This window comes from Sus scrofa, chromosome 6, assembly GCF_000003025.6.
Source record: "Sus scrofa isolate TJ Tabasco breed Duroc chromosome 6, Sscrofa11.1, whole genome shotgun sequence".
Lineage (NCBI taxonomy): Eukaryota > Metazoa > Chordata > Mammalia > Artiodactyla > Suidae > Sus > Sus scrofa.
In genome coordinates, this window is record NC_010448.4 from 93,534,782 (window position 1) to 93,663,098 (window position 128,317).

The window sequence follows — 128,317 nt, forward strand, 5'->3', positions numbered from 1 at the left end:
TGCCTGCTTTCAGACCCCACCTCTTTCCGGATCTTTAAAACCAGGTGGGATTCACTGGTCAGGTGAGCACACAGTGAGGCCCAAGGGAAAACTTCCCTGGAAACTCCTCTCTCCAGCAGACACCTGAGATTCTAGCACTCCTCTGAATAAGGCATTGCCCTGGTCAGGCTTTCAAGTAAGTCACCAGTACTTCTGAGCACCTGCGTGGGTCAGAGCCCCACATCTCCAGCAAATGGAGCCCGGGATGCCAGAGATGGAAAAAGCCTGGCTTGGAGTTCCCGTTGTGGCTCAGTGGTAATGAACCCGACTATTATCCATGAGGATGCGGGTTCAATCCCTGGCCTTGCTCAGTGGGTTAAAGGATCTGGCATTGCTGTGAGCTGTGGTATAGGTCACAGACGCAGCTCAGATCTGGTGTCGCTGTGGCTGCGGTGTAGGCCGACAGCTCCAGCTCTGATTAGACCCCTAGCCTGGGACCTTCCACAGGCCAAAAGTGTGGCCCTAAAAAGACAAAAAAAAAAAAAAAAAAAAGAAAGAAAGAAAGAAAGCCTGGCTTGTCCCATTCTCAGCTTTGCCTTGCAGCATGGCCAGAGGCAAGTCCCTTTCCCGCTTTGTCTCCTCATCTGTGAAACAAAGGTTCTAGACTCATCAGGGTCTAGGGGGCTTTCCAGGTCTAACATTTCCAGAATGTGAGCCTTCGAGGTTCAGAAGAGAGGAAGCAGGGGCAGCTGAACTGGGGGGGAGAGGGGAGGCAGGGAGGCCATTGGCCAGGGCATCAGATACCAATAGGCCCTAAGTTTAGACTTTGCATGATATCTGTAAATGGTTACACTCAGTCACAGGAGATATTTATATACACACACACATTATAGATACGTACATATGTAGATATATTTATATACATGTTTATATACATATATATGCACACCAACAGAAATGAACAAAGACCTTCTTACCAAAATATGCCATCTACAAGACCCATGAAGTCATATTATATATATATGTGTGTGTGTGTGTATATGTGTGTATGTATATGTATGTATATATAAATATAAATATATATTTGCTTTTGAGGGCTGCACGTGCAGCATATGGAAGTTCCCAGGCTAGGGGTGGAATTGGAGCTGCAGCTGCAGGCCTACACTACAGCCACAGCAACACCAGATCCTTAACCCATTGAGTGAGGCCATGGATTGAACCCACATCCTCATGGATACTAATTGGATCCATTTCTGCTGAGCCACAAGGGGAATTCCCAAGTTATATATATTTTATATACATAGGGTTATACATATAACCCTAACCCTAACCTAAAATAAATATAAATATATATATATAAATACACACATTTTTTTTTTTTTTTGTCTTTTCTAGGGCCGCACCTGGGGCATATGGAGGGTCCCAGGCTAGGGGTCTAATAGGAGTTATAGCCACCAGCCTACACCACAGCCACAGCAACACCAGATCTGAGCTGCATCTGTGACCTGTACCACAGCTCATGGCAACGCCAGATCCTTAACCCACTGAGCGAGGCCAGGGATCAAACCCACAACCCCATGGTTCCTAGTCGGATTCGTTAACCACTGAGCCGCGACGGGAACTCCACCACGTCATATATGTTTTCAATGAATTTTTCAATTTTGGAATTAATTTTCAGTTGACAAAAGAATTGCAAAGATAGTACCGAGAGTTCCTGCCTAACCTCACCCCAGTCTCAGTTTCCCCCTAAGGTTATCATCTCACACCACTGGGGTACATTTGTCAAAACAAACAAACAAACAAAGAAAAAACACAAAAAAAACCCACCAACAGGGGTACATCTCTGTTAACTAAAATCTAGACCTTATTTGGATCCACCAGCTTTTCCACTAATGCTCCTGCTGTTCCAGGATCCAACCAGTGACGCTGTGGCATTCACCCCGCCTCGCCATGTGTCCTCTGGTCTGTGCCTGTTTCTGTCTTTCCATGCTTTTCATGACCCTTTCCGATTTGAGGAGTCCTGATCAAGTATTTTGTAGCATGTTCTTTAGCTGGGGTGGTCTGAGGTTTTCCTCTAGAGTTACGAGGCTGGAGGTCTCTTCGGTACCACAGGAGCCTCCTCATCACAGGTTGCTGGGGGCACACGACAGCCACTGACTTACCACAGGTGGGGTTAACCTTGATCACTTGGTCAGGGAGGCGTCTGCCAGGTTCCTCCACTGTATGGTTACTGCTGCTCCCCTTCCCTACCCAGTTACTCAGAAGCAGGTCACTAAGTTCAGCGCACGTTCAAAGGCAGAGGAGGGAAAATTAACCTGAAGGAGGGAGAAACTGCACGTTATTTGGCCTTGGCTTTCCTTCCCCAGCTAGCTATTTAGTCAATAATTTATTTTGGGGAGTTCCCGTCGTGGCTCAGCGGTTAACGAAGCTGACTAGCATCCACGATGACACGGGTTCGATCCCTGACCTCGCCCAGTGGGTTAAGGATCTGGCGTTGCCGTGAGCTGTGGTGTAGGTCGCAGATGCAGCTCGGATCCCATGTGGCTGTGGCTGTGGCATAGGCCGGTGGCTACAGCTCTGATTTGACTCCTAGCCTGGGAACCTCCATATGGCGCGAGTGCAGCCCTACAAAGACAAAAAAAAGGCCAAATAATAATAATAATAATTTATTTCAGAGTTCCCGTCATGGCTCAGTGGAAATGAATCTGACTTGTGTCCATGAGGACGCAGGTTCGATCCCTGGCATTGCTCAGTGGGTTAAGGATCCAGTGTTGCCGTGAGCTGTGGTGTAGGTGGCAGACATGGCTGAGATCCTGCATTGCTGTGGCTCTGGCGTAGGCCGGCGGCTATGGCTCCGATTAGACTCCTAGCCTAGGAACCTCCATATGCTGTGGATGTGGCCCTAAAAAAGCCCTCCCCACAAAATTTATTTCTACAGTACAGACTCAGGGATATGTATTTTATACTTTGGGTTATAATCTAATACTCCATTATCTATTTTATTGTTTTAATGTTTGCAACTTTGACCGTTGGGAGCTTTTGGCTCCTGAGTCCCTTTGACACACTCCTATCTTTGTGAGTATTGGGTACTTCCTAACTCTGGCACCATAAGACACTCCAAGCTCAGCGTTCTCTTCTGACGCAACAGGTTAAGGATCTGGTGTTGTCACTACAGCAGCTCCGGTCACTGTTGTGGTGCAGATTCAGTCCCCAGCCCGGGACCTCCACATGCTGGGAGTGCAGCCAAAAAAAAAAACAAAAAAAAAGAGGAGTTCCCAGTGTGGCACAACAGGATCTGATCCCTGGCCCAGGAACACCATATGCCTCAGGGTGGCCAAAAAAGAAAAAATAATAAAATTTTTTTAAAAAGGGAGAGGAGGCAAGTTCCCATCGGCTCAGTGGTTAATGAACCCGACTAGTATCCATGAGGACACAGGTCCGATCCCCGGCCTTGCTCAGTGGGTTAAGGATCTGGGGTCACTGTGAGCTGTGGCAAAGGCCAGCAGCCTCAGCTCCAATTCTACCCCTAGCCTGGGAACCTCCATATGCCTCGGGTGCGGCCTTAAAAAGATAAAAGACAAAAAAAAAAAAAAAAAAAAGAGAGAGAGAGACACTTCACGCTCACTTTTTTTCCTTGTCCCAGCCCTAAAACCAGCCATTTCTCTGAGGAAATAATATATGTTTCAAACAAATCCTCCAATAATCTTGTCAGTAGTCCAGATATATTTCACTGCATTTGCGTATGTGATGAAAGAGTTAATGTCAGGAGTTCTCTGATGGCCTAGTTCTCGCCGCTGTGGCTCTGGTTGCTGCTGTGTGGTGTAGGTTCAGTCCTTGGCCCAGGAATTCCCATATCCTGCCTGTGTGGCAAAAAAGAAACAAAACACAAAACAAAAACAAAAAACAAGAAAGAACCTGAAATAAATGTTGCAACTCTCATCTAAAAGAAAAGAAAGAGTTAACTTGTTCAATTAATTTTTTTTTCTTTTTTTTTTCAGCCACACCCACAGCATATGGAAGTTCCCTGGCCAGGGAGCAAATCCAAGCCACAGATGGGCCCTATGCCACAGCTGGGGCAACAATGGATCCTTAACCCACTGCTCCAGACTGGGGATTGAACCTGTACCACCACAGAGACAACACTGGATCCTTAATCTGTTGCACCACAGTGAAAACTCGATTAAATTTTAAAACACAATTCAATTTTTTCTGGCCACACCTGTGGTGTGTGGAAGTTCCCGGGCCAGGGACTGAACCCAAGCCACAGCAGTGACCCAAGCTACTTCAGTGACAACGCTGGATCCTTAACTTGTTGTGTCACCAGGGAACTCCCACACTTCAATTTTTGTAGCTCTACTGTGACAAGTCTTTTTAAAATATACTGGAAGCTGGAGTTCCCTGGTAGCCTAGTGTTTAAGGATCCGGTGTTGTCACTACTGTGACATAGGTTTGATCCCTGGCCCAAATGTATGCCATGGGCACAGAAAAGAAAAGAAAAGTAAAGAAAAAAGAAAATGAATAGAATAGAAAAATAAAATAAAATGTAAAACATACTAGGAGCTCAAAACATGAAAGGAATCTGTCCCTTTCTCCATTTCCAAGAGACCTTGTGGAACTGAACCTCTGCAAAACCACTCTGCTAAGGCTCGGGGGCAGTCTGCCCACTCTTCCTACAGAGGTGACCTAGCTCCTGTGTGCTCCCATCTGAGCTTCCCAGTGGAGTTACCAAAGGGCAAAGTAATTCCTGGGACCTTTCCCTCTCCAACCTCTCCCCATCGCCCATCTAGTGGGTGACCATTCCTGGAACTCTGCAGACCCCGCCCAGGCTGGCCAGGTGAAGGCAGATGGCAGGAGAGCAGGAAGGCTCCAGGAAGGAAGCTGGCAAGCCAAGCCACTGGGACCGGCATGCAAGAGGCAGAGGAAGGGGTGTGGGCTCGGCACATTTGATCCAGAGGTCTCCTGGGGTTTGGGGCCGGGGTGTGCAAAATCCAGGGGTAAGTGGAGGAGGGTTTCCCCAGAGCAGCCCTGCGTTCTGCAGAAGAGAGTCAGCTTCTCGGGAAAGAGCTGCCTTTACAAGCCGGAAGAGAGCGAGACTGCAGCTCACTCTGGGAGGACACGGAGCTGCGTGACTCATCCCCCAGCCCTGCTGGCTCCCACTGGCACAGTGCTGGGTAGCACGGGGCCAGGGATTACAGGCGGAGTCCCAGCCCGGCCCTGGCCCCGGAGGCGGTCCAAGCAGGCAATCACAATCCAGCACGTAGGGACACAGGCAGGGTGCTGTGGGAGCACTAAGGAGGAAGCAACTCAGCACCAAAGGAGTCTGGGCAGGCCTCACAGAGGAGGTGACATCATCCAAAAGAGGAACAGAATTGGCCAGGCAGCTGTAGCCAGGGAAGAAGGGGAGAGCACTCCTGGGCCGAGGAGGAGAGATGCAAAGGCACGGAAGTGTCTGCAAGGCGTTGGCACCGTGCCTGCCGCCCAGTGAGTCCTCCATAAATGCGAGGCATTATCGCTGTGGTTGACTATCATCATTATGCTGATTAATCTGGACTCATTTAATATTCTTACTATCTTAAAGGGAGTTACTACACATGAGCACATGTCTAAATATACAGCACTTTTCACTGAACTTTTCTCAACTCTAAAAGTGGCCCTTGTGTGAAGATTAAGGCTACCGGCACACACAGTGCTCAGCAGGAGTGGTGGGGAGCACAGAGAGGAGCCCAGCCCTGGATGTGATCTGGGGGAAGGCTTGTTTTCTCTCTCTCCTGGAGGCCAGCTCCTGGGGTTGCTGTGCCTGGGGGGCACTGACGTGGAGATCCTTCGGGGTCTTTAAAGATGACCAGGCAACAAAGCAGGGAGTTAGCTAGGTGGGGTCACTGGTGATTTCAAAAGTGACATAGGTGGCACCTGGTGCCATGGAACTGGAGCTCCTGGTGCTGCTTGCAAGTCTTTCCAGCTGGGACAAGGCAGGTTGTACCTGCCTTTCTATCCCAGCAAGGTCCTTATTTCAGAAAAAAAAAAAAAAAAAATGTACTTGGCCCTGGGTGGGGCCCCACTTCTGTGTACCTGCTCCAGTCACGGTTACCTGTTGAGTCTTCCTGTCTCAATGAGAAAGGTGCCCGCCTGGGTGTACCTGTCTTTATAACCATGGCTCTGCCTCCCGTGGTGTGTGGACCAACCTTTGTGCACTTGATTCACTCGATGCACCCCAGACTGTACCTTCCGCATACTTAAGTCTGAACGACCGCAGCTATACCTGTGTTGTACTGCCGTACTCTCGGTCAGCCCGCGCCAGACTCGGATCGCTTACCTGGTCCAACCTGGGCTTACCTTATGCCTGTTGGCCGTACACTCCTGCCCTGCAGATCGCGCCGCCCCGGGGGCGCCTCGAGGCTCAAATAAGGGGCTGCGAACGGCGACCGCTGACCACATTCCTGGCCGGGCAGAGCGCGCTCCGGCTGCGGGGGCGGGGCCGGAGGCCAGGGCGGGGCGGGGCGGCGCAGGGGGCGGAGCAGGAAGGGGCGGTGGCCGCTCCGCCCCCTGCCGCTCGGGCCGGCTCTCGCCTCCCCTGCCCAGCTTCCGCGTCACGGTCCCGAACGCCACCTGCCCGCCCACCCGCCCGGTATAAAGGCGCCGCCGGCCTAGCCTCCGGGACTCGGCCCCATGGAGACGCCGCCCGCCGCGGCCGGCGCACGGTGGGGTGAGGCGCGCGCGCGCGCGCGCGGCGGGGGCGCGGACCTCGGGGCGGGCGGAGGGGGGGTGGGGTGGGCGCAGGCTGGGACTGACCGGAGCCGGAGGGACGTGGGGCCTGTCCCCTCCGGCCTCGCCGGTCCTCGGGACCGCTTCCAACTTAGCCCAAGTTGGGGGATCCTGGGAGTAGGAAGACCGAAGTCTGGAGGGGGAGCCGAGCGAGAGGCTCTGGGCCGGGACAGCCTCCGCGTCACCGAGCCCGGAGGCCAACCAGAGTTTCCCGGCAACTTTTCTCGCTGGTGGTGGGTCGCCCCGGAAACTTCCCCTCCCCCGGTCCGGGCGTCTGGCCACTGGCCCTCCGCCTCCTGAGCCTGGGTTCCAAGCACGCGGCAGACGGACTGGAGAAGACGATGGTTGATGGTTTCGACGGGGAACCCCCGCCCCCCTTCTAGCGCACTTGCAACCCAGCGGGTTTCCATCTGAAAACCCCGCCCCGCGGCTGTGGGGGCGCGGCGAGGCCCTCGAAGGCCACCCGCGACTTCTGGGTCCCTGAGTTTGTCGAGGAGGGGGAGGGCTGAGGGTAGAGGGGGAGGAGTAATCAGACTGCCTAAGTTCAAATCCTTGCCCCACCCGCTAACAGCTGGATGACCTTGAGCAAGTTCTTACTGTCTGTGGCTCAGTTTCATCCTTTATGTAATGGGACTTGAGGATCCCTCCCTGGGAGGGCTTTTGGAGGAATAACAGAGGTAACACCCCCAAATGGCTTTTCATACTGCCCCTAGTGTGGCCTCATCCTCTTGGATGGGGTGGGAGTTGGAGAGAATCATTCCCCGTCCCTAACTTTTGTGCTTGTCCTCCAGGAGCTGTGACAAGTGCCTTTCACCAGTCTGAGCTGTGAGTGGCCAGTGGAAAGAGGCCCACCCGGCCCCACCATGAATCTGTGGGAACTTGAAGACCACAAAAGCTGCCGAGAGACCCCAAGGCCGGCCCAGGAGCCCACTGCCGAGGAGGTGATGACCACGGAGCTACAGATGAAGGTTGACTTCTTCCGGAAGCTGGGCTACTCCTCTGCCGAGATCCACAGTGTCCTGCAGAAGCTGGGGGTCCAGGCAGACACCAACACAGTGCTGGGCGAGCTGGTGAAGCATGGGTCAGCGGCCGAGCGGGAGTGCCAGGTGTCACCGGACCCCTGCCCTCAGCTGCCTCTGGTCCCCCGTGGTGGGGGCACCCCCAAGGCTCCCACCGTGGAACCCTCACCCTCTGAGGAGGACAAGGAGGGTGGTGACCTGAGGCCCGTGGTCATCGATGGGAGCAACGTGGCCATGAGGTACATGTCACTTCTGTGGCCAAGACGGTGGCCGGGAATGGTGGCCCTGTGTCTCTGCACCTCTGGTAGAAAGGACCTTAGGAAGGAGTTTGACCTCGTCTCAGACCGGTCTGGAGGCAGGGAAAGCCCTTTCTGGGGGCCCTTCTGTGTGCCTGGACGCTCTCTTAGTCCTCACGGCTTCTTGGGAGTGGGTTTCAGGATGTTTTAGGGACTCAGAGAGTTGCTCAGGGTCACACTACTGTTAAGTGCCAGAGCAGGGATTTGAGCTCAAGTCTTTATTTCTCCAGAGCAGCCTTAGGCTCTTTGTGAGGGCCAGCACTTGGTCTCGGTTTCTCTCCTGTGACAAGGTTAAGGGATCAGGCCTTGGGCTCCAGCCCGCCCCTCCAGGAGGCTCCTTCCCTCCTCCCAGAGATGGGGCTAACCCACCCCTCAGGCTGTGAGCTGTGAGCAGTAAGCGCACAGAACCTGGAGAGAAGTAAGAGCTTAGTAATCTGTAGTAGTGGTTGTTACTGTCACTGCTCTTCGGGGAGGGTCTCAGACTTCTGAGTCCTTGTTGTCCCAGACCTGGGCTCCCGAGGAAGCCGGCCCAGCTCTTGAGGGCTTTGTAGCTATGACCGAGAGTAACCTTGAGGATCTGGCTCTATCTACATCGGGTGTGTGTGGCTGGCCTGATGCTTTGGCTTCAGGGGAGCTGTGACTTAGGTCCCCTCTGCTTCAGCCTGAGCCACTTGGGCTGGACAGGGCTCCGGGGGCTCCCTGGGGGCCAGAGCCAGGACTCAACCCCAGGAACCACCCCCCCTGTCTCCCCAGCAAGGCTCTCACAGGGAAGGGGGCACAGGGCTGCCACTGGCTCTGGGAAGCCCAGACCTCCTTTCCATCCAGGCCCTGCCCTCCGGCCCTGTTTTCTCCCAGTCCCTTCCAGGCAGGCTGCTGAGTCAGGATTGGGTGGATGGTTCACAAGGAAACGTTCCTGTGGGTGCGGACAGGGAGACCCCAGACATGGGTGTGGGGTGGGTAGGGCTTCTTCCTCAGCTTCCCTGAGGGGTCCCTGGGGGGGGGGTACCTCCTGAGCCAGCTCTGTGCCTTTGGCCCCCCTGCCCCTCCCACACCTGGCCTCCCTGGGGGCAAGTCAGCTGTCTGGCTGGTCCTGGCCCAGCTCAGCAAGTGCACAGGTGGCCCTATTCCGGCCACCTTGGTGGTCCGTCTTCACTTCTCTGAAATGGGCTGGGCCCAGGTGGACATGGAGGCAAGCCGGCTCCCGCGGGCCAGCTGTAACCGGTCACAGCGTGTGCTTTAGTAAGAGTCAGGGGACCCCTCTCAGGCTCCAGCAGTTAGCTGGGTCAGGAGCTGGGGTGCGTCTGTGACCCCTTCCTCTGGGGGTAGGGCCCCAGAGCACGGAGCCCCAGGGGCAGCCATGTGCTCCGTGTGTTTGTGTCCCGGTAGGAGGAGGAGGGGCCTGGGCAGGAGGAGGGGCGGGGGGTGGAGGGGAGGCCGGAGGCTGAGCCGCAGGGGTTTTCTGAGCTGGGGCAGGAGCAGGAGGGGAATTCCAGCCTCGAACTTCCTGTCCCCGCTGCGGCTGGGTTGCTGCCCTCCTGCCCCCTCCCCCCCCCCGAGGGGCAGGCGGGCCAGCCCCTGCCGTATGCAAATCGTGGGGAAATTCACCTCTGTTTCCTTCTAAGGGAATTTTTCCCCAGTCGCTGGGCCCAGCCCAGGCAGATCTTTTCACCTGGGTAGCCCAACTCAGCCCTGCTCTCTGCCCTCGGGCGGGAGCCACCGAGCTGGAGTCTCCTACACCATGGCACATCTCACCAGTGTCATTAGCCAGGCTGGGGGCCCTGACCTTCTGGGCAGACGGGACTGCGGTGGCGGCGGGAGGATGCCTGGTTTTCCTGTGCCAGCAGAGCTTCTCCCTGGCAGTGACAGGGACCCTGTAGGGGGCCACATACCCGCCTTGGAAGGGCAACATCCGGGACTGGATGGATGTTGTGTTCCACTTCTGCTGAGAGTAAGGCTTCTGACTGCCTGATTGTGGAATATTCTGGGGGCGGGGGCAGCCGAGAGCAGACTTGTCCCAGCCAGGACTTCTGATGCCCAGAGGCAGTGCCCTACCCCAGAAGTCCCCGTTCAGTCCCCAGGCTTGCACATGCCAGCCTGAGATGGGGCCTCTGCAGGTTGGACACTTGTGGACCAAAGGAGGTGGCCAGGTACGTGTGTAGCCTGCATTCCTGAGGCAGGGATCCAGGCCAGAGGTGGTCACAGCCCCACGGTCCCGGGGAGACAGAGCAGGGGAAGCACGGGGTGTCGCGAAGACACCAGGGACCTGACCCATCTTGCAGCCAGGCCAGGAAGGGCTTCTCAGAGGCAGCGACCCCTCCCCTGGGTGCTGACGGAGGAACAGGAGTTGGCAAGATGCACGATTGTCCCTGTTCCCCGCCTGCCGCCCCCTCTGAACCCTTTGCCTAGACTAAGTTCAAGAGCTTTCTTCCCTCCTAAATAAACATCCCTTCCGTCAGGGGTAGGAGGGCGATCCAGTAGCCCCCCACCCCCTACCCCGACCTGGGGTCAAGTTCTGTCTCTTACCAGTCGCCAGGGGGTCTTAGATGAGTCAGAGCCTTGTAAGGATGAAGCCAGGAGGTGTATGACATGCCTGTCCTCCAGTCGGAGCGCTGTACCTGCTAGTCCCCACTCTGGGTCCCTTGTCAGGGTTGGCCCTTGTCTTCAGACCTTAGCTGTCATAAGCACCCGTGGTGGTTCTGAACACAGCCTCTGGGTTTGCATCTCCCTTCCACCATTGCTGCTGCGCGGTGCTGGCAGCTGGTTGCCCTCCATGGACCAGTTCCCTCATCTAAATAAAGGGGCAAGGAGCCTTTTGTGATAGGACCCTCTTCAGAGGCTTGCTGAGGATTCTGTATGAAGCATGTAGATCAGGGCCTGGCTCACAGCTCGCAGTAAATGCTAACCTTTTTTTTCTTTATAGTTGTTTTACCAAGTTCTGTTAATTCTTACTGCACAGCAAAGTGACCCAGTTATACGTATATATACATATATACATACATTCCTTTTCTCCTGTTATCTTCTATCATGTTCCATCACAAGTGAGTGGATACAGTTCCCTGTGCTGTCTAGCAGGACCTCACTGGTTAACTTTTATTATAAGCGGGCTGGCCTGGCGGATGGCAGGGAGGCCTCACCTGGCAGGGATGAGCGCTGCCTTGGGGCTGGACTTTGCCTCCCCTACAATTTACAGAGACCTTCAGCCGGGAGTCCCTGCCTCACTCCCTGGACAGCCTCCGTGCACCCCCAGCCCGCCAGCTGCCCCACCTCTCTTCTACATTCTCTTGGGGCTCCAGCTATCGCCCCCCCAAAAGCCACCCACAGGATGTGGTTGGCCATGGAGTTGCCTCTTTTGCGTAACGTTTATTCGGTTTTATTTGCCAAATTTGAGTCTGAGTTGTTCACTGAGGGGTTAGTGAGGCACAGGGGCCGTTGGGGGAGGGAGCCCCAGCTCGGCCCCTTCCAGCCCCCTAGTCTGGTCCTAGAGCCCTACTGTGACCCCCCCGCCCCCGTATTAATTCCCTGGGAGCCCACCCCCCAGGAAGTCAGCTAGAACCTCCACTTGGTCGGTCGGTCTCTGGGTCTCTGGCCTCAGGCAGACATTGTCCCGCTGTCACCGGCCCTTCTTAAGGAGGCTGCAGACTGCAGGGCCCATTTTCCAGACAGAGAAGCTGAGCCCGAGCAACCTCGGGGTTGCTTTAGGATCTAGCCACGTTCAGATGGGGCGAGGTCAGACCACAGCCAGGGGTGTCCCAGCTCCCAGCTCTCCGGCCAGCAGAGTCCCCCTCCCCTGTGTCTTCAGACCATCTTTCTGCCTTGGGTCATGCCCTCCCCAGAGGGGTGAGGAGAAGACAGGCAGTCCTGGTGTTTTGGGGAACTGGCAGGCTTGGGGGGAAAAGAACTGTCCTTTCACTTTCAGGCTGAAAGGCCCCGCAGCAGCCTCCTGCCCCATGTTGAAGGTGGAATCAAAGCTGCTTTCCCCCCTCGCCCTCCTCAGCCCCAGCCCCAGCGGTTTGCATAGGACTGAACTTTAATCCAAATTGAATCCGGTGCAATCTGGTTTCTCTTGCCCTGCCCCCACCCGGCGAGGGAGGGGTGGTGACTCAGTCCGTCTGGGCACAGCTGTGTCCCTGTGGTCCCAGCGCCTTTCCCCCACCCCCAGGTGTGTTGTAAGCGGCCTGACCCTCCCCCATGTAGGGAGCGGGTGCTGCCAGATTCCTGGGCGTCTCCTCATTGTAGGAGACAGAACCTCAGGGAAAGTCCCAGGCCTGGCCATCCCGGGTTTTGTGGGAACCAGCAGGGGAATACAGGCCTTGGGCCCCCAGCCAGAGGTCGGGTGAGGCGGGGGGGTGCGTTGACTGAGCTCAGCTGGCTTCGGGGACAGCAGGCTGACCCTGCCCTCCTCTCCTCCCCAGCCACGGGAACAAGGAAGTCTTCTCCTGCCGGGGCATCCTCCTGGCAGTGAACTGGTTTCTGGAGCGGGGCCACACAGACATCACGGTGTTTGTACCATCCTGGAGGAAGGAGCAACCTCGGCCTGATGCGCCCATCACAGGTTAGTGGCACCCCCAGGAGGGGCCTGGTCTCACTCCCCCCGGGAGCCCTGGTCCTCCTCCAGAGAGACCCTTTGAGTGTGAGCAACAGCTTCTAGGCCTCGGGCAGGGACCAGCATTTCTTTTCCCGGCTGTTACTGTCCTCAGCATCCTGCTCGGAACAACGGTCCTTGGAGGTCGCCTAGGGCAGCCTCTGCCCCCAGGTACCGGGCACCTCCCTCATCAAGTGGGGGCACTCTCTTGCCAGGTTCCCAGTGGCACAAGGGCAGCATGGCACAGTGGCTGGGCCCTGTGGGCTCTGGAGTCCTAGCTCAGTCCCTTCTGGCTCACCTTTCTCTGAGCCACATGCTCCTCTGCTGGGACATGGGACAGGGTGAGGGTTGGATAACCTCACAGGGTTAGCATGAGGATCACAGGAGTCGATAAGTGCTCAGAAGAGCACCTGGTACATAGCAAATGCTCAGCAGATGCCTGCCCTTGCCATTCCTGCTCTTGCACGAGCCCCCAGCCTTTGGGAGGAAAATAGGAGTTTATTGAGAGATCTGGGGGCAGGCTCGCTGACTCTGCAGGGGACAGAGCCTGGACACTCCTCTGGCCCCAACTCCAGAGTGGGCTGGGCGAGCACCAGAGCCAAGCCCGCTGCCAGGGCGACCAGACCTGGTGTCCAGGAGGGGGGAAGGAGGCGGCCCAGGCCCAGCTCTACTCGGGAGTCTGGGCTGAGCGGGACCTGCCCACCCGTTCTCAGGGGTTCTTGGTCTTCAGGCAGCAAAGCATATACATGCCCCAGGCCCAGTGAGGCCGGCCCGCTGCAGAGCTGCTTCCTGCCCTCATGACCCTGGGCCTGGTCTCTGGGGGGGTCAGGGAGCTCTGCCGGCTGGCCCTGGGTCCAGGTTGGGCCCTGACCTGGGTCCCTGTCACCCCCAGACCAGCATATCCTGCGGGACCTGGAGAAGAAGAAGATCCTGGTGTTCACACCGTCGCGGCGTGTGGGCGGCAAACGCGTGGTATGCTACGACGACCGCTTCATCGTGAAGCTGGCCTTCGAGTCCGACGGCATCATGGTCTCCAACGACACGTACCGGGACCTCCAGGGCGAGAGGCAGGAGTGGAAGCGCTTCATCGAGGAGCGGCTGCTCATGTACTCCTTCGTCAACGACAAGTACGCTCTGCCACCGCCCTGCCACCACGCAAGGGGACTCAGGAGGCCAGGGCTGGGGCGGCCCTGCTGGGGAGCCATGGCCTTGGGCCCAGGCAGCTCTGAGAGCAGAGTGGACATGGCCCCGCTGAGGAGGGGTCAGGCGAGGACAGAGGGCTTTCTAATTTGTGGGGTGGAGCAGGAGTCTGGGGGCAGGAGGAGGTCAGCACCTCCAAGGGGGCCTCTCTGGTTCCTGCTCCACAGCTCTGACCAGAGGCCAGCGGGTGCGGCCTTAGCTTCAGGTCCTCACCTCAGCCAGCCTCCAGCACAAGAGTGGCCCCAAAAGCAGCCGCGGCCCTGTGGACTGGGACCTCCTCCGCTCTGTCAGGACTACGCTACCCAGAGCCCTGCTGCTCAGACACCAGTTGTTTTGGGGTTTTTGGGTTTTTTTAATGGCCGCACCTGCAATATATGGAAGTTCCCAGGCTAGGGGCTGAATCTGAGCTACAGCTGCTGACCTACACCACAGCCACAGCAACAGGGGATCCAGGCTGCATCTGCAACCTGCACCACAGCTCACGGCCAGGCCAGCTCCTTAACCCACTGAGTGAGACCAGGATTACACCCACATCCTTATGCATACCAGTCGGGTTCTTAATCCCCTGAGCCACAACGGGAACTCCTCAGACACCAGCTTTAGGAGCTGCCCTCCTGCTCGTCCTAGCAAGGCGTCCTGTCCAGCCCCCTCCTCGGCACTGGGATGTCCCCCATCATGTCTCCCACCTCCTCCGCAGGTTCATGCCCCCCGATGACCCCTTGGGCCGTCACGGGCCGAGCCTGGACAACTTCCTGCGTAAGAAGCCGCTCTCGGCCGAGCACAGGAAGCAGCCGTGTCCCTATGGTAAGAGCCCCAGCTCCACCCTCCAGAGCCCCCCGCCCTCATCCCCTTGCCCTCTCGCCTCAGTCGGCCCGTGCCCCAAGTTCTTTCTCTCAGGGTCCCCCACCCCGTGTGTCCCTGCCACCCCTCCCGCCTCTGCTGAGAGCCCCCGCCCCCCTTAATTTTCTCCATTCCCTCCCAGGGAGGAAATGCACCTACGGGATCAAGTGTCGCTTCTTCCACCCCGAGCGGCCCAGCCGCCCCCAGCGCTCCGTGGCTGACGAGCTCCGTGCCAACGCCCTCCTGTCACCCCCCAGGCCTCCGAGCAAGGACAAGAATGGCCGGCGGCCATCACCACCTCAGCCTGGCTCTCTGCCAACAGAGCATGAGCAGTGCAGCCTGGAGGGGAAGAAGCTGGGGGTCCAGGCCACCCCGGGAACTCCGCGGGAGGGTCTGACACAGCCCTTCGCCCAGGCAGGCAGGAGCCTCCCACCCAGCGGGGGCAGCGGGGGCAGCTTTGGGCCCTCGGACTGGTTCCCACAGACGCTGGACTCGCTCCCGTACACCTCCCAGGATTGCCTGGACTCAGGCATCGGCTCCCTGGAGAGCCAGATGTCGGAACTGTGGGGGGTCCGAGGCGGCGGCCCCGGTGAGCCGGGCCCATCCCGGGGTCCTTACACTGGCTACAGCCCCTACGGGGCCAAGCTCCCAGCCACTCAGGCCTTCTCTGCCTTTGGCCGGCCCGTGGGGGCCGGCCACTTCAGTGTCCCTGCTGACTACGCGCCCCCACCGTCCGCCTTTCCACCTCGCGAGTACTGGTCGGAGCCCTACCAGCTGCCCCCACCTGCCCCGGTCCTGCAGGAGCCCCGGGTGCCGGGCCCTGGGGCCGACAGGGGCCCCTGGGGCGGGGGAAGCAGCCTGGCCAAAGAGCGAGCCAGCGTGTACACCAAGCTGTGTGGCGTCTTCCCCCCGCACCTGGTGGAGGCCGTGATGGAGCGCTTCCCGCAGCTCCTGGACCCCCAGCAGCTGGCCGCCGAGATCCTCTCCTACAAGTCGCAGCAGCTCAATGAGTAGTCAGCCCACCCCACCCTCCCCACCCCACGCCGGGCAGCACCTCTGGCCTCTGAGGGCTGCCGGGCTGGGCTTCCGGAGGCTGGATGCAGGGAGGATGCGAGTAGGCAAGGGAACCCCCAGACCAAAGATACTGTAGGATTGGTTCTGGCCCCTCGGCACCTTTAGCTGGCGGCCCGGGGGGCAGAAGCGATCACCCTGTTGATGCACATTGTATCTGTAGTTTAAGGAGACGCTGCCAGTAACGGCTGTCAGTCCAAGGCTGAGGCCCAAACCCTCCTTTCTCTCGGAGGGCGGGGAGGGAGGCATGGGGTGCAGAGGCCTGGGCTGGGGGCCCTGCGCACGGCCCCCAACCTCCGCCCCGTCCCCGGGATGCGGGCCTTGGCTGGCTCGTTGGGCACCATGTGCCCGCCCTCCGTGGGCCCTCCTCTAAGCTAATGAGGCCTCATCCGTGCTCTTGCGGGCTGGAGGCTTCATGTTAGTAAGCAAGATTAAGCTTCTTAATACCCACTCTCCGTCCCACTCTGTTCACCTAGCCCATAGCCCCTGGGGGCCAGGTGGCGGGGGAGGTCAAGGGCACTCTGCCCCCACCCCTTCTCCCCCTTCCCCAAGGGGAGGTTTTGTGTGTGTGTGTGTGTGCGCGCGTGTGTGTACAGGTGTAAACGTTAAATATTTTAAGCGGAAAGCCCTTGCCTCACACGTCAATAAAGTCCAATGTGAGCCGCTCTAAGAGGTAATGGTCTTTTGTGCTTGGGGGTGGAGCTGGCCTCTGGGTGATGGAAGGTCAGCGGGTGCGCACCCCAGATCCACCTCCACACCAGCTCTCTGACCCTTCTCTGGAAGGAAGTTTTTTGGAATTGCACCAAGAGGGCCATGTCCCTTTAGGGCAGAGACCCCTCCTGAGGCCTTGGATCAGGGCATGAAAGGTTGGGAACGGAGGGGCAAGGTGTCAGGAAGCAGATTAGAGCTTGGAGTCTTGAGGCTGCAGCCTGGAGAGGGGGTGGGACAGGCTGTGTTCTCTCCCTCTTTTCTTTTCTTTTTTTTTTTTTTTTGTCTTTGCATTTCTTGGGCCGCTCCCACTGCATATGGAGGTTCCCAGGCTAGGGGTCTAATCAGAGCTTTAGCCACCGGCCTACACCAGAGCCACAGCAACGCGGGATCCAAGCTGCGTCTGCAACCTACATGACAGCTCACAGCAACACCGGATCCTTAACCCACTGAGCAAGGCCAGGGATCGAACCCGCAACCTCATGGTTCCTAGTCGGATTCATTAACCACTGCACCACGACGGGAACTCCCAGGCGGTGTTCTCTTTGCCCTGTGACCAGGGGCCATCTGGCTGAGGAGACAGCTCCAGGGGAGCTCATGGATGGGTGTCAGAACTCAGCTCTGCTCCATTCTCCAGGGCCAGAGCAGAGTAAGGGGCACTGAGGTGGAACCGGCCTGGAAAGGTCCGGCCAGGGTAACCCCCCCAGTCAGGGGACAGGAACAAGCTCTGCCACAAATTTTGTCACCTGAGGCAAGGGACTGCCCCTCTCTGGGTCTCAGTCTTCTCATCTGTGAAGTGGGAATGGGGGTTGTACCCTTTAGGAATACATGGGGTTATCTGTGTTATGTGCTCGTTCAAGGGCCTTTAGTGTGTTCCCCTCTACACACCATCTCAACATTCCCACCTGTGCCTGGAAGGGAAGAGGCCAAGCAGAATATATGTATTTCTTTGTCATTTTTTTTATTATAGTTGATTTACAATGTTCTATCAACTTCTGCAGTACAGCAAAGTGACTCGGTTATACATATATATATTCTTTTTTTTCACATTATCCTCCATCACGTTCCATCACAAGTGACTAGATGTGCTATAGATATAGTTGGATATAGTTCCCTGTGCTATAGAGCAGGATTTCATTGCTTCTCCACTCCAAAAGCAACAGTTTGCATCTATTAACCCCCAACTCCCAGTCCATCCCACTCCCTCCCCCATCCAATATATTTTTTTTTCCCAGATAAAAAATGAGGTATAGGTCCTGCTGTGTAGTACAGGGAACTATATCCAATCACTTGTGATGGAACATGATGGAAGGTAATATGAGAAAGAGAATGTATATATGTATAACTGGGTCACTTTGCTGTCCAGCAAAGTTGACAGAACATTGTAAATCAACTACAATAAAAAAATTTTTAAATGAGGTGTAAATGTTAAATATTTTAAATGAAAAGCTAGGCTGTCAGATGATCTCCAAACACCATCCGCGATGGAAAAAAAATACAGCTTTCATAATTATATCTTTGAACATTTCACCTAATTTGTCCTTATTGTCTGTGAAGCTTTTATAGCATCTATTTTTTTCTAGAAACTGCGTTACCACAGAAAAGCCCTGCAGCATGTTGACAGAAAGGCCACCCTGGAGATCTTCCCTGCACCTGAGGCCCCCACCTCATTCTTTGCCCTCCCTAAGGCTCTGTGGAAGCCTGCACTGAGGCAGGAGTGATTCCGCCAAGACAAGCCGTCACACTCTCCAAGGTGCCCCTGTGCCTGCTGCAACCAGCCGCCTTCAGAGATTTTCATCTGCACAAAGAAATATCATTGCCGTTTTCTTTACTGGGGGTGGGGCACACCTGCAGCATGTGGAAGTTCTGGGCCAGAGAGGAAACTTGTGCCACAGCAGGGACTCATGCCAGAGCAGTGATGCCAGGTCCTTAAGCCACTGAGCCACCAGGGAACTCCTCATTGCCTTATTTATAGATTTTGTTTCTCCAGCCAAGAACTGTATTCCAGTGTAAAGGCTACTTATGGCCCTTTGTTTGTTTTTACGGACAGAGAGCTAAAATACCAGACTGTCCCGTTCATTATCATCAGCCACGGACAAAGCTGAGTGACTTGCCCAAGGTCCCACAGAAGAGGACAGATTGGAGCGGGACCTTGACCTGGGGATCTGCTGGCCCTACAAGCCTAAGGAGGAGAGGGCCCCAGACTCTAGTTTGCAGTGACTCTCAGGCCCTGGAGGTGGTGGGGGTGCCCTCAGTCCTGCACCTCACGGCCGTGGAGATCTGCCTGGGGACCCACCAGCATGTCAGCTGGCCCAGCCACCCCCCTACTCAGACCAGGTGCCCCAGCGGCCCCACCCTCGCAGCCCCCTCTCTCTGCACACGGCGGTGGGGGGTGAAGGCTGAGAGCCTCGGAGGGAGGCCCGGAAGAAGTAGGGTGCCTTCACCCCTCTGCCTCTCCCACCAGCTTGCTGTCTGTCCGTAGACTCCAAGGCCCACACTTGGTCCTTGACCAAAGTTCTTGGTTATTTGCTGCTTCCGCTTTGCGGGGAGGGGAGCAGGCACATCCTAGAGGCAGGTGCACAGTGGGCAGTGGGCAGCAGGTCTGGGCTGGCCGTGCTAACGTCTGGAAGCCGCGACTGGCCTTGCTGGCCCATGGGCAGGCACGGGCAAGGGCAGTGGAGCCCGCACAGCAGGTGCCAGCTGGGGCCGGGCTCACAGGGGACTGAGTCAGCTCCGGTGCCCTGTCATCTGAGCTTTCCCGGCAGCCTTGGCCTGGCCGGGCTGGCCGTCCAGGATTTGAAGCCTCTCCCCCCAGGCCTCTTTCTCAATCTGGCTTCCAGGCAGAGCCTCTCAGAGCCTGCCCGGCCCAATGCCCAGAATGTTTCTTTCCCACGACTTGGGTTTTAACGGCGAAGTTCTTACCACCACGTCCTCCACCCCCGCCAAAGCATCCTTATCCACACGGCCTCGACATCCCTACCTGTGAAAGGGACACCATGGTCCCTGCTTCTCCCTAGATTTGACAAGAGGACACCTCAGTCAGAGTGGTAGTGGCAGCACAGGGAGGAAGCGGCTCTGGGTTCAGGTTCCTCCCTTCACTGGGGTGACCCTGGGCAGCTCACTTCCCCTCTCTGAGCCTTGGCTTCCTGGCCTGCCCCACAAGGTGGTTGTAAAGTGTGAAGGAGAGGGTGGCAGGGTCTGAACCTGACCCCAAGACAGGAGCTGGAGCCACTGAGGGGCTGGAGGGGATCAAACTCCCCGTCCCTGCCCAGCCAGCTCTTTCCTCCTGTTGTTTTCCTGGTTTCAGGAGCTGAGAAGCCAGACAGGGCATATGCAAATTCCTGCAGGGTTGGGAAATGGTCCTGGGGCGCTCATAAAGGGCCTCCTGCCAGCCCTTGCTCGATCAGCCACAGCCCACCCCACCCCACCCCACCCCACCCGGAGCTCTCACCAGCAGGGGCCTGAGCCTTGCTGTTTCTGTCCTGCACAGGGGTTAACCACACCCACTTGGGCCCAGGATGACTAGGAAACCTGGGCCTCCCTGGCAGAGAAGTGGATGAAACTCCTACCCTGGAGGTCCCCGCCCACTCTGTCCCCAGCCACTGTACCAGCCTGAGGAAACCCAGCAGTCCCGAAAGATCTGGGGAACTAAACTAGGAACAGGAGAGCCTTGGGGCCCCAGGGGAGCTGCTCCCAAGCCGACCAGGCCCAGGCCTACGAACACTCCAGACAAGGCTTGTCTCCAGCAGGCTGGTATAGGACAGTGGCTGGGAAAGGCCACCAGTCACCATCGCAGCTGCCACTTCCTCCCTCTTCCTACCGGCATTGGTCCATGCCCTCCCCGGCCTCAGATCTTCTGGAAAAACCAGCACGTATCTCCCCCTGCCCTGAAGGAGGTGCCAGGCTCTATCAGAGATAGAATGCGTGAGCCGCAGAGAAACCAGGATTCACTGGGACACAAATCTAGAGTCGGGGGCAGGGGTCGTGTCACCAGCCCCAAGCCCTGGGTCCAGCTGGTCCCCAGAGGCTCCTGCCCTGGGAGAAAGCGGTGCCAGGATCCTAGCATTTTTGCTCCAAGCCTCCTCAAACCTCCAGCTCATTTTTTTCCTAGACCATATTGCAGAGTGGACAGAGGGTGTACGCGCCTGCTCTGGGGACCTCCTAGTTCATGGAAAGGGTGTGGGAAATTTGGCTGAAAGGGACAGGAAGTAGGGCCCTACAATTAAGGAAACCGAAGTCATCCCAGGCCGTGGTATGTAAATCCTTCCAGCTAGTTCCTTGAGGGGGAGGAGGCCCGAGGCCGTCATCCTGGGGTGTGGCCTCGAAGCCCAGCTCAAGGCAGATGCCGGTGATCTTAAACTGCTCACTCATGTAAGAAACGGCCTGCAAAACTAGGTGGGAGAAAAGGATTGGGCAACCTACCCCACCCCACCAAGTTAGGCTTGTTGCTGGGAGGCAGGTTCCTGGGAAGGGGCCAAAGGCTCTGATTCTGGCTGCTCCCAGAGAACCTTGCTAAAGGCCAGGGGCACTGTGGTGCTCTGCCTGCCACCTGCTGGAGCCTCCTGGTATGACTGCCTGGGGAGCAGGGGGCCGGCTTAGCCCCCAGGGCTGCCAGAGCAGCCTGAGGGCCTGGACACTAGGATGTTAGGTAATACCTAAAGAGAATAATATGGGGAGTTCCCAACAGATTGGTGGCACCTCTGGAGCACTGGGTCACAGGTTTGGTTCCTGGCCAGGGAACTTCCATAAGCCACTGCCACGGCAAAAAAATAATAATAATAAAATAAAGAGAATAATATGGCAAGTATGTACTAAGGCAAAACCCAGGAATTCTCAATGACATTTATAACTCTACCTGGCAAACCCCAGATGTCACAGTCATGACCTACAGAGTTTAGAGTTCCAGAAAATTCCACCTGCTCTGGGTAACAAATTACTCAAGAAAAATTCTCAGTTACTAGAGGAATAAGGAAAAGGAAAAGGAGAAACAAATACATGCATTCCCACTTTAAAAGTGACCTGGGAATTCCCTTGTGGCGCAGCAGGTTAAGGATCCAGCCTTGTCACTGTCACAGCTCAGGTCGTTCAGTCCCTGGCCCGGTAACTTCCATATGCCTCAGGGTGCAGCCAGAAAACAAAGTCATCTGGAAGATTAAAGTTACATCCAGATCTACGTATTTTAACCCTTTGGCTCAGCAATCCCACTGCTAAGAATTATATTTGCAGGGAGTTCTCTGATGACCTAGCAGGTTGAGGTTCCTGCGTTCTCATCTCTGTGGCTCTGGTGGCTGCTGTGCGGCATAGGTTCAATCCCTGGCCCAGGAATTCCCACATACTGCCTGAGTGGCAAAAAAGAAAAAAACAAAACAAAACAAAACAAAACAAAACATAACACGAGAAAACCTGAAATAAACGTTGCAACTCTCATTTAAAAAAAAAATTTTTTTTAAATTATTATATCTGCAAAATGATGTGTTTAAGATACCAGAGCACCAAAAGATGGGGAAAAACATTAACACCATCAACAGAAGACTGGTCGATAGATTTTTTTTTTTTTTTTTGGTCTTTTTAGGGCCGCATCCTCAGCATATGGAGATTCCCAGGCTAGGGGTCAAATCAGAGCCGTAGCTGCTGGTCTACATCACAGCTACAGCAAAGCAGGATCTGAGACACATCTGCAACCTACACACCACAGCTCACAGCAACGCTGGATCCTTAACCCACTGAGCGAGGGCAGGAATCGAACCTGCGTCTTCACAGATGCGAGTCAGATTTGTTTCCGCTGAACCATGATGGGAACTCCTGGTAGATAGATTTTGGTAACACATGTAATGCAGTATTAGGTAGTCAACAGAAGCGAGGCCGCTGCATTTTACAGAACATCTTCTAAGCTATATTACTGTTGAAAAGAGCATGCGACCCCTTCTGTAAGAGACACACATACATGTGCATGTCGCTCAGATATGGACAAGGTTTTTTTTTTTTTGTCTTTCTTCCTTTTCTAGGGCCGCTCCTGCGGCATATGGAGGTTCCCAGGCTAGGGGTCAAATTGGAGCCGTAGCCACCGGCCTACACCAGAGACACAGCAACGCGGGATCCGAGCCGCGTCTGCAAACTACACCACAGCTCACGGCAACGCCAGATCCTCAACCCACTGAGCAAGGCCAGGGATTGAACTGACACTCTCAATGGATTCTAGTCGTGTTTCTTTCCACTGAGCCACTCCATTTTTTTTTTGTTTTTTTTTTTTTTAATGTTTTATAATTACCAGAAAGAGCAAAAGGCAACCTATTCCCATAGTCCCATCAGAGATTCCTTTTTTTTTTTTAGAATTTCAATGTTTTTGGGAGTTCCCGTCGTGGCGCAGTGGTTAGCGAATCTGACTAGGAACCATGAGGTTGCAGGTTCCATCCCTGCCCTTGCTCAGTGGGTTGACGATCCGGCGTGGCCATGGGCTGTGGTGTAGGTCGCAGATGCGGCTCGGATCTGGCATTGCTGTGGCTCTGGCGTAGGCTGGCGGCTACAGCTCCGATTGGACCCCTAGCCTGGGAGCCTCCCATGTGCCGCGGGAGCGGCCCAAGAAATGAATTTAATTATATTTATAGTTGTACAACTACCATCACAACCTAATTTTACGGTAGAGATACTGAGGTTAAAGACTGGAAGCCAAGCACTACTTCAAACTCAATTAACCTGGTAAAGGAAGCATCTTCTTTGTGGTCCTGGTGGCCTATCCAGATCAGGGGTGGCTGATGGGCTGCTAAGAGGGGAGGACATAAGCCACCCAGCAGCCCACTGCCATCCAGTGTTACAGATGGGAACTGCAAGGGCAACAGCCACCTAAATAAATTTATCCCTCCACTGGCCAATGTCTGGGTCAAAGCCATGATGTTTAACCTTTTTAAATTTTTTTAGCTTTTTAGGGCCCCACCTGAGGCATATGGAAGTTCCCAGGCTGGGGGTCAAATTGGAGCTGTAGCCGCCGGCCTATACCACAGCAACGCCAGATCGAGTCGGATCTGTGACCTACACCACAGCTCACAGCAAAGCCGGATCCTTAACCCACTGAGTGAGGCCAGGGATCAAACCAGCATCCTCATGGATACTAGCCAGGTTTGTTACCACTGCACCACAATGGGAACTCCAGAGGAATTTCTTTCTTTCTTTTTTTTTTTTTTTTGGCTTTTCAGGATGGCACCCACGGCATATGAAGTTCTCAGGCTAATGGTTGAATTGGAGCTGCAGCTGCCAGCTTGTATCATAGCCACAGCAACATGGGATCCAAGCCACATCTGCGACCTACACCACAGCTCAAGACAATGCTGGATTTCCCAACCCACTGAGCAAGGCCAGGGATCGAACCCACATCCTCACAGATCTAGTCAGATTTGTTGCCACTGAGCCACAAACAGGAACTCCCCTATCTTCTCTTTTTTTTTTTTTTTTTTTTTTTTTGCTTTTCAGGGCCACACTGTGGAGGTTCCCATGCTAGGCATCTAATTGGAGCTGTAGCCACTGGCCTATGCCAGAGCCACAGCAATGCCAGATTCAAGCCGCGTCTGGGACCTACGCCACAGCTCCCAGCAATGCCAGATCCTTAACCCTCTGATAGAGGCCAGGGATTGAACCTGCAACCTCATGGTTCCTAGTCGGATTTGTTTCCACTGCGCCACGATGGGAATGCCAAAATAATACATCTTTTTAAGAGTAGATCTACTATTTCCCTAGCAAATGTCAAACTCTGATAGAAATATTTTCAGGCTTGCTGTGTGCTTTCCTCAAAGTTCAGGAAACAGCAGGGATCCCACCTCTTCCTCCCAGGAAAGGAGATCAACTGACAAAAAAGGATACAGAAAGCTTCTGGTTTCCATTGTTTTTAGTTGTGGTTAGGTTTTTGTTTAAAGAAAAAAATATATATAAGAAACTACTTCCTTAAAAATCCCTGACACTGAAATTCTGCTATCAAAGACAGAAGCAAAGACATCTAAATAGCCACAGAGTCAAAAAAAAAAAAAAAAGAAAAAAAAAAAAAAACAACGTTTATTTGAGAACAAGAGTGAAAGCTTTTGCACATCTGACAGGGTAGACGTGTTTTGATCACAGACGCAATCCTTGGTTCAGTCCTACCGATATTATCACAAATGGAACATCTTTTTTTCTAACAGAGATATGGACATAAGTAAGGGACTATGACTAAATAGAGTCAAAGGAAAGGTGAGGCCCCACATTGCATCCCTTAAACTGATTCAGGACAGAGAACTGAAATCGAACCATCCAGTCTTCTGATGCAGTGGTTCGCAACTTGGCTTCTTATCAGAATCCCAGGGACTCTTTGAAAGACTCCCCCCAGTGCTAGATTGCACCTGCGTCAGTCTTGGCAGGTGGGACCCAGGCATCAGTACTTTTTAGGCATCCCATGTGATGCCGATGTGCAGCTGAGGTGGGTCGTTCCAGAGGCGGGTAATAGCCGTCAGCAGGTTCCTCAGCCCATCCACCCCGAAAGGACAGGGCATCTGCTGGGCGTCACGGCCTCTCGGTGATCATGCATTCACTCGGCTCAAGAGCTCTGGATGTTATCAGCTTTGGGTACAGTATGGAGCCTTTCCATTTGCCTTAGTGGTTTTCAGAACAATTATTTAATCAGGCAAATATCAGCAAAGAGAGAAGAGATGGAAAAAGAGAAATTTCCGTAAGGCATGATACGAATAAATAAGTGAGAAAACAACTTCCGATTTAAAAGTAAAGCATGAGAAGTCAAAGCCTGTGAAATTTTATTTATACAAAAAGAATAAAAATATCTATTTTAAAAGGACTGATTTAAACCCACTTTTCAGCTTTTCCTGTTCCTTGAACATGAAACTGCTTCCAACTCAGATTTAAGATAGGTAATTCTTAAATAAACACTCTTTACCTTCCCCCTGCAAAAAACCCCCCAAAAGCCAAGTCCCCATTTTATTTATGGTAAACCAGATTATTTTCAGTTCAGAATATTGGCAACTGCACAAAACAGATGATCAGATATGTAAGCAGGAAGGTATGAGCTGTACAACGGCATTATGAAAAGTCCCCAAAGAAAACAAGATGGTAAAAACAACAACAGAAAAATGATAAAACACAAACAAAATAAGAAAACACCAGATATTTACAGCCTCCCTCTGAAATGTGACCTGTGTCCTACTTTCAGCATAAAAACAAACCCAGAGAACATTTTCCGACGCGTATCACAGATGAAGCTGGTGCCAGCCAGTCTGGGGGGAGACGTTCATTCCAAGAAGGGAGAAATGCACAGTTAGCAGCTTGCTGGGACTATAACCATGTCTTGGGTCTTCCTGCAGTTCTGTTACTAAAAATGACACAAAGTGAATGATCCGATGTGGTCTTACAGAAATGACTTGTTTGTCACCACGTTTCCGAACAAACTACTCAGAGTCACAGGCACTGGGTCTGGGCAAGCAGAGATGGATGGCCACCACTCAGGTAAGGGATGTTTATCTTTGTGAGGTCGGAGGAGGGAAGCAGGGCTCTGCAGCCTGGAAGCTTCTGCACTAATGAGTCTTCTAATAGTCCTGAAGAGAGAAAAACAGAAGTTCCAACTTACTCTCAGCAGAACAATAGGTTTGAATCTAAGAAAAAAATTCTTGGAGTTCCCCAGTGCCCTAGTAGTTAAGGATCTGGCATTGGGAGTTCCCGTTGTATCTCAGTGGGTTGAGAACCCGACTAGCATCCATGAAGATTCCGGTTCGATCCCTGGCCTCGCTCAGTGGGTTAAGGATCCGGTGTTGCCACAAGGTACGGCATAGGTTGCAGATGTGGCTCGGATCCCCCGTGGCTGTGGCTGTGGTGTGGGCTGGTAGCTGCAGCTCTGATTCCACCCCTAGCCTGGAAACTTACATATGCTGAGGGTGTGGCCTTTGAAAGAGAAAAAAAAAAAAAAAAAAAAAAGGATCTGGCTTTGTCACTGCTGTGGCACAGGTTTGGCCTGGGAACTTCTGCATGCCATGAGTACAGCAAAAAAAAAAAAAAAACAAAAAAACAAAAACCACTCTGCTAGAGGGTTGTTCTCTAGCCAAAAGTTCTATTTCAAATATAAGGGATAACATTTCATATCTGAAAATGGCCCGTCTTCTGAGTCCACAAGGGGACTGAAACATCAATTCTGCCCTTATTTGACCTGAGAGCTCACCAGCCAGGGGTGATGTGGGGAGCTAGTATTAACAGCTCATTATTTAATCAAAGAATTAACTAAAGAATTTTTGTTCAGTAAAAACGTGACTCCTTTCTCTCTCCAAAATATCAAGAAAGTAAATAAACCTACAAGTCGAAGTGTATCCAGATGGACACCCTGGGCTTTAAAATGAGATCTGTGACCCCAGATGAGGAACACTGAGGCTCTGAAGACAAATGCATTTTTCTAACCATCTCCAAAAATTACCAGCCTCTCTGAAATGGTCTGGCTGATACTTACAGCGCGTGGTTTTTTGTTTAACTTCAGATCAATCCTGTGATAGGAAAGATAAAAGATATTTGCATTTTAATTTAGAGAAAAAAGGTCCAAGGACCAGCTACTGCATAGGGCACAAGCTATAACAAAGACTATTTGGTTAAGTGAAATCCACATTCTTCATTAGACTATGTCATGTTTAGTCGTTTACCCAGATGTTACTAAGCGAGTGTTTATTAAAAACATGAGCAGATACTCTTGCCACAAGGTAAACTTAGATGACTCAGAAAGAAATAGACTATAGCAGTTATGAAAGCCATATAATTTTTTAAAATTATTCCAAAATTACACAATAAAGAGACTGGATTAAGAGGGCATGCTCTACGTTAATGCTGCGTTAGCTCTGCAACTATATCGCTGATAATCACTGAGACACAGAGTGATTAAGAACAGGAAAGAGACTAGGAGTTTGTATTTCTGAACATGAAACATGAGAGAAATTAAACAAATTTCGATTTTTAAATCTTTCCAAAGCAAAATATCATGATCTTAAACTATTAATCTCCTTATGAAGCAAAGCCAGGAAATCAATTTAAATATGAATTAAAGTAAGGGTTATCTATTTTTAAAGAAATTAAAATGCATAAAGTGAAGTTTACTTAATTTTGCTTAAGTTATTAAATAAAATGTTACCTCCATCACGTTTTTCTGTTTTTAAAAAAAACTTCCCAGCCTAACCTAATATACATACCTACAATTAAACAGATAAACTATGGGTTAGAAAGGTCTTAAAAAGGCATATTGGTCTCTACACACTAAACAACACAGCACAAATACTAATTCAAATCAAACTTACTCAAAGTCATAATCAAACATGCCAGACGGGCTGAGGGGCAGCATTTGAAAGGAAGAAAGCAATAGAAATTAATATACTAATTGAATAAATTAGTTGATTAGCCACCCTAATTAGCAAGATTTGTAGAAACAAAATCAGTTTAAAGAATCTTAAGCCATAAAGTTGCAAACATCAAAGAACCAAAGATCTTGTGGTTGGGAGATTCCTTTCCCTCAATGGATTTCATATCAGAAGAACAGACTATAAAAAGAAAAGTTATTTCATTAGAAAACTAGATACCTGCAGGCCTTCTATTAGCTGCCAGATTGAGTTAGAACTTTTAAAATATTTAAATGTAATGAAAAATAAAACGGGGCATTAGAAGGAATAGAGAAAAGGTTTAGTCATATAATGAAAGGTGCTTTGAAGACAGTACGAACAACTTAGCATAATATACTTTCACGAAAATGAAAGATAAAAGCATCATCGATTTTTGAAAAAGAAAACATTCTGCAATTTCTAAGTTTTATGTCTTAAGCGTGTCCAAACATAATACTCCTTCTCTCAGCATTTATGCTGGAAGCCGAGGGTCAGATAAGAGTCTTGTTCTAGAAACTACAAAGCCATATTACTCTGTCCCTGAATCAGTGAGGGCAGTTACTTGTTTATGTCAGGGCTGCAATATGGGAATGCCAAGGCCTGCAGCTCCTCTCTTAAAACAAAGGGAAGCTGACATCTGTGAGCACCCAAGCCTCAGGGGTCTGGATAGGAGCCGCCCAGAGGAGAAGGTCATTTCCAGCCATCACTGCTAACAGACCGTGGTCTGGGCAGACCTCCAAAGCAAACATTAACCAGGAGCATGACACCGGTTCCTTAGCTGGTTCCAGTGCCTTTCAGACTGTAGATAGGTGGCAAAACAATATACAAAACGGCTATATTTCCTCCTAGCCAATGTTTGCAAGAGTGAAGCTGGAAGAAAGCTTCACTTCAATAGCTCTTATGCAATAGTTTCACATAAGACATTTAGGAGAAGTATACAGTAAGTGCACAAACCAGAAACTATCAAAAATTAAACTTTCAGCCTAAAACTTTGTCCAGAAATTAAAGTAGTCTGTACCTATTTAATGAAAACTTCATAAACCACCTAGAAGAATTCTAGATATAGTAGTAAAAACCTGTAAGAGCAAATGTAGGTTATAACTTCAAGTTTTTTCTTTAAAGACATTGGGACTTATCATTCAGTTACTACGTAAAACACGAGAATTTATATTATTGCTGTCTTTTATGAATGCTAAAAATTGTTTGATAAACTTTCATATTCCTAAAGAGGACAAATTCAAAGTTATTCCTTTCTGCCAAAGGAAAACTTTATTTCTACTAAACTAAACAGTCCTGGCACATGGGGGGTATGCAGACTTTTGTTGAAATAATTTACTATGGGCTTTAGCTGACTATACGAGGTGTGGCACATTGGAGCAGAAATAATGCTGTACCTGGAGCAAAGTTACAAACTTGTGCAGGCAAAGTGCTCCAGCCCCACCCCCGATCTGTCAGACCCACTGAGACAGCATCAGTCAGGGGGCGAGGGGTTCGGCCAGACACAATTCCTGACTAAAGATGACAGGAATCCGAGAAGGGGCACTAAAGGTGTTTTCTCCAGGAAGATGGCAAACCAGCTCCACCCTCCTCCCTGGTGGCAGGTGAGTCCTTAAGGCCTTGGGAGAAGCCCAGCCAGAGAGTAAACCAAGGGAATCAGAAAAGGACCTGCTTTCCAGACAGAAAGCCCCACTGTGAAAACAATAACTAACATCAAAGATCTTTACAAATCCTAGGATTCTTCTGGAAGGAGTTAGCCCCTAGGGCCGCATGAAGGAAGGCTAAGAAACGCTGTTCCTATGGGAGTCTACTAGAAACCTGCAAGAAGAAAGTTAAGTTCAATGCCTAATTCCCTTTTATCAACTGATCAGATCATTAAGAAAAAGAAGGTATTACCTGAAATAAAAAATAGCTATCTAGAGAGTCCAGATGGGAAAAGATGCCCCAGGAACTTTCAAGGACTTTACCCCCTACTCTAGATACTCTGAAATAGGCAAACAATTCTTTCTTTTAAAATGACACTAGGGTAAACTTAATAAAAGCAACACAGGACATGATCTTTTTATCTTGACAATTAAAAAAAACTTTTAAGAGTATGCTTCTCTGCTGTTTATGATTAAGCTAGTAGCATCAGTCCTTTCACAGTGACCAAATTCACTATAGCCTTACCCAAAAAAAAAAAAGGTATGTAATGTTGGCTCTTTCTTACTGCACTTATGAGACTGGCATGTGATTTTTGGTTTGCAGAAAAATGTGAAGCAGCTGTCCTTAGTCACTATCTGGAGAATACACTATTCCTACAGTCTAAAAACCACCACCACCAGACAAGAAAAGCTCTTAAAAGAATTAAAGAATCAGTTGATACCAAGGAGGCTTACACCCGTTAAGAGTCAATTCTCTGTTATCCCTGTGTGCCACAGCCACCAAGCTAACATTAACACCCTGCAAGTGTGAAGGAATGTTTTATGGGACAAGCCAGCCCAGAAGCAAACTGGAGGACACGGAACCCCACCCAGTCCTTGCACGCCCCCTTTCATATCCTCGGCAGGTAGGCTCCTAAGTGGGGCAGGAAAAAGCCAGCCTACTGAGCATCTGGTTTTCATGCCTCTCAGAAGAAGGTTTGGGGACAAGAATCCTGCCTCCAGAAACTATGCATTACCCTCTCTGAGTGCAGCTGTATAATTTCCAATTATCTAAGCTAATAGGCCCTGGAACTATCATACTAACCCTAAGCAGGGGGACACGTGACCTCTCTGGCTGTCCCCTGACATCTCTGCCCACCAATGTGATTCCTATCTCATTACGCACTGCAAAAAAGAAACAAAAAAAACAAAAACAAAAAAACCCAGCAGACCAACATTATCTAGAAAGGTGCTCTCATATCTTACAGCCTTTAGACTGTTCCTGTGATACTAAAATCAGTATATTGTAGTGATATATAAAAATTTAAAAATCAGAATCAAAAAACTTGTATTTAACAAGAAAAAAGGCATGTCAGATCAGTTTTCTCCATCTTCCAGGGAATAAGAATAGGCAGGGATCAGCATTAAGAGCAAAAGACTTATCCCACTTTGCCCTTTCCCGATACATACTAGTGGCATTTTCCAAATGCTAGTACAGAGATTCCATTCTACTTCCCTTTTCCTCCTCTAAAAAGATTTCAGAGTCACTGCATTAAACAAAAGTGTCATGGAATCAAATCTGTCTACACTAGAAACAGTGAGAAAGTTGTCTTCCTTCGGAGTTACTCTGATACCCACCAATTCCTCCCTTAGAGAGAGAAAAATGAGCCTGTTTCCCTTGGACCACATGAATGTCTCCCCATCAGCAACAGAAAGACTGCACCAACCCCAAAGAATGTTTATTTCAGTAAAGTCCCTTCACAGCAACGGCCATGGAAGCTCTAAGTGTGTGGGGCTGGGATGGGTAAAGGTGGTCCCTGCCACTGACCTGTGCCGGTTTTTATTCTTCCGTTTTTTATGGCTGCTGTGATGACTCCCTGAGGAAGTAGAAGAAGCAGCCTTCTGAGGTTTCACTCCCTGCACAGATCCATCCAGATCCTCAGGGTCCTCCTGGCTGGGCTCGTTTTCCTGATTGTGGAAGTCAGGAGAAGTATCACTTTCCGTCCCACTTCCTGGTTCCCCTGGAGGGAATAAACACAAATCCCCCAAAGCGTCATCAGTATTCTCAGGCAGCCTGTCCATCAAGTCAGGAAAGATGCTTTCTGAGCCCTAATACACAGAAGACTATCCCTTATCCTCAAGGACCAATTGACAAGGAAGATACATACAGTCAAAGCATCAAAGTTACCAGAGGTCCTGAAAAACCTATAACCTGAAACAGTGTAACCAGAGGCAACAGATGATGGACAGCTGGGAGAATGGACCACACAACCAGGATAACCTCATAGGATACATTAATGGGATTCATAATTATAAGAGAAGCATTACAGAAAACATCACATAAATCTTGGGAGGTGAGAGATGACCTTGGGAAAACGCCCTACAGCTGGCCCTGGTTCCTTCCCTAAACCACACAGGAATCCTAACTTCCACCAAGAAAACAGGCCCAAGAGAAGAGCCCCATTACCTAAGTTACTCTCAGAAGCCTTAAGAATGATATTTTTAATGGTAATAATAGCCTTCAGATGATACATATTCCCAATTTAAAACATCCTTTAGATATACTAAACAAGCAAGTTCAAGAACAATTTATATAAACACATGTTTTTTAAGAAAAACTACATATATATATATATATATATATTTTTTTTTTTTTTTGGTCTTTTTGCCTTTTCTAGGGCTGCTCACATGGCATATGGAGGATCCCAGGCTAGGGGTCTAATCGGAGCTGTAGCCACTGGCCTACGCTAGAGCCACAGCAACATGGGATCTGAGCTGCATCTGCAACCTACACCACAGCTCACAGCAACACCGAATTCTTAACCCACTGAGCGAGGCCAGGAATCGAACCTGCAACCTCATGGTTCCTAGTCAGATTCGTTAACCACAGAGCCACGACAGGAAACCCATGAAAAACTACATATATTTTGGTAAATGTATACTTTTTCTTTCTGAAAGGAAATTCTTGAAACTCTTAATACGAAAGGATGGGGGAAGACTTTCACTTTACTGAACTGTTGAAGAATCCTAAATGTGTACATTACCTATTTCTAAAAATTGTTAAAAGAGGTTACATGAACAGCAGGACCAGTGACCAGCTTTCTTCTTTTTATGTTTTTATATCATAAACTGCCGGGAAAGATTCCAAACTGAGTAGCACAGGGATACGAGAGCTAAAAGATGCAGGCCCCAAAAAGCAGGAGAAAGCAAAGAGAAAGCAAAAGGGATCTCAGCCATCATGAAACCCTATTTTTGAAGACTTCATGAAACCAAGAAAAGAGAAGAGTTCTAAAACTATGAAGCTAGATAAAATAAACTGATCAATCCTGTCCTGAAGTTTAGGAAAACAGATTTCATGTAAAAATTAGCAAAAGAACCTCACAACTTATCACACAAAGCTAGAGTAACAAGACTGTGTAGTAGTGGCATAAGAACAGACCATAGGTCAAGGGAACAGAATTCAGCGTCCAGATATAAATCCTTACATTTATGATCAACTGATTTTCAGTGGTGACAAGACAATTCAATGAAAAAAGGATAGTCTTTTTGACAAATGGTGCTGAGATCACTGAAGCCTGCAACCCTATCTCACACCATATACAAAAATTCACTTGATGGAGTTCCCATCGTGGCTCAGTGGTTAATGAATCCGACTAGGAACCATGAGGTTGCGGGTTTGATCCCTGGCCTCGCTCACTGGGTTAAGGATATGGGGTTGCCATGAGCTGTGGTGTAGGTCATAGACACAGCTTGGATCCCGAGTTGCTGTGGCTCTGGCGTAGGCCAGCAGCTATAGCTCCGACTAGACCCCTAGCCTGGGAACCTCCATATATGTATGGCTGGTGAGGCCCTAGAAAAGACAGAAAAAAATAAATAAATAACTTGAAATGGGAGTTCCTTTGTGGCGCAGTGGGTTACAGATCTGGCATTATCACTGCAGCAGCTGGGGTCACTGCTGCGGCGCAGGTTCGATCCCTAGCCTGAGAATTTCCACATGGTGCCGGCAGAGCCAAAAAAATAATGACAATAATAACTCGAAATGAATCATAGACCTAAATGCAGGAGCTATAAAACTTTTAGAATCCATTGGATTAGGCAAAGGTTTCTTAGCTAAGACCACAAAAACAAGCATGACAGAAGAAAGTATATGTAAAGTGAACCATATCATTCATATAAAACTCTTGAGCTGCATGTATCACCAAAAAAAAAAGTAAAAAACCCACAGTGGGGAGGTAAGGGCAAAATGAGTAATGGGGAGTTCCCGTCGTGGCACAGTGGTTAACGAATCCGACCTGGAACCATGAGGTTGCGGGTTGGATCCCTGGCCTCGCCCAGTGGGTTAACGATCCAGCATTGCCGTGAGCTGTGGTGTAGGTTGCAGACGCGGCTCAGATCCCGAGTTGCTGTGGCTCTGGCGTAGGCCGGAGGCTACAGCTCCGATTCAACTCCTAGCCTGGGAACCTCCATATGCCGCGGGAGCGGCCCAAGAAATAGCTAAAAAAAAAAAAAAAAAAAAAAAAGAAAAAAGAAAAAAAATGAGTAATGGAGGTCAACTACACGGTAACAGGAGGAAACTAAACTTGTAGTAGTGAGCACGCTGTCGTATATACATAAAATTAAAATATAATGTTGTGTATATTGAAACTTACATGTTTTAAACCAATGTTACCTAAAAAAAGGATAAAAAAAAAACACAACCCACAGAATGGGAAAAAATATTTGTAAATCATATATCCGATAAAGACTTGTATCCAAAATACATAATAAAGAACTCTTAGAACTAAATAAGAAGAAAAGCCAAAAACATTTTTTTTTAATCAACAAAGGATTTTTTTTTTTTTTTTTTTTTTTTGGCTTTTTGCTATTTCTTTGGGCCACTTCTGCAGCATATGGAGGTTCCCAGGCTAGGGGTCGAATCGGAGCTGTAGCCGCCGGCCTACGCCAGAGCCACAGCAACGCGGGATCCGAGCTGCATCTGCAACCTATACCACAGCTCACAGCAACGCTCACAGCAACGCCGGATCATTAACCCGCTGAGCAAGGGCAGGGACCGAACCCACAACCTCATGGTTCCTAGTTGGATTCGTTAACCACTGCACCACGACAGGAACTCCCAACAAAGGATTTGAATAGACATGTCTCAAAAGAAGATAAACAAGTGGCCAGTAAGCACATGAAAAGATGCTCAACATCATACATCATTAAGGGAATGCAAATCAAAACTACAATGAGATAGGGAGTTCCCTTCGTGGCTCAGGGGTTAACAATCTCAACTAGGATCCCTCATCTGAGAATTGATTAAAAATGCAGACTCAGGAGTTCCCGTCGTGGCACAGTGTTTAACGAATCCGACTAGGAACCATGAGGTTGCGGGTTCGGTCCCTGGCCTTGCTCAGTGGGTTAACGATCCGGCGTTGCCGTGAGCTGTGGTGTAGGTTGCAGACGCGGCTAGGATCCTGCGTTGCTGTGCCCCTGGCGTAGGCCGGTGGCTACAGCTCCGATTCAACCCCTAGCCTGGGAACCTCCATATGCTGCGGGAGCAGCCCAAGAAATAGCAACAACAACAACAACAACAAAAGACAAAAAGACAAAAAAAAAAAAAAAAAAAAAAAATGCAGACTCAGAGTTCCCATTGTCGCTCAGTGGTAATGAGCCCAACTGGTATCCATGAAGGTATAGGGTTGATCCCTGGCATCACTCAGTGGGTTAAGGATCCGGTTGCTATGAGCTGTAGTACAGGTTGCATATGTGACTCAGATCCCTTGCTGCTATGGCTGTGGTGTAGGCCAGCAGCTATAGCTTCAATTCGATCCCTAGTCTGAGAACCTCCATATGCCACAGATGCGGCCCTATAAAGAAAAAACAAAACAAAACAATGAAATAGCACTTCATAGCCACTAGAGCGGCTATAATGGAAAGACAATGATAAGTGTTGATAAGGACATGGAGACACCGGAACCCTCGTACACTGCTGATGGGAATGTAAAATGGTACTGCTGCCTTGGGAAACAGTTTGGCAGCTCCACAAAAGACTGAACAAAGAGTTAGCAAATTACCAGAGATTCCACTCCTGAGTATATATCCAAGAGAAATGATAACATGTTCACATAAAACTTGCCATAAATGTTCACAGAAGTATTACTCACAGTAGCCAAATGCCCATCAACTGATGAATACATAAATAAAATGTGGTATATCCATGCAATGGAATACAGGTACATCTCAGAGATATTGTGGATTCAGTTCCAGACCAAACAGTAAAGCAAGTATCAAAATAAAGCAACTTACACAATTTTTTGGTTTCCAAGTGCATATAAAAGTTAGAGGGGTTGGAGTTCCCATCGTGGCTCAGCAGAAAGGAATCTGGCTAGTATCCATGAGGACGCAGGTTCGATCCCTGACCTCCCTCAGTGGGTTAAGGATCCAGTGTTGCCATGAGCTGTAGCGTAGGTCACAGACACAGCTCAGATCTGGCATTGCTGTGGCTGTGGTGTAGGCTAGTGGCTACAGCTCTTGAGTCAACCCCTAGTCTGGGAACCTCCACATACCTCAGGTGCAGCCCTAAAAAGACAAAAAAAAAAAAAAAAAGTTAGGGTTTTTTGCTTCTGTCTTTTTAGGGCCACACCCATGGCATATGGACGTTCTGGGCTAGGGGTCAAATCAGAGTTGCAGCTGCCAGCCTACACCACAGCCACAGCAATGAGGGATCTGAGTCACGCATGCAACCTACACCACAGCTCATGGCAAGCCGGATCCTTAACCCACTGGGTGAAGCCAGGGATCTACCTCACACCCTCACAGATACTAGCTGGACTCATTACCACTAAGCCACAATGGGACTTCCAAAAGTTAGGTTTAAAACACAAAAAAACTTGAATAGCCAAAACAATATTGAAAAGAAAAATCGGGGAGTTCCCGCATGACTCAGTGGTTAGCAAATCCTACTAGGAACCATGAGGTTGTGGGTTGGATCCCTGGCCTTGCTCAGAGGGTTAAGGATCCGGCGTTACCCTGAGCTGTGGTGTAGGTTGCAGACACGGCTCGGATCCCAAGTTGTTGTGGCTCTGGTGTAAGGCCAGTGGCTACAGCTCCAATTCGACTCCTAGCCTGGGAACCTCCATATGCTGTGAGAGCGGCCCAAGAAAGGCCAAAAAGACAACAACAAAAAAAAACAGAAAAATCGGAACTAAATGAATCAGGCTCCTTGACTTAAGAATATACTACAAAGCTACAGTCATCAAAACAGTACAGTACAGGCACAAAAACAGAAATATAGATAAATGGAACAGGGTAAAAAGCCCAGGAATAAACTCAAGCACTTATCTATGACAAAGGAGGCAAGAATATACAATGGAGGAAAGAAAGTCTCTTCAATAAGTGGTGCTGGGAAAACTGGACAGCCACATATAAAAGAATGAAATTAGAACATTCTCTCATACTACACACAAAAATAAACTTGAAATGGATTAAAGACCTAAATGTAAGGCCAGATACTATAGAATTCCTAGAGGAAAACATAGGCAGAATGCTCTTTGACCTAAATCACAGCAATATCTTGTTTGATCCACCTCCTAGAATGACAATAAAGACAAAAATAAACCAATGGGACCTAATTAAACCCAAAAGCTTCTGCACAGTAAAGGGAACCATTAAAAAAATGAAAAGACAGGAGTTCCCATCATGGCTCAAGGGAAACGAATCCAACTAGGAGCCATGAGATTGCAGGTTTTATCCCTGGCCTTGCTCAGTGGGTTAAGGATCCAGCATTGCCTGTGAGCTATGGTGTAGGTCACAGACGCGGCTTGGATCTGGCGCTGCTGTGGCTCTGGCATAGGCTGGCAGCAACAGCTCCGATTAGATCCCTAGCCTGGGAACCTCCACATGCCGCTGGTGCGGCCCTAAAAGGACAAAAGACAAAAAAAAAAAAAAAAAAAAAAAAGAAAAGAAAAGACAACCTACAGCATGGGAGAAAATCTTTGCAAGGTTTAATCTTTGACAAGGTTTAATCTCCAAAATACTCAAACGTAACACAACAACAACAACAAAAAAAAACCCAATTGAAAAATGAGAAGACCTAAATAGACATTTCTCCAAAGAAGACATACAGATGAAAAAATGCTCAATATCACTATTACAGAAATGAAAATCAAACCTACAATGAGGTACCACCTCACACCAGTTAGAGTGGGCATCGTTAACAAGTCAAGAAACAACAAATGCTGGAAAGGTTGTAGAGAAAAGAGAACCCTCCTTCACTACTGGTGGGAATGTAAATCAGTACAACCACTATGGAAAACAGTATGGAGGTACCTCAGAAAACTAAATATAGAACTACCACATGATCCAGCAATCCCACTCCTGGGCATCTATCCAGATACAACTTTCACTGAAAAAGATACACGCACCTCTATGTTCACTGTAGCACTATTTGCAATAGCCAAGACAGGAAAACAACCCAAATGTCCATGGACAGATGAATGGCTTAAGATGTGGTACATACACACAATGGAATACTACTCAGCCATTGAAAAGGACAAAGTAATGCCATTTGCATCAACATGGACGGAACTAGAGACTTTCAAACTAAGTGAAGTAAATCAGAAGGAGAAAGACAAGCACCAAATGATATCACTTACATGAAGAGTCTAAAATATGGCAGAGTTCCTGTTGTGGCTCAGCACGTTAAGAACTAACTAGTGTCCATGAGTTCTATCTCTGACCTTGCTCAGTGGGTTAAGGATCCAGCATTGCTGCAAGCTGTGGCTTAGGTCATGAACATGACTCAGATCCTGAGTTGCTCTGGCTGTGGCATGAGCAGGCAGCTGCATCTCTGATTTGACCCCTAGTGTGGGACCTTCCATATGCCTAAAAAGATCCCAAAAAATAAAATAAAATAATAATATAAAATATGGTACAAATGATCTCTCTACAAAGCAGAAAGAGATCACGGACATGGAAGGCAGACTTGTGTTTGCCAAGGCAGGGGAGGGAAGGTGACTGACGGGAAGTTTGGGGTTAGTAAATGCAGACTGTTACATTTAGAATGGATGGGTGATAGGGTTCTGCTGTACAGCATGGGGAACAGTGTCCGGTCTCTTGGGTTTGAACGCGATGGAAAATGGAAAAAAAAAAAAAAAAAAAGAAAGAAAGAATGGGTGTGTATGGGTGGCTGGGTCACCCTGCTGTACAGCAATACAGAAGAAATTGAATGAACACTGTAAATCAATTTCAATAAAAAAAAATTTTTTTTTTTTTGTCTTTTGTCTTTTTGTCTTTTGTTGTTGTTGTTGCTATTTCTTGGGCCGCTCCTGCGGCATATGGAGGTTCCCAGGCTAGGGGTTGAATCGGAGCTGTAGCCACCGGCCTACGCCAGAGCCACAGCAACGCAGGATCCGAGCCACGTCTGCAACCTACACCACAGCTCACGGCAACGCCGGATCGTTAACCCACTGAGCAAGGCCAGGGACCGAACCCGCAACCTCATGGTTCCTAGTCGGATTCGTTAACCACTGCGCCACGACGGGAACTCCAAAAAAATTTTTTTTAAATTAGGTTTACACTACTCTGTGGTCTACTACATGTGCAAGAGTATTATGTCATATATAAACACGTGTCATATATATATGACAATTTTCTATATGTCACATACATATATCTTAATTTAAAAATATTGCTAAAAAATGCTAACCATCATATGACAGCACAGCATTGCCACAAACCTTCAATTTGTAAAAAATGCAGGTATCTGCACAGTGCTATAAAGCAAAGGGCAGTAAAACAAAATATGCCTGTATTATTTAACATTAAAAAGAAATGCAACACTCTAAACCAAGTATAATGGAAAAAATAAAAATCATTATAAAAAAGAAAAAAAAAGAAATGCAGTACTAATACATGTTCTGTTTCAGGTTTTTTAAGTGTGATTCTAGTGCAAAGGGCCTATCTTTTATATAACTTAAATGTCCAACAACAGAGGAACGGATAAAGAAAATGTGGTATATACACAGAATGGAACCCGTTATTCGGCCTTAAAAAGAAGATAATCTTGTCATATGCCGCAACATGGATGAACCTGTAGGACGGTATGCTAAGTGAAATAAGCCAGTCACAGAAAAGTAACTACTGCATGATTCTACTTACATGAGTATCTAAAACAGTCAAACTCAACAGAAGCAGAGAGCAGAATGGTGGCTGCCAACAGCTGGGGAGAGGGGTCAGTACAGGGTTTGCTGTTCTATGAGTATCAAGTTTCAGTCATGCAAGATGATTAAGTCCTAGAGATCTGTGGTGCAGCACTGAACAGTAAATGATATCGTACTGTGCACTTAAAAACCTGTAGATCTCAGAGTTCCCCCTATGGCTCAGCAGGTTGAAGACCCAGTGTCGTCACTGCTGTGGCTCTAGTTATAGCTGTGGCTCGGATTCGATCCCTGCCCCAAGAACTTCCACATATCAAGGGCACAGCCAAATTAATTAATTAATTACTTTAAAAATCCCAATGATGTAGGTCATAGCTGTGGCTTGGATCCAATCCCTGAACTGGGAACTTCCATATGTCACCGGTGTGGCTCAAAAAGAAAAAAAAATTAGTCTAAGATGGAGAAATATGTTCAGGATAGGCTTCCTCTCCCATACCCAGTCCTATTTACTTAGGTAAAAAATATCATCTCTCAGAGTTCCCTGTGGCACAGTGGAAATGAACCCAACTAGGAATCATGAGGTTGTGGGTCTGATCCCTGGCCTTGCTCAATAGGTTAAGGATCTGGCGTTGCCGTGAGCTGTGCTGTAGGCCAAAGATGTGGCTCGGGTCTGATGTGGCTCGGGTCTGATGTTGCTGTGGCTGTGGCTGTGGCTGTGGCAGAGGCCAGTAGTTACAGTTCCAATAGGACCCCTAGCCTGTTGGACCCCTAGCCTGGGGACCCCTATTGGACCCCTAGCCTGGGGACCTCCATATGCTGCAGGTGCCACCCTAAAAAAAGCAACAACAACAAAAAAAATCCATCTCTGAAAATGCAAATGGGAGGTAACAGGCTGACAGGGCGTGTAGTCACACAAGCTTTAGATCATAGATAGGATGAGAGAAGGGACATAGGACTAAGTGCGGAGGGGCTGGGCACAGGGGGAGAGAAGGGTTAACTACAGTGGTGAGGAACAAGAAAGGCAAGCTAGATACTGCAATTTTTTGTCTATGTTGCAATTCTAAGAAACTACATTGATGAACAAAACCAACTGTTTATTCATTTGGGGCTGGTTGCTATGGGAATACTAAGTAAATGGATGAGTTGGTCACATTCTATAAATTAGGTACACACATACACATGTGTAAATCAAAGCAGCTTAAATCAAATCAAAGCCCCAAGAATGGAGTCCAGGCAGTAACTGATGTCCCAAAGGGCTGATGTGGACATTAGATATAATGGGGGAGTTCCTGTCATGGCTCAGCGGCCATGAATCTGACACTAGTATCCATGAGGACGCAGGTTCGATCCCTGGCCTCACTCAGTGGGTTAGGGATCCAGCATTGCCATGAGCCAGTGTGTAGCCTGCAGACAGGGCTCGGATCTCGAGTTGCTGTGGCTATGGTGTTGGCCGACAGCTGCAGCTCTGATTGGACCCCTAGCCTGGGAACCTCCATATGCCGAGGGTATGGCCCTAAAAAGACAAAAAAAAATAGTAATAATAATAAAGCACAAGCAGAAGTACAGGGTTAGAAAACATCAGGTATATTTGAGACAAATCAAACAACACCTCTTAAACTGAGAGCTTGAGAAACAACAGGTGAAACAGAATGACAGGCCAAGTGGAGGCTTCACTGTCAGATTAGGGGACTTAATCTCGGGAGACAGTATGAGGTGACATTTGGAGAACTGACTTGCTGCTTAACCTTTCTGAGCCTGTTTCCTCACCTGTAAAATAGGAAGCCTTTCTCTCACATGTTGAGTATCTCCTAAGGATGAGACATGCTAGGCTACAGCCAATTCCTTACCTTCAAGGCATTTACAATCTGTAACTACCTTCCAGGAGTAGCTTTAAGGATTAAATGAGATAATGCAAGTGCAGTGCTTGCTTAGTGTTCGGAACATATTAATTGTTCTCTTTGTTTGTTCATTCGTTTTGCTTTTTAGGGCCGCACCAGCAGCATATGCAAGTTCCCAGGCTAGGGATGGAATCAGAGCTACAGCTGCTGGCCTACACCACAGCCACAACAACATGGGATCTGAGCCAGGCCTGCAACCTACATGGCAACGCCAGATCCCTGACCCACTGAGTAAGGCTGGGGATCGAACCTGTATTCTCATGGATACTAGTCGGATTCGTTTCTGCTGCACCACAATAGGAACTCTCCACATTAAGTGTTCAAATCTCGGAGTTCCCGTCGTGGCGCAGTGGTTAACGAATCCGACTAGGAACCATGAGGTTGCGGGTTCGGTCCCTGCCCTTGCTCAGTGGGTTAACGATCCGGCGTTGCCGTGAGCTGTGGTGTAGGTCGCAGACGCGGCTCGGATCTCGCGTTGCTGTGGCTCTGGCGTAGGCCGGTGGCTACAGCTCCGATTCAACCCCTAGCCTGGGAACCTCCATATGCCGCGGAAGCGGCCCAAGAAATAGCAACAACAACAACAACAAAAAAGACAAAAAAAAAAAAAAAAAAGTGTTCAAATCTCAACATCCTTGAGACCTACAAACATACAAGTCAAATTCCAAACAGTCAAGGCTATTTGCAGTAAAACAGCTGCTGGCAGAACATAATGAGGCAGAGTCACCCAGAATTTCTGAATAAGGAACTAACACCAAACAACTACTATATATTGGGTTTTCTGTGCAAACCTGTGTTTTAGGATTATTAGGCTAGAAGCCATTTATAAGAGGAACTGGAGCCGGAGAGACTCAATTAAACACCATTAAAATACAAAATGAGGAATTCCCCTGCGGCTCAGCAGGTTGGGGACCGGGCATTATCATTGCTGTGGCACAGGTTCAATCTCTGGCCTAGGAACTTTTGTGTGCCAAGGGCACAGCCAAAACAACAACAACAACAAAGTGAGAGACCAAAAAGTAATAATCATTTTTTCCCTTGGTTCATGGAAGGAAAAGAGAAGTAACAGCAAAAGAACCAGCTGGGTTCCAACACCTCAAGGTATAGCAGTAAGCCGGTCAATCCTATGATGCTGCCACCATCAAGAGACACAAGAGTTTGCTTTTAATTGACATAAAAGTGAGCAACTCATTTAGAGCAAAGAACGTCAGATTTTAAGTTGAATAAATCTATAAGTAAGAATTCTACTTATTACAATAGTGCCAATTACAATACTTACTGAACAGTGCCAAGACAGTAACCTATGATCAGAACAAGACGCATCCTAGTGAGGTAAGCTCTAATGAAAACTTCAGGAGTCCAGGAAAACAAATGAGACATACTGCTGATCCTTTACAAGAAACTGGATAAAATCTGCCTGCCTTGTTTTTCTTTTCCTTTTGGCTGCAGTGTGCAGTGGCTTGATGTAGGATCTTAGTTCCCAGACCAGGGACTGAACTGGGTTGCAGCAGTGAAAGTGCCGAGTCCTAACCACCAGGGGACTCCTTTGTTTTCCTATTACTTTATTCATTTTACAAAAATATACAATGGGACTTCCCATCGTGGCGCAGCAGAAACGAATCCGACTAGGAACCATGAGGTTGCGGGTTCGATCCCTGGCCTCGCTCACTGGGTTAAGGATCCAGCATTGCCGTGAGCTGTGGTGTAGGTCGCAGACATGGCTTGGATCTGTCATTGCTGTGGCTCTGGCTGTGGTGTAGGCTGGTGGCTACAGCTCCAATTGGAACCCTAGCCTGGGAACATCCATATGCTGAGAGTGCAGCCCGAAAAAGACAAAAAGACAAAAAAAAAGAAGAAAAAAAAAATATATATACACACACAATGCTTCACTAATTAGCATAAAATTCCCCTGTGGGGACCATGCTGATCCACTCTCCTTCTAGTGTAGATACATAAGAAGCCAAAGGGAGCAGAAGTAATGCATTTTGGAGAAAACTTCTTGGAATAGTTTGAAAATAAATGTCCATAGTACAGAATTCCAAAATCCTGGAGATCTAAGAACATATAAGACCACATTCTATAAGAAAAGGATGTTTACTTCACTGCCACCAAAGATAAAGAACACAGAAGTCATGGAAGCAGGTTAAGAACCCAATGAGTGTTCCTGAGGCTGTGGAATCCCTGGCCTTGTTCAGTGGGTTAAGGATCTGGTGTTGCTATGAGCTGTGGTGTAGGTCACAGATGTGGCTGAGATCTGGCATTGCCACGGCCATGGCGTAGGCCAGCAGCTGCAGCTCCGATTCAGCCCCTAGCCTGGGAACTTCCATATGCTGCAGGTGTGGCCTTAAAAAAAGAAGTTATTCCATAGGATTTATTACAAAAAAATTCTGAGACAAGAGAGTCGGTACAAAGGAAAAAGAATGAAAGACAAAGCAGACTATTCCACTCTTGGAATCAAAGCTTGGTGTGATCACCTGGACCCTGTGGGGACCCTTAAGCCTTGAACTTGATCCAAACAGTCGAATAGGAGCAAACATAGGTGTTCTCTGGAAGACAGCACCTGCATCCTAGCCCTCAAATTATTCTACAAATACTTTTAATTACAGAGAGTAGTACACAGACTAAAGATAATCAAGCACAGAGGGAAATTAGATTTCAGGGGTAACAACCAGCAAAAACAAATAGAGGAGTTCCTATCGTGGCGCAGTGGTTAACAAATCCGACAGTATCCATGAGGATATGAGTTTGATCTGTGGCCTCGCTCAGTGGGTTAGGGACCTGGCATTGCCATAAGCTATGGTATTAGGTTGCAGACACAGCTTGGATCCTGCATTGCTGTGGCTGTGGCGTACACAGGCCAACAGCTACAGCTCCGAGTCAACCCCCAGCCTGGGAACCTCCACATGCCACAGGTGCGGACCTAAAAAAGACAAAAAAAAAAAAAACAACCAAAAAGAGGCCCTTAAAGACTTAAGAAACTGAAATTAAATACAGACTGTAGGCATTCTCATCGTGGCTCAGTGGTTAATGAATCCGACTAGGAACCATGAGGTTGCGGGTTGGATCCCTGACCTTGCTCAGTGGGTTAGGGATCCGGCGTTGCCGTGAGCTGTGGTGTAGGTCGCAGACGCGGCTCGGATCCTGAGTTGCTGTGGCTCTGGCATAGGCCGGTGGCCACAGCTCCGATTAGACCCCTAGCCTGGGAACCTCCATATGCCGCAGGAGCGGCCCAAGAAAATGGCAAAAAGAGAAAAAAAATACAGACTGTAGAAAAACTTCTGCTTACTATACTTAAAGAAGTAAAAGACGCATTTAAAAATAACTGCAAAGAAAGCTACTGAAAAATTACATGGCAGATTTTTTTTGTTCTTTTGTCCGTGCCTGCAGCAAGTGGAAGTTCCCAGGCCAGGGACTGAATTACTCAAAACACAGCGGTGACAACAATGGATCCTTAATCCACTGGAATTCCACAGCAGATTTTTAATATAACTAAGTAGGATTCCTGGAAATTAAGAACATAATAATAAAATATTTAAAAATCAAGAGAAGGTTTAACAGTAAATCAGACTCAACTGAAAAGTGAACAGCAGGTCAGAAAAAAAAATGACTCATAATGCAGCACGGAGACAAAAAGATAAAAGATACAGAAGAAACCATAAAAGACATAAAAGGTAAAATGAGAGGGTTTAACGTACATTTAACCAGAGTATCGGAAGGAGAAGAGGGAGCATGGAACAAATGCAGTATCTGAAGAAGTAATAGCTGGGAAATTTCTAGAACTGATTAAAAAAAAAAAAAAAGTTTCATAAAGCCCAATGAAACCAAGCCAGATAAATAGCGAAATCCAGCAAAATAAATTTAAAATGAGATAAGGAAAGCAAAGAGCAATAGAATAAAAAAGTAGCTGGATACAGTGCTAAGATTCATTCCCAAAATCCATGCTATAGAGTTCCTGCTGTACCACAATGGGATCGGCAGTGTCTCTGCAGCACCAGGACGCAGGTTCAATCCCTTGCCCAGCACAGTGGGTTAAAGGATCCAGTGCTGCCACAATTGTGGTGTAGGTCACAGCTGCAGCTCAGATCTGATCCCTGGCCTGGGAACTCCATATGTCGTGAGGTGGCCAAAACAAAAACAAAAACACAACAAAAAAACAAAACCAAAATGCATGTTATAAATTCCTATTTGCTTTCTGGAGAGGAACCACAAACTTGGCTTTAAGCATTTCCCATACAAAGAGAGAAAGAGTCAACTGCCAGAGCCTGGGGCAGGATAACAGGCTCTGGTGAAAACAGTGAAAACCGAGTCGTCAGACATCGTTCCATCTCAACTCACAGGACTGAGGTCCAGAATGTTCCTTCACCAGTCTTATTATTCCACAAAGCAGATGAAATGTCTCTACATCCTAGAAGCAGTACTACTTGAGAAGAAATATTTAACTGAATCAAAAGGACTTGGTCCAACTGATGAGGTTGGCAGAAAGGAGTCAGAGCTGCCTACCAAGTTTTGAAGAAGAGAAACAATCCGGCAGACACATTTTGAAGGAAAGAGAACAACTCGGTTTTAGATAAAATGTTTGAGTCTAAGTGGAAATGTCTAGAAGACTTTTTTTTTTTGTCTTTTTGCCTTTTCTTGGGCCGCTTCTGTAGCTAATGGAGGTTCCCAGGCTAGGGGTCGAATCGGAGCTGTAGCCACTGGCCTCCACCAGAGCCACAGCAACTAGGGTTCCGAGCCGAATCTACAACCTACACCACAGCTCACGGCAACACCGGATCCTTAACCCACTGAGCAAGGCCAGGGATCCAACCCGCAACCTCATGGTTCCTAGTTGGATTCGTTAACCACTGAGCCACAACGGGAACGTCTAGATGACTTTTTCTAGAATTTTCTAAAAAGGCAGGCTAAAGCTCAGGACAGGAGTTAAGGTTAAAGCTAAAAACTCAAAAATAGTGAGTTCCCGTCGTGGTGCAGTGGTTAACGAATCCGACTAGGAACCATGAGGTTGCAGGTTCGGTCCCTGCCCTTGCTCAGTGGGTTAATGATCCGGCGTTGCCGTGAGCTGTGGTGTAGGTTGCAGACGCGGCTCGGATCCCGAATTGCTGTGGTTCTGGCGTAGGCCAGTGGCTACAGCTCCGATTCAACCCCTAGCCTGGGAACCTCCATATGCCGCAGGAGCGGCCCAAGAAATAGCAACAACAACAACAACAAAAAGACAAAAGACAAAAAAAAAAAAAAAAAAAAAAAACTCAAAAATAGGTACACAGGAATAACGGAAGTCGCTGAGTAGTTCAATTCCCAAACTACCAAAATCCCATAATGCAAACAAAAGAACTGGATGCCACAACAAGGTATACCCTCTGAAAGCCCACAGCTATGATACAAACAGCAGGGTGTGTTTCAAAGTGACCACACACGGGAAGAGCATCCAACACAGCTACACAGAGTCTGATGCAGAAAGATAAATGTGCAGCTCTAGGTCCCACCACTAGGAATTAGACATATGGCTAACATAGAATGATACAATTTCTCTACCAAGTAAATACTATCTGCTCTCCATTTTAAACTTAAGAACACATAGGTACATTCTGTTCAGAGGATCAGTTGGGTACATGGGAATTTATTGGCTATGCCTGAAATTTACCACAATAGAAGGATATTTTACCTTAAAAAAAAAAAAAAAAAAATTCCCCGAGTTCCCATTGTGGCTCAGTGGTTAATGAATCTGACTAGTATCCATAAGGATGCAGGTTCGATCCCTGGCCTCTATCAGTGGGTTAAGGATCCGGTGTTGCCATGAGCTTGGTGTAGGTCACAGACATGGCCCAGATCCTGTGTTGCTGTGGCTGTGGTGTAGACTGGTAGCTGCAGCTCCGATTTGACCCCTAGCCTGGGAACCTCCATATGTTGCAAGTGAGGCCCTAAAAAGCAAAAACAAAAAAATTCCCTAAGACTTATCAGGAGTGAAGACATATCTTTGTGTCTTTGAGCAGCTAAAGTCAACTTTCGTGTGTCTAAAAAGGCAGGAAGGATACGGTAGTTTCTTCCTCAAAAGAAAAGCATGATTAAGGATACCCAAAAGGGTTCCTAACTTCTAGAAACAAAAGGCATGAATGTAAGAGATGCAGTCTTCAGACACACAACTGGACAGGAGTTACACATAAGGGCCAGGGTAGCTTAAGAGTAAATTGACGAGGAGCTCCTGTCGTGGCTCAGTGGTTAACGAACCTGACTAGTATCCATGAGGACTCAGATTCGCTTCCTGGCCTTGCTGGAGTAGGTTAAGGATCCAGCGTTGCCGTGAGTTGTGGTGTAGGTCGCAGACTTCCTCAGATCCGCCGTTGCTGTGGCTGTAGTATAGGCCAGCAGCTGAAGCTCTGATTTGACCCCTAGCCTGGGAACCTCCATATGCCAAGAGTGCGGCCCTCAAAAAAGACACACACACACACACACAAAAGAAAATTGATGAAAAAGTAAAAAAATAAACTTACTCTTCTCAATGAGCTGGTCCTGAACTCCAGCCAATGCACTTACTGCCTAAAAGAAAAACATCACCAGTTACTAGAAAAATTATCACAGACCTCAGGAGAGCACTCAGAGATGGAGGGAAAGAGAAATTTAACTGAGGTCTTTCTTAAAAATGGGCACAGAAAGAGCCCCCTGCCTCACTTACGGCTGCTGAAGTAACTGAGGATTTACTGAAGAGCCGCTCCGCTTCCTTAAACTTCCGGTTCCTTCGATCGTTTTTGCTATTGGAGTTTCTGAAATACACACAAGAAACTCATTATAAGCACCAAGCTTTGGTTATGGCTCAAGCTGAGGATGCCCTAGGGCAAACACCTATATATATATATATATTTTTTTTTTTTTTTTAATTACCAAGTTCCCTACAAAAATGCCTCCTCCATTCCACTGGGATTGACCAAAATGACATTTATGCTGAATGCCTAAGTAGACAGCAATGCTTTCCAATATACCTACTGTATGTGCTCCATTGAGATGGCTTTTGCTTTAGATTCACAATCATTTTCATTTTCTTTTATTTTGCCTTTTTAGGGCCACACCTTCGGCATATGAAGGTTCCCTAGGGGTCCAATCAGAGCTGTAGCTGCCAGCCTAGGCCACAGCCACAGCAACGCCAGGTCTCATGTGTGACTGCAAACTACACCATAGCTCATGGCAATGCCGGATCCTTACCCCACTGAGCAAGGTCAGGGATCGAAGGATTGAACCCATGTCCTCATGGATACTAGTCAGATTTGTTTCTATTGAACCATGACAGGAACTCCCACAATCATTTTTGTTTTAATATGTATTTATTTTAATACCTATTATTAAAAACATCTAGCACAGACTAATGATGTGAAGTATCTCTGTTAAATAACTTTAATTTAAAAAATTGAATCTGGCGTTGTGGTGGCTATGGTTCAGGCCAGCAGCTACAGCTCTGGTTCAATCCCTAGCCAGGGAACCTCCATATGCTCCAGGTGCAGCCCTAAAAAGATGAAAAAAAAACAAACAACCAAAAAATTTAAAGAGGAGATCCATGGTGTTCAATCCCCAGCCCCACACAGTGGGTTAAGGATCCAGCGCTGCCGCCACTGAGGCCTAGATGGCAACTGCCCCTCAATCTGATCCCTGGCCCAGGAACTCCATATGCTTTGGCTCGGCCAAAAAAGAAAAAAACTTTAAAGAAAGAACGAGAGTTCCTTAGAGAAATGACTGATATCAGGTCTGGGACAAGAAAAAGACAAAGTGGAGTTTCTCTGTGGTACCGTGGGTTGAGGATCTGGCACTGTCACCACAGCGGCTCAGGCGCAGCCAAAAAAAACAAAGAAAAAAAGAAAAAAAGAGAAAAGGACAAGGTAACAGAAAGCAGCAAAATGCTCAGAAATAGGATCACGTCAGAAAGACAAACAAATCAGCCTGCGGCAGCTCCCTTTGGCCAGGTTTAGAGCAAACTAAGCACCAAAAAGGATAATGATGGATGTGTCAGCTCCGTGAAAAGTCGGTGAGATGTATATCTATAATTCTTCTCTGTATAGATTTCAATATATTAATTCATACTAAAAAACAAAACTTCACAATAAAAAAGTGACAGTACTAGATCCCAATACACTGATTTAAAAAAAAAAAAAAAAAAACCCTGGGAGTTCCTTCCCATTGTGACTCAGCGCGTTAAGATCCCAACTAGTATCCATGACGATGCAGGTTCCATCCCTGACCTTGCTCAGTGGGTCATAGGCTCCATCACACTGCAGAGAGATGTGGTGTATGTCATAGATGCGGCTCAGATCCCACACTGCTGTGGCTGTGGCATAGGCCAGCAGCTATAGCTCCAATTTGACCCCTAGCCTGGAAACTTTCATGTGCTGCAGGTGCAACCTTAAAATAATAAGTAAATAAATAAATAAATCATCCATGTATCTATAGTGACACTAGAGACAGAATATGAAAGGGAGAGAAGATAAAAAGGGAAGACTCTTCTTTCAGAATGCCAGTGATAAATGAAAAGAAATAGTAAAATCAGAATCATCATTTTGCAACCTCCATTATAATAACTGCTTCAGATAAGAATCAACAATGGGATGGAGTTCCCACCGTGGTGCAGTGGTTAACGAATCCGACTAGGAACCATGAGGTTGTGGGTTCGATCCCTGGCCTTGCTCAGTGGGTTAAAGATCCAGCGTTGCCGTGAGCTGTGGTGTAGCTTGCAGAAGCGGCTCAGATCCCGAATTGCTTTGGCTCTGGCATAGGCCGGTGGCTACAGCTCCAATTAGACCCCAAGTCTGGGAACCTCCATATGCCATGGGAGCGGAGCGGCCCTAGAAAAGGCAAAAAGACAAAAAAAAAAAAAAAAAAAGAATCAACAATGGATATTAAAACCAGTGATAAAAATTAGAGGGGGCTATATTTTCACACTGCCTAAAAATACAACCTCTGAAATTACTTGTTAATTACAAAGAGAAAAAAAATGAACATTTACAATGGTGAAATCACATGATCCAACTTAGTGGGACTAGTAATGGGGCAATCTGACATGTGCCTCCTGATAAAATAGAGGTAAACAGCAGGAGGTATACAAATAGGTAATTAACATTTTTGCCAACAATGTTTAAAGGATCTCCCATTAAGTCCCACTAAGAAAAACCTGGAATTGGAACATTCTGCAAAATAATGTCACAGGGAGTTCCCTTGTGGCACAGTGAGTTGAGGATCCGGCGTTGTCACCAGCAGTGTGGGTTAGATCCCTGGCCTGGGAACTTTCACATGCCAAGGGCATGGCCAAAAAAAAAAAAAGAAAAAGAAAAAAGATAATGTCATAAAAAAATTCACCACCAAAAAGGGAGAGACGCTCCTAGTAAGAGACTAAAGAGACATAACAGCCAAAAGCAATGCACGAACACTAGCTGCATTAAAAAAAAAAAAAAAAGGTGGCAATGCATCTGGGGGACAAATCAGGGACATCTGAATAAGGACTGTGTATGAAATAATACTATTAATGTAGTGCTAATTTTCTAGGCATGATAATAAGTGGTTATGTAAGAAAAAAAGTTCTGGAGTTCCCGTCGTGGCGCAGTGGTTAACGAATCCGACTAGGAACCATGAGGTTGCGGGTTCGGTCCCTGCCCCTTGCTCAGTGGGTTAACGATGCGGCATTGCCGTGAGCTGTGGTGTAGGTTGCAGACGCAGCTCGGATCCTGCGTTGCTATGGCTCTGGCATAGGCCGGTGGCTACAGCTCCGATTCAACCCCTAGCCTGGGAACCTCCACATGCCAAGGGAGCGGCCCAAGAAATAGCAACAACAACAACAACAAAAAGACAAAAGACAAAAAAAAAAAAAGTTCTTATTCTTAGGAGGTAATTGCTGACACAATTAGGGGCAAAGTGCCACAGTTATCTGTTTTTAACTTTTAAGTGCTTTAGCAAATAATTATAATATGTATAATTATCATATATATAATATAAATGTATAAATACATATTTCATATATGTACGGAAGAGGAGATATAACTAACTACAAAGGAGTAGCACGAGAGAGCTCTTCGTGGTGAGAGAATAGTTCTGTATCTTGACTGCAGTGGTGGTTACAGGAATCTATAGACATGATAAAATGACAGAACTACATATACACATTGTACCAGTGTCAATTTCCTGCTTTTGCTATTGTACTATATGGTTATGTAAAACCCAACCACTGGGGAAAACTGGGGGAAGGGTACATGGGACCTCTCTTACTATTTTTGCAACTTCCTATGTGTCAATTTAAAAAAAAAAAAAAAAAACTTAAGCATAGAAATAGTGGTGTGTGTTACTATATATTAAGAGGGAGAAAGAAGAGAGAGAAAGCAAATGTGGCAACAAGTTAACAATTGCTGAATGCTGGTAAGGGGTATCAAGAGATCAACTAGTCTTTCAAGTACTCTGCAGATTTGAGAAATTTCCAAAAAGTTTAGCAAGTTTAAAAAAATTTTTAGGAGTTCCCGTGTGGCTCAGTGGTTAACAAATCTGACTCCGATCCATGAGGATGCAGGTTCAATCCCTGGCCTCGCTCAGTGGGTTAAGGATCAGGCATTTCTGTGAGCTGTAGGGTAGGTCACAGGAGTGGTTCAGATCCTGTGTTGCTATGGCTGTGGTGCAGGCCAGCAGCTACAGCTCTGATTGAACCCCTAGCCTGGGAACCTCCATATGCTGCAGGTGCGGCCCTAAAAAGAAAAAAAAAAAATTTTTTTTTTAGAAAGAATATTACTAAATGAAACTGTGATACAGTTGCCACACAGGTATAGCAAATCTTGGGACTCATGACATGACAGGAGTGTATTACATGCTGTATTTCATTGAAGCATTGCACAACCCTGTGCCATTGGCGGGACTTCTCCGACTGTGTGGGGCTGGTGTAGAGTTTATCTGGGATTACCCAGGAGTGGCTGAGCCAGAGTCCAAGCTCAAATGCAGACCTCTTTCCACCCCACTTTACTACTGCCTCCCTGCAAAGCCACTACCAAGAAATTACCCAGTCCTAAGCACAAATATTACAAGGACATCATACAAATACTACAGGCTTGACACTCACTTTTGGTTGGTCAGATACCGATCCCAGCCACGAATAATATTGCCATACATCTGAGTGTCTTCCAGGTAGCTTCCTTCAAAAGCATAGATCTGTCTCTCTAAGTTTGCCAGTGTTTCCTGAGTGACGAAAAATAAGGAAGTGGTTAATACCTTTTACATGCTTGCATTAAGCCTAACCAAAATGAACTTTTTTTTTTTTTAAGGGCCACACCTGAGGCATTTGGAAGTTCCCAGGCTAGGGGTCGAATCAGAGTTACAGCCGCTGTCCTACGCCACAGCAACTCAGGATTCCAGCCGAAGTCTGCAACCTACACCACAGCTCAGGCAACACCGGATCCTTAACCCACGGAGTGAGGCCAGGGATCCAACCCGCATCCTAATGGTACTAGTCAGATTCGTTTCCGCTGAGCCGCGACAGGAACTCCCAAATTGAAGTCTATATCAGACTTATAAATTCAAGCTCAACTACACCAAACCAGCCTTGCGGAGGGAGGAATGACACGGGCAGGGGCAGGGTGTTTCACACTAAGGCAGTCTATACCTGTCTTGTATCCCTTGAGGACAGAATGGAATAGAGAGAGCCTGTCCCCAGAAAAATGTACAAAAGTTTGTATATACTCAGAGGCTTCGTGGAAACCCAGCTGTCAAGAACCCGGGCGGAGGAAAAAAAAGAGCAGTCTCCACTCCCACGCATAAAAGGTACTGCTACCAGGAGAGGGAAGGGTAAGCAGCCTTCCAGCGCCAACTGGCTCCCCTCCCCGTAGGCTCCGAAAGGCCGCCAGCACTGGGCTGCCGGTTGCTATGGAAACCTGGAAGGGCAGCTTCAGGTGAGATGGGCCTCCCGGTGCCCAAGCCAAAACGCGAGGGGAGGGAGGGCTTAGCCGCCACGGTCCAAGGGACCCGGGCTGCGTGTCACAATTCTTAATTCCCTAACCGAGTCCGCTCCCCTCGCCTGTCACCTCCTAAGATGTTCCCAAACACATCACATCCCTGCCCATCAAAAACCCCATCTAACGGATCTACTCCTAGTCCCCAAAAGGACGAGACCCTCCATCCTCCAAAGACCAGGCAGGATGTGTGAGTGTCCCTCCCACACTCGCCTCCTACCCCACCACCCCACCTAAAGCCCACCAGCAAGCCCGGACCAATCTACAGCCCACCGATCCGCCCGCCCCGCACTCCTTAAAGATCATGGACCCGCTCGCCCTCGCCTACCCCGCAGAGCTCACGGTTACTCGCTTTAGCAGGGCTGCAGCACAGAAGCCCCCACCCCCTGGCGCCATCCTTCCTCCACGCCCCCGCCCGCCTAGTCCCCCTCCCCCTCCCCGGCTCCGCGCCCCGCCCCCAGCCCAGGCTCCCGGCTCCGGATCTGCACCGCCTGGAAGCCGAGGCGCCGGCGGGCCGCGCACTGCGCAGCCGTCCTCAGGCCGCCGGACTCCCGGGCGCCGCGCTGCGCCCACCGAGTAACGAACCGCCCGGCGCGGCGGAGCCGGGGTCTGGAGGCAGGGGCAGGCACGGGGTCCCCACCCGGGCGCCCCCCGGTGCTAGCCCTCACCGCCAGCTCCTGCTTCCGCTTCACGAGCTCTGCCAGCTCCCGCCGGGTGTCCGGGATCTGCGGCGGCGCCGCCTTGTTGTGCATCGCCATGTTGGGCTGAGGCGGGCGGCAGCGGCGCCAGGCTGGGGGCGGTCCTAGCGCGCCGCCGCCCGCCAGGGGGCGCCCGCCTCTGCACTGCGCCTGCGCAGGCGACTTCCGGAGGGGAGCCCCGCCGCGCAGAACTCCCGCGCGCGCGCGCGTGCGCGCGCCCTGCCAAAAGAACCCCACTGATGGGTTCTGCTTTTGGTCCTAACCGCGTTTCTACACCGCAAATTCACCGTGTCCAAAATCAGACTTATCCGCAGTCTCCTCAGTGAATGACTTTCACTGTCCACCGAATTGCCCAGGTCGGAAACCTGGGTACCATCCTCACCCTCCTTCACCCCCTTAATCCAATCCAAAACCAATTCCTGTGGACTCGACCGCAGAAGAGCCCGCAAATTATTTTCTTTTGTCTGCCACCTCCTTCGTTCATCCAGGCCCTCCCTATTTTAGGTACATTATTCCAGGAGCTCCCGTTTCCACTCTTAGCTCCATTTAATCCATTATTCACAGTGGTGCCAGGATGATTTGTTTGGGGAAAACAAATGTGTTACTCCCCTGCTTAAAACCTTTCAAAGACTTCCCGTTGCCCTTTAGAGAGACAAACATGTGTGGTGGTTAATGACACAAACTAACTACCTAGTTCAAAATTCTACCTCTACCATTGATAAGCTGTCCCACCCTGGGCAGGTAACTCAATTTCACTTGGCTCAATTTCCTCCTCTATAAAATGGAAGTAATAATAGCTCCTACCTAATACAATTTCCATAAGGAATTAATCACTTAAGGTAAGTGCTTGGCAAGTAAGCACTACTTAAGTCAAATCATTAAGCCTGATATTGTTAACTTTGTTTTCATCTCCCCCCTGTTTATTTCTCCTCTCCATTTTTCAGGGTTCTGCAATTTCATTAGAAATCCAGGTAGGATTTTTTTTTTCCATTTTGCTTGCTTGCTTGCCTGCTTTCCTTCTTTCTTGCTTTCTTTTTGCTTTGCTTTGAAAGTCTCTGTGTTTCTTCAGTCTGTGTATTTGTACTTTCACCAGTTCTGGGAAATTCAGCTATCTTTCCTAGGATATCCTCTACCTCAGTTTCTCTCTCCTTCTAGAATTCAGATTAAATTTAAGAATCCTTTTTTTTTTCTCTCTCTACTGCATTCTGTTACATGTTGATCTTGTAACCCAGGGTCTCGCTGAACTCTCTTATTGATTCTAGGTTTTTTGGTAGATTCTGTGGGATTTTTGTTGTTGTTGTTAGGGCTGCACATGCAGCATATGGAGGTTCTCAGGCTAGGGGGTCTAATCAGAGTTGCAGCCATGGGCCTATGTCACCGCCACAGAAATGCCAGATCTGAGCAATATCTGCAACCTACACCACAGTTCATGACGCCTGAGCGTGGCCAGGGGTCAAACCTGCATCCTCATGGTTACTAGTCAGACTTGTTTCCATTGAGCCACAACAGGAACTCCTCTTTGGGATTTTTAAAGTAGACAATAAATTCATCTGCAAATAGGGAGATTTATTTTTTTCCTTTCCAACCTGTGTGTTTTTGTTTCCTTTTTTTGCCTTACTGTGCTGGCTAGACTTCCAGTACTATGTTGAATAAGAATGGTCAGAGCAGGAGTTCCCATCATCTTTCAGCAGAAAGAATCTGACTAGTATCCATGGTTCAATCCCTGGCCTTGTTCAGTGGGTTAAGGATCCAGTGTTGCTGTGAGCTGCAGTGTAGGTCGCAGATGAAGCTCAGGATCTGGCATAGCTGTGGCTGTGGCAGCTGCAGCTCCGATTCAACGACTAGCCTGGGAACTTTGATATGCCACGGATAAAATAAATAAATAAGAGGCTAAAGAATAAAAATCCTGTGATCATGTCAACTGACACAGAAAAATCATTTGACAAAATTCAACACCGATTTACGATAAAAAACTCACTAAACCAGGAATAGAGGGTAACTTCCTCAACCTGATAAGACTGAATATGTTCCTCTTAAGGCACAAGTCAAGGATGTCTGCTTTGATCGTTCTTTTTTTATTATTTTATTTTATTTTTGTCTTTTAAGGGCTGAACCTGCAGCATATGGAAGTTCCCAGGCTAGGGGTTGAATCGGAGCTACAACTGCCGGCCTACACCACAGCCACAGCAACACCAGATCCTTAACCCACTGAGTGGGGCCAGAGACTGAACCCGTATCCTTATGGATGCTAACTGGGTTTGTTACCACTGAGCCACAATCAGAACTCCTAGATGCTTTTTAATTACTCTTTTTTTTTTTCTTTTCGGCTGTACCCACAGCATATGGAAGTTTGGGCCAAGGATCAAATCTGAGCAGGAGCTGTGACCTACACCACAGCTGCAGCAACACTGAATCAAAGAACGATCAAAGCAGACTTGTGCCTTAAGAGGAACGTATTCAGTCTTATCAGGTTGAGGAAGTTACCCTCTATTCCTGGCTTACTGAGAGTTTTTTTATCGTAAATGGGTGTTGAATTTTGTCAAATGATTTTTCTGAGTCAGTTGATATGATCACAGGATTTTTATCCAGTGTCGCTGTTGCTGCAGTGGATTATTAATCCACTGCACCATAGAAGGAACTCCTTTAATTATTCAAATTTTAAAAATAGTTATAGGATTATTCAGATAACCTATTTCTTTTTATATATATATATAACCTATTTTATATCAGGTGAATTTTGGTAGTTTACAGTTTTTAAGGAATTGATCCATTTCCTCTAAGTTGTTTATTTATTTATTTTATTTTTGCTTTTTTTAGGGCCACACTCATGGCTCATGGAGGTTCATCATGCTAGGGGTCGAATCAGAGCTACAGCTGCCAGCCTACTCCACAGCCACAGCAACACCAGAACCGAGTGGAGTCTGCAACCTACACCACAGCTTATGGCAATGCCAGATCTTTAACCCATTGAGTGAGGCCAGGGATCGAACCCACAACCTTATAGTTCCTAGTCAAGTTCCTTTCCACTGGGTCACAGCAGGAACTCCCCTAAGTTGTTAAATTTATACACATGGATCATTTCTTTTGACCTACTTTCTAGTACACTAATTTTCCCTGAAGTTTCTGTTAAAGGGATTCATTGAAAAATTTAGTTATTGTATTTTTCATTTCTGAAGTTTCTATTTGGTCTTTTAAGTAACTCCCAATTCACTTGTTGCCATTTCTTGTTCCCTGTGGGTATTTTCATGTTTTGTCGTTTGTCTCTTTGAAAATGAAATATTCAATCTATTCTTTGAAATAGTTGTTCCAGGAACAACCAGGAACATCTTAAAGTAACTAGTATTTCAAGTAACTGAAGTCTTGGACAATCACTTTCTGTTACCCGTTATTTCTGAGGGTGAGAAACTTTTCTTGTGTGCTTTAAAACATAATTGTTTCTTTGCAGAAAAAAAGAATGTGGAAATAACCAGAGGGGAAATGAAAAGTCCCTTCCTCCAAAGAGTAATTTCATTTATTAATATCAGACACCTGGAGGCGCTAATAGTGCATGGTCATCTTAAACCAAGTTCAAGGCTTAAGATTTTCTGAGCTCTGTCTTCAAACCCCTGGGAGAATACAATTTCGGATCAGCTTTTTTATTCTGAAAGGTATAGCCCTTTGGCATGCCAGCTTTTTGTGGGAAACATGTTCTATTGTATGCAGGAAACATACTCATTGTATGCAGGCTTTGGGTTTTGATTTCGGTCCCATTTACCCCAGGGTAAGGTCTGCTTTGCAAGAATCAAAGATGGTTTGCCTTTAGATCGAATGTGGCTTCCAGGCGTCTATCCTCCATTTCTCTCTGGATTATTGTTTATTTTGTTTTGGTGGGATAACTCTCTATTTACAAGTAAGTAAATGATGATTTAAGAGATTTTTTTTTTTTTTTTTTTGCTTTTTAGGGCCACACCTGTGGCAAGTGGAAGTTCCCAGGCTAAGGGTCAAATCAGAGCTATAGCTGCCAGCCTACGCCGCAGCCACAGCAATGCAGGATCGGAGCTGCATCTGTGACCTACACCACAGCTCACAGGCAATGCCGGATCCTTAACCCACTGAGCAAGGTTAGGGATAGAACCCACCTCCTCATGGATACTAGCCTGGTTCGTTATCTCTGAGCCACAGTGGGAACTCCTTTTGTATTTTTTTTTTTTTTTTTTGTCTTTTGTCTTTTTGTTGTTGTGGTTTGTTGTTGTTGTTGTTGTTGCTACTTCTTGGGCCGCTCCCGCGGCATATGGAGGTTCCCAGGCTAGGGGTTGAATCGGAGCTATAGCCACCGGCCTATGCCAGAGCCACAGCAACACGGGATCCGAGCCTCGGCTGCAACCTACACCACAGCTCACGGCAACGCCGGATCGTTAACCCACTGAGCAAGGGCAGGGACCGAACCTGCAACCTCATGGTTCCTAGTCGGATTCGTTAACCACTGCGCCACGACGGGAACTCCTGTTTATTTTTTTTATCCAGAAATTTTTAGCTGTTTTCAGCAGGGGGCTTCAGAAAAATAACTTAGTCTGTCATTAAGAGAAATCAGAAGTTTCAGTCACCCTCTTTGCCCCATTGAACTTCAAGTGCTTCCAAAGCCTCATTTATCATGTCAGGCATTTCTGAGTGCTAGGTCGCTGCTGAGAAATGTTGGCCTGTTTTGGCATCTGCAAAATTTAATGATAATAGAAGCCTGCCCTATAAAGTTGAAATGAGTTAAGGTATGCATTTTTGCATATGTAAAATACTCAGAACCAGGCCTTGTACACAGAAAGTATTCCTAAACATTGGCCAGTTTGCTGTTGTTATTGTTGGCCAAGCCCTCAGCATGTCAGATTCCTGGGGCCGGGGATCAAACCTGTACTACAGCAGCCACAGAAGTGCTAACACTAGACCCTGCTGAACCACTAGGGAACTCCAACATTGGCCAGGTTTAGTTTTTTTTTTTTTTTTTTTGGTTTTTAGGGCCACACTGGAGGCATGTGGAAGCTCCCAGGCTAGGGGTCAAATCGGAGCTATAGCAGCCAGCCTACAGCACAGCCACATCTGCCACCTACACCACAGCTCATGGCAATGCGGGATCCTTAACCCACTGAGTGTAGCCAGGTTTGAACCGGCATCCTCATGGATCTTTGTTGGGTTCGTTAATTGCTGAGCCACGAAGGGAACTACATTTTTTTGGGGGGGTCTTTTTAGGGCCACACCCGAAGCATCTGGAAGTTTCCAGGCTAGGGGTCGAATCGAATCAGAGCTGTAGCTGCCTACCTATGCCACAGCCACAGAAACGCCATGAACTACATCGCAGCTCATGGCAATGCCAAATCTCCAACCCACTGAGCAAAGCCAGGGATCAAACCCAAATCCTCATGGATACTAGTCAGATTCATTTCCACTGCATCATAATGGGAATTCCCAGAAACCACTTGATTTTATAGGCTCCTTTCCACTTCACTCCAGTCCTGTGGTGTTCTGGACTGCTCAGTCGGAAGCAAATACTGGATCAAAATCTACCTATTTTCTTTTCTTTTTTTTTTTTTTTCCTGTCTTTTTAGCTATTTCTTGTGCCGCTCCCGCGGCATATGGAGGTTCCCAGGCTAGGGGTCAAATCGGAGCTGTAGCCACCGGCCTATGCCAGAGCCACAGCAACTCGGGATCCGAGCTGCGTCTGCGACCTACGCCACAGCTCAGGGCAACACCGGATCGTTAACCCACTGAGCAAGGGCAGGGACCGAACCCGCAACCTCATGGTTCCTAGTCGGATTCGTTAACCACTGCGCCACGACGGGAACTCCAAAATCTACCTATTTTCTTTTTTTTTTTTTTTTTTTTTTTTTTTTTTTTTTTTTTTTTGTCTTTCTGCTATTTCTTGGGCCGCTCCCGCGGCATATGGAGGTTCCCAGGCTAGGGGTTGAATCGGAGCTGTAGCCACCAGCCTACGCCAGAGCCACAGCAACGCGGGATCCGAGCCGCGTCTGCAACCTACACCACAGCTCACGGCAACGCCGGGTCCTTAACCCACTGAGCAAGGGCAGGGACCGAACCCGCAACCTCATGGTTCCTAGTCGGATTCGTTAACCACTGCGCCACGACGGGAACTCCAAAATCTACCTATTTTCTAAAGCATACTTCAAATACCATGTCTTGCACAAGGTGCAACCCCATCCCCCAAATTATTGCTGTTTCTAACTCACAGCTATAAACCACTTGCTAGCATAGTGACCTTATGTAATCATCCATTGATTGGACTAATTCACTTTAGAGTGAATATGAACAAATCAACTGCCTTTTATTTTCTAGTCTTTTCTAGGGCTGCACCTACAGCATATGGAGGTTCCCAGACTAGGGGTTGAATTGGAGCTGTAGCCGCCAGCCTATACCACAGCCACAACAATGCAGGATCCAAGCCGCGTCTGCAACCTACACCACAGCTCACGGCAATGCCAGATCCTTAACCCACTGAGCAAGGCCAGGGATTGAACCCGCAACCTCATGGTTCCTAGTCGGATTCGTTAACCACTGAGCCACGACCAGAAATCCTCAACTGCCTTTTAAAATAATTTCCTAGTCCTGCTGAATAGTACAGAGAAGTATACCCAGTCACTTGTGATAGAACATGATGAAATATGAGAAAAAGAGTGTATTTGTATGTATAACTGGGTCACTGCTGTACAGTGGAAATTGACAGAACATTGTAAATCTGCTATACTTTAAAAAATTTTTAAAAACCCATTTCCTTGGAGTTCTTGCTATAGTGCAGTGGGATCAGCGGTGTCTTGGGAACACTGGGATGCGGTTTCAATCCCCGGCTTAGCACAGTGGGTTAGGGATCCCGTGTTGTGGCAGGTGAGGCTTAGGTTGGATGTGATCCCTGTGGTCGGATCTGATCCCTGTCCTGGGAACTCCATATGCCATGAGTTGGCAAAAAAATAATAAAACAAGTAGCCCTTTCCCTCGATATAAACTCACACAGCCAGGAAAATCGTGGGATCAGAACATTCTCACACAAGCAAGCATGCTGGCATGTTATGTGCATGTCACACTTAAGGCTCTAACGTGGGAGCCTTTCATTCCTCACATCTACAACGACTTTCCACAAAGGGAAGGATGCTAAGAAATATAACCATCTGTGCACTATATCAAATAATGGTCAACCTGAAATATACATTAAGTTCTAAGCCTTTAGAAACCAAGCCATAGGAGTTCCCGCTGTGGCTCAGTGGAAACGAATCTGACTAGCATCCCTGAGCACACAAATTCAATCCCTTGCTCAGTGGGTTAAGGATCCTATGTTGCCATGAGCTGTGGTGTAGATCACAGGTGAGATCTGGATCTGGTGTTGCTGTGGCTGTGGTATGGGCCAATGGCTCCAGCTCCAATTTGACTTCTAGCCGGGGAACCTCCATAGGCTGTGGGTGTGGCCCTAAAAGGACAAAAAAAAAAAAAAAAAAAAAGGTAAGGAAGACCATCTAATAATGACATTAGTTTCAACCCAAGAGGAAGAGTTAGCAGCAGCCCTCAGTTGGATCATCTCTCCTTCCTCCCCATCACCAGCTGAGGGTGCACAAGCAGGGACTGGGGTCAACTGGTATGAAGCCCACCGAGTATAACCCGACTACTCTGGGAAGGAAAACCCCTTCACTGCTAACTCAGAAAACATGGCTGCTTCAGCAGGACCATCATTCACTCGCTGAGATTTGAAGATCTGGGTTCCTACGCTGGTGTGGGTTCAATATCCCTGTGACACCCTCCACAACTGTCTCCTTTTACTCAAAAATACTGATATAGGAGTTCCCATCGTGGCTCAGTGATTAAGGAATCCGACTAGGAACGATGAGGTTGCGGGTTCAATCCCTGGCCTCTCTCGGTGGGTTGGGGATCTGGTGTTGCTGTGAGCTGTGGTGTAGGTCGCAGACGCAGCTTGGATCTGGCGCTGCTGTGGCTGTGGCATGGGCTGGTGGCTACAACTCCCATTAGACCCCTGGCCTGGGAACCTCCATGTGCCGAGGGTGCAGCCCTAGAAAAGGCAGAAAAAAAACAAAACACTGGTAACAAAGATTTCTTTTGCAGCAAACATACCTCCATGCTAGGCAAGAAGTACACATCGAAATGAGGTTATATTTACAAATTTTATTATTTTTTATTCCAAAAATACATATATAAATGAAAACCTGCTCTTCAAATGCAGGGAGGCCTTTGCCTATAATGTAGTATTACATTTACATCCCAAAACATTCTCATGAAAATCAGTATGCCGCTCTTTCACACACAATTTCTTAAATATGTACATATATATACACACACACACACACACACACACACAATAGATGTAAGTAGTTAATGACTTTTCTACTTACACATATTCCTCTGGTAGAGAATTAGGAAGTCGGGCAATTCCCCATGCTTTCCAGCCTTGGGAAGGTAAATACCACCTCTCTGAACGTCTTTTTAAAAAGATGAAACATGTGAACCACACAACCTCCTTTAGACATATGTATGTTGTTAGAATAAAGCAAGGACCCTGCCACATAAATGACAGTGTGTTTCTCAGAGAAGAATGGAGATAAAATCAAAATAAAAATGCAAAGTTGAAGAACAGATAAGATGATCAAAACTGTTATGAACATGCTCCAAGGAGAAATCAGAGCTCTCTCACAGATCCATGACCCATTTCAGCCTCTCATGACGTGTCATCAGCATCTACCGGCAGTGGCCATGATCTTCCTGTACAGTCATATGCTTAAGCAGGCTCCATAAAGCATCTCTTTAAGTCCAATAGTCAATAGTGAGGTCATGTGGTAAACCACGCCCCCCCCCCAGATGAAGTGCAAAATCAATTTCCATGACTCAAGAGCTCAACCAGGTCAAAGCTTTGGTATATAGTCTAGAGGCTGTTTTGGTAATAACCAAAGCTTAGTAAGATTCTCTGTTCAGGGGTTTGCCCCCCAAACAAAAACCAACCCAGTCCACACAGCTTAACAACTATATAAATAAAGTAACTGTACAAAGAGAACAAGCCACAGTTCCCCTTTGAGGAAGGGTTTATAGTTTCCTAGACAGCAGTTCTGAAAGCACCAACTAAAGCCACAATGTTTCTACTAAAACGGGATGTGTTGGTGAGACTGTTCGGAAAACAAACGCCCACAGGCATGCGGTTGATGTGCCACAGAAAAGAGTTCAACCAAACAGAAATCAGTTTTCTTAAACTGTAACTAACGTAAGCTGGTCAGCAACAGAGGAAAGACTTAAGGCAATAAGAGGCATTACAGAGCGCACGGCAGTGCCCTTAAGAGTCAATCCCAAAGCCTCTGAAGAAAGAACAGGTCTCTCGGGAGTTTGGGTTGTTTCTTAGTTTGCTAGCTGTCAGACACTTCCTCCTCCTCCTCGTCATCCTCATCTTCTTTCCTGTCTACTTCAGATGTGTCAGAGGACTCATGAAGCAGGACATACTCTCTGCTGCTGAACCCGAATTTAAGGACATCCTTTTCCTTCAGTTCGTAGTATCTCTGAGGCTCAATTCGCTTGTTGTTCAGGAACGTTCCATTGCCTGAGCCGAGGTCAATGATGTAGGGCTTCACCCTGCGGCCAACTGTCCCATCAGCACGGGTATATTCCACAAGCCTAACAGAGATAAAGGAGAGAAACCTGTGAGTGAAATCCTGCCTCATATCATCCAACTCTTGGCTAACATAGCTTAGATGATGATGTAAATAACCTGGCTTGAACACAGTTCAAGTTCAAATGCTAGGAAATCAAGGAGAAGGTATGGCCATGGATTTGGAAATTGGGAGCGAGTTAAATATGCTTAGTAGAAATGCGGTGATAAACGGTCACTAGGTGGAGGAATTCATGGCTGATCAAAACCTTAGAAGAATCTAAGGCCTTGGAGTTCCCGTGGTGGCACACTGGAACCAAATCCGACTAGTATCCATGAGGATGTGGGTTCCATCCCTGGTCTCATTCAGTGGGTCGGGGATCTGGCGTTGCCGTGAGTTGTGGTATAGGGTGCAGACGTAGCTCAGATCTCTCGTTGCTGTGGCTGTGGCGCAGGCCAGCAGCTGTAGCTCTGATTCAACGCCTAGCCTGGGAACCTCCATATGCGACAGGTGCAGCCCTTTGGGGTGAGGAGGGGGGAATCTAAGGCCTCTTGCCATGCTTAAGAAATACATTTGTTTAGAAGCCATATAATACTTCTTTCACTTATATTTCACCGTATTTTAGCCTCTGTCCTAATGGGAACAAACCAATGATGGACTTGGACTTTACAGTCAAGAGAACAGATAAAATGATCAAAATTGTTCAAATTAAAATTGATTTGAGCCAGAGCTCTACCATAGTGATCATTTTTTAGGCAGGCCACTCGGCTCTGCTGAGCTATATCTTCTTGTCTGTCCAATGGGATATTAATACTTGTCCTCGCCTCCCCACAGGATTGTTGTGAACATCCAACAATAAAAGATGTGCTACGGAACCTGTCAAGATACAGATTCAGCTAACACATGCCAGGCATCCTTAGTTTTACTTCCACTTAATCCTCGTAACAGCCTTGCAAGTAGGTAGAAACTGAGACTAGTATTAGACACGAGGGGCATAGGCTTCTGCACGTGTATGTGTACACACACCCACCCCCACCCCCACCCCAATAATCCTAACCAAGACATTTGGCTTCTGATGGCACTTCCATTTCTCTCTGCAGATGGACACTCACCGGTACTGAAAGACGGCGTGCTGCTTTGAACAAGAGGGATGATCGATGGGAATGTCTGCGATGCGGCGATGTCGGCCCAGGAGGTAAGCGCTCTGCCGGTGGATGTACATCACAGGAAGCACCTCATCGTTTTTAAAGGGGTAGAGGCGCCACCGCTTTTTGGGGATACGTGCTTCTGGGGGCTCACTATATTTAATGACTACACCCCGGAAGGTGTTGGTGTCCTCCAGAAGCGCCCCAGAAAGTTCAAAACTTGGCTTTTCTTTAGCAGGCACCTCTTTGTCTTTGTTGTTGCCGCCAGGCCTTGCAAGTGAGTCCTGAGATGTGTTACCAGCACTGGCTTCATTCTTCTGGCGGTGCTCCCGGCGCCGGGCGTTATAGAACTCCCGCTCTGCTTCCTGTGCCTGCAGGTTTTGAATGTCTCGATCCCGCCCCTGGGGCTGCCCACCACCAGGCCGCTCGTTCGAGCCTCTCCTTTGGTGGGAATGGCTGCGGTGTCTGTCTCGGTCACTGTTCCTAGCGCGCTTGTGCTCCTGTCCTGAGGGTTCTCGGTGCGGCCGATCCTCCCGGCCTCTCCGGGGATGATCCTCACGTTCCTGATATCCAAAGAGATTCAGGAAATGAAAGGCAGTCCACAGTCTATGAACAAAGCTGCATTTGAAAAATCATTTGTGTAACACGACACTGTAAGTCAACTATACTCCAATAAAATTTTTATTTAAAAAAGTCATCTGTGATTTGGACTTTGGCATTCAGAGCAAAATGTCCCACACAAATAAGGTTATCAGTGGTGGTCACTTGCAAGGCCACCACATTGAATAGGTGCCCTAGGCCCCTAGGCTGCTGCCCAACTATAGTTCTAACAGTGTGAGCCCGTGTTCAGAGCTTCAAAAACAAGAACACCTATAGGCAAACTTATAGGGAAGTATATATAAAAAATAGAACTAACGGAGTGAGTTAAGTAGTCACATACAAAATAATTACGTGGAATTCCTGTTGTGGTGCAGTGGAAACAATCCAATTAGTATCCATGAGGATGCGGGTTCGATCCCTGGCCTTGCTCAGTAGGTCAGGGATATGGCGTTTCCGTGTGCTGAGGTGTAGGTCACAAGTGACTCGGATCTGCCATTGCTGTGGTTGTGGTGTAGGCCAGCAGCTGCAGCTCCAATTAGATCCCTAGACTGGGAATTTCCATATGCCGTGGGTGTGGCCCTAAAAAGCCAAAAAAAAAAAAAAAAAAGGAAAGGAAGAAAGCTAGCTTTCTCTTATGCAAAAATAAAAACACAATAGTAATTTTATTTATTTATTTGTTCACTTGTTTGTTTATTTTTCTTTTTAGGGCTATACTCAGGCACGTGGAGGTTCCCAGGCCAGGGGTCTAATCGGAGCTACAGCTGCCGGCCTACACCGGGGCCACAGAAACGCCAGATCTGAGCCGCGTCTGTGACCTACACCACAGCTCACAGCAAGGTCGGATCCTTAACTCCCTGAGTGAGGCCAGGAATTGAACCCACAATCTCATGGTTCCTAGTTGGATTCGTTTCCTCTGCACCACGATGGGAACTCCCACAATAGTTATTTTAAAAGATCTTATTTGGGAGTTCCCATTGTGGTGCAGCAGAAATGAATCAAACTAGGAACCACGAGGTGGCGGCTTCGATTCCTGGCCTTGCTCAGCAGGTTAAGGATCCGGCATGGCCGTGAGCTGTGGTGTAGGTCACAGATGAGACTAAACCTGGAGTTGCTGTGGCCGTGGTATAGGCTGGCAGCTTTATCCCCAATTAGACTCCTAGCTTGGGACCCTCCATATGCCGTGGGTGTGGCCCTAAAAGGACAAAAGACAAAAAAGTAAAAAAAATTTAAAAAAAATAAAAGATCTTATTTAAAAGATAGTTATTATTATAACAAAAATTATTCCATACCTAGGAATAAACGTTAGGAATATGCAAGATGTGTAAGAAGAAACTTGTACTACAGTTGGCCCTTGGACAACGTGGGGGTTTAGGGGCACTGACCCTTTGAGCGGTTGTAGTCGGCCCTCTGTGTATGTGGTTCCTCTGTATTTGAGAGTCCACATCCACATCCAGAGTCAGCCTAAAGGGGAAATGGAGTACTGTAGTATCTGCTGTTGAAAAAAATCCGCATGTAACTGGACCAGTGCAATTCAAACTCACATTGTTCAAGGGGCAACTGTGTAGGTATCTTTTTTAAAATCTCGAAAAATGGGAGTTCCCTGGTGGCCTAGTGGTTAAAGGATCTGATACTGTCACTGCTGTGGTGCAGGAACTCTTTTTTTTTTTTTGTCTTTTTGCCATTTCTTGGGCTGCTCTTGCGGCATATGGAGGTTCCCAGGCTAGGGGTCGAATTGGAGCTGTAGCCACCAGCCTACGCCAGGGCCACAGCAATTCGGGATCCAAACCGCGTCTGCAACCTACACCACAGCTCATGGCAATGCCAGATCTTTAACCCACTGAGCAAGGCCAGGGATCGAACCCACAACCTCATGGTTCCTAGTCGGATTCGTTAACCACCGCACCACGATGGGAACTCCGGTGCAGGAACCTGTTGCACGCCACTAGTGTGGCCAAAAAAAAAAAAAAAAAAAAAAAAATCTGAAAAAATGAAGAAACATATCAACGTTTCTTTAAAAAGACTCAGTACTGAAAATCAGCGCAATAGATAATGGGCAACAGAAGGTAACAAGCAATTTTCAGAAGAAATAACTATCTAATGAATACATGGAAGACAGGGTTATCCCCGCACAGGACTGAGACCTGGTTCCCACTGACTCCCCAAGCCCAGCCTCAACGCCCTCTCCCTGCCACACCCAGGGGTGAAGCGGAGGCCTACTTTCTCAGAGCAGGACCCAGTTTTCCCAAACTTCACAGCCTCCAAAGACAAGTATAAGAGGGAGGGAGCCTCAGACACCCACCCCTCCTACCCCAAGACATTCACAAGCTTGCCACCACCATCTGCCTTGAGTTCACCAGGACTAATCTCATTATGTCCTTCATCCCTGATTAAATGAGTCACTATAAGAAGTCACAGACTCCAGGTCATCACCCCTACCTCCCCTGGACTGGAATCCCCTTAAGGCTCTATATCTCCAGGATTCTGTCCCCAAACCCCACCCTTCAACTCCTGAAGCCACTGTGCAATGCCCCCTGGAATGGAAAGCTCGGCAAAAACAATCTACATGCTCCACATTTTCCCAGGTAGGTCCCATCTCCTTTTGCTGTAACAGCAACTGGTTCTGCCCTGAGCACACAGCTCCTGAGAGCTGGCTCTCTCAAACGGCTCTTTTGCTCCCTCTGACCCCCTCCCCAACTCCCACCATCTCTGGGCCTGAACATAAGGCAGGCACCACCCACGCTTCTCACTGCCAATTCTAGAACACTCCTCACCCTTTTCTTTCTCCCTAAAAACACTCAGCTCTGAATCGCCACATAAAACCACTGCCACCCGATATTCTCGTGGCTGCCGGCATTTACTATCCCTGAATTCCTTCCTCTCACTTCTTGCCAGGCATCCTCCCCTTGGTGATTTCAGTAACACGGAGGTGCCCCTTCCTACATGCTGGCCTCTCTATTGAGCTTCTCTCTTATTTGTCTCCTCCTTTCACCTCTGCCACTCATCCCCATATTTATACCCGCCTTTTCATTTCTAGTAACAGCAACCCCTCTACTGTTCCAATTTCAAGCAGTCCGCTTTCTGTCCACTTTTCCAGCTCATATTTTACCCAACTCTAATGATCTTTATCCCAGTAAGACTTACCCACACCTCTGATCCTCTCACCTCTGCACAGTCCCTCCTTTTTTTTTTTTTTAAAGGAACATGGCAAGTCCCCAGGCTAGGAGTTGACTAAGCCACATCTGCAACCTACACCACAGCTCACAGCAACACCGGACCCTGAACCCACCGAGCAGGGCCAGCAATCAAACCCTCATCCTCATGGATTCTCGTCAGGTTTGTTACTGCTGAGCCACAGCGGGAACTCCTCCCTCTCTTGATGGCCTCTCTTCCCTTCCTGTCTAACTTAAATTCTATGGTCAAGCAGTAGGATGACCCTTGCAGACACAGTGACATCCCCTCACCTCCATTCTGTTGCACTGTCCTGGCAGAACCACACCCAGCATTAAACACATCAAAGTGGCCAGAGGAAAACACAAACCATAGTGACTGGTCGCACCTTAGCAGCATGATCCCAAGCCTCCTTGATGATGCCCAGTAACCACCCTACATTTCCTCCATCTCTTTAATCTCCCAGATAACTGTTTCAGCCTTCCCTCTCTCCTCAAATCTTTTACATGGTCTTCCCCATCCTTGAGTGACTCAAAAGGGATTTTTTTTTTCTTCCTTTTCTTTTTAGGGCCACATCTGGGGCATGTGGAAGTTCCTGAGCTAGGGGTCGAATCACAGCTGTAGCTGCTGGCCCATGCTGCAGCCACAGCAATGCAGGATCCGAGCCACATCTGTGACCTAAACCACAGCTCACAGCAACTTCAGATCCTTAACCCACCGAGCGAGGCCAGGGGTGGAAGCCACATCCTCATGGACACTAGCCGGATTCTTAATCTGCTGAGCCACAAGGGGAACACCTTGAAAGGGATTTTCTACATCTATCCACCTACCAGTATCAAACCATATACTCTGTCTTCCCTTCCTGTGACTAAAAGTAAACTATTTTGCTTCTATCCAAATTAATTCCTACACCTGGGAGCTTCCTTCTCAGCAAGAATACTCCTCCAGCAATGCTCGCCTCTCTTGCACACAATCTACTTCCCCATTCTGCACTGGGTCATACCTATCAGCACAGGCTCCAGCTCTTCTCTGGAGTCCACGTCCCATGTCAGCTTCCACTCTTATTTCTTCACTCCTTTCAGTAAAACTCCTAAAGCATTTTGTTTTAATTGGTCTACAATTCTTCTTCCACCTTCCCCCACCCCCCCGCCCCCGAAAGGCCAGGGATCAAGCCTGGGCCACTGCAGTGATAACACCAGACTCTTAACCTGCTGTGCCACAAGAGAACTCCTTCCATCTTTTTTTTTTTTTTGCTTTTTAGGGCTGCACCCGCAGAATACGGAAGTTTCCAGGCTAGAGGTTCAATGAGAGCTGCAGTTGCCAGCCTACATCACAGCCACAGCAATACCAGATCTGAGCCAAATCTGTGACCTATACCGTAGCTCACTGCAACACCAGATCCTTAACCCTCTGAGTGAGGTCAGGGATTGAACCTGTGTCCTCATGGAGACTAGTTGGGTTTGTTCCCACCAAGCCACAAAGGGAACTCCCCATCTTCTTTTGAACCCTCCAATTAGGCTCTACCCTTACTACTCCACTAAAATTGCTAGTCAAGGCCACTGGTGACCTCAATGTTGCTAAATCCAACGGGCAATTCTCAGTCCCAAAAGTTTTTCAAAAAGTGAAATTTTTTCAAATTTCAAATAAGTGTATTTTCAAAAAGTGTATACCAGGCAAAATTAGTAGATACTATGGAAAGAATATGACAAATCACGTAATCAGGTAATACTAAATAACTAAGATTTCAACATATATTCTCAATTACTGATAAATCAAGTAGGATAATATATAAATAGTTATTATTATTTAAAATCTTTGCAGGAGTTCCCATTATAGGCAGCAGAAACGAATCCGACTAGTATCCTTGAGGATGCGGCTTTGATCCTGCCTGGGCTTGCTCAGTGGGTTGGGAATCCCACTTTGCCATGAGCTGTGGTATAGGCTGCAGATGTGGTGGCTCGGATCCCAAGTTGCTATGGTTGTGGCGTAGGCTGGCAGCTGCAGCTCCAATTCAATGTCTAGCCTGGGAACTTCCATATGCCCCTGGTGTGACCCTAAAAGGCAAAAAACAAACAAACAAAAACAAAAAAAACTTTGCATAGAATATACAGAGAGAGACACATCAAAACATAAAGGAAAAGAAAAGAACATAAGTATGATAGAGCTCTGAAGTATAAATATCAAACTATTAAAATGGCTACCTCTGGGGAGTGAGGTGATTTTTTTTTTGGTTGGGGAGAGGGGTGTGGTTTCTGGGGCTAATGAGAGGAGTAACCATACTCTCACTTTTTATTTTACATACTTTTGTGTTATCACGATGAATATGCAATCGATAAATGTAGCTTTTTTTTCCCGTCTTCTTAGGGCCACATCCACAGCATATGGAAGTTCCCAGGCTAGGGGTCGAATTGGAGCTGTAGCCACCAGCCTATGCCACCGCCACAGCAACTGAGTGAGGCCAGGGATCCAACCCACATTCTCATGACTACTAGTTGCGTTTGTTACCACTGAGCCACCACGGGAACTCCCCATAAATTTAATTTTTAATGGTGGCTGAGTGGTACAGAAGAGAATACCTGTAAGTACAAGTCATGCTTAGGTCAGAGGCTATGTGTACCCCCCACAATCCAAGTGAAAGTTACTGAATTTCAACTGCCTTTGGCTTGAGAGGCATTTCCAAGTTTCTACCTGATTAATACCACAAAATCAGCTTCTTAAGAGATAACCTGAGGTCAGAAGAGAAGTTAGCATAGATAAGCAAACTGAGATACTTCAAAATAATAATAATCAAAACAGTTCCATACTCTAAGCCCCAGGATTGTAAAACAATCCAGGGAGCAAAATGGTGATTACCAGGAGGTGGGTGGGTGAGAGGATAAGACTGATGATATTTAAGGGTACAAACTTGTGGAGTTCCCGCTGTGGCACACTGGGCTGAGGATCCAGCGTTGTCTCTGTGTTGGTGCAGTTTTGATTCCTGACCCAGTGCAGTGGGTTAAGGATCTGGCACTGCCACAGCTGCAGCTTGGATTTGATTCCTGGCCCAGGAATTTCCATAAGCCTCGGGTGCAGCCAAAAAAAAAAAAATTAAAAAGGTACAAACTTGCAAACCACAGAGATAAAATGCACAGTGTGTGTAATGCAATAACACTATATGATAATGATGACACATGATAAATATTGCTTCAGTGGCAGTATATAAATGTATCATAGTAACACACTGTACACCTTAGATCCACAAAATGCAGCATGTCAAATCCATTAAATCAAAGAAGTGACAAGTTGTATACACACACACACCACCCTCTAACAAGTGGTTTGAGAGGTTCAATGTGGATACTCTGGTTCCAGAGGCTGAATTCTGAAATAGCCAAGGCCATGCCTGACCAACTCACAGAGCTGACTATTAGGACCATCTGGCTTTGAATCTTTTTTTTTGGTCTTTTTAGGGCCACACCCATGGCATATGGAGGTTCCCAGGCTAGGGGTCTAATCAGAGTTCCAGCCACCCGCATACACCACAGCTCACAGCAACGCTGGATCCTTAACCCACTGAGCGAGGCCAGGGATCAAACCTGTGTCCTCGTGGATGCTAGTCAGATTCCTTAACCGCTGAGCCACGATGGGAACTCCCTGGCTTTGAATCTTTCAGGTAGTAGAAAGTTGGCCCACAGTCTCTCAAATTCATAGGAAAATCCATTTTCTAAATGCCAATGTCTCTATTTGCACTTTGTAATTTAGAGTTACTATTACTTTTTAGCTGCATCTTAGGGATATACAAGTTTCCAGGGCCAGGAACCAGCACCAACACAGTGACCTGAGTCGCAGCAGTGACAACACTGGATCTTTTAACCCGCTGTACCACAGAGGAACTCCCACAGAGTTTCTTTAAAAAGAAGACTGAATGTTTCCCCCTCAGGACTGAGAGTAAGGCAAGACTGTCTGCTCTTACTACTCTTATTCCATATAGTGCTGGAAGTCCTACATCAACAAGAAAGGAATTAAATGTATATAGACTATAGAGAAAGAAACTCCTCCCAATTTGGAGGTTTGAATTATGTAGCAAATCCTGAGTAAACTCTAAAATAAAGGAGTTCCTATCATGGCTCAGTGGTTAACAAATCCGACTAGGAACCATGGGGTTACGGGTTGGATCCCTGGTCTCGATCAGTGGGTTAAGGATCTGGCACTGCTGCGAGCTGTGGTGTAAGTTGCAGACGCAGCTCAGATCTGTTGCTGTGACTGCAGTGTAGGCCGGCAGCTGTAGCTCCAATAAGACGCCTAGCCTGGGAACCTCCATATGCTGGGGGTGTGGCCCTAAAAAGCAAAAAAATAAAGAAATTTAAAAAATAAAATAAAAAGCCAATTCTCCCCCAAATACAATTTTAACATAATTCCAATCAAAATCCCAGCACAATCTTATAGATACGAACAAGACTATTCCATTTCATATGGAAATACAAAGGAACTAGAATCACTAAAACAATTTTTAAAAAGAAGAAAGTGAAAGAATCAGTCTATCCAATTTGAGAACATATTATATAGCTGCAGTAATCAAAACTGCAGTATTGGCAGAATGACAGATCAATGGAAGAGAGAACCCAGAAATATAGGCACACACATGCCCAACAGATTTTTGACAAAAGAAGCAAAAGCAATTAAAGGAATTAAATTCCAACAAATGGTGTTGAAGCAAGTGGACATTCATGGGCCAAAATATGAAATCTGATCTAAGGCTCTCACCTTATATTAAAACAAACTCAAAATAGATCACAGACCTAAATCACAAATATTAAGAAAAAAACCATTCTTTTGGGATTGAGGGCCAGGGAAAAATTTCTTAGACACCAAAAGCATAATCTATAAAAGGAAAATGGATAAGCTGGACTCCACCTAAGCTGAAAACTTTCACTCAGAGAAAAACCCTATTAAGAGAATGAAAAGACAAGACACAGACAGGAAGAAAACACTGGCAAACCATTCACCCCAAAAGACCTAGTATTGAAGAATATGAAAAAGAATTCTTAAAACTCAAGAGTTTAAAAAAACAAACAAAACAAATAATCCAACTAGAAAACAGGCAGAAGACATGAAGAGACATTTCACATGAGAGGAAATATAGACGGCAAATAAGCACATGAAAAGCTGGTCAACACCATCAGCCTCAGGGAAATGCAAACTAAAAATCACAGTAGCACTTTCATACCTATCAGAATGGCTAAGAAAAAAAAAAAAAAACAAAAACGTGTGCCAATACCATATGCAGGTGAGGATGCAGAGAAATTGGATCACTCACACATTATAGGTGGAAATGTAAAATGGTGTAGCCACTGTTATGTTGTGCTCGCTCCAAATTTATATGTTCAAGTCCCAATCCCCCCATCTAAGAATGTAACCAAATTTTGTGGAGGTGAGATTTAAAAAAAAAAAAAACAAAAAACTGGTTGAGTTGAAAGGAGTTGACACCCTAATCCAACATGGCTGTTGTGGTTAATAGGAAGAGACATGAGCCAGGGACATGAGCCACTGAGGAAAGGCTATGTGAGAACACAGCTGGGACAGTGACTAGCTGCAAGCCAAGGAGAGAGGCCTCAGGAGAAACCAAACAGCTGAAACTTTGGTCTGTGACTTCTAGCCTCTAAAACTGTGGAAAAAATACAGTTTTTGTTGTTTAAGGCAGCCAGTTTGTGGTATTTTGTTATGGAAGACCTAGAAAATTAACACAGCACTCTGGAAAACAGTGTGGCAATTTCTTAAAAAAATTAAACATGGAACTATCATACCATACAGCAACTGCACCCCCAGGCATTCATCCCAGAGAAATAAAAACTCATGTTCACACAAAAACCTGTACACAAATGTTTACACAGCAGCCTTATGTCTAAGAGCCAAAAACTGTGAACAACCCAGATGTTCCTTAATGGGAAAATGGTTAAACCCATACCAGTGAATATCATTCGGCAATAAAAAGAATGAACTACAGAGATGCAATAATCTAAATGCATCTGCAAAGAATTTTGCAGAATGGAAAAAAGCCAATCCCATAAGACTGCATACTGTATGATTTCATTTACATAATATTTGTGAAATGACAAAATTACAAAATGGAAACGAGATGAGAAGCTGCCAGGAATTGAGGGCTAAGGGTGCGAAGGAAATGAATATGACTACAAAAGGACTATATGAGGGATCTTGTGGTGATGGAAAGGTTTTGCATGTTAACTGTATTGATGTCAATATTTTGGTTGTGAATAGATAATCAACAAGGACCTACTGTACACCAGAGGGAACTATCATTAAACTATACTTTAATTAAAAACAAAAACCACTTTTCCCTTAAAAATTTTTTCTGGTTGGAATAGAGTTCTATAATTATGTAAAATGCTTCCAATGGGAGAAACAACCACTTCTGTATTATTTTCTTACAACTGCAGGTGAATCAACAGTTATCTCAAAATAAAAGGTTTAGTTTAACGAAGTAAACAGGCAGACAAAAAAACCCCAAAAAGCCAGTTTCTAGAAAAGCCCACCGCAGGCAGAGGTGAACACACACACAACACTCCAGCTCTGATGGAGCCGGTATGAAAACATCTCAATCCGCTTACCTGCTTCACTTTGACTGTTGAGTGGTGAGGACTTCGGCTTCTCCTACTCCGGGGAGACTTGCTTCTTCTCCCCGAGGACTTATTTTTCTTTCTCGGTGGGGACCTGTTCAGAGAATGGTACACATAAATTTCATCTCAATTTTCATTCGCTCATACAAATTAGCTTCAAGTATCAGGCCTATCTACTAACACAAACATCACATTTGTGAAGGCTTCTGCTGATCACACTAAAGGAGTCAGGAGCTTCACTTTTTCAGCCCTGAATGTCTCCCACATATGTAGCTGCCAATTGAAACTTCTCACTTCGATAAGAGAAGGCTAAATTCCCACCTCTCAACTTTCCTATCTTTGCCATCAGGGTAACTGATACCACTATCCATCCGTTCCTCAGGCCAAAAACCTAGAAGTCATCCTAGATTCTTTTTTTTTCTCCCCCTTACCACCAAGAGGCCCCATGCTCCTCCCCAACACGCTCACAATCAATCAGCAAGTCCTCTGGCTCCAGGCTCTACCTCTTCTCTCTCCCACCGCATTCCTACCCACCTCACTATACCGGATCCCCTCCCCTCCTCCTTTTCTAGAAGGAACACAATTAATTCCACTTCAGGATCTTTGCACTGCTTGTTTTCTCTGATTAGATCTTTACAAGCCTGGATTATTTTTATCAATCAGGTTTCAGGTCAAGTGGCAGACTTTTCACAGAGAACCACTTCTCTCCACTCTCTATGACATTACTGTCTTAACCTATCCCTAGTACTTGTTACTAACAAATTATTTTCTTTATTTCCTTGTTATTCTGTCTCAGGGCTAGAGCATCTCAGTTTCACCAGGGTAGAGATCATCTATCATGCTCATTCTTTCCACCCCAATACCCAGGACGGCCTGCCTGCCTGCCTCATATTTTCTTTTCTTTTTCTTTCTTTCTTCCTTTTTTTTTTTTTTTTTTTTTTTGTCTTTTTAGGGCCACACCCTTAGCATATGGAAGTTCCCAGGCTAGGGGTCAAATCAGAGCCACAGCTGCTGGCCTACGCCACAGCCATAGCAACACAGGATCAGAGCCGCATCTTCGACCTACAATGCAGCTTATGGCAACGCTGGATCCTGAACCCACTGATCGAGGCCAGGGATGAATTCTACATCCTCATAGTCCTCAAGAATACTAGTCCAGTTCGTTACTGCTGAGGTACAATGGGAACTCCCATTATTTTCTTTATTTCAGTTTTATCTGTGTATAATTTTACAGTTTGATTCAAATTCCACATATACATTTATATTTTAAAAAATTGTACATAGCTATTTTCCACATTATTTTATAACCTATGAGGTCTTTAGCACATAATAAGTACTCGACAAAACTATGTCGAATGAATGAATAAATTGTTCGCAAAAGACAATTTCCCCCCAGAATATCAGACAGATCACCTAGGCTCAGGATATGAAAACTTCTTGGGGCAGATAACTGAAAAAATAACCCCATTTGGAGGCAGGTGGGAAAAATCTTTCATTTCAACATAAACTATCATTGTCATCAGCTGGACCATACTCGGAGAAATGCTGAGCACACAGAGATGAAGGAGCAAGAACTTGCCCATCAGGCATTAGGCGTTTAACGCCCAGGTATAACGCAAGTAACAGGTATCAGAGTAAACGTTAACACACTCACAACCGGTCACTTCTATCGCCTTAGGATTAATTCAAGCTGCCGCGCTCAGCATTCAAGGTGTGCTCCTGGTGCCAGCCCTGTCCCCCTTTCTCAAAAAGCCCGACCTCAGGTCTACCCCAGGCTGCTTCCCACTTACCGGCTACCTCCTCGAGCTCGGTTCCCGCGGTGACCGGGGCGGCCTGACTCGCCGGCCAGCGGGGAAGGGCTACCGCCGGAGGAGTCCGGACGGCGATGGACAGGAGGCGCGGATTCCGGGCTGAGGCGCTCCTGCTTCACCACCACCGTCGCCGCCGCCACCATGTCCCCGTCCCGGTGCCTTCGCCGACTTCCCCGCTCCCGCTCGCTCTTCACCTCCTTCATGCTGTGAAACGGCTGAGCCAAGGAAAAACAGGACCGTCGCGCTCCTCTCCGTGAAGGAAATGACGGACTTGAGTCCTGGACTTCCGCTTCCGGGTGCGCGCTCTCCCAGAAACCCTCGCGGCGGATAACGCGATCAGAATCCCGAGTGGGCGGGGCCTTAGGGACCCGACTCTGTGGGGCGGGAGTTTTAGGTTTCAAAAACAAATTGGGGGGAAAAAGCTCCTCTCAAGGTTGTTTGTTGACGCGTTATTACTAGTTACTAAACATGGGGACAAACTACACATCCAGCAGTAGAAAAGAGATTATGTCACCATTTGCAATGGTATTTACAAACTATACGACAAATGGAAAAAAGTCTGACTTGTTAAATGGAAGAAGCAAGATGCAAAATTGTGCGCAGACTGTGATGACATTTACGTTTGGAAATACGAAGGAAAGGGGAAGAGAAGGAAATGCAATCACAGATCGTAGCCCGGGCAAATCGTCGGCCGGGCAAATCGTCGCCATTTCTCCATTAAAGGCAAACTCTTTTTAAAACCTGGGAACTTTAAATGCCTTCCTCTGGGAATCTTCCTCAGCCTTCACTGAGGAGTCAAATGATTCCATTTGCGGGTGACAAAATCCAGGATCAGCGAAAGTGATCTGCGCCTTACTCAAACCGTGAGCTGGACGCAGCGAAGGGATCCAGAACTCAAGTTTCCCCTGCTTCCAAGAGTGCTAAGGCGATCCCGGTGAGCAGGAGGCTTGACAAGCTAAACGCAGGAGAACTTTCCTCGAAGGTTGAGCAGAAAGAAACTCTCGAGCTGCTGGCCCCGCCCCGCCTCGAAGCCCCGCCCAGGCCATGAGGATGTCAAGGACGTTTCCATGGCGACGGCAAACACTGCCCTGACAGGAGGGTCGCTGCTGTGCTGCTACCCTCGCCGCCGCCATGATCCCCCCCGCCGACTCTCTGCTCAAGTATGATACCCCGGTATTGGTGAGCCGCAACACGGAGAAACGGAGTCCCAAAGTAAGGAGGAGTCTCAGGATGGGGGAGCTCGGAAACTCCCACGGGGAATGACAGATCCCTGCCTTGAGGATTGGGAGTCCCAAGGGACAGAGGGTGCAGTGACTGGGAATAAAGGGAATTAGGACCAGGCAAGGAGGGTGGGAGAGCGGTACAAGAAGCCCAGATGTTGGGTGATCCTAAGGGCAGATTTAGGATGGGAAAAAAAGTCACAGAGAGATGGATGGGGCTCCCTGCCCTATCCAGGTAGTGTACAAGGATAGATCTGATAGTGACTGGCCCCATCTCTAAAGGTAAGAAAGTAAAGGCCTGAGCAACATCTGCACAAGGAGATAGAAGCATTGAGTTGGGGTGGGACCAGAGATTCTTCATGGCCTCCTTCAGCTCTGAAACATAACTTCTAATGAGGAAGAGTGATCTGAGAATGGGGGAGAGGTATGCGAGTGACCCGGTGAAAGCCTGCCAAAGTGTGTGGAGCTGAGTGTCTAAATCACCTCCTGTCCCACCTTGTCCTTCCTTCTCAGGCTCGGCTACTGAAAGTCAGCCCCCAGCAGCCTGGACCCTCAGGTCCTGTCCCACAGCCACCGAAGACCAAGCTCCCCTCAACTTCCTGTGTCCCAGATCCTACAAAGCAGGCAGAAGAAATCTTGAATGCCATTCTGCCGCCAAGGTTAAAAAAAAAGCAGTGGCTGGGCGGAAGCCCAGACTTTTGCATCCTAGAACTTAGGAATGTGTGAGGAGGCACCCTGTCTCTGTTTCTGGCTGGGATTTCTTCCTAGCATCCCAGAGTTCCTAGAACTTGCAGATGGCTAGATGCTGAGGGTTGGGGGGAGACATCTCCTCATTTTCAGAGTGCTCTAAATGCTGATGGCGCCCATATGCTGGATCTAGCCCTGTCCTCTCCCCTAAACTCCATGCGCATATATTCTGCTCTGTTCTCATTACCTTCATGAAAATGTCTAATACACTTCTCAAACTTAACATGTCTCAAACTAAATCACAATGTCTTCCTTCTCCCAACCTGCTCATCCTTGGTCAGTATGGGGGGGCCATAGAGGTATGGCCTGCAATACATACATTCACCTCTTTCCGGCTGGCGCAGGTCTATGGTCCCCTGTGTCTCCTACCCCGTCAAGTCAGTGGGAATTTCCTCTGGGCCTTCCATTCAGTAACAACCGCCATAGATCTGTCCTCACCATGGTCAGTGGTTAAGATCTGGAACATGGGTGATGACTTCACAGAGGGTCCTGGAAGAATGAAGACTGCCCAGCCCCAGGGGAGGGGCCCCTTGGAGGTTGCACAGTGGGTGTGGCTTTGGAGCCACACACTCCTTAAGGAAAAGGAGGAGATGGAGGATTCTGGTGGGTCAGGGACAGAGCTGCCCCTCGCTCCTCTCAAGCAGAGAACACAAAGGCCCACCTCTGCTCCCCTCCCAGTGACCCTCTCTGGTGGATGGGGTTCACTCAGCCCGGCTCTGTCTGTGCCACAGGGAATGGGTGGAGGACACACAGCTATGGATCCAGCAGGTGTCCAGCACCCCCAGCACCAGGATGGACGTGGTGCACCTGCAGGAGCAGTTGGACCTGAAGCTGCAGCAGCGCCAGGCCCGGGAGACCGGCATCTGCCCTGTGCGCAGGGAGCTGTACTCCCAGTGTTTCGGTGAGCAGTCCGAGAGGGAGGGTCCTCAACCCCCTAGTGCCTCCTTCCCCGTCAGCACAGATCCCGACCTGCCCCACCCAGGAACTGCTAAATGCACCCTCTTCCCCTTCTCAGGACCCCCATCCCCTGCCAGTCACCACATTCCTAGCAAACCTGGTTCTTCACCCCTTAGCTGTTTGGAGTCAGACAAGAACATCAATTTCAAATCTTTTTTTTTTTTTTTTTAAAGGTTTCTAAAATAAGCCTACGTCAGGTTTTTTTTTTTTTTTTCATCAGAAAAACTTAATGTTTTGGAGTTCCTTTGTGACTTAGTGGGTTAAGAACCCACCATAGTGTCCGTGAGAATGGGATTTCCATTCCTGGCCTTGCTCACTGGGTTAAGGATCCAGCGTTGCAGTAAAGCTGTGGTGTAGATCTCAGATGCGGCTTGGATTTGGTCTTGCTGTGGCGTAGGCTGGCAGCTGCAGCCCCGATTTGACCCCTAGCCTGGGAACATCCATATGCCACAGCTGCGGCCTTAAAAAGCAAAAAAAAAGAGAAAAACTTAATGTTCCATATTTATATCCATCTATCGACATTCAGCCTTTGGTCCAGAGGAATCTTTCAGGGTGATAACAACTGTATGGCGGTTTAACAACAATAAGCCGACAGACAAGGGGTTTGAGAGCACCCTCCTGGGGTGCTGGTGTCAGATGGCTGGCCCTCAGTCTGGTCTCACTGGCCCATGTCACTTGGATGTGCAAACTGCGGCCAAACCCTGAGGCTGCTTAGGGGGCCTAGCAGGCTGCCTTCAGTCTGAGTATGATTCTGGTTTGCCCTCCAAGTCAGCCTTTATGAGGGGATGGATGGGTAGGCTGGAGACCCTGCTGTTTCCAGCCCCAGTCTGGTCCATCCAGGGGTACAGGGGATTGCTCAGCTGCTTTAAAACAGCCACCATCTTTATTTTTTTTACTTAATTTTTTTTTAGGGCCGCACCCGTGGCATACGAAAGTTCCCAGCCTAGGGGTCAAATCAGAGCTATAGCTACTGGCCTACGCCACAGCCACAGCAACACCAGATCCAAGCCACGTCTATGACCTACACCACAGTTCACGGCAACACCGGATCCTTAACCCTCATGAGTACTAGTCAGGTTCATTACTGCTGAGCCACGACAGGAACTCCAAAAAGTCAGGTTTCTTTGAATAGCAGTTTCTGCCTGATGGTGGGTGGAAGAGAAGGGCCCCACAGCTGCAGACAAACCTGGGCTCTTGTCTCCCTCTGTGCTGGCCAAGCCATGCTTTCAGATGGCCTGTACTCCCAAGTGTCAGGTTCAGGGCAGTGGCTGCATGGCAAAGCCTAAAGCCTGTCTCCAAGTGGGAAGGACTCACCCTGGTGCCCCTGACAGTAGGTGGTTTGCATTTCCCCTCCTGCCTGCTTTCTCTGACTTCACCATGTGTGTGTGTGTGTGTGTGTGTGTGTGTGTGTGTGTGCGCGCCTTGGAAGATGAGCTGATCCGTGAGGTCACCATCAACTGTGCAGAGCGGGGGCTGCTGCTGCTGCGGGTCCGGGACGAGATCCGCATGACCATCGCTGCCTACCAGACCCTGTATGAGAGCAGTGTGGCGTTTGGCATGAGGAAGGCGCTGCAGGCAGAACAGGGGAAGTCAGACATGGAGAGGAAAGTGAGTGGGTCTACCAGGAGCTTTTGGGCCTCTTGACTCTCCCGTGGATCTCAGGGCCACAGGTTGTCATGCCAGCACCTAATTCTGCCCCCCCTGGGGTGCTCTCTCATCACCTCAGTAAGCCCTTTGGTCCAGAGTGCCAGCCCCAGTCCTGGCAGAGTGGTCTCCCCTTGGACATGGTCTGCCAGTCCCTGACCTCCCACTGGGTGGCAGTACAGACCCTGGCAATGCCTTGGGTTGGACAGCTGTGTCCCTGGTCCCCTCCATCCATGCACTCACACTGCCCCGTACACTTGGCGACTTCCCAGGATGACTGTGGGTTCTGTCCTCAGATTGCAGAATTAGAGACAGAAAAGCGAGATTTGGAGAGGCAAGTGAATGAGCAGAAGGCAAAATGCGAGGCCACAGAGAAGCGGGAAAGTGAGAGGAGACAGGTGGAGGAGAAGAAGCACAACGAGGAGATTCAATTCCTCAAGAGGACCAATCAGCAGCTGAAGGTAACCGACCAGCAGGCCCAGTGGGCCCGCCCCTCACTCCCGCCAACCCTGCCAGCCAAGCAGGCCAAGCCTTCCGTTCCCTGTCCTGTGATGACTTTCAGTTCTTGTCCAGTGCCCTGTCAAGGAGTAAAGGAAGTGGACTTGGGGGTGAGGGATCATCAGCCAGATTCTCTGTCCATCTGCCTCCAGAGGGGGCTCCATTCTCAACTCTGAATCCCACAATACCTCAGCCTGGCTTGCTTTTTTTTTTTTTTTTTGTCTTTTTAGGGCTGCACCCGTGGCATATGTAGGTTCTCACGCTAGGGGTCAAATCGGGGCTGTAGCCGCCGGCCTACACCACAGCTCATGGCAACGCCAGATACTTAACCCACTGAGCAAGGCCAGGGATCGAACCCGCAACCTCACAGTTCCTAGTGGGATTTCCACTGTACCACAACGGGAACTCCCAGGCTTTCTAGTGGAGAATTTTTCCCCCTTGGATAAAAGTTGCCTAACATCTGGGAGCGGCAGATATGGCAAAGGCGGCACTTCTGTCCCATGGCAGCTGATATTTTGGAGGCTTCCTAGAGCAGGCTGGCCACTCCAGTGGGCTTTCCTAGAAATGCTTTCTTACCTGCAGCTCCCTCTGAGGCACAGCATTAGAGGTGGGCAGGGAAGGCCCTTTGTGAGGGAAGAACCATTTCACATCAGGAGCCTTCCTCAAGAGTGTGGTCCAAGGAATTAGGCTGTGGGTTTTTTTTGGGGGGGGGGGTGCTGTACCTGCTGCGTATGGAGATCCACAGGCTAGGGGTCAAATTGGACCTGTAGCTGCCAGCCTACACCACAGCCGCAGCCGCAGCAGATCCAAGCCTTGTCTGTGACCTATACCCCAGCTCATGGCAATGCCAGATCCTTAACTCACTTATCAGGGCCACAGATCAAACCCGAGTCCTCAAGGATACTAGTTGGATTCGTTACTGCTGAGCCACAATGGGAATTCCTCAGCTGTGTTTTTCATCAAAGCTCTTTTGCTGGTGGTATACTTCTACCCAGCTGAGCTTGCAGGGAGGAAGAAGTTTAGTGAAAAGGGTGGGGCAGGGGGCCAGGCCTCTGAAACTCCAGGTTCTCTGTCTGGTCAAAAGGTTCTCGGAGGTTGGGCCCCAGACCCGCATCATCACCATCACCTGGCAAGTTTTTATTTTTTGCTTTTTTTAGGGCCACACCTGAGGCATACAGAAGTTCCCAGGCTAGGGGTGAATAAGGGCTGTAGCTGCCGGCCTACGCCACAGCCACAGCCACAGCAACGCAGGATCCTTAACCAGGGATCGAACCCGCATCCTCATGGACCCTAGTCAGGTTTGTTAACTGCTGAAACTCGAAGGATACTTCTTGGCAACTTTTAGAAATACAGATCATTGGGCCCAGATCTACCCAATCAGAACCTTTGGGGTTGGGGTCCAGCAAGCCAGTCTAACAAAGTCTCCAGATGATTCCAATGCTTGCTAAAGTTTGAGAACTACTGTTCCAGATATGTGGCCTATATATAGGCCACATAGCCAGTGGTGGTTCAGTGGCTGTCTCCTATGACCCTGGCCAGAAGGGGTCCCTAGGAGTTCCTGCTGTGGCTCAGTGGTACCAACCTCAGTAGTATCCATGAGGACACAGGTTCGATCCCTGGACTCACTCAGTGGGTTACAGATCCAGCATTGCCATGAGCTGTGGGGTAGGTCAGACATGGCTTGATCTGGCATTGCTGTGGCTGTGGGGTAGGCCAGCAGCTGCAGTTCTAATTCAACCCCTAGACTGGGAACCTCCGCATGCCAAGGGTGCGGCCCTAAAAAAAGTGGGGATCCTAGATGTATCTCCGTTTCCTCCCTAGTCTCATAGAAAGCTTCCACTCTTGAGATTGGCAGGCTTGTTGGCACTGCAAACCAAGAAGTCAGGCATCTGCGATAAAGAAGGGCTTGTATTAACCACTAGTAGAAGGTGACATAGATTTGCTCGTTGCCAAGTTTAACAAACTTTCACAGCCAGATGTGAATCTGTTTACTTAGCAGTCTTTAAAGCGGCCTCCGTTATCTGCCATATTCCTTTCTCCTAAGTCCAAGTTCAGGTCCTCCTATGGTACTGGAGGCGAGAGCACAGCAGAATACCTTGGCATCTTTCTAACATTTACAAGCAAGCTTATAATCCCCAGGGTGAAGGACTCTTTAGAAGTGAGTTATTTTTATTGGCTCAAAGTTGCACTGCAAACAAAGCAATGTCTGCAGTCCCTGGGATAGACCCACTTAAAGATCTGTCCGCACACCATGATAGTGAATTATTTTACTGGCGGCCAGAGGAGCAGAGTAAGTAACTCCCAAGTGTCTGAAGCTTTACATATGAGATGGACAGCTTCCTACTCACTGGTAGCAATTTTCTCTAATTGGGTGTCAAGTTGTCTCAGTGGCTGAAAATTTGCTGTTTCCCAAACCTCTTGTCCCAGCACAGAGCTCCCAGGCTCCCAAACCAGAGAGCCAAATGTTTAACTTACAGATGTATTCAGGCCTGAAATCTGAGCCATGAAAAACCACTATTTCAACAACTTTTATTCAATTTCCTTTTCAATGCCTTATATTACACACCGAGCAGCTATTGTATGGAAACCAGGACAGCTCTGATTTCTCCTAATGCAGCAAGACTGAATGCCAAGCCAGAAACGAGCTAATTTAGAAAATATGGAGTTGGGAATGAAGGGGAAAAAACACTCGGAGTGGCAGCATTCGAATTATTCTTCCCAGAGACTTTTTATCACTTCTCAGCTATTTGTGCTAGGCTGCAAGTTTCAAATACTAATGGAGTTTATTTTTGTTTTTCAGGCCCAACTGGAAGGCATCATTGCACCAAAGAAGTGATACTTTCCATATGGGTCTCAGCAGGCACTACAACCCCATCATACCTCTGTAATAAAAAGCTAGTTTCCTGAATGAAGAGGCCATACCCTCCCCTGATCACCACCTACACCTTTTTTCAGAACTCACACCACCCCCCCAGTGTCGTGAAACACATAAGGTCTGGCAGCCAGGCTCCTGGCTGGACAGTGGAGGGCAGTGTAGCTCAGGTAGCTTCTGTACGTGGCCAGATTTTCCAACACCAGCAGGAAGCCTTAGAAGCCACCCGTTTGGCTACAGCCCTCAGGTGGAGCAGCTGCTTTCTCATGGCCACTCCACACCATCACTTATTCTCTGCTCCCATTTCAGGTCCACAGTTCATCTTGTCCTTCAACCCGGGCTTCTCTGGCCTCAGCCTTCCCCTTATTTGGTGTTTCTGCACCACCCCTACTCCAGTGCAGTTCTGGTTCCTCATCATGGAGTTCGGGGTTTATACCGCATCACGCTATCCCTGCTTCCCAAGTCCCTGGACCCCTTCCTCCTTAGTTTCCACTGCCTGGGTGAGGAGGTGATGGCAGGAAGTCAAAACTCATAGCTTTGGAGAAAGTAAATGTTTGCCAGAGAGAAATACAAATCACGGTGTCCACTGTGAGCTGCCTGGACCTCAGCTGCTCCCCCACCACAGATCTGTTCATCTTACTCTGAAGAAAAACACCCCCAACCCCCCAACCCTCTGACCAGCCCAAACCTCACACACAGTTCTAATTATTAATGAGCAGGCCACGGCCTGCAGACAACGGCATTTAACTATTCCTTGTAATAAGTGAAACTCAAAGCTTGGGGACTCAGGACTCTTGTGGTTTCACAGACCCAGAAGACTCAATTAGCGACATAAATCGATCTGATTCAGGACAGAGGGGCAAGCTAGCGAGTTCCGGTCAAACCTCACAGGTAGTGTACCTAAGAAGGCACCAACAACCCCTTGGCTAGAAGGCCCCAGTGCCCAGTGTCCCCCTGACACCCATTCTGGCCAGGGCTTCAAGGCTTACTGGAAGAACTGCAGTCCGACAAGAGCTGTGTCCACTGAGTCCAACACGCCCTGTACACACCAATCTCAAATGTGAAGTTAGGGCTTCCACCCTGACCCAGGTGTCCTGAGGAATTGGTTCTAAGATTCCACGAAAATGGAATGCTCCGTTGTTTCCCGGGGAAAGAACTCCGCCAAGCTGGGCTAGTTCCTGACTCCTCGAACTAGCACATGTAATGCGCTCACGTCCTACCTGGTCCACCCGACAGGCTCGGTGAGGGACAACGCAAGTTGTGGTGGCTTTTCCTCCACGTGTGAAAGTCTGGGCTTGTGCACAACGTCCCCGACATCTTCTCTTTACAGCTCTATTTCAAAGGGCTTCAGTTCCAAACTGCTCGTTGCCAGTTCAAAAGAAACACCCTGCTCCACACGTCCTAGACCTCAGCCCTGTTTCTGTCAGCAACGAGACAGGGTCATCCTCCTGAGGGACTCGGGGCTAATTCAAGTGTCAGGAGTTCAGTGGACCCCATCCCTGAGAGCCCTGGGGGTCAGGGCCTTACCTATTTTCACAAGCACTGGTGACTGTTTCAAGTGTCACACCTCAGAACACATACACCGTGGCCTTAGAAATGCCCCCTGGGCATGAAGAAAACACAGTCTCTAATTGCATATTTTTGTATAATTTAATAAACAACTTTTAAAATGTTACTGCTTATGTTTGAATTTTTTGCGTCTCTGTTTCTGCCCCTCTGAGTCACTGGTCTTCTTTTTGTTCCTGTTCCTGTTTTTCACGTTGTGAGTTTCATAGTAGCGTACACCGACTTTTCTGGGTTGCTGCTGCCGTGCTGCTCGTCTCCGCTGTGAACAATGGCGCGCACACACACACACACACACACACACACACACACACACACACACGAAGGGAAAAAAAAAAAAAAAGTCAAACACTGAAGTCATAAACAGGCTTCTACACTTCTCCATGCTCCATTCCCATGCCACTCCCACAACAACTGGAGCAGGGTCGAGGGAGGGTTCACCTCACAGACCCAAGCCTGCGCTTCTACTGCAACTGTGACAACTCCAAGTTACCATCCTTTGGTCCAACCCTCATCTAATGCTCGAATCTTTTCTCCTGCCCTCCTGACAAGCGGCTCCCTGGTCTGAGGCTGAATGCTCTGATGATAAGCTCTCTACCGCCCAAGAGGGCCCTTGCAGCTCGAGAGAGCCTGGTTAGAGGGATGAACTTCACAGAAGGCAGGGACCTGTCTTTCTACACAGCTCTGTTCACCATGAATCACTTCTCATAAACCCAACTGACTCTTCCAAATGAGAGGCCGCACACTTGAGATCAGCGATCAGAAATTCCTCAAACATACGACCCAAACTCAGGGGTCAACTCTTTGATTTTGTTTCACTGATCTCAACTGGGTCACTTAGGACTGGGTTTTTTTTTTTTTTGTTTTTTGTTTTTTAGCTATTTCTTGGGCTGCTCCCGCGGCATAGGGAGGTTCCCAGGCTAGGGGTTGAATCCGAGCTGTAGCCACCAGCCTACGCCAGAGCCACAGCAACGCGGGATCCGAGCCGCGTCTGCGACCTACACCACAGCTCACAGCAACGCCGGATCGTTAACCCACTGAGCAAGGGCAGGGACCAAACCCGCAACCTCATGGTTCCTAGTTGGATTCGTTAACCACTGCGCCACGACTAGAACTCCCAGGACTGGGGTTCTTTGATTTCAACTCTAGACAGTTTCAGAAAGACTGAGTTAAAAAAATCGCCTTCTCCTCTCTGCTCTATGCCTAAGACAAAAACACGTACTTCCTTAGATGTAAGCATCCTGCGAGTTTTGTCTGAATGCTCTTCTTCCCTCTGTGCCTTCCTCTTCTTTCCCTTTTTGGTAGGTGCTAGGAACAATACATGAACACACACAAGAAAGAAAAAGGAATTTTTTATTCAAAATGTGTCTGTAAACCCTAAGGTGGGAATGAGCTCGATATGCTAGAGAAAAAGGCAGAAGGCAGTGGGACCGGAGTATGGTGAGTACAGCGGAGCAGGAGGCTGGGAGGCTGCCAGCCCCCGAGGACCTCGCAGGCCTCTGCAGGGTTTGCATTTGTGTCACGAAAACACACTCTTGATATGGAAGCTGTCAGTCCAACCAAGTTAAGAAAAAAAATACATGAACCCCAATCTGCTCCCTACCCCAGCTGAAAAAAATGTGTCTCTGGACCTACCCTTAGATTACAAGGTTAATGTACTCTTTTTTATTTTTATTTTTTGGTCTTTCTAGGGCTGCACTTGGGGCTTGTGGAGGTTCCCAGGCCAGGGGTCAAATTGGAGCTACAGCTGTGGGTCTACACCACAGCCACAGCACAATTCGGGGATCTGAGCCGTGTCTGCAACCTACACCACAGCTCATGGCAACGCTAGATCCTTAACCCCCTGAGTGAGGCCAGGAATCGAACCCACATCTTCATGGACACTAGTTGGGTTTGTTAACTGCTGAGCCACAAAGGGAACTCCTAATGTACTCTTTTTAGAGGAATTTTCCTGAACTGCCATTTAATTCCCAAGAAATGTGCAGAATAAAAAGCACAGGTGTGATAAATAGTACGTGGAACCGGGGTGATAGGCCAGATATGCTCAACATCTGTGTGGATGACAGTATAAGAAACAAAGAGGAGATTAAACTTGGGTCCCCAGTTCTAAAGATGCAGATCCCATCCACATGACTTAAATAATTCAACTATACCTGTATCTTCTACATCTTCTTCAACTGCTTTTTGTTGCTCAGGTTTTGCAAAAACCTTCTCACTCAGTCCCTTGGATATTCTGAAAAGGAGAGCAGAGTCACAAAGCTGTCCAGCAATCCCCTCTGCTGCTCATGTCACGTGCCCACATGGAGACGGTGACAAGCTCGCAGATCAAAGAGACTCTGCTCCTCTTCACGGAGTTCACACCACTGGTGGAAGCACCTCCGAAGTTTTTGCAGGCCCTGGGCACTTGTAAAAGAGAGAACTACTGAGCCTCTCACACTGCAGGTTGCTGAATTTTAAAAACGCACAGAATACTTTTTAAACATGGCAAGCGCGCCCCCACCTCCCATACCGCTGCAATCCTCAGGGCAAGGTTCTGGGAACACAAGGAGCAGCCTGCCACTTGTGCCCATGAGAACCCTACCTGACCGCCGAGAACTTCTTTGCTTTGGCTTTGTCTAAAAACCTCTGGTACTTGGCAATCTTCTCATCCAGGGCTTGAATGACGGCCTTGGTGCTGCTCCCCGTGTGTTCTTCCTGGGCTTCTGTGAAAGGCTCTTCGTCAGTGTCTTCTTGGGGCTCCTGTTCCTCCTCCTCCTCCCTCTCCCCAGAGAGGCTCTCCAGCTCTTCCTCGATATCGGACATCTCCAGGGGAACCAGGTCGTCCCCCGAAAACTGAGGCACGACATTGATCTTGCCGAAGTTCTGCCGGACCCGCGCAAGGATCTGTTGCATTTCTGCGTCAGCGCCGCACTGGCCAGGCTCCTCTTCCTTCTTCTCAAGGCCGGGTTCTGACCCTCCACCTCCAGATTCTGGGGTTTCCTCTTCTGTGTTGTTCTGGGCTGTTTCTGGGGCAACTTCCAAAGTCGAGGCGGACGGAAGCTACTTAGGCCAAAAAGGGGTGGGAGCACGGGGAGAAACGGAGTCAGAAAACAAAACCCGAATGTCTGAACTTACACACTTTGCTCTTAAATGAGGTAGTTCTCCTCTCAGGCCCAAGGGAAAGGATGGAAAACGCCGGCATCTGAGTCATCCTGTTAGATCTATTCTGAGCCAACATACATTAAACCCTGAGCCCAGCACTGAAGGGTCAGAGGAACACAGCTGGGGTCCCAAAGAATGCACCAACCCCAAGAGTATTTCACCATCAACACCAACCAACGACACCCTGCAGGAGGCGAGATTCCCTATGTCCCCGAGGATCGCGAGGAATGGGGTTGCCAAGGAAAGCACAGCCAGGCTGAGTACACCCCACAGGCTGAGGGTAGGCACTGAGGCGGCACTGGGAAGGGAGGGTGTGAAGGAGGGGCCGTCCCGGGAGGACTGAGAATGAGCCCTGAGGTGGGAACGGGTAAGAAAGAGGCTGAGAGCTGGGGCCTCCCCTTCAGGGAAGGGTGAGCAGGCCTGGCACTGCGGCTTCACATAGGCAATATTCTCATAATATTAATATTACGAGAATATTATGAATATTCTTATAATATTAATATTACGAGAATATTATGAATATTCTTCCCCATTGTATTCTCGTAACTGAGACTCACAGAACTCAAGGAATTTTTCCCCAAGGTGGGGTGGCTGCTCAAAGCACTGAATGCATAAGGAAGCCATGAAACTCAGGAGATTGCACACACAGTTCGTGTGCGCCTTGTCATCCATTTCGCGGGCAGAAGCTGGTAGTGATAGCTTTCGGATGCTCGAGGGGGTTTCTGCCACCACCAAGAGCAAAAGGCAAGAGTCACAGAGTGGGGGAGCTAGTCACCTAACCCCAATGACTAGACACACAGCAAGAGTTAGAGAAAACTCTGCCGCTTCCACACAGCGTCACAAGGGAGCAGAGATGGGCCTCCTCAGACCCAGAGGCTTCCGCCGTCACTCGGTGCTCCCGAGCCCGCCAGGGGGCGGCCCCATGACTTCTTCTAGAACCAGACAGGTCAGACTGGCTCCACCTCAGGTGCACTGGGTCCACTGCTCCTGATGCCTGGAACACTCTCCCCTCCGCATCTATGTGGCTCCTGCCTCAGATCACTAAGGTCTCCGCTGCAAGGTCACTTCCTTCTCAGAGGCCGTCCTGACCACCCCGCTTACAAAAGCCCTCCTTTGCCCCCCATAAATCCTTCGCCCTGTCTTAGTTGCCCTCACAGCAATCGGTATTTCCTGACACTATACGCTTATTTGTTTACTACCTGTCTCCCTGCAGTATAAATAAAAATAAGTATTTGATGGCCAAAGACATGAAAAAAATGCTCAAATCACTAATTATTAGAGAAATGCAAATCAAAACTGAGGTACCACCCCATACTAGTCAGAAAGGCCATGATTAAAAATGGCCATTGTCACAAATAACAAATAAGAAATGCTGGGGAAGGTGTGGAGACAGGGACCCTCCAACACTGTGGGTGGGAATGTAACTTCGAACAGCTACTATGGAAAACAGGACCGAAGTCCCTCAGAAAACTTAGATATTCCTAAAATAGAGTTACCATATGATCCTGCAATCCCATCCCTGGGCACATATCCAGACACAACTACAATTCAAAGATGCATGCAGCCCTATGTTCAGAGCAGCACTGTTCACAGCAACCAAGACATGCAAACCTCACTGCGCGGAAAGACCTACCCCAGAGGAAGAGACGGCAGTCCAAAGACACCACACCAGGTCGGTGCCCTCGCTTTCCCAGAGGCAGGTCCACCCTGTTCTTACCTGGGGGGTGGCCGGGGGCTCAGCATTGGGCGGCTTGACAAAGAAAGGAATCCGGCCCCTCTGCCAGTCATTGAGGACCATCTTCCCCACGGTCCGCAGGTCGGGCTCTCCACCCTGAAACGTCACAGGGAGATGCCCAATTAGATCCAAACAGCATAATCAGAGTTCCCTGCGGGCCTAGTGGTTAAGGACATGGCAACGTCGCGCTGTGGAACAGGTCTGATCCCTGGCCCGGGAACTTCTGCATCCTGGCTGTCCCAGTTGTTCACCACCATCTATTGCCAAGTCCCACACTTCAAACTCCTCAAACATGCATATCAAAAAATGGTCCTTACCTCCCCCCTCCACACCCCGCCGCCCCCTGTGCCTGCGGCTCGCCACAGTCTGAATTCTCACAATTCTCAGTCTGGTTCACCTTTAATAACTTCCCTGTCCGGAAAGCCAGCTTCTCAAGAAAGTCCTCAGCATTCTCCCAAGAATCGATCTTGTACGTCTTGCTGATATATTCTGGCTTTGCTCGTTCAAGTACAGCACCAATGTGGTCTTCAGGAGTCTTAATTTTTTCAACTTGAACCTAGACATTGATGGGAAATCTCTTGCTTACAAACTTTATTATGGAAGCAGTGAAGCTCCCCAGTGTGCTCTGTAACAACATCTGAAAAGAGATTTCAACACCTCAAAGCAAGTGGGGCCTGGCAGGAGCCTGTCACCGAGGTGGCACGATGGTCGGTCGGCTGAAAGGAGCACCACAGAAAGCTGACCCCGGCACAGGACCATGAACTCAGCTCAAATCGCAGCGCACCACAACCCAACTGTGCAGCTTCCGCAAGCAGTTTCAACTTGGGGTGCTTCATGCTACTAACTCGCGGAAATGGTTGAAAGTCTGCTGGTCCCAGGACACGGAGAGAATGGCATAGTTTAAGACAGGAGGGGAGGAACGGGCACAGGATGTATAGCCAGAAGCCCCGGTTAAGGTTAAGTGGACCCATTTAAAGCGCTTGGTCGTCTTCAGAAACAAGTGAGGAAATGACTGAGTTCCAACATGACTCAACCCATAAACCCACGAAGATGAATTATCGCTAAACATAAACAGGCCCTGCTTCCCTCTGGGTCCCGTGTGTAAACTCCAAACTCTTTTGTGGGATGACATTGACCAGATATGCCCATGGTTCCACTAACTCCTCAAACAGGCTTAAGTGGAATGGAGAGGCCGCCCTGTTCAGTGTCATGTTCCTCAAGTTTGGTCAGACAGGCTGACCCCAAACTGTCTGCTGAATGAGTACAAAGCAAAGGTATCCAGCGTCTCCCACAGAATGCTCCCCCGCCCCCCGCCACCAAAGGCAAACAAAGAACCTCTGGGGACCAAAATACTCACGACTCCTTTCAGCACGATGTCCGTCTCTGAGTCCTCGGAGGGGTAGACCACACCCGGACAGTCGATGAGGAAGATCCGCCGCATCAAGGTGATATACTGCCAGACCTAAGGCGGGAAGGGTTGACGCCTGATGCGCATGAAGCTGCGGTGTGTGTGTGTACAATGCCAGACCTAAGGCAGGAAAGATGAGGCTGGCAGGGGGGTGGGTGTGGGTCAGGGAGGAGGTGTGTGTGTGTGTGTGTGTAGCAACCTGCCCAGGGAGGAGGTGTGTGTGTGTGTGTGTGTGTAGCAACCTGCCCAGGGAGGAGGTGTGTGTGTGTGTGTAGCAACCTGCCCAGGGAGGAGGTGTGTGTGTGTGTGTGTGTGTGTGTGTGTGTGTGTGTGTGTGTAGCAACCTGCCCAGGGAGGAGGTGTGTGTGTGTGTAGCAACCTGCCCAGGGAGGAGGTGTGTGTGTGTGTGTGTGTGTGTGTGTGTAGCAACCTGCCCAGGGACCAAGACCCTCTTCTATCTGTGCTATGCATGAGGCCCTTCCACAAAGCACAAACTACAGTTACTAGAAATGATGCAAAGGCAGGATCTCCACAGAGAATCATGCAATCGCGTCCAGCAAAGCTTTCTCTGATTCTGAAAAGTACTCCTGGATGTCTGACACTGCTTGGCCCCTGTTCTTTCAGCAGAACCAGGCGCTCCCCAAACACTCCATGTTCCCAGGTAGGGCCCTCAACTTGCCAAAATCCACCAGAATGCCGTTTTCTTTCTTAACCCAGGCATCAAATATCTTTGGGTTAGTTTTTTCTTTGTCTTTTGTCTTTTTTTTGTTGTTGTTATTTCTTGGGCCGCTCCCTCGGCATATGGAGGTTCCCAGGCTAGGGGTTGAATCGGAGCTGTAGCCACCAGCCTATGCCAGAGCCACAGCAACGCGGGATCCGAGCTGCGTCTGCAACCTACACCACAGCTCACGGCAACGCTGGATCGTTAACCCACTGAGCAAGGGCAGGGACCGAACCCGCAACCTCATGGTTCCTAGTCGGATTCGTTAACCACTGCGCCACGACGGGAACTCCTGGATTAGTTTTTATGTTTGTTTGTTTTTTAGGCCTGCACCAGTGGCATATGGAGGTTCCCAGGCTAGGGGTCTAATCGGAGCTACAGCTGCCGGCCTACACCACAGCCACAGCAACTCTGGATCCAAGCCTCATCTGCAACCTACACAACAGCTCACGGCAGTACTGAATCCTTAACCCACTGAGCAAGGCCAGGGATTGAACCCACAACCTCACAGTTCCTAGTCGGATTCGTTTCCACTGTGCCACGATGGGAACTCCTTTGGGTTAGTTTTGTTTATCAAAGTAAAAGGCTGGAGTGACAATCTGACATAGACTCCAATGGCACATACCACATCATGCCAAAGGCATGCCGTGGCACACAAACTACTCTTAGTCTTATCACAACGGGCAGAAACCGCTCCTAAAGGCCCAATGGTGAGCTTCATCCAGGAGAAGCAGATAGAAATCTCCACATCCTGCATGATCACCCTCCATGGAAATAAAACATGTGCAAGTAAGACCCTCGGAGCCAGATGTACCTTTGTTTCACCTGCGATGGGGGCCACGTTGCAAACTTTCTTGGAGCGCAGCGTGTTTATCACAGAGCTCTTGCCAACATTGGGATAGCCGATGAACCCCACGCTGATCTGCTTCTTGTCAGTGTGCAACTGTTCAGAAAAAAAAAAAAAAAAAACCACCTTCACGCAGCCTGACTATCCCTGGGGACAAACAGGCTGTGTTCCCTGGCTAAGATAAAGAATACAGCACAAAACTAGAGCTACAATGTGATTTAAAGCCCAGACGAGCACCACCTGCTTTGTCGGAGTGGGATGCATACATACACCCATCAATAAATCAGAGATGAGTCAGCTCCCCAGTCACTCGTGTAAAATTATTCTTGCAAGTTTTAAGGTTAAAAGAATGTAGGCTGGGAAACAGGAGGAAACAGCTTGTTAACGAGTGATTTAGAAGCACACCATCCACCGAAGAAATGTCTTCAGAGATGAGAACCTCAGCAGATCCACCAACTGGCAAGCCCGTGACCCACCCCTCCTCTTCTATGTACAACGCAATTTGCATTTTCAGGGCCAAAAATAAACAACGAAAGAAAAAAGAAAAAAAAAAGGGGGGGAGTCTCAAAAGTTAGCCTGCTAGGTGAAAGTATCACGGGGGCAGAGCTCAGGGAGGGCGCCCACAGATGGCCAGGACTTCTGACTAGAGACGGCAACTGAGCATCCACACCCGCCTCACTTTTCCACTGGATGAACAGCAGTGGGAATCAACACACGCAAACCCAGAGTGACAAACATGGGAAACCAAAGCCATGAGCTGAGACAACACAAACCAACATGTGATGAGAACAAAATCCTAAAAAGGAGTATCAAACCTGGCCCACCACAAAATCCGAAAGCTACGAGTCTGTGAAGGTGAGGAAACTAAAAAACCCAGGAGTTCTCTTGGTGGCTCAGTGGGGTGAGAGCGCAACTGGTGTCCGTGAGGATGTGGGTTCAATCCCTGGCCTCACTCAGTGGGTTAAGGATCTGGCGTTGCCACAAGCTGAGGTGTAGGTCTCAGACGTAGCTCGGATCCAGCATTGCTGTCTGTGGCTGTGGTGTCGGCCAGCAGCTGCAGCTCTGATTCAAACCCTAGCCTGGGAACTGCCATGTGCCACAGGTGCAGGCCTAAAAAGGAAAAAAAAAAGAAAGAAAGAAAAACTAAAATCCAGCAAGAATACTGCCAATGAATCACCAAAGGCCTTGGAAATCAGCAGGACAGATCCCTCTGACGGGGGCCAGAACCCCAGAGGACCAGTGGTCGGTAGGAACGGTCACAACTCTGCCTTCAATTGCTCAGCATGTACATCCTACTTCTTACCCCAGAGCCCGAGCAGGTAATTTTTTTGAAACTCAGCATGTCTGAAAATACCTTTAATTTTTAGACCTGAAAGGGACTCGAGACTTAGAGACAACAGTAGCTGAAGTTAGGTGTTCCCAGAGTGATCAGCTTTCTGAAAGTTTAACTACTGACCGGGGAGACATCAGGCCCCCACTCCCACAGGGCTCCCACACAGCCTTGAGTTGGAGACTGAAGGCACCTTTCTGGGAACTCACAGGCCCAGGCGTAAAGGCCTGCGGGTGCTGACAGCTAGGGTGTCCCCCAACAAAACACTGGGTTTCTACCCAGTCTCTCTACAGCGGTCTCGAGCTCAACAATCCCACCCTTGGCCTAAAATTTCCATCACCTTTTTTTCCCCCTTGCCGTCTCACTCTTAATATGAATGGAAGACCAAGAATAACCAGACACTTGAAGTGCGACTCTAGCAGGAAAGAGAGAAAAACATAGAAACTGGGAGGAAACAGTCAACGTAGGAAAACGTAGAGGAAAATGTCCAAACATCACTATCATCGTCGTCGTTCTCAGAGACAGAGAAGCTAAGTGTATCGATGAAACAAGAACAGGCTGTGAGAGGGGGCAGGCAGAGTTAAACAAGAGCTCTTAGAGATTAAGAATCAAAGGAGTTCCCATCACGGCTCAGACTAGTAACCATGAGGACTCGGGTTTGATCCCAGGCCTCGCTCAGTAGGTAAGGGATCCGTTGTTGCCGTGGGCTGTGGTGTAGGTGGCAGATGCAGCTTGGATCCTGCATTGTTGTGGCTGTGGTGTAGGCCGGCAGCTACAGCTCCAATTCAACCCCTGGCCTGGGAGCCTCCATATGCTGCGGGTCTGGCCCTAAAAATCAAAAAAAAAAAAAAAAAAAAAAAAGAAAAGAAAAGAAAAGAAATTAAAAATCAAAAATAAGAGGCAAAATAAATTTTGCGACAGAACAGCTAAATAAATGAAAAGACCAAGCCAAGGAAACTGATCAGAAAATAGGGGAAAATGTCATAAATGTACTGAAACAAAGGAGTAAACCAAGAAAATTCAAGAAAATGGAGTTCCCTGGTGGCCTAGTGATTAAGGATCTGGTGTGGGCACTGCTATGGCAAGAATTCGACTCCTGGCTCAGGAACCTCCACGTGCAGAGGCCCCCGTTCCCCCCCAAAAAATCCAGTCTTCTTTTTTTTTTTTGGCCACATTTGCAGCATATGGAAGTTCCTCGGCCAGGAATCAAACCTGAGCCACAGCTGTGACAGTGCCTGACAGATCCTTAACCTGCTGAGCTACCAGAGAACTCCTGGAAAAGTCAAGAATTAAAATGGGGGGGGGAGTTCCCATTGTGGCTTAGCAGAAATGAATCTGACTAGCATCCATGAGGACACGGGTTGGATCCTTGGCTTCGCTCAGCAAGTTAAAGATCCGATGTTTTTGTGTGCTGTGGTGTAGGCTGCAGTCGGGGCTTGGATCTGGCATTGCTGTGGCTATGGTAGAGACGAGTGGCTGCAGCTCTGATTCGACCCCTAGCCTGGGAAGCTCCATATGCTGCAGGTGTGGCCCTAAAAAAATAAAAATAAAAATAAAATTAAACCAGGAGAAAAATAAATAAATTCCTGAATGAGAACAGAGACGATGGGGGGTGGGGTGGGGAAGGGGTGGATGTGCATTTCCAAGGAATAAAACAGGACAAATATCAGACTGAAAGTCTCATCTGTGCCTAGCTCACTGAACAATAATAAAACCATCTAAGGCACATCACTGGGAAATTATAAAACAGGAATTTTTCAAAAAAGATCCCAGCCACAAAGGATTAAGAGTCCGAATGCCTTCATGTTTCTCAATAACAACCTCAGAAGCCAGAAGACAATCCAATGTGCCTTCCACATTCTGAGAAGAAGTGGTGTGAGGGTAGAAAGACGGTATTTCCAGAATGCAAGGTCTCAAAAAAAGTTCCTTCTAAGCACTCTTCTCAGGAAGCTTTTGGAAAACACCTTCTGGCAAAAGGAAGGAGTAAATCAAGAAAGAAAAGGGATCCAGTGAATAAGGGAGCCAAGAGAGGCAACAGCCATGAGAATGCTGAGATGCCGGTGAAGGAAATCCTGGGACGAAAGACCCTGCAGTGGCCTGGGGAGCAGCCAGTCACGCCCGCAAGGGAGGTGCTGGACATTCTGCAAGTTCCCGCACCACCAGGGGATTTGGGATATGTCAGTGACAAATAAAACAGAGCTAATGAACACCAGACAAAACAGAAGGTTCTATTAGGAAGGAATTATAATCACAGCACTGTGGATCAGCAGGGACTGACATTTCAGTCATAATAACGTAAACACTGAATGAATAATAGTTTAGCCAAATGTTGTACAAGGACAGGGAGAGGAGGGAGGGTGGGGTAAGAAACCTAAGCCTTATTTTCCATAGTAGGAACTTAATAAATACCTAAAACTGGGGCAAGAGAAATGAAGAAAATCATCAGCATGTATAAAAACTATGGGAGAAAATACCAGCAGTAACTGCCTTAAGTTGAAGAGTTTCTTCTGGAAGCACGGAGGGGTAGGACAGGGGACACGTGTGTTTTGTCAGAAGCCAGGTAGTTAAACACACGAATACAGAGGTGCTGGTACAGAAAATGAAGCTTTGAGAACGTGTGCCTTGAGGGCTCCCATGAGGAACTGACTCTGACCAGGGATCTGGGGCTGGAGTCTGGCAGGGCACCTTCCAGGCAGAGAGAAATGCACGTCCCTAGGGCCCAGAGTGGGGACACCAGTGTGCAGAGGGGCTCGTAGCCCAGCAGAGGGTGGACCTTCGGGTGGCAGGGAAAGGGCAGAAAGGGTGGGGCGGGGTGCTGGCTGAGCTAGCAAGTGTTTCAGAAGCCCCTGTCTTCTCTCTCAGTGCAAACATCTCCAGAGCGCACCATCCTCGCTACCAGGGCAAGTAAAATTCTCACCCAAACCCACAGCTCCCCTGCTCCAGGGAGGGCAGGACAGCTCTCGATACCTTTCCAAACTGCCGCAGAAGCTGAATAAATGCTCCTTTACCAAAGGGGTTCGTAAGACTCGCATGGAAAGCAAGTGTCGGGTGATCCTGGGAGAGGACAGCCACCCATCGCTTCTGAAGGGGGAAAGAAAAGAAACGGGTCAGCTTGTTTATGTGCAACACAGGAGGAGGCAGAGCTTGAACGACAGGACAGTACTTCAAATACACAGCTGTCTAAGGAAAATGTTTTTTTTTTTCAATTATGACAGTTAATGCTTTGTCTTTTGTCTTATAAACACAAAACAATATTCCAAAAATGCCTTCATTGCTACTAAATGCAATGAATGTAACATAATGCGAAACAGGCCGGGGTCGTGCAGCCGCCCCTTCTGAAGAGGTGCACGTCATCCGTCCTGTGGGTACGGCTGTCCCACTGCCAACCATCAGAGGATCAAAGGTGACTGCCCACCATCACTGAAGCCCATCTTCATTTTGTTTTCAATGAGGACACTTGATGACTACCCCCTCAATATGTGCGACGCTTTAACTGCTGGCCAAAACCCTAGTGACCACGAGGCTGACTTACTTATGGATCACTTGGAACCTGCATGCGCTGCGTGGCCCCGGCCGTCTGTTTTGGATTAGCAGCTGTACTTACTGTTGCCCAGGTTGGAACGAGGTCACATTTGTTAAGAACAAAAATGAGGTGTTTCCAGGGTTTTTCCTTTTTCAAGTAAGTCTCAATGTGAGGGGAACGGGTGCCCATTGGATCTCGAGCATCAAGAACTTGAACTACAACATCTGATGAATCTATCACCTGCAAATTCAAAGAGCCGAAAGCGACTTGATAGAGTATAAGCGCAAAATGCAAGAGAGAAGACATTGAAGGGAACTCGGGAAAATAAAGTAATAACAACAGAGATAACCTCCAAACAGTCTCGGGAAGAGAGCAGGTCGCAGCCGATCTCAAAGCCCAGTGACTGGTATTCCAAAAGGCATTTTCAGCCTGTATCTGAAATCTGTCACATTTCAAAGAGAACTAACTTGGAAGAAACCAGTCTTATTTCGTGACTGCTATGCATTACTGACTAGAACCACTCACTTCTTAGATTAGACGTCTAAATTTCTAGATTATAGGTTTGGTGTATTTTACCAAAAAACCCAAAAAAGTTATTTTGCTTTCATGGTACTAGTTTCCTATTATGTCATTGTTTAACTACATGATTACACCTGAAAGTCTTTGTTAACAAGCATATTACTTGCGGGCAAACGCAAAACTCAGCCAGATGAAAAGCACTGGACCAGGACTCAGGAGTCCCAAAGTCTCTTCTACTACCCACTGATATGAGCTTTCAAAATGTGCATTCTCATCTGTAACAGAGAGGGCTGGACGAAGTCACTGCCAAATTCCCATGCAGCTCTAACCAGGTATGAGAAATCTAAACAGGAACATCATTTTAGCAGGTAAACCAAAGAAATACTGACAGATAGTATATGAATCTATATGTCGTTTATACTGAGTAATAAAAAACCCCAGTTATCTAGAACAACGGTACAATGTGGACGGCCACATCAACCCTGTTTTCTCCGCGGGGAAAGGGCAGAGGAGTGTGTGCTCTGTCTGACAGAGCTTCAATATATCCACGTCCGGTCTCCCAAAGATGATCACGGAAGTCAAAGAAATCACTCAATGAGAGAGAATTTAAAGTCTTACCTTGTAGAGTTCACCCCATATTCTTTTGGACTGTCCCTTTTTATATATCTCTTCTTGGGCTTCATTTCTAAGTAAGAAAGGATTCAAAGTGAGCAACTGAAGCATTATAAAGATTAAAAGGATGTTTTCAGGGACAAGTCAACCATGTACCGAGGGAAAAGGAAAAGGCTATCAAAACTAGCTATAGATGGATCAAAATGAAACTATTTATTTATTTTTTGGCCACACCTGTGGCATATGGAAGTTCCCAGGCGAGGGATCAAATCCACGCCACAGCTATGACCTACGACACAGCTGTGGCAATGCCAGATTCTTAACCCACTGTGCCACAGCTGGAACTCTCCAAACTTAATTTACAAAGTGACTATGTCCATAAAGAACAGACTTCTGGTTACCAAAGGGGAGAAGGGATGGGGAGGAATGGACTGTGAGTCTGGGATGAGCAGATGTAAATTATTTTATATACAATGGATAAACAACAATGTCCTATATTACAGAGCACAGGGAACTATATTCAATATCCTGTGATAAACTATAATGGAAAAGAATATGAAAAAGAATGTCTCAGTATGTGTTGCTGAATCATTTTCACTGTACAGCAGAAATTAACACAACACTATAAATCAAATATACTTCAATAAAATAAATTAAAAAAGAATTTTTTTCAGTGACTATAATAAAATCCCCTTCAACAGATAAATGGACCAAAAATGTGGTGTATACATAAATGGAATATTGTTTAGGAATAAAAATAAATTAAGTACTGATACATGATACAACCTGGATGATCTTGAAGACATTATGCTAATGAAATAAGCCAGACACAAAAGGACAAATACCATATAAGTGCACTTACAAGAAGTACTAGTCCAAAGAGTAGTCAAACTCCTAACAGAGACAGTAAGTAGAATGGTGGTTGCCAAAGGCTGAGGGAAAGGGGGATGGGGAGTTAGTGCTGGATGGGCTCAGAGTATCAGTTTGGGATGAGGTGAAAAAACTAGAGGTAGATGGTGGTGATGGTTGTATATCCATTTGAATGTACTTAATGCTACTAAATCTTATGCTCAAAAATGATTAAAATGATAACTTTTGTTATGTATGTTTTACCACAAAAAAATTAAGGAAAAAAAAAAGCAAAAAAAAAAAAAAAAAAAAAGTTTTCTTGTGGCGCAGTGGGTTAAGGATCTGGTGTTGTTACTGCACGACATGGATTCGATCCCTGGCCTGGGAACGTCTGCACGCCAAGGGCACAGCCAAAAACATTTTTTTTGAAGGAATAATACAAAGGAATTAGCAGTACCTGAAGCATAATGTACACTTCACAGCTCCCACGTAAAGCGAAACTTTCCTGATAAGGCTGAGCATCTGTTTATTTACTAGCCTCAAAGACACAGACTAGGTGTCCTTGAAACAAAATAGTTTTGTTTCTCTCCCGTGACCAACTGCACATTTTTGGAGGTAGAAAAAATTCAACTCAGCAGAAGCATATGAAGTCCAAATAGCTCCAAGAACAAATGAATTCATTGCCTCTTTTTGCTCAGCCTTAGGCAGCTTAACTTGACCTTTAGGAGGCTCGAGGGTAGCAATGGGCTGGCAACAGCACTGAGGCAGGACTGCAAGATGGACAGCACCGCTCTGCCGGGGCACCTCAGAGACACGTGAGGGGACCCAGAGACCTAAACTGGTAAAGACTCTCTGGAGGGTAACGGGACAGCCGCCTACCAAAGCCTGCCTACTCCTGGATGTTGTCATTCCCCTAAGACTGTCCCTGGAGAATAATTAAGAATGAGAAAGAATTTAGTCACATTGATGTTTTACCCCTGCATTGTTTACCAGAGGGAAAAACTATCAACAGCAAAAATGTCCAACTGTGGAACTGGCCACAACCAAAACCTACACTGACATGAAACATTACATTGCTGTTAATTAAATACTGACATGGAAATACATTCTTTTTTTTTTTTTTTTTTGGCCACACCCGTGGCACATGGAAGTTCCTGGGCCAGGGACTGAATCCAAGCTGTAGCTGCAACCTATGTCACAGCTGCAGCAGGCAATGCCAGATCCTTAACCCACTGTGCCAGGCCGGAAATATATTCTTAATAATTTAGAAAAGTATACTACGATAGAAGCAAGTTAAAATATAGTCTTAAGCTATTGTATTGAAAGATGAAAACTGCATGTAAGAGAAACATCTAGGCTAACACACATATCTGTTACTGATTCTTGACCTTCTCTGGGGTGTGAACCCCTATGAGGCTATGATGAAAGTTAAGGATCCTTCCACTCCTCCTCCCCACCTCCCTAAAAACAACAAAACATCACCACTTGTATGCGTGTACATAAATTCTCCCTATTATCTTTGGTCACAGAAACTTTAAAGACCATCCATGAACCTCCCAAGTGGTTCAGACACCCTAGTTAAAGAAATCCTGATAGTCACCAAAATACTGACAATGCTTAACATAGGCAGTGGAATTATGAGCACTTATTTTCTTTTTATTGTATTTCCAGTGTAACTATATACAAGCCACCTTAAATTATTTTCAGTTTGGTTCCAATTTCACTAATTTTTCTAGCCTAAGGGAAGATGCTAACTCTCCATCTCTGAGTTAAATCACTGCATTTCTTGCAGGTAAATAAGTGTAAAGAAAATGACCGTTGCAGAAAAGCAAATGATGAGACATGCATGAACTTGAAAACTGTACCTCACACCAGTGTCTTCAGCTACCAAATCACGATCCTTGCCCTGGTCGTAGCTCTCAGTGGACATTTCTGCATTTTCTATAAGTGACTGCATATCACTTGCAAATAAATTTGGTCGCTTCCTCTGTGCTTTAGGGCCAAATGTAGTTTCGAAGCTTTCAGTATCAAGAATGTGCACCTTTGAATTCTAAAGAGAAAGGGGAGTTACAGGCAAAACCAAGCAAAGCACTGAGAAAAAGCAAAAAGTTCAAAACCTACCTGGGAAAGGCTTTCTGCTTTTATTTTTGCAAAGCTCAACCCGTACCCAAATTATAACATGGATGCAGCCTGATTTCAAATCAGAAAAGCTTATTTAAATAACAAAAGCACTTGTTCCCCTCTTCTGAAGTTCTGTAAGCTTCCTTGGCTAAATACAAAAGTAATACAAATAGTCAAGGCAAATATGAATAGCTGTGTAAGACTTGCCAAAAACTCTGCTTTATTTCATTTATCATAAACTTTAGTCAAATGTAATTAAGGCTACAACGATGAAAACTGACTTCTCTTTTCTGACCATTTTTTTAAAGCTTTCAAACAAGTGTATAAAATTCGCCAAATTCACAGATTTTGTCAAGGACAATCATGCTCAAATTTGTGTTTTTTTTTTTAACCAACTGTAAATGCCAACTTTTTCTTGGAAGTTAATTTCTTTCATGGCTAAAAGGAATTGCTTGTTTTGTAAGATGCATTTTAGTTTCAGATAACATTTTCCCTAATTTAGGTAACGTTTTTATTAAATGCACATGGAAAGTCTTCAGATGAAAAACATCTAGCAAAAGTCCAAAATAATAGTTTAGATGTGATAAAAGGAACCTGATACTAACTAGAACTTGATGTGCCTGTAAAGGAGTTACGGGCATAAGAATTTTTGAAGCAGGATAAAAGTCAAAGTTTGAGTTAGGATCTACCACGTAACAGAATGTTAACAGTCGGCAGAGAATATTCTCAAAATAAATTTTTAAAAAAATCACCCTCTGCCCCTCAGTACAAGCTCCTCTGTAAACACCAGCTACTAAACACGGAAGACTGAACCACCTCAGTGGCTTCCGAACTTAAAAGACCCTCCCACCCCAACTCCTGAAGATCCTTACGCTATTATCATTTTCTCAGATTCTCTAGCCCATTTCTTAGTTTTATGCACAACTCTCCAACAAAGGAATCGCCCCAAACAGAACAGTGACGCTTTACATGAGAACTAGGTTCTAATGTCACTAGGAAGATTACGATCAAAATTATCCTTTGGAAAAACATCTCTTAACCTATAAAGCACAGTATATACATGGATTTGTGTAAATAAACCTGTACCTTGGTAAGTAAATAATAGGCAGCATATAGTAAGATACATACACAAAACAAGTTACAGTATCTGGACTGCAGTATTGCTGCAGAAACCTAGCAATTACAATGCACACACAGGTGAATGTGCAAAAGTTAAAATTAAAAGCATATTTGATTTGACTCCACGTGGCAAATCTCAATCAGATTTCGTAACGAGTAGCAGATCTCACACTAAAATTAAAACAGGTAAGGTTTTCAAGATGAAAGCAGAAAACTCATCCGTGAGTGACTTTGACTACCCGGCTGCACCAAAACACAGGCTGCCTGCTGCAGCTGTGGGCCCTTCATTCTATGTATCAGACATTCAGGCAGTGACTCCTCGGGGCACTGAACAACTGGTATGGGTAACAAAACAATACATCCATAATAGAACTTCTCTGTTCTTCTCATAAACAGGATTCAATAGTTGGTTAAAAGGATGGCTTTAGGGAGAAGAGACGAAGAGAACAAGGGAAATGAGCAACTTGTCTGTGGTTCATGAATTATACTCATGTGTTTCCCTGAAAGAAAACAGTCCCTCTGCTAATAGGTGCCATTCTTCTAGGCCGTCATAAAACAAAGCGTAATTGACAAAACCTGAGGCAACGACCAGGCCTTGGGTTTTAGTTCTGTAAGTAAACACTTTTCTTTGAACTGTTTAATCCATGTATGCATGTCAATGTTTTCTTCCCCTCCTTATGCTGGAACCGAAGCGCTGTGCTGACGTACATTTCTGGGAATTATTATTCAATGCAAATAAAAACGTGTGGCAAACATTAGGTCGCTTCTTTGGATCCCACGTGAAACTCACTCCACTCAAGCCAGAGCCCGTCCTTATTGCACTTCAACCATTAACAACCCATCTGACCGGCACCCTTTCCATCAGCTGAAAAGAGTCTCCAAGGAGCTCAATGGAAGTGGAAAGTACTCAACACCAACAGGCTGGTCTCCCTTGTGCCACCCCTAATTCCACCTTTCCCCAAAGTTTGAGGGAGTTACCACTTCAACAAGTCTGCCTACCAAAAATATTTAAAATAGTACTGGTAGTTGCCATGATCTATTTAGCTCTAACAAGGTGGCAGCTTAAGTGCTCACTATGTGCCAAGAGCCTTAAGGATGTTTCGCCTGCATCCAATCACCCGAGGAAGTGGGTCATCTTGACTTTCCCAGTCAGGGAAGTGAAAGCCCACAGAGAAACCTAACTAAGGCCACAAGAAGGGACAGATCAAAGATTAAAATTCAGCCCTGACTCCAAAGCCTGTACTTTGGTCCACTAAGTTACTGTACCTCTCTGACACAATAAGGTTCATACTAAAGGTGAGACCTTTAGCAAAGGAGAAGTTTCAGAAAGCTCATTGGTCCTGCAGCAGGAAAAACAAGGGACAGATATGGTCAAGAGAGCTCTGCCGGGAGTTTGCCGGGGCATCCTCCTTCTTACATGAGGCCGGATTCGATCATGGAGCAGAGACATGGGTAACTTGCTTTGCTTCATGACAACTTTGTATGGATCCTTCAAGACTGTGTCCATCTCCTCTTGAAATTTTTGTAATGATGACTGTTTAATCACACGTGTATTTCCTGTTTTACAAAAGAATGGTGCCATTTAATAAATAACTCTTTTTTTGCCTCTGCATCCACCTTCCCAACGACACAGCGAAAGGCCAGACTTTAAACTGCCCTTACTCACCCAAACACCTGATACATCCATTCCATGGAGCCATTTGCAAACTTAAAAGAAGGAAAAAACCCAAAAAACAAAAAACTGCCTCTCCTGCACTCATACACTATGAACTAATCCACCAACCCAGACACACAAAGCATTTCAGTAGTTTTCCAAGTCCAATTTCCTGACTGGATGAAACTGAAAAAATAAACATCAGTGAATGGAACTGGGTCTGGACAAATGTCCTACTTCCTGCCAGATCCGGCAAAGAAACGTGGAGCCAATCACAGCTGATCAGTTAGTATACTCAGAGAAACCCGACGACGCACAGAGTAAGAGTCATGGCTACTGTTTTTTGGGTTATGAGGCTTTGAAGGGACTATTAAATTAACCTATAAAGCCATGTCAGGGAACAAAATAAAACTATAATACTACCCGGAGAACACCTTGGGAGTGACAGATCATATTCACCAAACAGCACTTGGCAACACAAATGCAAAACTCAAGGTGAAGACAACAAGGACTACGGCGGTGGTGATGATGGCATAAACATACTGATTATGTTACACTACTTGCCAGACACTATTCTAGGCACTTTACACAGGATATTTACTCATTTAGTTACCACAACAGTCCTATGAAATAGGTGCTATTTTTATCTTCATTTTACAAATGAAAAAAGTGATGAACAAACCTAAGAGCTCGCCTGTGGTCCCAGATACAGCAAAACTAGGCTTCAAACCCGGGCGGTCTGGATCAGTCACAGTAGCTAGCCACTATGCTAAACGCTTCTCAAAGGAGTTCTCTTGGGACATTCTTCTGTGTTGCACTTTCCTGGGGGGAGTATCCAGCCCAACAAAAGACCCAAGAGATGTTCAAAGGTAGCGGCCATCTGCCCCCCAGCACAGAGGTCAAAGAGAAGGCAGAGCCTGGAGCCTGAGCATCTGACGTGCCCACACCCGGCAGTGGCTGAGCGAAAGGCTGAAAGGCCAGAAGAAATGAAGGTGGAGTTTCCAAAGGAAGAAATGCTGCCTCCCGGCGCCTATGTCGATACTGCTCTCCCCTGGGGAGCACCAACGAGAGGTCCTTTCATTGTCACTCGGTCCGAATACAACCCCATCAAAGAAAAGGTGTTCCAGAGCTTCAGGTCAAGGCACTTACTCTTCAAGCTAAAGGCACAAACACACCTGCAAGGCACCTCTCAAAGGTCATGCCTCCAGGCAACGGGAAACGAGGAGACAGCCTTCTAAGGTCTGGGAATGCTAGTCACTGAGGATGAGCTCACCTGCTTAGGAGGGTTTACTCCCAATGAACAATGATGAACTCTTAAAAATAAGTCATTTATGGAAGCCACCACCGATACTTTTCTCTGCACTTTTCCCAGGGTGGGGACGTCTTATCTCATCCCTTTCTCAAGTGGTCCTTGACAGCCCCCTCCCCCTCAAACACCTGCTTTTTAGACATCTGGACATTCTACCCTTCTCCATACAGTGCACATTTTCTTGAGCAAAAGTAGCAGAGGACGATACTCACCAAACCACTTTATGTTTGGCTCCACTCTCGCCACTGTGCCAGAAGCCACCGTTGATTGATATTGCAGAGGCTTAATCACTTTACCACGGCTGTTCCTAAATTGAGGAAGCAACAGATTTTGGTTGACGACAGAAAGGCAACAGGAAAATTGGGTTTACAGAATACTCCTTCCATCAAAAGGACCTCGCCCCACCCTCGGTTTTAAGTGATCATGAAATACAGACTTCAGTAAACAAAAAGTACTTCTACATTTGAAACAGATTGCCCCAAAGCCATTTAACCTCTTGCAACAGAGCACGTAATGATTTTTGCTTGATGAATAACAACTAATGCTCATGTTTAAAAATCTGTTTACTGTTTGCTTTATAAAAAAAAGTCACATACTTGAGTCTTTTGGGATAATTATTTGAAGGCTGGTTTAAATGAATTTTAAGCAGAGGGTGATTTATGTTGGAACTCAGAATTCTAAAACAAACTGCAGAGTAGGTGACTAAGGCAGATTAAGTTCACTGACATTTGTGTTTTAGACACATCTTTTAGAATGGATGAAGAATCCAATTACCAAACAAATTAAGACCAGCTCGCAAAATGCCACACTCAGCAAGTCCCCGTGACAGAGGCTGCCTCAGCAGAACTCAGAGTTGTGATGAGTTTCCAAGTGCTGCAATGTCGTGATTTAAAAAACAAGTTTTCTGGCTGCTTTCATGATACCGTTCTATATGCTTTATCAAAGAAAACCAGGAGTTCCCGTTATGGCGCAGTGGTTAATGAATCTGATTAGGAACCATGAGGTTGCAGGTTCGAACCCTGCCCTTACTCAGTGAGTTAACGATCCGGCGTTGCCGTGAGCTGTGATGTAGGTCGCAGACGCGGCTCAGATCCCGAATTGCTGTGGTTCTGGTGTAGGCCAGCAGCTACAGCTCCGATTGGACCCCTAGCCTGGGAACCTCCATTAGCCACAGAAGCGGCCCAAGAAATGGCAAAAAGACAAAAAAAAAAAAAAAGAGAAAAAAAAACTAGATTTCTGGAGTTCCCGTTGTGGCTCAGTGATTAATGAATCCGACTAGAAACAGTGGGGTTGTGGGTTCAATCCCTGGCCTCGCTCAGGGGTTAAGGATCCAGCGTTGCCGTGAGCTGTGGTGTAGGTTGCAGATGCGGCTCGAATCTGGTGTTGCTGTGGCTCTGGCAAAGGCCAGCAGCTACAGCTCCGATTAGACCCCTAGCCTGGGAACTTCCATATGCCTTGGGTGCGGCCCCAGGAAAAAAAAAAAAAAAAAAGAAAAGAAAAGAAAACCAGATTTCCATCTGACAGATGTCCACCCTGAGATTTAACAGGTCAGTGGTGGAGGCCAAGGCTGGGAGGAACGAAGAAGGGAGGGGGTTGTGGAGCATTGCGACACAAGCACTATTTCACCACCCACTCCTCAGGTCTTTAACCAACAATTTAAGGTGTATCACATAAAATGATATTTGAAAATACACTACTCTTATCTGGAGGAAGTGGGGGTGGGAACATGAAAGGGTCAACAGGTGTCAGCTACAAGCCAAGAGCATTTAGGAAAGGGGGAGGGACGAGAGTGCCCACACTCACCTGCGCTCCTTCTGCCTGTACATATTCAGGCGGCGGATTGTGGCCCGGTCCCTCATGTTCTGGCCTCCTGCGCCCTGCACTCGATCTAGCAAACACAGCAGACCGGCACACTTTTTGATAACCAGCAAGTCCAAGCACAGCCACTGCTTCAAACACACCAACCAGTTTGCTCAAAGTAGGCAAGCTGCCCCCTCATGGCAAACTCCCCACTTTCTCCATGTGCTGCTCCCACAAAATCATTACAGGAAGCTACATGGTATATGCATGACAAAGCGGACAGAATCTTGAACCCTCCACAGGACTGAGTTTGATAACGGTAACAGGTACTATTTCTGAGCACTAATTATGGCACTTTACTAGTCACATTACAGGCATTATACAATAATCCTATAAAGACAGATACATTATCCCCATTCTGCAGGTGAGAAACTGAGGCACAGTAGGCAGACATCTCGTACAAAGCCACAAATGGCAGAGCCAGAATTTGGACAAAAGCATCTGGCCACGACCTGTGTTCTTAACTACTAAGATGCCTTCCTCTGGGCCTCAGTTTAACAAATACTGAGCACCTGCTATAAGCAAAGCATCATGAAGACTATGATTCTAATACATATATGTTCCTAATGTACCAGCTTTTTCATTTCCCAATGTTTGATCTCAGTGTAATCAACAGCAAATAAATAGTAATTCTTGCCTTACACCTCAGAGAGAAAAAGGACAAATGAGCATACTGGCCTGGCTTCTCAAGTCACCTGTCTACTCCTGAAGTGATGCAGTAGAAAACAGACTGAAATCACAGGACTGGTGGCTCTACTACTCACTAACTGTACCAACTGTGACAAGCCACTTGCCCTATTTTGGCTAGGTCTCTTCATCTATCATGTCTTGGTCTGTAACGGCCTTATCGGGTCTAACTGTAAAATTCCAGTCTACACCAGCGGAATAATTTATCAGCAATCTAGGGAAAACATTCAACATGAATCAAAATTTAAAAAAAACCTTTAAGCCATATCTTAATACATTTTATTAACCAAACCCGAATGGAAGGGACTCCCCCCAAAGTTATCTTGTTCATCTTGTGGTGGAACCTCACACACATCTTAAAAAACATCTTTACTGAAATGACTGTAGTGATTTATCTGCAGCGTTTTCTATGCACTTTACCAGACGGGACGACCCCAAGAGCCAAATCTACAATTTCTTTCTCATTTCAATGGTCAAAGCAAAGGTGGCAGGCAAGTGTGGGCCAGTGCAAAAGGCCAGCTGGGTCGGGCTACATCCCTTTTAGTCTTGATTTCATCTAATTTACTTTTAGTAATTCCTTGAGCTGGAGAGCTGGACTCATACAAGACTGAACTATATTGGGGAAGGGGCTTCAACACGTGACACACACAGGAACACAAGAAGTCACATTTAAGAGCCCCCTGACAACTCGGAGCTTGCACCTCTCAGTCGGAGACGCCCTAAGACTGCCAGGCCTGAGTGTTCACTTCTCCCGGCTTTAGACCCATTGCCTGGCATCTAGTCTTGACGGACGTGCCAGAGTCAGCCCTCCTCAGGGCCTCCGAACAAGGAATTATCCTCCTTCTCATCCTCAAAGGCCACTTTGCTTGAGCTCAGTTCATGTAAAACCACCCGGCGTCCCTCCCCCCAAGCTTCCTCCAAAGCCCCACCCTCCGCGAGCCCCGCTGCCTGTACCGGGATTTGTGCTGGCATTAGAAGGGTTGATAGTACTCCGTCCTTTGTACTTGGGCTTCACCATCTTGCCGAAGGGACGGGGACCGGAGTGCTGGGTCCGGCCTGTGTCAGGTAAAACAGCTCTTAACTTCCCAAAACGAACCGAGGTCACCCGCTCGAACTACGCTGGACCGCGTGCGCAGGCCGACGTCACTTCCGCTCGCACCCCGTGCTTCCCCCGAACGACTTCCGGCGAACGCGCGCCGCCGCACTCCTGGCTCCGCCCCCGCGCCGGCCTCTTAGATGTTTCCTTGCGTCCAGCCCCGCCTCGCTTTCTCCCTAGCAACCGCCAAGCTACATTCCATAGCAACCGCCTGGTTACCCAGGACGCGCGGCCTAGAACCGCTAGTGGAGTCCACGCACAAACTTAGGTGCCTCTTCCCAGGTCAATGACACAAGCTTGAGTTTAATTATCTTCTGAATTTGTCCTCTAAGCCCTTCCAAACGTCGCCGACCACACAGCAGCTAAATACCAACTAGATCTTGTCACCCTTCTTAAAATTCCAGAGAGAGAGAAAGAGAGAGAGATTTAAACTCTTGGCCATTCCTGCAGAATTCTGCATGATCTGGTCCCTGCGTATTTACTTGACCTCATTTGTACCTCCCTCCTTCTGGTTATTCTGACATTTACACTGGCTGTTCCTTCTGCCTGAATCATCATTTCCCTAAACCTTTGCATAGCTAGTTCCTTCTGATCTTTCAGTTCTTAGCTCAAATGTCACCTACTGGTAGGGTTGCAAGTGTTAGCAAATAAAAAAACAGGATTGCCCAATTAAATTTGTTATTCTTTCCCCAGTTAAATTTGAATTCCAGATAAACAATGGAATATATTTTAGTATAAGTATGCCCCAGGCAATATTTGGGACATACTTATACTAAACATGTTTATTATTTATATGAAATTCAAATTTAATTGGGCATCCTGTATTTTATCCGGCAACCCTTTCTTCTGGGAGAAGTCTTTCCTGTCTAATTGGTCTAACTCAGCCATCTCCCATTCTTCTGTAGTTATTCGCTTATAGTATTTGGTTGTATTTATTTCATGGCACTTATTCTTACTTGAAATTAGGTTGTTTCCAAGTTTATCGGCTGCTTCCCCCAAACTGGATTGCAAGCTTCTTGAGAGTAGAGACCTCAAAAGTTTGTTCACTGCTGTGTCTACAAGACTTCAAAAAAACCTTGAAATATAGTAAGGACTAAATACATATTCACTGAATGAAGGAATGAATGGATGACATCTTAGCTAGGGCTGCTATAAAAAAATACCATAGACTGAGTGGCTTAAACCACAAACATTGATTTCTCATCATGCTGGGGGCTGGGAAGTCAAAGGTCAGGGTGCCCGCATGGTTTGGTTCCTAGTGAGAACTCTCTTCCTAGCTTGTAGACATCTATCTTCTCACTGTATCCTCACAGGCTGGGGAAAGGGGAAGGTCACTGGTCTCTTCCTCTCCTTAGAAGGGCACTAATCCCATCATGGGCTGCATCCTCATGACCTCATCTAAACCTAATTATCCTCCCAATACCATCACATCAGGGATTAGAGTTTCAATACATAAGTTTTGTCAATACATAACATTTAGTCACTAGCAGATGGGAATATCTCCACATTCCTGAAGGGAAATGAGGGCAGTAAGACCTAGCAGTTTCTGTTTTGACTAGCTAAAATAAAGTCTCTAGGTGTCTGTGTTTCAACCTCCCTCTTTTTTTGGCACTTCAAGTTGCCAGGAAGGGTCCATCACTGTGGTCCATCCTCTCCTACGGGAGAGGCCAGAGAAGAAGTACTTAGGCAGGAAGAAGGTGGATCCTGTGCTGGCGTGTAGCTCATCCCAGAAAAACAAACAACTTGATATAAAGTGAGGTCCTCGAATTGTGGGACGGATGACTGAGTCTGTGAGTCTGAAACAAACAAACTCCCAAACATTCTTTCTAGAGAAAAAACAGGCCATGCCCTAGACAGGAGTGGGAAATACCTTCTCTCCCTTGAGAATCACTTTTATTGCCCCCAGGGCAATAGCAGGAGCTTAAACACAACTTTGCTGAAATGGCCCTGACCTTGACACGGTGTTTGAAGGAGCATCTGAGAGCTGGTCAGAAGCAACTTCATGCCCTGTGAAGATCCAAAGTTGTCCCCTTCTGCCTCACACTGTCCCTTTGGTCCCCTAAACAAGGGTGCAAAAGCCCACTTCCAGAGAAGAGACAAGGATAATATGTTTCTGATGCCTCAATTAGGTTCAAACCAGAATAAACACGAATGGCAAAAATCAGCCCATGAGCTCATTCAAGGCTTTGATCAGAGACATAATTTCATTATGAAATTTTGAATCAGGCTGTTGTGAAGTCTTGCCAAGGAGTTTCATTTTCCCAGATGATATGGTGGGTTGTTTCTCTCCTGTTCTCATACTCAGCTTGCATTTAACATATGAACTTTCCATCTATTTTTATAATCTGATCCATCAATCCTTTTACAGCAGTATTTGCTGATCCCAACAACCAACTTCAGTTCTACCAGCTGATAATAAACCTGATCCAGGAAGGTCAAGCTAAACTTATTGGTTTGGTTTGCTTGCCCTGCTCACCGCGCATGTCATATGTTTCCCACATATATCCTTCCTGATGTCATGGTGACCGGAGGAGTCAAGACATACCTCCAGGCCTATAATTTCTCAGCTTTAAAACAGACGTGTTAATTTACCTACCCAGAAAGACTGCAGTGTGGTCATGTGAATTATGGTACTTGAAAGACTTGCGTGCCCGGTATACATCGTGTAATTGGGATGCTTTCTTTCCCGCCAAACCCAGGCTTAGCGCCCCACTCCCTGGAATCTGGCTCATAGGAAGCACAGGTTTATGGGCATGGGAATGGAACAGAAAGGTGGTTTGAAATGCCAAGCTTTGGGCCACTTTTTTTTTTTTTTTTTTGTCTTTTTGCTATTTCTTTGGGCCGCTCCCGCGGCACATGGAGGTTCCCAGGCTAGGGGTTGAATCGGAGCTGTAGCCACCGGCCTACGCCAGAGCCACAGCAACACAGGATCCGAGCCACATCTGCAACCTACACCACAGCTCACGGCAATGCTGGATCATTAACCCACTGAGCAAGGGCAGGGACCGAACCCGCAACCTCATGGTTCCTAGTCGGATTCGCTAACCACTGCGCCACGACGGGAACTCCCTGGGCCACATTCTGATTGGAAAGAATGGACTGGTGTTTTCACAGGATGGAGAGAATCTTGACCTAGTTTCCTTCTTCATTCTGTAAAAATGTTTGCATTGGGATCTCATGGACAAGTAGCCTCAGTTTCTAAAGAGGTGTTTTTTTCAAAGTGAGATCTGAGGCCCAGTAGCATCAGAAACACATAGGGGAGCTGGTAAAAGTGCAGACTCTTGACCTTCGCCCAAGACCCACTGAGATCAGACCCTCTGGAGGTGGGACCCAGAGAATATACACACTTATATATAATACACACTTTTATTGGAGTATAGTTGATTTACAATGTTGTGTTACAATGTTGTGTTAGTTTCAGGTGTTTAACAGCAAAGTGATTCAGTTATGCATAGACATTTATCCATTCTTTTTTTCTTCTTTTTTTACAGCCACACCTATGGCATATGGAAGTTCCCAGATTAGGGGTGGAATTGGAGCCACAACTGCAGGCTTATACCACAGCCACACCCACACTGGATCTGAGCTGCATCTGTGACCTACTCTGCAGCTTTCGGCAATGCCAGATCCTTAACCCACTGAGTGAGGCCAGGGATCGAACCCTCATCCTCACAGAGGCTACGTCACTGAGCCACAACTGGAACACCTGACATATATCCATTCTTTTTCAGATTCTTTTCCCATAGAAGTTATTGCAGAATATTGAGTAGAGTTCCCTGTGCTACATAATAGGTCCTGGTTGATTATTCATGTTATATATAAAACAGCGTGTATACGTTCATTTTAAAGAAACTACTCAAATGATTCCTGTAAACACAAATGTCTAAGATCTGAAAAGCAAAACCTTTCCCCAAAGTCCCCCTGAAGCTTCCTGATGGGCTGACTGGAAGGCAGCCTGAGTAAGACCCAGGTCCTTTTCCACCTATCCTAAATTCTCTTTTTTCTCAGCAGAGCCAGCGTGAGGCAGGCTGCGGCAGTATCTCATGCACTCTGAAAATATATGTCTTGGCTCTGCCCCAAATGCCTTGATATTTATGCTGCAGCCCGAGGGTCATTATCCTTTGGCAAGGCTCCATTGTAAGGCCATTAGCTCTTAATTAGTGCCAGCTTATTGGTTTAGCCTTCCCAGTTGAACCAAGAGCAGTGGCTTCTCTGTTCAGCCTCCTGTGTCTCTCCTCTTTCAAGTCCTGCTAAAGCAACCCCTGCCTGCTGAGGCCAAGAGCTGGGCCCCTGGAATGACCACTTCTCAGTGTGAAACAGTTAACAGCCCCCACACGGAGGCTCCTGGGCCCTGGAAGAACAGAGAAGCACCTGGAATATGTTTTGGGGGTTTTGTTACATTCACAGAGAACAAAAAGAGAGAGGCCCTGTTCAGGTAAAAATGAGGGAATAAACGAGAGGTAAGGTGCTTTCAGTTGGAGCTTCATGGACCAAACTGCCCATGTTTTCAGTCTATGATGCCAGGGAAGTTTTAGACAAGCCTGTAGCAGCTGGTGGGCTGATGGCTATGAAAATCTGTCAAGGAGTTCCCATTGTGGCTCAGTGGTAATGAACCAGATTAGTATCCATGAAGACGTGAGTTCAATCTTTGGCCTTGTTTTTTTGGTTTTTTTTGTTTTGCTTTTTTCTGGGTTTTTGTCTTTTTAGGGCTGCAGCCCCGGCATATGGAGGTTCCCAGGCTAGGGGTCTAATTGGAGCTACAGCTGCCGGCCTACACCACAGCTCATGGCAATGCCAGATCCTTAACCCACTGATTGAGGCCAGGGATTGAACCTGCAACCTCATGGTTCCTAGTCGGATTCATTTCCACTGTGCCATGACAGGAACTCTGATCCTTGGCCTCATTCAGTGGGTTAAGGATCCGGCGTTGCCATGAGCTGCAGTATAGGTCACAGATGTGGCTCGGATCTGGCATTGCTGTGGCTGTGGCGTAGGTCAGTGGCTACAGCTTCAGTTCAACCCCTAGCCTAGGAACTTCCATAAGCCTTGGGTGTGGCCTTCAAAAGACAAAAAAGAAAAGAAAATCTATCAAAAGCTGAGACACTCACCCATGGGAACCCCAAGAAACATCTCTTCGTGGATGATGTATCTGGTCCCCACTTCTAAGTGGGAAAAACAGTCTATATTGGTCTTGGCTTTCATCGCCTTGCCGGGTAAGGCGCTCTTCAAAAAGATCCCTAGATTAAGCTTTGGAAAAATAACTAGCAGCGTTTTGCTCCTCCCTCTCACTGAATCCCCGTGGTCCTCGGCATATTCCATTTAAGAAAATCTGAGAAGCAATTTTATGAGATGCTATTAATGGCCTCTAATTTTCAGCCTGGTTTAGATAACTCAAGATTGTTGGCCGCATCCTGAGAAGTGGATCCAGAACACACACTGACGTGGGAATTTGAAGGATAATTCCAAATCCTAGGTAATTGCTAAGCTCCAAGGAGGCTGGAGGGCCCATATTAAGTCATCTCCGCAGGATCAGTGTGTTTCCTATTACACTTGGTATCTATCTGTCCAATGATCCTTTTGATTTTTAAGCCGTTAGACTAAATCTTTGTGTAATTCTTCCCCCCCCTTCTCCTGCCCACCTCCCCCCTTTTCCTTAGGAAAACACTTTTTTAAAATGTTAACCAGGTCCCTTAGATTGTTTCCAGAAGAATCATGTCATGTTAAAGAATCTGCAGTGAACTGCTGAAACCACTGTGTCAGGGGGACCTCTGTCTGTCAGAAGGTCAGTCCTGCCCTAGGGGCAGCTTCTGCCCTGCCAGACACTGAGGTTTTCCTTGGCCTCCTGGACCCCTCTTGCTCCTTTGTCTGGTCTAGTCTAGACTGGGAACAAAATCTTACTTCCAAAGGAGAGACGCAGGCTGAGGGATGCAAGAAAGTTAGGGCACGTACCTCCTCAAGCAGCAAAGGAAAAGTGATCAAAACCTTGATTTGTGTATCTTTGTAGAGCCTGAATTAGAAAAAGACAAGCCTGCCGACTCCCTCCTCTCAGGAAAAAGCCGTCTTTCCTACTCACTGTGTAACCAAGATGGAGGAATCTTCTAGATGCTTTAAATGTCTATATGAAGGATTTTAGAGCAGTCAGTAAGGTTTGCATCCAGCCACAGGCGGGCAAATCCCTGGGATACTTGGCCACTGTGCCCAGGACCTGAGGACTCAGGTGTCTGTTGTGTTCCCTCTTCCCTCACCAGAGTGCACCAGACATAAACCAAGTGGCTTCTCTCTGAGGGCCGGGATAGGCAAATTACAACCCTCCTGCCAAATCCCACCAACTGCCTGTTTTTATAGGGTTCACAAGCCACGGATGGCGGTCTTCACCCTTCTAAATCATTGAAAAAATCAAAAGAATGATACGTTGTGACACGTGAGGCTGATAATTTCCTGCAAATTTCAGGAGTTTGCTGGTAGCCTAGCAGTTGGGAATTTGCTGTTGTCACTGCTGTGGTGCAGGTTCGTTCCCTGGCCTGGGAACTTCCCCAGGCCATGGGTGTGGCCAAAAAAAAAAAAGCAAATTTCTGAATTCATAAATAAAGCGTTTTTTCTTTTTTTTTGCTTTTTAGAGCCCCACCTGTGGCATATGGAAATTCCCAGACTAGGGGTCAAATTGGAGTTGTAGCCACTGGTCTACCCCACAGCCACAGCAACACTGGATCCTTAACCCACTGAGCGAGGTCAGGGATCGAACCTGCAACTTCATGGATACTAGTCAGATTCATTTCTGCTGAGCCATGAAAGGAACTCCTTTTTTTCTTTTTTTATGTTTTATTTTTAATTTTTATGTGTATTGTGTATTTTTTAACTCAATGAATTTTATTACATTTATAGTTGTACACATAAAGTTTTACTGGAAACAGCTACCCCATTTGTTTACAAATGATCTACGACTGCTTTTTTTTTTTAGGGCCAACCTGCAGCATACAGAGTTTCCTTGGCTAGCAGTCAAATTGAAGCTGCAGCCGCCAGCCTACTCCACGTGCCACAGCAATGAGGGATCCGAGCAGCTTCTGCAACCTATGCCATAGCTCATGGCAACGCTGGATCCTTAACCCACTGAGAGAGGCCAGGGATTGAACCTGAATTCTCATGGATATTATTCGGGTTCTTTACCACTGAGCCACAGGAACTCTGGTCTACTCCTGCTTTTGCACTGCAGTGGCAGAGATGGATAGCTTCCCTGCAAGGCCTAAAATATTTACTACCTGTCCCTTTACAGAAAAAGCTTGCTCACAAGTCTGTCCTGGGGTTCTGTGTGTGTTCTGTATGTTGACAGGCATGTAATTGACTCTAGTGGCCCTTGGTCTCTGAGAGTGAAAGTTGCCTCTCCCAACATGAAGGTACAGTTTATGTTTTTTCTGCCCTGGGAATTCAAATGATGGGATTCCCTACACTTCTGAGTATAGCTGATGCTTTGGTGGGCCAGCAGGGGGCTCTCTGCAAAGGTTTACATTTCTTGGGGAGGGGGCAGAGGGAGCCCACACGAAAGAAAATGTCTAAGATCGACACTGGCCCTGGGATAATTTTTTTTTCCTGAGCCTAAAGGAGAAGGGGGCTTCGGCAGAAATCCAAAGAGCCCCTTTGGCCAGAATCTTTGTGACACAGGCTTTGGTGATCTTGAGCAAAGCACCACACAGGTAGAGAAGAGAGATGCTGGGCTTTGCCCAATCAGGTTTAGGTGCACTGGGGTCTTGAAGGTATGCACCCAGGGTGCATCCCCAGGCAGCATGCCCCCACCTCGGGGCAAGGCTGGCGCACAGGCTGGCAGCCATGGGGCAGTAAGGTGGTCCTGGGCAGCTTGGTAGCAATGGACACTGATAAGGGTCTGCAATGGAGAGGCAGAGCCTGGGATGATTGACAGGCCCCCTATGGTTGTTATTTGCGAGCACATGTGATCTATGCCCTGGCTTCCTCTCTTCTTCCTGATAAATGAGGGAGACCTAACAGACTGGGTTTCGTGGTACCCAGGTGGGGAAAAAGACATGCAGAATGTGTTTTCATACAGCCAGGTGGTTGCATGGCCAAACTCCCTGAATTCAAGTCCTGGCTCCTCTATTTATTAGCTGGGTGCTCCAGCTCATTTTTTTTTTTCGGTCTTTTTGTCTTTTCTAGGGCTGCACCCACAGCATATGGAGGTTCCCAGGCTAGGGGTCGAATCGGAGCTGTAGCCACCAGCCTACGCCACAGCCACAGCCACGCCAGATCTGAGCCGTTTCTGTGACCTACATCACAGCTCACAGCAATGCCGAATCCTTAACTTGCTGAGTGAGGCCAAGGATGGAACCCGCAACCTCACGGTTCCTAGTTGGATTCGTTAACCACTGAGCCACGACAGAAACTCCTCACTTCCCTTTACCTCTTTGTGTCTCAGTTTTCTCATCTGTAAAATGGGCATAATAAAGTTACCCATTTAAAGGGTAAAGGGCTAGACTAGCGTAAGTGCCATGTAAATGTTGGCTTTTGTTATTAGAAGTATGTCTCCCGCTGCACCCATGGCTTCATAACACTTAGGAAAGGCAAGACTTAAGTTCCACAGTCTCTGCTCTCAGGAGCTGACATTCGGCTGGGGACAGACACTTCGCGTGATAAAGGTGTATATCCAGTCCGTAGAAACACAGAGGGAGAGACAACCACCAGTGAGGGGGGTGCCTTCAATACTAATTTACTCTGGCTATGAGATATGAGTGAGAGTGTGGGGAAGAGCATTTTAGGGGGAGGGAACAGCAGGGACGAAGGCACTGAAATTTGAATTTCATTTGAACTGGGCACCACTGAGTTGTTCTGGGTAGAAGAGCAGATGGGATGGGGGAGGGGAGTGAAGGGAGGTGACTGGAAAGCTGGGTTGTCACAACCAGTGGTGGGCAAATGACAAAAAGGTCAAGGTTGCTTTTGGTTCACTGCCCAAATGAACTTTGATATTAGCCTTACTTTTCCTTCCAGAAGGCAAAAGGAGTAGCCTTATCAATAACTACGATCTCCAGGAATAATATGAGAATAAATGCATTCAGGCGAGACCTTTTCATTCATTCGCTTTTAAAAATTCATTCAACAAACATCATAAAAATGAAAGACAAATACAGAGGACATATGGACTGAGCAAGCCATGGCTGTGAAAGACCCAGGGCTGCATGTCAAAAGGAAACAAAGAGGAGTTCCCATCATGGCTCAGCCATAATGAACCCGACTAATATCTGTGAGGATGCAGGTTTGATCCCTGGCCTCAATCAGTGGGTTAAAGATCCGGCGTTGCTGTGAGCTGTGGTATAGGCTGGTGGCTATAGCTCTGATTAGACCCCTTGCCTGGGAACCTCCATATGCCATGGGTATGGCCCTAGAAGAAAAAAAAAAAAATACAGGAGGGTGGTGGGAGGCAGCTGGAAAAGCTCTGGCGGAGGCAGGCGGGGGGCGGGGGGAAGAAATCCCAAAGTTAGGCAACATAAAGAGGAATGAAACAGACCCAAAGGGTGAAGCAGATTTTTTAGAAAAAGAGGGAAATAGGAGGAGGGGAAACAAGGGGAATGCAAAGAGAATGTGTTTGTGAGAAATTGAGATGCAATGTCTGCGGACATTTTGTTGGTTTGGTGGAAAGAAAAGAATTGTAAATATGCATGGTCAGCAAATACCTCATACAATAAAATACCTTGTAAGAATGGATGTGAGGGCTTGAGAGAAATCAAACACAGTCTTCAGCATTGGTTCCTGCCCTTGGGAGAAGGGCCAAGTATATATTCCAGGCAGTGGTTGCCAGTCTCCCAGCCCCTGGGGCAGATCCGAAGCCTGAACGGATGGGGTTTCCAAGCATCTCAACTGGCACAAGCAGCTGATGGGCCACCACCCCACTTTTCTGTCCAAAGCAGGAAGGCACTGCTCCCCTCCTTCCACTTGGAGCCCAGCCCTTGAAAGGTGGCCTGGAGAGGCCAGGATTCCACTCGGTGCCCAAAGAGAGGTGGCTCCAGCTTCAGGCCAGTCCCAGACCGCAGGTCATTTTGGGCTTTGCGTTGCCTTGGCCCCCCCAGCCCCATGGTGCATCCGATCAAGCAAGTAGAGAGCGGTTCAGTGCCCTTCAGAATGGGGTTTCCTCATGTCCCAGACGTGAGACACTGGCCCAGACCAGAGGCCATCATCCAAAGGTAAAGCCCTCAAAGATGAATCTACTGATAGAGACATTTAGATTCAAATGCTGGGTTCTGCAGGCACAAGCTTGCTCTTCACTTGGCTTTGACCTCTACGTCCTCCCCCTCTGAATCCTCCAAGATGAGACAGAGGAGATCAACTGCCCACATGGCCATCGGCCCGTGCCCACCAGGCGGTAATCCTGGGGCTGGCGGATCCAGAGCTCATGAATCCACCACCTCAACAGCCCCAGCCTCTTTCCAAGTCAGTGTCTTGCTCCAGCTCCCAATCCTTGAGAGGACACTTCTCATGGTCCCTGGGATTGTGACACCCTCATGGTCACCACTGTTGCCAAGTGAGCCATCCAGGGCTGACTGGCCTGGAAAAGAACTCTTCTTTGTTCCTTGAGCTGCCAGCTTGTTTGACAGGCTTAGATCTGGTCTGGCTGTTCCAGCTTCACTGAACCCCCTCCACTGCCCCCGAGTCCCTGTTTCCCCCTCCTCTCGTTCCCCTGCCCTGGAGGCTGCCGGCTTATTCCTTTTGGAGATGAACTCATTGTTGACTTTAACTCACTTCGATGTTTCCCAGGGAAGCGTGCTGGCGGGAGGCCCACCCAGCTCCTAGAAGAAGACAGCAGGGCCAGTGCCAAGACTGGGTGCCAGGGGCCTTGGAACTGCCAGAAAGGCCTCCCGTTTTATGGACAGGCCTGGCTCGACTTGAAGACGTTCCAAATATTTAATCAGCAGCCCATGGTACATATTGGGTTGCAGAGGGAGCCCTCCGAAGCCAGCCCTTTCAGGAGATGAAACTCAGCCAGAGAGAGGAGCCGGCCTTCTCCACGGGCCAGGCTGATGCTCCACAGACGGAAAAAGTGCATCCCAATAACAATAATCAATAATCAAAGGCTGGCAGCTGCTGTGGTCTGGCCTGAGGGGCTCCCGGGGGCCTGGCTCTGCCCTCTTTCCCACCCAGGACCGAGTCCATCCAGCCAGGAATCCATCTCACCCATCACCCTGCACCAAGCTCCGGGAGAGCGAACAGGCGAGGGAGGAACCATATTTCACATACTTTCTCTTTCAAAATGTAGCCCTGTTTCGCAATTTCCTACTTAAGTCCTGGAAGGCTCTACGGTAGGACCCAAGCCACCTTCTCCAGCCACGGGCCTGGGTCCATTCTCCCCCTCACCCCCAAACTGGTGGGCTAGAGGTATGAGAGAAAAGCAGGGGCCCACGCTTGGTGGCTCTCCCACTGTCCGCATCAGGGCTGCTGATCCAGGGTCTATTTGATGCTGAAGCCAAGCAAGGCTCCAGACAAAACCGGTTTATTCTTCACCCCGTGTCGGCTCTTTCCTCGGGAGAGCCAGGAGGTAGGCCACACCAAAGCAGGTGCACCCAACTCTGGTATGCTCGGTCTCGGCAACCCCTGAGGCATCTAATCTTCCGATCGTCTCTACTCCCTTATAACGAGGCTTTTGTTACGGCTCCCTTTTACTGGCCAGGCAGTATTCCAGGCTCTTTGCAATGAATCCATTTAATCCTTCAAAATGGAACCTGTTCTCTCTGGGTGTTTTTCTCCTGCCTTAGCACCTTTCATCATGATTTCCACCTGTCGTATGTTTGAATCGAATCTGGACCACAGCTGGAAGCATCGGGGCCAAAAAAAAAAAAAAAAGCCAGCACCTGGATTACGGGCCCTGGGTCAGCGATTTGAATCGGGGCCCAGGAAGCTGACCCTTTTCCTAAATTCTCTCTCAGTTCTTTTAAACCAAAGCAAACCAAACCAAACAAACCAGGGCGGGGGCGGGGGGGGGGGTGTCCTTACAAAAACAAACTCAGAAAACACAATCCCATCATCCGAAATATTGAAATGGAAGACAAAGGCATTCTCTGGAGAAGTGGTCTGAAACATACCAGGGCTGGCACTGGGTAAGGTGACCAGAAATGTGTCAAGTCTGAGCACGTCTGTGACCCTGTTGAGGAAAAAGTTAACATTTTCCAAATGACGCTGTGGCCAGATAACAGCCACATACTGGTCACGAGCTGTTGTTGCCTAAACCCGGGAGTAGTGTTAGGGTTAGGGATATTTACATACTCCTCTCTCCAGCACCCCCTCACTCTAAAAATCACAAAATGTAACTTTTTTTGTCCCTCTCAATGTAACTTTTTTGTCCCTCTCTCTCTCTTTTTTTTTTTTTTTGGCCTCACCCGCAGCATGTGAGGTTCCCTGACCAGGAATTGAACCCGAGCCACAGCAGTTACCCGAGCCACAGCAGTGACAATGCCAAGTCCTTAACCACTAGGCCACCCAGGAACTCCAGGTATAACTTCCGATCAATCCTTATGGTCTCTGGCTCCAGGTGATCTGCTTCACGGCTGTGAGCAGGTAATTACCACCCCCGCCACACACACACCCCATCTTGAAACCCACACTCTATCTCCAGCTCAAAAAAACCATTTTTGGTCTTGAAAGGACAGCATGGGACAGGCAGGGGTAGATCTAGGTGGGGCTGGTACCAGGGCACACTGGAATTGTATCTGCATGCACAGTGTATCAATATCAAGGGAATTTCCTTCTGTGGGTAATTCTGCAGATGGGGAAGCTCAGGACCCCCCAAAACCCCTATTAAGTTCCCTCCCTTAACTGCCTAGAGCATCAGGAGTGGCTTTAGGAGGGATGCAGAGATGCCAAATACCTCAGCATCACCGAGGTGATACACGAGATAAGGGAGGATTCAGCTCATTCTGATTCTTCTGGGTTTATTCGTTTGTTGGTTTTTATGGCCACACTCAGTGGCATATGTCATTTTTGTTTTTGTTTTTTTTCTTTTTATGGCTGCATCTGCGGCATATGGCACTTCCCAGGCTAGGGGTCCAATAGGAGCTGCAACTGCTGGCCTACACCACAGACGCAGCAACACCAGATCTGAGCCGGGTCTGTGAACTACACCACAGCTCATGGCAATGCCGGATTCTTAACCCACTGAGAGAGGCCAGGGATTGAACCCGCGTCCTCATGAATACTAGTTGGGTTCATTATCACTAAACAACTTTCACACTTGCGGCATATGGAAGTTCCCAGGCCAGGGATTTTGACACCAGCCGCAGATGCAGCAACACTGGATCCTTTAACCCACCATGCTGGGCAGAGAATCAAACCTGTGGTCGGATTCTTAATCTGACTGCTGCAGTCAGATTCTTAACCCACTGCACCACAGTGGAAACTTCTGGGGTTTTATTTTGATGTTGTTTTAGAGGAAAGATGAAGGCAGTGCTTCTGAAATGTTTAACATGCACGTGAATTACTTGGAGATCTGTTACAAGGCAGATCCAGATTTCTAGATCTGGGAGGGGCCTGAGAGTCCGCATTTTTTTTCCCACTGTACAGCATGGGGACCAAGTTACACATACATGTACACATAATTTTTTTAAGTCTGTATTTTTATTTTACTTTTTATTTTATTTTTTGGCCGATCCTGTGGCATTCCGCAGTTCCCAGACCAAAGATCAAACCCGCATCACAGCAGTGACAACTCTGGATCCTTAACCTGCTGAGCCACTAATGAATTCCTAGAGTCTGCATTTTTTTTTTTTTCGGTCTTTTCTGAGGGCCTCATCCGTGGCACATGGAGGTTCCTGGGCTAGGGGTCCAATTGGAGCTGTTGCCTCTGGCCACAGTCGCAGTCATAGCAGTGCCAGATCCAAGCCTCGTCTGGAACCTACACCACAGCTCACGGCAACACTGGATCCTTAACCCACTAAGCGAGACCAGGGATTGAACCTGCGTCCTCATGGATACTGGTCAGATTTGTTTCCGCTGAGCCACGATGGGAACTGCGAGCATTTTTAATCTGTTCCCAAATGAGGCTGAGGTTGCTGACCTGGGGCCACACTTTGCACAGCCAAGGAGGACCTGGGGTTCTTGCAAGATGGGGACAAATCAGAGTGAGAGCAGCCAAGACGCGCAGACACTGAGTACCGATACCCAGACAGAGGCAGTGAAACAGAAACAATTGCGCACCCACTTTAGTCAGAGGCGGAGGAGGTAGGAACAGAGAAAGACAAGGTGACAGAAAGAAGGACAAAGGACAGAGTCAGAGAAACAGGGAGGGGCAGAGGCAGAGAGACCAAGTCAGAGATAGATGATGGATAGCGCCAGGGCCTGGCAAGGACAGCCAAGGTAGAGAGAAAAGGTAGGGTAAGGAGTCTGGGGAGAGGCCAGAGCCAGCCATGGGCAGCTGGTGACACTCCAGGCTCCTGATAAGCAGGGAAGGGGCTCAGAGATATGGGTGGGTCGAGCCCCGGTAGAGTGTCCGGCGCACAGACCTGGCCCAAGATGTCCCACCTTCCAAACTGCCCAGTCTCTTCCCACAGGCACCACCCTCTCCTTGCTCCTGTGGAGCTGCCTCTCCCTCCAGAGACTCCCGCTACTGATTTTCCCCTTCTCTCTCCTCTGTGTTCCATCTCTTCCTCTTCACCAGGTCCTTCCCAGAAGGTTTTAAAAATTTTTGTCTTTCGAGAGTTCCCGCTGCAGCATCATAGGTTAAGAACCTAACAGCATCAGCCTGGGTCACTGCGGAGGCACGAATCTGGCCCAGTGGGTTAAGGATCCGGTGTTGCTGCAGCTGTGACAAAGGTTGCAGCTGCCACTTGGATTCGATCCCTGGCCTGGGAATGCCCATATGCCGGGGTGCAGCCATGAAAACAAACAAACAAACAAAAACAAAAGCATTTTCAAGTCTTTTCTACCTTCAAGAAGCGTCTCTCTTGACCCCATAGCTCTTTCTTGTCCCTGTCTTATTTCTGTCTCTCAGCTAAACATCCTGAAAGAATTTATGCTGAATGCTGCCTCCCTCAGCCTCTCCAAAAAGCTCTTGCCAAAGCTACGATTGGCACACATGTTGTAAGACCAATTTCCAGGCCTATTTCACTTGTCTCTTAGCAGTTTTTAGTTCTCTCCTTTTTTTTTTTTTTTTTTTTTTTTTTTTGTCTTTTTGCCTTTTAGGGCCATACCCATGGCATATGGAGGTTCCCAGGCTAGGGGTTGAATCGGAGCTACAATTGCCAGCCTACCCACAGCCGAAGCAACACAGGATCTGAGCCGTGTCTGCAACCTACACCACAGCTCATGGCAATGCCAGATCCTTAACCCACTGAGCAAGGTCAGGGATCCAACCCGAGTCCTCATGGATGCTAGTTGGGTTTGATAACCACTGAGCTACAGTGGAAACACCAGCCATGACGGGAACTCCTTTTTTCTTTCTTTTTTTAGGGCGTATGGAAGTTCTAAGGCTAGAGGCTGAATCAGAGCTGCAGGGGCTGGCCTATGCCATAGCCACAGCAACACAGGATCTGAGCCACACCTTTGACCTACACTATAGCTCACGCTGATGCCGGATCCTTAACCCACTAAGCAGGACCTGGGATTGAACCTGCACCCTCATGGATACTAGTCAGGTCTGAGCCACAATGAGAATTCAGAGTGTTTGGTCTTGATCTCCCCTCCTGCTTGCTGGCTTCTGGGACATGATACTCCTCTGGCTTTTCTCTCACCTGCTCCTTCTCTGACCCCTTTGCCAATTGATCCTCTGTTATCCCATCTTTATCTTTGGAGGGCTGCAGAGCTGGGTCCTGAGCCCTCTCTTCACCCAGGAATCTTCCAAAGCCACAGCCTCAGTGATCTCCATGCCAGGGGACACTTCAGCTCAGATGTTCTGTGTGCGCTCTAGACCTGTACTTGTGTCAACACAAGGTCTACTCACCATCATTACCAGCAGGTCTCACTGACATCTCAAACTCAACGTAGTCAAATCCAAACTTTTGTTCTTCTTTCTCCTCCAAGGTGGTCTTCCTCATGGGTTCCCCATCTCAGACCATGGCACCATCATCTGTCTGGATGTCTGAGTCAGAAATGGGGACCTTCTCCTTGATATCTCTCTCTCCCCTTCTCCCCCTGTCCACGTCCAATTTGTCACCAAACACTGCCAACTTTATTCTCCAGATTGCTTTCACTTTGTCCTCTTCTCTCCATTTCCGCTGTCACTACCCTAGTCCTGGCCTCCAACATGTCTCACCTGGATGACAGCAGCAGCCTCCTAAACAGCGTCCTGACAATGTCTTCTAACTAACAACAAATATGATCAAACTTGCATTTTGAAAATCTTATCATGATGGCCTATTGCTTAAAACACTTCAGTAGCCTCCCTTGGCTCTGAGAATAAAGGACCCAACTCTAGGCAATCTTTCTGAGAACATCTCGCCTCCTTTCTTCTCCAGGTCTTCCTGCTATATTGGCCTTCTTTCAGTTCACTGAACACCAAGCTTCTTTCTGCCACAGGACATTTGCACATGCTGTGCCCTTTATATAGGACTATGCTGTCCAGAACAGTAACCACTAGCCACATATGGCTAGTGAGCACTTGAACAGAATTGTGAAGATTATTTAATTTCAATTAATTAAATTAAAATTTGAAAAGCATTCAATTCAGTTATCCAAAAACTTTTAACTACTCTTTAAATACCTTGGGTATGTGAATCTACTTCTCAATTTGAATTTTTTTAAAATCTAAATACAGATCAAGTATTTCTGATGAAAACTGAGTGTCTGGATTAAGATATGCTGTAAGTATAAATGCACACACAGAATGATGAAGACTTAGTTAAAAATGTAAAAGATCTCATTAATAATTTTTTATATTGATTACATGTTAAAAAGATAATAATTTGCATAATTTGGTTAAATAGAAGATGTGATTAAAATTAACCTCACCTGTTTCTTTTTACTGTTTAAATGTGGTTACTAGAAACATTTTTTTCCTTTTTTTTTTTTTGTTTTTGTTTTTATGGCCACACCTGCAGCATATGGAAGTTCCCAGGCTAGGGGTCGAATCAGAGCTGCAGCTACCAGTCTATCCCACAGATACGACAACACCAGTTCTGAGCCGCGTCTGTGACCTACACCACAGCTGGAGGCAAAACTGGATCATTAAGCCATGAAGCAAAGCCAGGGATAGAACCTGCATCCTCGCAGACT

At 47.5% G+C, this 128,317-nt stretch overlaps 5 protein-coding genes across 14 annotated transcripts; 2 read left to right on the forward strand and 3 right to left on the reverse strand.

Moving 5' to 3' along the window:
* Positions 6,553–16,419, forward strand: ZC3H12A (zinc finger CCCH-type containing 12A). 4 transcript variants are annotated; one of them, XM_021095963.1, is made up of 6 exons: positions 6,553–6,677; positions 7,533–7,999; positions 12,469–12,608; positions 13,531–13,765; positions 14,536–14,642; positions 14,821–16,419. In XM_021095963.1, the coding sequence occupies exons 2-6, from the start codon at positions 7,605–7,607 to the stop codon at positions 15,690–15,692; spliced, it is 1,749 nt and encodes a 582-aa protein (XP_020951622.1). In that variant the 5' UTR covers positions 6,553–6,677; positions 7,533–7,604; the 3' UTR covers positions 15,693–16,419. The 4 variants fall into 4 exon arrangements, with proteins under 4 accessions (XP_020951622.1, XP_020951623.1, XP_020951624.1 ...); XM_021095964.1 differs by having other exon boundaries at positions 6,578–6,682; XM_021095965.1 differs by lacking the exon at positions 6,553–6,677 and adding an exon at positions 6,748–7,418.
* On the reverse strand, positions 24,478–54,249 carry MEAF6 (MYST/Esa1 associated factor 6). 6 transcript variants are annotated; one of them, XR_002344409.1, is made up of 9 exons: positions 54,111–54,249; positions 52,557–52,672; positions 48,156–48,243; positions 47,974–48,019; positions 31,280–31,472; positions 27,755–27,784; positions 27,592–27,649; positions 26,923–26,956; positions 24,478–26,023 (listed from the first exon to the last, which is right to left on the reverse strand). XR_002344409.1 is itself a non-coding variant. In XM_021093429.1 (8 exons), exons 1-8 carry the CDS (start codon positions 54,198–54,200, stop codon positions 26,015–26,017), a joined length of 606 nt encoding a protein of 201 aa, XP_020949088.1. In that variant the 5' UTR covers positions 54,201–54,249; the 3' UTR covers positions 24,478–26,014.
* On the reverse strand, positions 62,269–77,388 carry SNIP1 (Smad nuclear interacting protein 1). The gene is made up of 4 exons (XM_021095969.1): positions 77,072–77,388; positions 75,273–75,375; positions 64,867–65,462; positions 62,269–63,779 (listed from the first exon to the last, which is right to left on the reverse strand). Exons 1-4 carry the CDS (start codon positions 77,293–77,295, stop codon positions 63,515–63,517), a joined length of 1,188 nt encoding a protein of 395 aa, XP_020951628.1. The 5' UTR covers positions 77,296–77,388; the 3' UTR covers positions 62,269–63,514.
* On the forward strand, positions 77,482–86,705 carry DNALI1 (dynein axonemal light intermediate chain 1). The gene is given in 7 exon segments (XM_003361926.3): positions 77,482–78,188; positions 78,190–78,304; positions 78,826–78,971; positions 79,791–79,960; positions 81,446–81,624; positions 81,957–82,121; positions 84,959–86,705. Coding segments are annotated over 7 exon segments (840 nt in total). The 5' UTR covers positions 77,482–78,159; the 3' UTR covers positions 84,995–86,705.
* GNL2 (G protein nucleolar 2) lies at positions 86,662–111,199 on the reverse strand. 2 transcript variants are annotated; one of them, XM_021095967.1, is made up of 16 exons: positions 110,983–111,199; positions 109,285–109,369; positions 107,694–107,788; positions 105,936–106,075; positions 103,144–103,328; positions 100,436–100,502; positions 99,380–99,538; positions 98,743–98,856; positions 94,413–94,541; positions 92,827–92,931; positions 91,867–92,025; positions 91,452–91,565; positions 89,175–89,632; positions 88,747–88,826; positions 87,816–87,901; positions 86,662–86,855 (listed from the first exon to the last, which is right to left on the reverse strand). In XM_021095967.1, exons 1-16 carry the CDS (start codon positions 111,044–111,046, stop codon positions 86,703–86,705), a joined length of 2,193 nt encoding a protein of 730 aa, XP_020951626.1. In that variant the 5' UTR covers positions 111,047–111,199; the 3' UTR covers positions 86,662–86,702. The 2 variants fall into 2 exon arrangements, with proteins under 2 accessions (XP_020951626.1, XP_020951627.1); XM_021095968.1 differs by lacking the exon at positions 105,936–106,075 and having other exon boundaries at positions 110,983–111,192.

Excerpts from the sequence above, each read along its gene's own strand:
- ZC3H12A (XM_021095963.1), top strand. The coding sequence starts at position 7,605 with ATGAATCTGTGGGAACTTGAAGACCACAAAAGCTGCCGAGAGACCCCA. Across the intron at positions 12,609-13,530 it reads GCCTGATGCGCCCATCACAG|ACCAGCATATCCTGCGGGAC; the intron begins GTTAGTGGCACC and ends TGTCACCCCCAG. Across the intron at positions 14,643-14,820 it reads GAAGCAGCCGTGTCCCTATG|GGAGGAAATGCACCTACGGG; the intron begins GTAAGAGCCCCA and ends ATTCCCTCCCAG.
- MEAF6 (XM_021093429.1), bottom strand. The coding sequence starts at position 54,200 with ATGGCGATGCACAACAAGGCGGCGCCGCCGCAGATCCCGGACACCCGG. Across the intron at positions 52,673-54,110 it reads AGCGGAAGCAGGAGCTGGCG|GAAACACTGGCAAACTTAGA; the intron begins GTGAGGGCTAGC and ends TTCGTCACTCAG. Across the intron at positions 48,244-52,556 it reads CGGTATCTGACCAACCAAAA|AAACTCCAATAGCAAAAACG; the intron begins GTGAGTGTCAAG and ends TGTGTATTTCAG.
- SNIP1 (XM_021095969.1), bottom strand. The coding sequence starts at position 77,295 with ATGAAGGAGGTGAAGAGCGAGCGGGAGCGGGGAAGTCGGCGAAGGCAC. Across the intron at positions 65,463-75,272 it reads CAACAGTCAAAGTGAAGCAG|GAACGTGAGGATCATCCCCG; the intron begins GTAAGCGGATTG and ends TTTGGATATCAG. Across the intron at positions 63,780-64,866 it reads CACGCCGTCTTTCAGTACCG|GCTTGTGGAATATACCCGTG; the intron begins GTGAGTGTCCAT and ends TATCTCTGTTAG.
- GNL2 (XM_021095967.1), bottom strand. The coding sequence starts at position 111,046 with ATGGTGAAGCCCAAGTACAAAGGACGGAGTACTATCAACCCTTCTAAT. Across the intron at positions 94,542-98,742 it reads TTCTGCGGCAGTTTGGAAAG|TTGCACACTGACAAGAAGCA; the intron begins GTATCGAGAGCT and ends TTTTCTGAACAG. Across the intron at positions 86,856-87,815 it reads GGATGCTTACATCTAAGGAA|CGGAGACGAGCAGCACGGCA; the intron begins GTACGTGTTTTT and ends CATTGTTCACAG.